This window comes from Bubalus kerabau, chromosome 17 (assembly GCF_029407905.1).
Source record: "Bubalus kerabau isolate K-KA32 ecotype Philippines breed swamp buffalo chromosome 17, PCC_UOA_SB_1v2, whole genome shotgun sequence".
Classification (NCBI taxonomy): domain Eukaryota; kingdom Metazoa; phylum Chordata; class Mammalia; order Artiodactyla; family Bovidae; genus Bubalus; species Bubalus kerabau.
In genome coordinates, this window is record NC_073640.1 from 65,439,040 (window position 1) to 65,581,607 (window position 142,568).

A 142,568-nucleotide genomic window follows, 5' to 3' on the forward strand; every position below is an offset into this window, starting at 1 on the left:
TTCATTCCGTATTCCAAGGCCAAATTTGCCTGTTACCCCAGGTGTTTCTTGACTTCCTACTTTTGCATCCCAGTCCCCTATAATGAAAAGGACATCTTTTTGGGGTGTTAGTTCTAAAAGGTCTTGTAGGTCTTCATAGAACCATTCAAATTCAGCTTCTTCAGTGTTACTGGTTGGGGCATAGACTTGGATTACTGTGGTGTTGAATGGTTTGTCTTGGAAACGAACAGAGATCATTCTGTTGTTTTTGAGATTGCATCCAAGTACCGCATTTCAGACTCTTTTGTTGACCATGATGGCAACTCCATTTCTTCTGAGGGATTCCTGCCCACAGTAGTAGATATAATGGTCATCTGAGTTAAATTCACCCATTCCAGTCCATTTCAGTTCACTGATTCCTAGATTGTTGACATTTACTCTTGCCATCTCTTGTTTGACCACTTCTAATTTGTCTTGATTCATGGACCTGACATTCCAGGTTCCTATGCAATATTGTTCTTTACAGCATCGGACGTTGCTTCTATCACATCACATCCACAGCTGGGTATTGTTTTTGCTTTGGCTCCATCCCTTCATTCCTTCTGGAGTTATTTCTCCACTGATCTCCAGTAGCATATTGGGCACCTACTGACCTGAGGAGTTTCTCTGAGGGCACAGGTATTAATAAAAATGCAAGAAATGAAAGCATCAAAACACACCTCCCATTTATCTACTTTTGGGTTTGGGGAAATTTTGAACACCAGCTGTGGAGAAGTGCAGGAAGGAGCCAAACTAAACTCTGATGTTTTCTCATCTGTTCAGTGAAGTGAAGTCCACAGGTGGGCTTAGACCTGATAGAGCTTCAGGGGTGGTGGAGATTTGTGTAATGTCTGTTTGTAGGAAGTAAAAGAAAACTGGGAAGTAGAAAGTGGGGATTACATTTTATGATTTTAAGGTGCTTTACCCTCTGATGAAATGCCTGAGTCTGAACTTTGGAGACTTATGTTTTAAGAGTCTATTGAAAATTAGAAAGCAGGAAGCATATATCCTTCCCTAGTATTTCCGGAATCTTGTCAACTAGTCCCAGGATCTCCTCAACTGTCTTCACACTTTTCTGACTTGAGGCAGACACAAAAATTTTTAAAGGGTTTAACACAGAGTTTGTCAGAACTGTTAGCAGCTTTTCCTAGGTCCCCTCAAACAGTGGAAGAGCAGCCAGATTATGCAGATCCTCACAGTCCAGAGGGAAGGCTTTGGCTCTCAGTGAATGTGAGGGAAAACCACTGGAGCTGAAGAACACATGGCGGATTTAAGAGCACAGAATGGGGTGTCATGTCCCTCTTTGACAGAAATAAACCCAGGCTTCTGAAAAATCCTTCTAGTGAAGCCAATCTCCCCGAACTATCTGAATCAATCTGGCTTCCTCTGTGATCTTTAGACCTTTCACCTGTGTCATCTGCTTCATTCATTCACACCTAGCCCAGGGATTCTCCCTTTACTCCAAAATGGGGACCCGTTCATTAGAAAAATACACATAATTAGGAGTTTGGGATTAACATATACACTCTAGTATATATAAAATAGATAACCAACAAGGATCTGCAGCTAGCACAGGAAATGATACTCAATACCTATAATAATCTATAAGGGGAAAGAACGTGACCTGACTCATGAAAAGCTCTGCTTACAAAACTCAGTATCTCTACTAAAACAATTGCCTGTTCATATTTCAAAGCCAACTAGGAGCAAAGAGAAGAAATGGAGTTTCCATATTAACCGGGATAGCTTATGCACTGCTGCTGCTGCTAAGTCGCTTCAGTCGTGTCCGACTCTGGGCGACCCCATAGACGGCAGCCCACCAGGCTCCCCCATCCCTGGGATTCTCCAGGCAAGAACACTGGAGTGGGTTGCCATTTCCTTCTCCAATGCTTGAAAGTGAAAAGTGAAAGTGAAGTGGCTCAGTCGTGTCTGACTCTTCGCAACCCCATGGATTGTAGCCTACCAGGCTCCTCTACCCATGGGATTTTCCAGGCAAGAGTACTGGAGTGGGGTGCCATTGCCTTCTCCATCCCTCACTAAATCTTTCCAAGATCTGTTTTAAAGATAATGGGGGGAAACAGGAACTTCATAAGTGTGGGAATCTGACAGAAAACACTTAAATCATGAACTTCAGGTGTAAGGGGATAAACTGGTGTCAGGTGACTGGAACACTCAAGAGGACTCATTGTCACTGCTCAGGTATTTTTGACAAAAATAAGGAAATATCAATCTATCTTTAAAAAAATGTTTTATGCAAATTTAAATCCATAGATAACTACTCTTTTTCTGTATCCTTAACCATGCATTTAAATAGTTGAGTCTTTATTACCAGTGTATAGTCTCTAATTTTTTTCAGAACTTTCTAAAGAATCCTGGACCACTAAGGTCATCCTGTTTATATGTGCGCTTTCTTATTCCAGCTTTAAAGAGTTGATGTTGTATCCAGATGTAAGGAAATGACTCCACTTTCCCCTTATTCACTAAGATACCAATATCCCACCCCATCCCAGTGGGTATCTTAGATATTGATCCCTTCCTGTGTTGATCTCTCACAAAGGCCGTATTTTCAATACTTGAAATTCACTCATTCATACTGAGAATTCATCATGCAATTCATCCTCAGGTCAGTAGGTGCCCAATATGCTACTGGAGATCAGTGGAGAAATAACTCCAGAAGGAATGAAGGGATGGAGCCAAAGCAAAATGATGAATTCTCAGTATGAATGAGTGAATTTCAAGTATTGAAAATACGGCCTTTGTGAGAGATCAACACAGGAAGGGATCAATATCTAAGATACCCACTGGGATGGGGTGGGATATTGGTATCCCACCATCCTGCTTTTTCTAAGGCACCTGGACTTCATCACCCAGGGAGCCTGGGTGCAAACAGTGGAGATGTAAGAAAAAGTAGTCTAAAGGGCTGGGTCTTCATTATCATAATAAATAAAAGTTTAAAAATACACTTTCAAAACAAGCTACCTAGGCAAGAACACCAAAAGTAGATATAGGTTTGCAGGTTCTCAAACCATGACATTTCAGGAGGAAAAGCAAACCCAGTCTCTAACCACGGGCAGGACATTTACCTGAGAAGCTGCCATTTCTTCCTCTTCTTCCTCCTGCCCTGGATCATTTTCTCATCAAGGTTATGTGGAAGAATCACAATAGATTCGTGAGATTGCGCCTTCAAAGGTGTCAGCATAGCTCCTTGCCTGCTCCCAACATACCTACAGGCAGAAGGACATTGAAAAGCTGAAAAGGCCACACTCTCCTGTCTTTTGTCTCAGGAGAGATTTGGGAACAATCAGCTCCTATGTGATCAATCTATGGGCTTTTCCTTGTTGTCAACACTTCTCTCTTCATATAAATACCCCCACAAATTCTGCCAACATGCAGTGTGTGGGTTGCACTGACTTGCTCCTTCAAAGCCCATGGAGAGTAGAACTTGTTGCCTGTCCTCGGACTAAAGCATGGTCTGAACTCACAATCATACCCAGAAAGCCATGTGCTTAACCTGGGCCTCCCCTTACAATTCCCTAGAGCCACTTCCTAAAAGCCACACTGATGTTCACACAGGGCCAATTGAGAAGTCTGTGAGGAGGGTACCGGTGAGGTCATTTCTTAACACTGGTCACGTGATCTTGATGGGACACCACCTGGCTGAATGGTTTTTTTCTGAACCTTGAAAATGAAGAAAATCTTTGGGATCATGGCCCCAGTCTAAGAAGTTATGAATCTGGAGGTTTGAGGTGGAACCCGTGAAACGAGTCTTTAACTAAAGTTTCCTGCTGGTGCTGATGCTGCTTTCCCAAGATCCATTTTCAGTAGCCCTGAGCTAGAGATACCACACCCAGCACACCTGAGACCTCTAAACAGTGTGAGCATTTGGGGTTGGAACTTCTAGAAGCACAAGGTCTGTCGGATTGATATCCCGAGAAGAAGGTTTAAACATGGGAAGTTTGCTTAAATAGTTCAATAATTTTTTTTTTTTTCCTATATTTATTGGCTATGGTGGGTCTTTGTTGTTGTGTGTGGGCTTCTCATTGCAGTGGTTTCTTTTCTTGTGGAGCACAGGTTCTAAGGCACCTGGACTTCAGCAGTTGCAGCTCCTAGGTTCTAGAGCACAGACTCAGTAGTTGTGGTGCACGGGCTTAGTTGCCCCAAGGCATGTGGGATCTTCCCAGACCAGGGGCTGAACCAGTGTCCCTTGCACTGCAAGATGTATTTCTTAACCACTGGACCACCAGGGAAGCCACCAATAAACCTTAATTGGTAAACAGGACTCTCAACTTTTCTGTTTCCTACCGGCAGAAACGTGTTCACAGTTTCTTATAGAGAAATTGAGGTTCAAGCCATCCAAATTGCCAACAAAGGCACTCAGGCCACATCGTATCCTATCACGCCCCCTACTGGCAGACAGTGGAGGAGCTCGTCTCACTAACTCTTCTGCACTTTATCTGACAGGGATGCTGTTCTATCCGACCCCTTTGCCACCCCATGAAAGACCCTATGCAGCACGCCAGGCTTCCCTGTACTTCACCATCTTCCAGAGTTGGCTCAAACTCATGTCCACTGAGTCGGTGAGGCCATCCAACCATCTCATCCTCTATGTCCCCTTCTCCTCATGCCTTCAATACTTCCCAGCATCAGGGTCTTTTCCAATGAGCCGGCTCTTCGCATCAGGTGGCCAAAGTATTGGAGCTTCAGCTTCAGTCCTTCCAATGAATATTCATTGATTTCCTTTAGGATTGACTGGTTTGATCTCCATGCTGTTCAAGGGACTCCCAAGAGTGTTCTCCAGCACCACAATTTGAAAGCACCAATTCTTTAGCACTCAGCCTTTTTTATGGTCAACACAAAGTCAGGGAAGTAGTCAATACATCTTAGAACACATCAATTCCTGCTATAAATTCTGAAGCAGCAAAGGAAAATAATAGAATGTTGAATTCATCCAAAAGGTTCTCTTTTGTTATGGTAACGTCCTTCCCTGGTGTGCGTGCAGACTAAGTCGCTTTCAGTCATGTACGACTCTTTGCAACGCCATGAACTGTAGCCCGCCAGGTTCCTCTGTCCATGGAATTCTCCAGGCAAGAATATTGGAGTGGGTTGCTAGTCCCCTTCTCCAGGGCATCTTTCCCACCTAGAGATGGAACCCACGTCTCTTCAAGTGTCCTATTTTGGCAGCCGGGTTCTTTACCACTAGTGCCACCTGGCGTAAACCCTTTCCAAAAACAGTAAGTTGATTATATATATATATATATATATATATTCACTAGAGACTTTAACATCTGAAAATATCAGATGCTCTAGCAATATTACAATCGACAAGTGTTCGAAAGGATTCCAAGGGTAGTTATGAAGGGCTATCATGAAGGGCTGTCTGGGTCCCAGGGACATTTCATTTTCCTTTGGCTCTTCACCCTGAGATCTCTGTTGCTTATTTCTCTTTGTAGCTGCCACCATCTAGAGTGACCAGGATAAGAGGTTTCCCTTTATCTGTCTGTGAACGCAGCTACGCTTAACCCCACAGTCCTCGGGGCTTCCAGGCTCTCCTGTTCTGAGTCCTCTCCACAAATGACATCACGGAAAATAGGATGGTGATCGTTAGGTAGGTAGAACAGGGAAAAGGAGTCCAAAATGGCGGTGGTTAAAAGACAAAGAAGGGAAAAGCCCGCGAAAATAGAACAAAAGAAGGTCCGAGGACCAGACTGAGGACCTCAGGTAAAACAAACAACACTCCGGGCTGGCCCAATTTACATAGGACAGACCCAGGAAGAGATAAACATATAAAAAGGAGCCAAAGCTAGCTCTCTTTTTCTCTCTCCCTGCCCCCCCAGCCCCCACCTCGAGCTGGGGCGCTCTTCTCTTTGGATTGACGTGTCCTCACGCCTCAGAGATGGATTTTCCTTCTATCTTCTAAATAAAATAGAGCTGTAGCATTGAGATATAACACTGATTTGTCGAAGTGCTATAACATGGTCCTTTCGAGACCTGAGAGCTATAACACGGTCTATCCGCCGAGGGTGCTTTAATGTCCGTCACTCCAAATATTTGTTGTGACGGAACAAAGAACCGAGGAACATACACTCGCGTGACAGTGATACATGTACCTGTGCGGCTTCCCTAGTGGCTCAGGTGGTAAAAAGTCCGCCTGCAATGCAGGAGAGATGCATTTGACCCTTTGATCGGTCAGGAAGATCCCCTGGAGAAGCGACTGACTTACCCACTCCAGCATTCTTGCCTGGAAAATCCCATGGACAGAGGAGGCTGTCATTTGGTCCATGGGGTCACAAAGAGTTGGACATGACTGAAGCGACTTAGCACGCATACACACACACACACACCGACTCACAGCAAACAAACCTAAATTAAACTAATGCATAAACTATATAAAACGGCATGATATACAAAAAGAGAACATATACAAAAATACTTCATGTCTTTCTTTATTGAAAACAATGCCTGTATCATAATTGAAGGAAACCAGGTACATCAACCTAAAATATACCTGACATAAAATTTATTTTGAGCTGAAAGCAATTAAGCAGTAAACACACACAAAGATCGCTCTGTCCAAAGGCAGGTAATCAAGTCTCCTTTTGATGAAGATACTCTAACCAGCCTACAGATGGCGCCAGAGGAATTTGCAAATAAACTTCATTAAATGAAGATAGGGATTAAATGAAGATAAGGATTTTTTGTTTAGTCGCTCAGTCATGTCTGACTCTCTTGCAACCCCATGTACTGTAGTCCCCCTGGCTCCTGTGTCCATAGGATACCCCAAGCCAGAACACTGGAGTGGATTGCCATTTCCTTCTCCAGGGGATCTTCCTGACCCAGGGATCAAACCCATGTCTCTTACATCTCCTATGTTGGCAGGTGGGTTCTTTACCACTAGCACCACCTGGGAAGCCCTTAAGGTATACATAACCCAAGGACAAAACAGCTTTAATGGAGCTGTAACCACAGCGCTGAGATATGCCACACATAAACCCTACTTCAGCTGGGTTTGGGACCCTCTGTTGGCCTTCACAGGGCACGCCTCTGGACTCTAACCACCCAGCCACCCTGTGCCACAGTTCTCCCACTGGCTTTAGCTCTCACCCCAGGTCTCCCAAGCTGTATTCATCCATGGCATTCGAGTCCTCCAGCTCTCAAAGGCTCCCTCTCCAGGACTCCTTTTCTCCAGTCCCCCAGACCTGTCTGAACTCTGGCTGCTCCACCACCCATGCCTGTGAGCCCTGCTCCAAGCTTATCAAACTCACTCCTGTGGGCTATAGTCCCCCCCCACCCAGACTCTCAGATTCCCCACCACGGGCTCAAGTCCTTTCCCCAAGTCAACCCCCATCTTCACCTAGGACTGGCCCTCTTAAGATGGCCGACAAAGGTCCATATGGTCAAAGTTATGGTTTTTCCAATAGTCACATATGGATGTGAGTCGGACAATAAACGCCGAGCACCAAAGAATTGATGCTTTTGAACTGTGGTGCTGGAGGAGACTTGAGAGTCCCTAGAACGGCAAGATCAAACCAGTCCATCCTAAAGGAAATCAGTCCTGAATATTCATTGGAAAGACTGATACTTAAGCTGAAGCTCCAATACTTTGGCCACCTGATGAGAAGAGCTGACTCACTGGAAAAGACCCTGATGCTGGGAAAGACTGAAGGTGGAAAAAGGGGACGACAGAGGATGAGATGGTTGCATAGCACCACCGACTCAATGGACACGAGTTTGAACAAGCTCCAGGAGACGGTGAAGGACAGGGAAGCCTAGTGTGCTGCAGTCCATGGGGCTGCAAAGAGTCAGACACAACCGAGTGACTGAATAACTCATAAGACAGCTCAGGTCCCTTCTGAGTCTACCTGCTCCCTCCACACTCAGGACTTGACCCTGGGCCCCAGCCCCTCCACCAGGGAAAATCCACTTGCATCCTGGAGCACTGGCCTCCCCAACACCCCCAAGCCCCTGCTTTGGGACCTTCAGGACCTGGAAAGGCCCAGTGTGCTGCTTCTGTTCCTTCAACAGCCTGTGTGTGAACATTCAGCAAAGACATTGGCTCATATGCAATTTCAATGTCAGCCATTCTGGTGTTTAGTGACTCCCAGGGCAATCTGACTTTGCATATCCCTGGAGTGATGACATTTAACTCATCTCCACTTATTTGACATTTGGTGATCTTACATGTTTACCTAAGTCTCCTTCCACCTTGTATTTATTATTTTTACTGGCCACACTGTGCAGCTTGCGGGATCTTAGTCCCCCAACCAGGGGCTGAACCAACGCCCTCGGCAGTGAAAGCATGGAGTCCTAACCACTGGACTGCCAGGGAAGCCCCTCTCTTCACCTTTTAATTGACTTGCTGTTTTATTATTGACTTGAAGAATTCTTTTTATCCTTTGTGAATCCTTCGTCACATTTAGGTAAATGTCTTTCTTCCAGTCTGCTTCTTGCTTTTTCATCACCTTCATGATGCCACTCGATGCCCAGAACTTCGAACTTTCAATAAATTCCAACTTAATAACTTTTCATTTTCCGTTGAGTTTTCTGTGTACTAAGAAACGTTCCCCACCCCCACAATATGGCAATCTCCTCTATTTTCTTCTTCTTTTTTTGGGGGTGCACCGTGTGGCTTGTGGGATCTTAGTTCCCTGACCAGGGACTGAACCTGCATCCTCCACAGTGGAAGCGCAGAGTCTAACCACTGGACCACTAGGGAAGTCCCTATATTTTCTTACGGAACTCTGATAGACTTTTCTCAACTCACTGCTCCTACAGGATGTCTTCCTGTAATAACTAATAGCAACGCTAATGCTAATGAGAACAACAACAGCAGCTAATATTTATTGAGCTTACACAATATTCCAGATACATGTTCAGGGAGTTCACATGTACCAAACTCATCTAATCACCACGACAGCAGTATTAGTTAGGTGTGATTAGCCCCACTTCACGAATAAAGCACAGCGGGTAAGAGCTCATTTTTCCAGTGTCTCTCAGGCAGTGAGAGGTGGGAGGGTGGTGGTAACAGGTTGGGGTAAGTGCCACAAGAAAAGCTCTCCCACATACATTCCACTAGCAGAGTTTCACCTTAGAACACATCTGAAATACGACAGAGATGAAGCGGTATTGGAAGGTTTCTATGCTCTCCTTGAAACTAACCTAATCCAGGAGATAACCGCTGACAGCTGAGTATGCTGTGATCAATAGGAAAAAGCGATTTCTCCAAATTCACCGCTCACATGACTTCTGATAGTCTATAAGCAGAAGGACGACCAGTGAAGGCTTCCTTGCATTCACTCTCAACACGAATCTTCCTCATGTCGTGGAAGAAACGAATGTTGAAGGGAGGCCTTTGTACACGAAAGGCTTTTCAACGGCGGGAATCCTCTCATGGTCTCCAAGGTGGTTTCCGTGGTTACATGTGGCCTTTCCACATTCCTTACATTCAGAGGGCTTCTCACCAGTGTGGGTTTTCTGATGCTGTGTCAGCTGGTGGCCGTGACTGAAGGCCTTCCCACACTCCTGACACCCATAGGGCTTAAATCCCGTGTGAATGCGCTCGTGCTTGACGAGGCTTGAGCCATAGATGAATGCCTTTCCGCACTCTTTGCATCTGTAAGGCGTTTCGCCAGTGTGGATCCTCTCGTGCTGAGTGAGGTGGTAGCCGCAGTTAAAGGCCTTTCCGCATTCTGTACATTTATATGGCTTCTCCCCCGTGTGAATTCTCTCGTGCTTCACGAGACTCGAACCCCAACGGAAGGCCTTCCCGCACTCCTTACACTCGTGAGGCTTCTCCCCCGTGTGGATTTTCTGATGCTGGGTGAGATAGTTGACGCGGGTGAAGGCCTTGCCGCACTCCTGGCACTCATAGGGCTTCTCCCCCGTGTGGATTCTCTTATGTTGCACGAGGCTCGAGCCGCAGATGAAGGCCTTCCCGCAGTCCTTACACTCGAAGGGCTTCTCGCCACTGTGGATTCGCTTGTGCTGAATGAGTTTGTACACCCGGCTGAAGGTCTTACCACAGTCTTTGCACTCGTAGTCCTTCTCACCGGTGTGGAATCTCTGATGCTGGGTGAGTTCGTCGCCGCGCCGGAAGGCCTTCCCGCAGTCCTTACACTCGTAAGGCTTCTCTCCAGTGTGGATTCTCCTATGGATCACGAGGCTCGAGCCCCATCGGAAGGCCTTCCCGCAGTCTTTACATTCGTAAGGTTTCTCGCCGGTGTGGATTTTCTGATGCTGAGTAAGCTGATTGCCCCAACGGAAGGCCTTTTTACATTCTTTACATTGATAGGGTTTCTCGCCTGTGTGAATCTTCTGATGCTGAGTAAGCTGATAGCCTCGGCTAAAAGCCTTCCCACATTCCTTACATTCATAGGAATTTTCCCTGTTAGGGAGTCTCTGCTGTGGCCGAACAGGGGTGCTTTCTCTATAAGCAGGGGTATCCCCACAGCTGATTATCCTTTGACTGGCACGTCCCTCTTGAGGGGCCCGTGATCTGTCCAGCTCACCTTCACATGTCCAGTCAAGGCCACGGGATTTACTTTTTCTATTTGAGGTCCGTCTGGAAAAATTCATCCCATAAGTGTTCTTTTGTGAAGGTAAACTCTTGGTCTCGTATGGTGATTCCAAATCTGGAAAAAAAAAAAAAAACAAACCAAAACACACACACACAAAAACAAAAAAATCCAACATATTTTGTTATTTTTTAAGGAAACAAAACCAAAACTAATCACAAACCAAAACCTTCTCTAACAGAAATAAAACTTCTCCAGTGGGAAAAATATTAATCACCTAGAGCTCTTATTAAGATGCAGATTCCATGTCTAGCATCACAATACTTAATGAGGAAGCACTGGAGACATTCCTGCTAAAATCAAACCCAAAAGGCACTGACTATTATTAATAGTGCTACTATTTCCTATCAGCTATAACAATTAAGCAAAAACAAAAAAACAAAAAAACCTGGAGGGACAAATCTCAAAAATGAAGATGAAAAAGATCACAATTTGTAGATGTGATGACAAGCCTGGAAAACCAAGAAAATCAAATATACTGTGACTGTAAAAAACAAAAAGATATAGTTGGATGGTTGTATATATATATATATACACACACACACGTACTATCATTAAAAGTAATTCCTGATACAAAGATTCAACATTCAAAAGATGTGTAGAACTAAATTTAATAATAAGACTGTGAAACATTTATGAGGCAATGCTTAGAAAAATCTGAGCAACGATAAAGATGCTAACTCAAGGGACTACAAAACATCAAACATTTAAATTCATGAGTTCATAAAGACACTAGAAAAATGTTAAATGGCCAACTTAGAGCAGGCTAGGACACCAACCCTTTGTTATTAAAAGTGAATACTTTTTTTCCTTAAAAGAACAAAGATTTACCTTTAAACATGAGCAGTTTCACTACACCACCAATAAGCAGGTGGATCATGGTTTCTCTTTAAAGAATTATTACAGTGAACAAATGAAGAGGCAATAATAGAATATCATCATTTTGAACCCCAATGAAATACTGAATCTTGGTACTGAGTGTCAGCAACTGTTAATGACACAAAAAGAGACACAAGCAGATGTTGCTTCATGATGGAAGAACAGAGCACCCAAGAAGCAGTATCACCAAAAATAATAATTATTATATATATAATGAAGAAAGCACATGAAGCTACGAAAATAACCACATTTCAGAAACTACCGATGGCACAAAGTCCTGTTTCCTATGCCCTTGTCTCTCAACAGGGGTGAAACATGAGAAGGAAAATCAACTGGGAGGGAAACAGGGTGAAGATCAAGTTTGAGGTGGTAACTTCTTCCTCAGAGGCCCTGGGCCTGAGACCTTTGTGGGGAGCCCCCCAAACACCTCAGGGGGGCAGCTGCTCCCTGCCCGAGGTCTGCTCTACACTGTTTTGGTATCTTTCCCCCTCAACCATCAAAGCTCTCTCTCTTGCTTCCATAAGAGCATTGTGTCTGGCATAGAAATGAGATGTCTTGCTTTCAAAAGAAGAGAAATGCCACAAGAGGCAGAACTTGGGAAAAAACTTGTTGGCTCAAGATTTTTTTGATTGCGTTTCAGTCAAATGTGTCACAATCTAAATGTCAAAATGATAAAAGACTTCAGGAAACAGAAGGGATTGGAGGACAAAGAGGAAACCAGCTGGGTAGATAAAGGGTCTTGTTTTAAGCTTATAGAGGCAAGTAGAACATGCCTCTATACAACATGCCTCAAATCCTGGGGCATGGATGGATGCATTTGGGGGCCAGAAACCTTAGGTTCCATTTTTGCTTCTGCCTCCTTGACTGACCAAGTCACCCTGTGCCCTAGCATACTGATCTATAGTAATATAATAACTGCTCCTATCTCATAAACTAGTGAGAATGGGATGAAATATATTAATACACACACACACTATGCTCAGGATGCTTCCTGGTATATAGTTAAGCACAATATTAGCCATGCATATTATGGCTGTTATTTTGCTAACAGACAAATAAGAAATTTCCTTAGATGTTTATAAGATGATGTCATCTGGTGTTTAACTCAGAATTCACAGATTATAATTTTCAACCTCACTTCAGGTCCAGTGTGTAGGGAGTGGAATATGCTCAGTGTGTTTTTACATGGATTCTGTTTGTTCAGTTCGCATCTATAGAGGCTGGTATGCTAGAGAAACTCATGTCATGTGTCAGGCCGTATTCCCTAAAGGTGGGTCCCCACAGTACTACCAACAGCAATCTGGGTGTAAACGTGGGCTCATAGCATGAAGCTTGGTTTCTCCAAAGATGGTCATGAAATAAATAAATACATTTATTTTCATAAGTTAAATAACCCTAATCAACCCTTTGGTCATTAAGGAAGAGAAATAATTACATGAGGGCCAGACAGCATAGGAAGATTGCTTATGGGTGAGGAGGTAGAGGTGTACACGTGATGCCCATTTCCAACTGGACAAAGATCAAAATGTCCCTTGGGAGCAGGAAGAAAGAAATTCAATGAGGCTCTTGAAAGGTGGTCCTGAAGCTCACCGTGGAGGGAGCTGATGGTGCGGGCACAGAGTCTGGGTTGTCTGAGGCAGGGAACTTACCAAGTGAGACCAGGTTACTGTAGTTCTCCAGCATCACATCCCAGTACAAGTCCCTCTGCCTGGAGTCCAGACATGCCCACTCCTCCTGCGAGAAGTCGATGGCCACATCTGAGAAGGTCACCAAACCCTTGCGTCCCTGGTGGAGCAGAAGGACATAACTTGAAGATGAAGGAGGGGGAGGGAGGCCCCTACTCTGTGCAGGGGTGGACACAGTGAGCAGATTAGAAGCCTGGGACCTGGGTGGGGGCCAGAGACATCACCACTGCGACTAACGCTTAGCCCCTCCTGCTGCAAGGAAGACAATCGACACCCTCGGGAACTCTTAACCATGCCATTCTGCCAGGAAATGGCTAAAACAAGCCCAGGTTTCTCTTGTTCACAAGTACTGGGCCTGCTACATGCCTGTCTCATAAATTCTCAGCAAGTGTGCATTCCTATGGCATTTCTGTTCTCTTTAAGGAGAAAGGAAAAAAAAAAAAGCCAGGGGTTTGCTTCCTGAATATAAAATCTTTTATCTTAGAAAATCAGGCTTGCAGGTTTGAAGGTTTTCAAGCTTCAGGCTCATCATTTTGACAGGTTATCTTTTACGAGGTCGGCCTTCGTGATGACAAAAGCAGTTTGTTTGTTTTTTTTCACTCCATCATATTGAGAGGGTAACAGGCAAGAAGGCCAGGGGTCTCCAAACGAGGAAACAGGCTGCAACTGTTTAATCTCTCCCTGAAGCGGCAGGAAGAAACAAACTACAAGTGTCAGATTTTTTTCCTTGTCTATACAAAATTAAAAGGACGTTTCTTTTAAAATTCTGTGTTGCCATGATGACACCTGGTTCCACCAGAACTCAACTTTTCTCAAACCTTGAGCTAACCAATGTGCTTTTCTTATGGAAATGCTTTTCTTAAGCTATGTTAATGAAATTATGTATTTGCTTTGGAATTTGCCTTTCTTCAAAATGGTTCCACCTAAGACTAACTTTTTTTCTTTTCTCAAACCTTGGGCTGATAACAGCTCAACAAACCAGTATTCATATCAATTGTTTTATGGCTGGGGGATGACACACCTGTTCTATTCTATCTCAAAAATGCATATTGTGGGAAGAGGGGCTGGTGAAACTCCCTCAGCCTTGAGGTGTCTCTCTTATCTGATTAATAGCTTTCTAACAAACAAAAAACAGCTTGCTAAAATCTAACAAGGGGGGCACTCTCCATCCCCTTTCTGATGTCTATGTCAGAAGCTTCTCTGTCTCTTAATAAAACTCTACTACACAAAAGTTCTTGAGTGATCAAGCCTGGTCCCTGATCCTGAAGCTAAATCTTCTTCAGAGATCACAAATCTGACACTGTTCACTGTAAGCTGTCAATATGAACGGATTAGACTGAATTATTACAGTCACACATTTAGATTGAGTCAAATGTCTTAAGTTCCCCAATTCCAGGAGTATATGATCATCTATTACTTTTACCTGAAATGACCTTCTTACCTGTTAATCATCCACTAACCCTGCCTTTTCTTTTTTCCTGATTTAGAGGAACTAAGTATCAAATGATTTGGGAACACAGAGACAGGTCTGTTTAAAACAAAATTCATCTCCTGGGTCCCCTGACAGGAACATGATCTGAGCCAGGGCTTATCACACTCCAATTCTTCGTAAAGGATGATGAGCCTGGGAAGATCAGTGGAGGTAAAAGAGGAATCTCATGTGGTCATATGTGACCAACATCTAGAACTCATCAAATTGTGGACCTGACTCAAATATTTCTCAAGGTAGTTTCTGCTTCCATTGTTGCAATTACTCTTGACAAAAAAAGTGAGCAGAGGAGAGACACTGAGTAACTAGCTCAAGGGTTCAGTGAAAACTTTAGCCACAGAGGTGGGCACAGGGCTACATGGTATCATTATTTGCTGGAGCAGGAAGAGCAGAGGAACAGGTCTTCGGTGGGACTCATTTGGGCAGGAGGCTTCACAGTATTTCACAGAAGTAGGCACAGGACCCAGACATCACAACTCAAGATGCAAAGAAAAACATACTCACGTGGGCCATAGTTCTAGAATTCAAGGACTGATCAGTGCTCCTGGGGTCTCCTTTACTGAAGACACAAAATCCAGAGATGCCCAGATCTACAAGAGGAAAATGAGGCATGAAAATAAGTGCACCCTGGTCCCCAAATGACTTAGTACAGCCCTTCTCACTCCTCCACCTTTGCTGCCAAAGAACCCCATCTTCTTCCCCTACAAGCTCCCCCTCAAAAACACACCTAGAGAAGATTAAAAGGATTCTGGAAAAATCAAGTTCTCCCTGAAACTCCAGGAAACCCAGCTGATGGGGCAGAGGAGCTCTTATTTTATGTCTTGAAATTAGATCTGACACTGGAGTGGGAAGATTCCTGGCCAGCTCCCTGGTGGGGGATATGGTTGAAAATCTGGCCTTGACCAAAGAGAGGTGCGGCCTTGGCTCTCTGCCTCTGAAAGGTAATGGACATTGCACATAACAGGGATGTCTTTGCTGTGGGTAGGGGCAGGCCACACCACACCTTAGGGTGGGAGATGGCCACACCAGGAAGACCACTCAGGTGATGGGTGGGATGGGGAGACCATGGGTCACGGGCTATGAGTTGACTTGGGGACTGAGATCAACATCTGGACAACAAATCAATCACCTACGTCCACAGGACCAATCAATTATGTCCATGTGATGAAGCCGCAGTGAAAACTCCAAACACTGAAGCTCAGGTGTGCTTTCTTGGCTGGCAGTACTCTGAGCATACTGTCACTTGCTGATGTTGGCACAAAAGCTGGCGTCCTGACTTCACCGGGAGAAGGCACCAGAAGCCCCAGGGTGGGAACTTGCTGGGCCTTACCCTGTGCGCCTGCCTCCTTGGCGGCTGTTAGTCTGCATCTTTGCCCTGTCATTCACAGCAACCGGGAATGGAGCAGCGTTTGGTGAGTTCCAGGAGTCCCTTCTAATCCTGAGTTATGAAACCTCAGGGTGGTTTAGGGAAGCTCCTGAACCTGCCTTTGGTGTGACGTTGGATGGGGGTTTTGTGTGGAGACCAGGCCCTCAAATTTCACTGATGGAGGCTGGGGAACTCTGGGCAGAGGGCCCGTTACGGTCATTCACACCGTCCAGGGTGGGAGGGGCTGCACCATGCCAACTCGAGCTCTTCCGGCCTCTGGACAGGGTGAAGTCACCAAGACTTGGCAGGTGGACAAGGCGGAGAGAGAACTACCCAGATAGGGTCTGGCATTCAGAATCCAGCAAAGCTGGCTGCATAAATACATGCAGAATATCAAAGTGAAAATGTACTAGAGGGCTATTCAATGCTAAGTCAGAAGAAATACTTGAAGACATGAAAAATTTTTCAGGTATATTGTCAGTAGGAAAATCAGGCTATTGAAATGATGTTTCTCAATATGCATATATACATATTCATATACAATACACACCATAATCAAGATATCTGTATCTATATAGATATAAACACACATACATGTTGAGACAGATTCTCAAAAGATAAAGTTCCACTCTCTTTTTCAAAGGGGACCTCTTGAACTTGCAGAAATATCTCTGAATAACTTATTTTGGGGATTTTTTTTTTTTTTAATCTGAATAACATCTCATTTCTTTTTACTTCCTAATACCTAAACCAACTCTGTGATGTCTACATCCTCCCACATACGTTGGAGGACTGACTGGGAAAAAAATGGCTAAAATGCCAAGATGCCCCGCAGATACTGATAAGTACCTTGATGCTGCTTAGTCTTAGTTTTGAAGGGAGGGTGAGCTCTGCTTTTGAATCTGTCCTTCAGCCAGTGTCCTGTAGATAAACACTAAATAACCTAACCTTGCTAGTGTTCTCGTTGCATGCAACGCTATTAGAAGAAAATATGTAAGGTATAAAACATAGAAAATAAATTCATTTATTGACACATAGAATCCGTCAGTTGGAAGTACTTTAGTCATGATCTGACATCATGAGAATGAAGCCCTCTTCCTAGCAGCTCTCAGGGTACATCACCCAGAACTCTCCAAACCCATAAATCCATAAGCTCATGAGGAAAACCTCTGATTCCAACAGAGGGGCAGCCTACAAAATACCTGACCAGTTCCTCTTAAAACCACCAATGTTGTCAGAAACAAGGGAAGTGTGAGAAATCAACACAGCCCAGAGGAGCTTAAAGAGACATGACAACATTACATGAAATGTAATGTGGTATCCTGGATGGGATCCCAGGATCCCACAGATGAAAACCACTGTGTAAAAACTAGGGAAACCCATGGGACTTCCCTGGTGGTCCAGCGGTCAAGATGTTGGCAGTTCCACTGCAGGGGGTGAGGGTTCGATCCCTGGTGGGGGAACTAATATCCTACATGCCTCACAGCCAGATAATAACAAAAAAATAAATAAATAAACATAGTCAAAACTGTTTAAAAAAAAGCACTAAGGAAATCTGAATAAAGCATGGATTTCAGTCAACAGTAAGGTTCCAGAATTGGTTCACTAATTATAACTAATATCCCATACTAATATGAGTTGTAAATAATAGGAGAAACTGGGTGCAGGGTACCTGGGAATTCTGTGTACTATCTTTGCAATTTTTCTGTAAAACTAAAACTGTTCTAACTGAAAAAAGTAAAATGGTTCTAAAAAATACAATCTATTAAAAAGAACAATTTGCAACCACATGTGGCCCACAAAGCACAAATATTTAATATGTGACCCTTTAGAGAAAAAGTTTGCCAAACCCTGCTTGAAATCCAGAACCCACATCAGCATCAAACCATACTGCCTCTCACCATTTGTAAAAAGATGTAACTGAAACTGTCAGACCTCAAATAAAACCTAGCTGATACAACAAATTTCTATTTACTGATTACTAGAGGGAAAAAAAAAAAACCTTGCCTTCAATGACAAAGACCTTTGCTCAAACCCCATTCTAAAAAACCTCACAAAGCTGAACACTTTGTCATTAACTGACTAAAACAATCAAACCCTTCTCCTTTCTTACTGTGCTCTGAAAGTCAGTCCTGTGCAAAAGACCAAAGATATGTAGCCTTTGATTCCACCTAAAAATTAATATCATAATGATATTATATTACCATATCACATGCTAAAACTGCTAACATTAACCTCCCAGTAGTATCCCTCAATCCTATTGGATTCTTAGAAGATCACACGGGAGGATGTGAACAATTTGCCTACTGAATACGTGAGTACTCATGGGAGAGGGCTGGTCAATGGGGAAGACACCTGCACAATTGCTTGGGAAGCAAATACTGAGTTAATACAGAGGACATTTCAGGTCAAGGAAAGCAAATATTCTTAAGTGCTAAAGATTCAGGTCATTTACTAAACAAAAAGTTCACCTGGAACTTGATGTGAAGATCTGTGATAATCTGTCTTCTTCTTCAGGATGCTTTTTCTGGAGGACAGCTGGCCTGGAGGAAAGAAAGGACAGAATGAAACACTGGGGCCTTTCCGGAGCACAGACTACATCAGGAAATACCCTCCTATTTCCAGTCTCAAAATGAAGTAATTGCTTTCCTCAAAGACTAAATTGGCAAACCAAAAACTACACTCCCTGATACATAACTGTACTTTTTTGTTGTCTGCTTAAGTTCAGCTATTTCACACCAGTATTTTTGAACCAAACCCTTTCAGAGAAAGCTGTGTCAGTCTTGAAAAATAGAAGTTACATAGTTAAAGGCCATAAAGAGATATTTTCAGTCTTCCTAAAGAGAATAGTCTTTAAGCAGTGAGCTTCGCACAGAAAAATCTAATTAAAGAGCTAAAATTAATTTTAAGGAAAGCATGGGCCCAACCCTGGGTAAGAGCATAAGTCTTTATAAAGCTAAAAAAAAAAAGAGAGAGAGAGAAAAAATACCCTCCAAGACCACACCTAAGATGTGGTACATATGTACAATGGAATATTAGTCATAAAAAGGAATGAAACTGGATCATTTGTAGAGACATGGATGGACCTACAGTCTCTCAGAGTGAAGTCAGAAAAACCATTATCATATATTAATGCATATGTGTGGAATCTAGAAAAATGGTACAGATGAACCTAGTTCCAGGGCAGGAATGGAGACAGGGACCTACAGAATGGACATGTGGACACAGAGCTGGGGCAGGGAGAGGTGGGTGGGATGAACTGGGAGATTAAGACTGACATATACACACTACCGGAGAAGGCAATGGCACCCCACTCCAGTACTGTTGTCTGGAAAATCCCATGGATGGAGGAGCCTGGTAGGCTGCAGTCCACGGGGTCGCTACGAGTCGGACACGATTGAGTGACTTCACTTTCACTTTTCACTTTCATGCATTGGAGAAGGAAATGGCAACCCACTCCAGTGTTCCTGCCTGGAGAATCCCCAGAGTCGGGTGAGCCTGGTGGGCTGCCGTCTATGGGGTCGCACAGAATCGGACACGACTGAAGTGACTTACCTTACCTTATACACACTACCAAGTGTAAAACAGCCAGTGGGGAGCTGCTGTATAGCACAGGACCTCAGCTTTGTGCTCTGTGATGACCTAGAGGGGTGGGACTGGTAGGGGGTGATGGGAGGCAGGTCCAAGAGGAAGGGGATATAAGTATACTTACAGCTGATCCACTTCATTGTACAGCAGAAACTAACACAACATTGCGAAGCAATTATACTCAAAAAAAAAAAAGCACCAAAAATAAGAAGGGTGCACCCAGATATATTTCAGAGATTCCGGGAGACTAGGCTCTACTAATTGGGGGTAACCCGCCACCCCGTCCCCGCACCTCCCAGGTCAAGGACCTCTCCCTTCCAAAATAGAATCTACCCCCCTCCACCCCGAGACCCTTCCATCTTGTCACTGAGGTGGCCTGGACTTTAGAAGGACGGCACCTCTAGCTCATCTGTCGCCATCTCATGACGACACCTGTGTCAATTCCTGTCATTTTCTTTTCATTACAGGGTTCGGGCTCCCACGTCTCTTGGAGGCCGCTGTGCCCCCTCAAGTACTGCACGGTGGGAACGTGAGGGCGGAGGGACCAGCGGAGACACCGGAGCTACAGGTGATACCGTCACACACCCCCTCCCCGTGCTCACTCAATCCGTGCCCACACACCCGGGGGCCAGCCTGCACCTGTCACAGCTGAACAAACTCACACACCGCGGCTGCGACACACCGCCTGACGCCCCCGCCAGAGACACGGCGCCCGGCTCCGCCAATCCCACAGACACGTCAAGGCGGCTCTCACAGCCCCGCCGTCCCCGCCAGAGCCCACGCGCGTGGAACTCACGCGGAGCGGAGCGGAGGCGTCCGAGCCCGAGGCTCACACGCACCGGGGATGGGTGGGGGGGCACAGCCGCGGGGATGGGGCCGGGTCGCCTCCCCCGTTCACACACTCACGCGCAAGTGCGTCACAACGGCAGGGACCCGGCCCGTGTCCCTCACCGACGCCCACGCGCACCTTAGTCTGTAGACAAGGCCGAGCCCCATCACACACACACACACACACACACGCACACGCTCGCACTCCCTCCGCAGCGGCTCCCGAAGCCACAGGCCGACGCTCCGTTTCGGGGCTCTTGGCCTTTTCCCTCACCGCCACCGCCCACCGCCTTCCACTTCAGGTTTCCTCCCTGGATGCTAATTACTCACCGCTCTGGGCCCAACAACTAACAGGCAGGGAGGGAGCGCAGGCGTGCAGGTTAACTCCGGACAGCGTCGCCAGGAAACCAGAGCTTGGAAAAAAAAAAAAACCGACGCGCAGAAAGCGCATCTCCCAGCATGCAACTCCCGACGAGGCTAATGGGCTCGTGCCCCAGAGCCCTCTGGGAAACGTAGTCCAAAAAACGGGGAATCTGCGGAGCTGAAAGCTCATGGGCTCTTTTTCCCAGCATGCAATTCCGCAACGGCCCCACTAGAGCTGTGCCTCAGAGCCTTCTGGGAAGTGTAGTTCTCATCTCAGGTAAGACACACGGTTCCTCAGAAGGCATCCCTCCCTGCGTATAAAAAGGAGCTGTGCCCCGCCCCCCCCCCCCCCCCCCAAGACTTGCGACCTAGTGTATTGCAGAGTCGCAGAGTTTGTAAATGTTGGGAGCCCTGCCAGCCGTTCAGATTTCTTTTCTTTTATTACTCATTTTAGTATTAGTATCATTACTGCTGCTGCTGCTAAGTCGCTTCAGTCGTGTCCGACTCTGTGCGACCCCATAGACGGCAGCCCACCAGGCTTCCCCGTCCCTGGGATTCTCCAGGCAAGAACATTGGAGTGGGTTGCCATTTCCTTCTCCAATGCATGAAAGTGAAAAGGGAAAGTGAAGTCGCTCAGTCGTGTCCGACTTTAGCGACTACTACTACTTAAAAAAAGAAAAAACCTTTTTAATTTATACTGGAGTATAAATGCAACCCACACCAGTATTGTTTGCCTGGAAAATTCTAAGGACAGAGGAGCCTGGCAAGCTGCAGTCTATGAGGATGCAAAGAGTCAGACAGGGCTGAGCACAAATTACACTTATAGCTGATTAATAATGTGGTGATAGTTTCGGGTAGACAGCAAAGGGACTCAGCCATGCATATATATGTATCCATTCTCCCCCAAACTCCCCTCCCATCCAGGCTGCCACATGATTTTGAGCAGAGTTCCCTGTGTTATACAGTAGGACCTTGTTGATTATTCATCTTAAATATAGCAGAGTGTGCATGTCCATCCCAAACTTCCTATCACTTTGCTCCTCCTTCTAACAGGAAAAAAAGCTTTATTAAGTTCTTACATATACATGTAACTTCTTACATGTACATCTTGGACTTCCCAGATGGCGCTAATAGTAAAGAACACCTCCCCCCACCCCTCCCCTGCAAATACAGGAGATTTAAGAGACCAGGGTTTGATCCCTGGGTCAGGAAGATCATCTGGAGGAGGGCATGGCAACCCACTCCAGTATTCTTGCCTGGAGAATCCTGTGGACAGAGGAGCCTGGCGGGCTACAGTCCATCAGGTCACACAGAGACACACAGCTGAAGCGACTTAGCATGCACACATGTACCTGAGAGCTTTCAGAAGAGAATGAAGATCTGAAGAATTGACCAGAGCAGTAAGCTTTTATACCTTTTAGACAAAGAAAGGATAAATTTGTTAAGTATTGACAGTGCAATGGGCAAGTGAGAGTCCAATTAGGGCTTGGTAATCAACCAGTTCATTCTGAAGGAGATCAGCCCTGGGATTTCTTTGGAAGGAATGATGCTAAAGCTGAAACTCCAGTACTTTGGCTACCTCATGCGAAGAGTTGACTCATTGGAAAAGACCCTGATGCTGGGAGGGATTGGGGGCAGGAGGAGAAGGGGACGACAGAAGATGAGATGGCTGGATGGCATCACTGGCTCGCTGGACGTGAGTCTGAGTGAACTCCGGGAGTTGGTGATGGACAGGGAGGCCTGGCATGCTGTGATTCATGGGGTTGCAAAGAGTCGGACACGACTGAGCGACTGAACTGAACTGAATCCTTATTTTTAGACTTACCTGGTGGGTCAATAGTAAAGAACCCACCGCCTGCCAATGCAGGAGACACAGGAGACTCAGGTTTGATCCCTGGAAGCACCGAGGACAGTGGGGTTAAGCATGGCTGCTTTCACAGGCAGATAGAGGGAAGCCTCTTATCCCAGTCGCTCTCTAGATGGCGGTAGCTACAAAGAGAAATAGGCAACAGAGACCCTGGGGTGAAGAGCCAAAGGAAAATGAAATGTTCCAGGGACCTAGACAACCCTTCATGGTAGCCCTTCATAACTACCCTTTGAATTCTTTCAAACACTTGGAAATTGTAATATTGCTAGAGCATCTGATATTTTCAGGTGTTTAAATCCCTCAGTTCAGTTCAGTCGCTCAGTCATGTCCGACTCTTTGTGACCCCATGAATTGCAGCACGCCAGGCCTCCCTGTCCATCATCAACTCCCAGACTTCACTCAAACTCACATCCATCGAGTCAGTGATGCCATCCAGCCATCTCATCCTCTGTCATCCCCTACTCTACCTGCCCCCAAATCCTCCCCGCATCAGAGTCTTTTCCAATGAGTCAACTCTTCGCATGAGGTGGCCAAAGTACTGGAGTTTCAGCTTTAGCATCATTCTTTCCAAAGAAATCCCAGGGCTGATCTCCTTCAGAATGGACTGGTTGGATCTCCTTCCAGTCCAAGGGACTCTCAAGAGTCTTCTCTAACACAACAGTTCAAAAGCATCACTCAGCTATCTTCACAGTCCAACTCTCACATCTATACATGACTACTGAAAAAACCATAGCCTCGACTAGATGGACCTTTGTTGGCAAAGTAATGTCTCTGCTTTTGAATATGCCATCTAGGTTGGTCATAACTTTCCTTCCAAGGAGTAAGCATCTTTCAATTTCATGGCTGCAATCACCATCTGCAGTGATTTTGGAGTCAGAAAAAATAAAATCTGACACTGTTTCTACTGTTTCCCCATCTATTTCCCATGAAGTGATGGGACCAGATGCCATGATCTTCATTTTCTGAATGTTCAGCTTTAAGCCAACTTTTTCACTCTCCTCTTTCATCAAGAGGCTTTTGAGTTCCTCTTCACTTTCTGCCATAAGGGTGGTGTCATCTGCATATCTGAAGTTATTGATATTTCTCCCAGCAATCTTGATTCCAGCTTGTGTTTCTTCCAGTCCAGCATTTCTCATGATGTACTCTGCATATAAGTTAAATAAGCAGGGTGACAATATACAGACTTGACGAACTCCTTTTCCTATTTGGAACCAGTTTGTTGTTCCATGTCCAGTTCTAACTGTTGCTTCCTGACCTGCATATAGGTTTCTCAAGAGGCAGGTCAAGTGGTCTAGTATTCCCAACTCTTTCAGAATTTTCCACAGTTTATTGTGATCCACACAGTCAAAGGCTTTGGCATAGTCAATAAAGCAGAAATAGATGTTTTTCTGGAACTCTCTTGCTTTTTCCATGATCAGCAGATGTTGGCAATCTGATCTCTGGATCCTGTGCCTTTTCTGAAATCAGCTTGAACATCCCTGCTGCTGCTGCTGCTGCTGCTCCTAAGTCGCTTCAGTCGTGTCCCACTCTGTGCGACCCCATAGACGGTAGTGACCACTTAAATATATATATATATATACACATATATATCAACTTGTTTTTGGAAAGAATTCACACCAGGTGGCGCTAGTGTTAAAGAACCGCCTGCGAAAGCAGGAGCTGAAAGAGACACAGGTTTGATCCCTCCCTGGAGAAGGGCATGGCAACCCACTCCAGAATTCTTGCCTGGAGAATCCCATGGACAGCGAAGCCTGGAAGGCTACAGTCCATAGCGTCGCAAAGAGTTGAACATGACTGAAGCAACTTAGCATGCGCTCACAAACAGGGAAGGAAGTTACCATAACAAAACAAACTTTTGGACTAATTCAACGTCCTGTTATTTTTCTTTGCTGCTTCGGAATTTAACAGGTTTGATCCTTGGCTTCCCTGGTGGCTCAGAGGTTAAAGCGTCTGCCTGCAATGCGGGAGACCCGGGTTCGACCCCTGTATTGGGAAGATCCCCTGGAGAAGGAAATGGCAACCCACTCCAGTATTCTTGCCTGGAGAATCCCATGGACAGAGGAGCCTGGGAGGCTACAGTCCATGGGGTCGCAAAGAGTCGGACACGACTGAGCAACTTCACTTTCACTTTCGGAATTTATAGCAGGAATTGATGTGCTTCATGAAATATTGAATACGTCCCTGTCTTTGTGTTCACCATAAAGAAGGTTGAGCGCCGAAGAATTGATGCTTTCAAATTGTGGTGCTGGAGAAGATTCTTGAGAGTCACTTGGACAGCAAGGAGATGAAGCCAGTCAGTCCTAAAGGAAATGAATTGCAAGGACTGATGCTGAAGCTGAAGCTTCAATACTTTGGCCACCTGATGCGAAGAGCCGACACACTGGAAAAGACCCTGATACTGGGGAAGAGTGAAGGCAGGAGGAAAAGGGGACGACAGAGGATGAGATGGTTGGATGGCCTCACCGACTCAATGACATGAGTTTGAGCCAACTCTGGAAGATGGTGAAGGACAGGGGAGCCTAGAGTGCTGCAGTCCATAGGGTGGCAAAGAATCAGACATGACTGAAGGACTAAACAACAAAACAAAACACTGTGTCAGCCAGGCCTGTGGGGTTCCAGGTGGGCTAAATCTGTCCATGACAGGATCAGGTGCTCTTTCCTTATTGAGAAGCAGAAAATCATTGTGAAAGTGTTGAGAGCACAAACACAAAGTCAGAAAGCTGGGGGGGGGGGGGGGGGGGGGGTGTGTGTGAAGCTTTTTGAGTAATAAAAAAATCAAGAAGCCAAAAAATTTCAAAAAGAAAAAACCTTAAGTCGATAAAGTAAACTAAAAAAAAAAAAAGGCAAACAACCAAAACAAGAAGGCAGAATATAATAGAGATTAGAGTGGGGAAAAGTGAAGCAGATGGGAATTCCCTGGCAGTCCAGTGGTTAGGACCCTTTTACAGCTGAGGTCTCAGGTTCAATCCCTGGTTCTGGGAACAAAGATCCTGCAAGCCAAGGGACATAGCAAAAAAAAAGAAGAAATTTTTAAAGTGATACAAGGAATCAATGGAGCTAGAAGTTGGTTCTTTGAAAATGGGAAAATCTTTAGCTAGACTGACTGGGGCAGGGGGAGAAGAATTGATTATGCAAGAAGTCAAAGTCAGAGATGCTTCTAGTCTCATCTAGGTATGTGTGTGGCTAAGGTGAAGCATCACAAAAGCAAAGAAACACGAGTACATTGACATTGCAAATGAACAAACCTGAGTTACACCAGACCAGAGTTTGCCAAAGTGTTTCTTTTGAGAGCCAAATAGTCAATATTTTAGGTTGTTCAGGCCACATATGCTCTGGACCACATATTCCTCTGTATTTTTATTAACAACGTTTTGAAAATAAAAACCACTCAGCCTCTAGCCCATACAAAATCAGGGCCACAGGCAAGATTTGAGCTATGGACCAGAATTTACCTGACTGCTCCCCTGAACCAATAGGTAAGGATGGGGAAGAGAAATTCTAGATCAGCATTATCCAGTATGGTACATAGTCTTGAGCACTTGAAATGTGGCTAGGTGGGAAATAAGTGTAAAATGTACACTGAGATTTGAGGACTGTTCAGAAAGAAGATAAAATATCTCATTAGTGATTTTTACATTATATGTTTAAATGATAAAATTTGTATATTCTGAGCTAAATACATTATTAAAATTAGTTGTGTCTGTTTCTTTTTCCTTTTTTAATGTGATACTAAGAAAATTTTAATTATATACATGGATTTCATATTTGCTTAGACAGCACTATCCTCTTCTGCAATTTGTCAAACTTGACAGCATTTGTCAAAATTTTTAAATGTGCCTGTCTTTGACTCAACAGTCCCACATAAGATATACACTATTTTATACATTAATTAAAAGCTTGCCCATGACATATACATGGACACTTATCACCTTTCCCAAAGAACCTCCTCTTATCCTCAGGAGCTCACATTGACCCAGGGATCCACAATTGTTGACTTTCTGTGGAGTTGCGGATTTTTTTTTGTTTTGTTTTGTTTTTATTTTGCTATGTTTTGATTTTGTGGAGTGAAGGTTGTTTTGTTTTCTTGTTGGGGAGCCAGCAGATGGGATGAAGGGAGACGCTGGTTTGCAGACGCTATGGAAAACAGTATGGAGGGTCCTCAAAAACCAAAATAACTACCACAGAGCAACAATTCCATTCCAGGTTATATATCTGGGGGAAAAAAATTAACTTGAAAAGATACATGCAGCCCAATATTATTAGCATTATTTACAATAGTCAAGATACAGAAGCAACTCAAAAAGACAAGAAGAAACACCAAAAGACAAATGGATAAAAAAAGATGTATATGTATGCAATAGAATAGGCATAAGAAAGAACAAAGTTCTCCATTTGCAACATAGATGTACCTGAAGGTTATTATACTTAGTAAAATAAAGTAAGACAAATTACTTACATGTGAAATCTAAAAAATAAATGACTGTGTATTAACAAAAGAGAAGCAGAATCACTGATAGAATAAGCTAGTTAGTGGTTACCAGCCAGGTGAGAGAAGGGTTAGGGACAAATGTGGTAGAGGATTAAGAGATACAGGCTGCTGTGTATGAAATAAGCTATGGGATTTATGGTGCAGCACAGGAAAATAAAGCCATTATATTAATATATAATTACTCTAAATGAAATACAATCTATAAAATTATGTCACTGTGTTGTACACCTGGAACTAATATAATATTGTAAATCAACTGTACCTCAATCTAAAAAAAAAAGAATGAATGAATGGGTAAAGGCAGCCAATGGTGTATTAAAACATTAATATAGACATCAAAAATCCAACATTTAAGAATCACTCTATGGGTGTGGAGAAAAGGGAACCCTCTTACACTGTTGGTGGGAATGCAAACTAGTACAACCACTATGCAGAACAGTGTGCAGATTCCTTAAAAAACTGGAAATAGAACTGCCTTATGATCCAGCAATCCCACTGCTGGGCATATACACTGAGGAAACCAGAAGGGAAAGAGACACGTGTACCCCAATGTTCATCGCAGCACTGTTTATAATAGCCAGGACATGGAAGCAACCTAGATGTCCATCAGCAGATGAATGGATAAGAAAGCTGTGGTACATATACACAATGGAGTATTACTCAGCCATTAAAAAGAATACATTTGAATCAGTTCTAATGAGGTGGATGAAACTGGAGCCTATTATACAGAGTGAAGTAAGCCAGAAAGAAAAACACCAATACAGTATACTAACGCATATATATGGAATTTAGAAAGATGGTAACAATAACCCTGTGTACGAGACAGCAAAAGAGACACTGATGTATCGAACAGTCTTATGGACTCTGAGAGAGGGAGAGGGTGGGAAGATTTGGGAGAATGGCATTGAAACATGTAAAATATCATGTATGAAACGAGTTGCCAGTCCAGGTTCGATGCACGATACTGGATGCTTGGGGCTGGTGCACTGGGACGACCCAGAGGGATGGTATGGGGAGGGAGGAGGGAGGAGGGTTCAGGATGGGGAACACATGTATACCTGTGGCGGATTCATTTTGATATATGGCAAAACTAATACAAATAAATTAAAAAAAAAAGAATCACTCTATGATGATATCATCTTCAAAATGAATGATGAATGTGCTAAAGTCATTCAATTTCCCTATTGTATCTGGGTTCCAGCTTTACTGAGGTATAACAGTAAATTTAAAATTGTATATATTTAGGTTATTTTTAGAAAATTTTAAATAAACACACAAAATTGTGTTTCATTTCAACAGTAACAAAAAGAAATCCCAACAGCATCAATTAAAAAAAAAAAAAAGATTTGGATATACCACATGGCTTGAAGGACGTTAGTTCCCCCATCAAGGATCCAACCTGAACCCAGTAGTGAAAGTTCGGACTCCTAACCACTGGACCACCAAGGAAGTCCCTCAACATTGTTTAATATTTAGGAACAATTTCCACAGAGTTCTTGGGAAATAAAAACAAGGAGTTAATGAATGACATTAAAGAAGATTATGGAAATGAACAGTCACATCACAGACAGCTAAATAAACACAGTGCAGCCCTTGACACAGTATATAGTTACCCGCATTTTTTTCCTGTGTAGCAATCTATGTGCTTTTGTTGGAAAAAGGCACACGATGATACTTCTTCCCTGCAGGTTAGTAGTTTATTATTTTTTTTTTCTGGTTAGCTTGTTGTACTGTCTATGAAAATTCATCTTGCTGCACAGGTAAGAGGTATACACTTTTCTGTACATATCTATCATGCTTTAAAACATTTACTGAAAAACTAGACAACAGATAAGTCATTTCATCCACTAGCAATGAGTAAAGGGCCCTAAATTCACCCCCATCGTCACAGTCCATAGATACTTAAAGTGCCCCTGGAACCAGCAGATTCTCCAGTGCCTGGAGGGATTCCACTCAGCATCTATGCCCTGTGGTTAAGATGACTCAGCATCTGGGATGTTCTTGTCAAGAGTCTGGAAAGTGGAGGCTGCTGGATGTTGCTCACTGTTCTCCAAGCTGTGTCGGATCCCGTATCCAAAGTATATGATAAATCCTAGGAGGAAAATGAGACAATGAAAAGGAAAAGTAGGAGCTGCACCCAGTTACACATGCCCAAAGGGCCTCTTATTATGGCAGCCAAGACAGTTTAGGGGAGATGCTGTAGAAGAGTATTGGGTTCAATCCCTCAAACAGTCTCTTTATCCTAGAAAACTTCTTACCAATCACATTCCAGACTCCAAATTGGGCCCAAGTCCGAGAGGTCATCTGTATCATCAGGTAAATGTTCACAAAGATGCTCACCAGTGGGAGGACAGGCAGAGCAGGGACCTGTGGGCAGAGTCAGTTCATCCCTGAACACAGCCCAGACATCTGAAAGGGAGACCCGACCCCAGGTGGGCGAGAAGACCAGTCCTCAGGCTGTGTGTTCAGTGGCTACTCAGATTGTATATGTAAAGCACATATACAATGTGGACCAGGGAGGTGGTCCAGGAAAGGGTTTTAACAATTCTTCTTCCCTGGTACAGCAAAGGATGATTAGACAGATTTTTATTTTTTTTTTTTAGTATTTCTTTATTTGACTGTACTAGCTCTTAGCTGCAGTGGGTGGGATCGGTCATCTTTGTTGCACACACGGATCTCTAGTTGCACCCTGTGGGATTAGCTCCCTGACCAGGGAGGGAACCCGGGCCCCCTGCATTGGGAGCTCAGAGTTTAGCCACTGGACCACCAGGGAAGTCCCAGTGAAGGATGTTTAGACCTAAAGCACACAGACTTCTTTCACTCAAGGTGGACACTCTGGGCACGTAGGGTCACCTACCTTGAAGTGAAGAGGACTGAGGTTCTGGGGCTGCCTCCAGATGATGACCGTGACCCCAATGATGAGCAGCAGCAGCAGCACAGCCACTGTTGTGAGCCCGGGGTCTCCAGAGAACACCTGGCTGGGCCACTGGGCCAGGACCAGGCTCAGGATGGTCAGCAGGAGAACTGCAAGGGTCAAGATGGAGGAGAACAGAATAGGTTCGACTCCAGAAGCCAAAGATGTCAAGACCTTGGGTCACACTCCTCCCCAAAACTTCCCACATCATGAAGGCTCATCATATCTCCAGCATTCCTCAACTGATGAAATACACATTCCCACCTGATCTTGTCAATTTCAGAATACCACAAGAGAGAGATCCCGATGCTCACCAAGCAGTAAGGCACATCCATAGACAATCTGGCCAGATGTCTGGGTGGGGATGGTGCTGGCAGGGTGACAGAGACTCTTGAGAATCTTGGAGGTTCCCACTTCAGGTGCAGTGTTCAAAGGACTTGCTTCAACTACAGACTCCATCTCAGTTTCTTCCTCTGTTTTCTTCTTGCTTAAATTCTCATCTGGTTGATATCTGAATTAGAAATATTAAAGCAATGTTAACAACAGCCCCTACTCATCCAACTCATACAGCGTATTCCAAATCTCCGCTGCCTTAAACAGAGCAGACATTAAGAAGGCAGCATGAAAGCAGAGGACAGTTCCCTCCTCATCAATCCCGAGTATCCAAGACCCACCCAAGGTGTTGTGGGGTCTCACCTAAGGACAAGGACAGAAAATGCCACCAAGCAGTAAGCCAGCAGGGTCCCGATGGACATGAGGTCCACCAGGTCACGGAGCTCGAAGAGTAATGCCATGACCCCTAGAAGGAGGGCACAAACAAGGTGGGGAAGGGGAGTGAGAACCCAGGAGAAATATCCAAACTAAGAAAATTGATCAAAGAAGGCATGGACATTATTTCTTTACCTGCAAGAATTCCAGAAGCCAAGGTGGCCATGATGGGGGTACGGGTGCGGGCGTGGATGCGGGCAAGTCCCCGAAAGAGGAGCCCATCATCTGCCATTGAGTAGATCACACGGGGCATGGGGAACATGGCACCCAGGAGGCTGGGAGAGACAACGAGGACATGTGTGGGGACGTAGAGAAGCAGTAGAGACCAGGGCATCCACTCCCTCATCTACATGGGGCAAGATTATCTTGCTCTCTTTTTCTCTCATTTCCAAGGGCTGGGATACCTGAGCATCTGACAGTCAATGGGCAGAAACCCGTGACACTGACCTGGATGTAAGAGCACAGAGGGTGCCAACAGCCACCACGTATTTGGCAGGGTCCCAGCCAATGTGGAGGAAAGCCTGAGGCAAGGGGCTTCCAGGATGAATCTGGTAGTAGGGCACCATGAGGGTGAGTGAGGCTGAGACACCAAAATACGCCAAAAAGCAGATGAAGAGTGAGATCACGATGCCCAAGGGGATAGACCTGTGGGGATTTCGGGCTTCTTCCCCTGCAGGATTGGAGGAAGTACTGGGTCAGGAAACATGCCAGGGTGAAAGCACAAAATCCCCTTTCCTGTTGAACCTGCAAAAGAAACCCCTACACCCAAGGGCAGCCCAATCTGTGTCCACACCCTGGATGGGACCATGACCACATTACCTGTTGTAGCAATGACATCAAAACCGACAAATGCATAGAAACACGTAGCTGCTCCCTGGACAATCCCGTCAAAGCCAAAAGGCACAAACCCTCCGGCACCCAGAGGGCCTGAGCTATGGTGAGAGAAGGAGCAAGATAGAATGTGGTTGAGGTGTGTTCAGCCATCACTTCTGGACTCTCTTCCCTTCACACCACTAGTCCTGGGTTCCAGGAGCCCCATCACCTGGATTCATCAGCCCAGGTCTGTTTAGTTTCCACCACGTTCCCATCTCTGCACCCTCCTCCACGTGGATTACTAAGGCCCAGAGAACCCTCCTAACCTAGAAGAATCATTGGATCCAGAAATGTTCGGTTTGTAGTCCTCTTCTGTGAGTTTCCAGTTGTGTGGGTCTCCCTTAATGATGCCAGAGATGATGATGAAGCTGAGAACCAAAAGGTTCAAGCCTGTGAACACTTTGTTAACCAGGGCTGACTCACCAGCTCCCACAACCAGTAGTCCTGTGAGAAAGATGGAATATGAGACATCCAAAAGTGGTTACGTGGGGCTGGGGTCCTGAGGAGGTGGACAGTGACTGCTCAGTGGATACAGGGTTTCCTTTTGTTGTGATGAACATGTTTGGAGCTAGACCAAGGTGATGGTTACAGAATACTGTGAATATACCAGGTCCCACTGAATTGCACACTTTAAGATAGTTAATTTCTTATTGTGACTATCATCTCCCAGTAGACAGGTCTATAAAATCATTAGGTTGTACACCTTAAACTTATACAATGTTGGATGTTAATTATATCTCAATAAAGCTGGGGAAAATAATAAAATGGTTGATTTTATGCTATGTAAATTACCTCTTAATTTAAAAAAAATCTTTGATCTCAGTACAGAGGAAGAAACTTGTTGGTCTAATTGAATGGTTCTCAGTGGGGTGATCTTGTTCCCCAGCAGCTGGCACTGTCTGGAGACATTCTTATTGTCACAGTTTGGGGGGAGGGCGGGCATCACTGGTGTCTAGTGAGTGAAGGCCAGAGATGCCACTCAACACCCGACAGTGGTTTAAAACAACAAAAACAAAACCCAGGGACTTCCCTGGTGGTCCAGTGCTTAAGACTCTGTGCCTCCACCTTAGAGGGCACAGGTTTGACCCCTGATCGGACACGACTGAAGTGACTTAGCAGTAGCAGGGAACAGAAGAGCCTGGCAGGCTACAGTCATAGGGTTGCAAAGAGTTGGAGGTAACTGAAGTGACTTAGCACGCATGCACACAGGGGAACTAAGGAGCTTCCCAGGTGGCACTAGTAGTAAAGAACCTCCTGTCAATGCAGGAGATGCAGGTTCAATCCCTGGGTCTGGAAGATTCCCTGGAGAAGGGAATGGCAATTCACTCCAGTATTCTTGTCTGGAGAATTCCATGGACAGAGGAGCCTGGCAGGCTACAGTCTATGGGGTCGCAAAGAGTCAGATACGACTGAGAGACTTGGCACATACACACGCATGCACAGGGGAACCAAGATCTGGCATGCATTGCAGCACAGTCAAAAAAACAAAAAAAAATCAAATGCCAAGGATAACTGCCCACACTTACGAATGATCCAGCCCAAACTGTCAGTAGTGCCAACGGTGGGAAACAATGGTCTATGTCTCACCTTCCTGTCTCTCATATCCTAGAGCCTTCAATCCAGTTGTAATTCTTCTAACATTCTTCCATCCCAAGCCTTTCCTACCCCAGCTCCCCACTTCCACACCCCATTCTTCCCATCCTATCGGTGATCCCTGTCTTACCCGTGAGCAGCAGCACCAGGCCCAGTGCAAAAAAGTCTGGGTACTTGGCCAAGAAGTGGGGCACATGCAGAGAAAAAGTTCCCTGTAATGCCTGAGAGATGTGGTCCCCTATCAAGCTGTCAAAGGTGGAGCTCCAGGCCCTGGACACACTGGCGGTACCTGCCGGAGCAGAAGATAGAACATTCATTAGCAAACATTCATTGAACCCCTACCTGGTGTCACTGGATGTCTTTGGGCAGGGGAAGGGGCTGGGGAGAAACATACAAAATGTTCCAATCTCAAAGAGATTCTTTTCACGGGTTGGGAAGAGTAGACTAGGATGATCCACAAAATAGATCAACTGTTTAATGTTAGGAGATCAATGTTATGCGAAAAAAAAAAAGAAAACAGGTCATTGGGAGCAGAAGGTCTGGGAGATGAGGGTTGAAATTTTCAATCAAGTAGCAGAGGGAAATCCCGTGAAGGCAACAGCTGAACAAAGACCCTCGATTCGGTGAGAGGATGAGCCTGTGGGCCCTGCCTGCGTCTCACCCACTTCCTGCAGTTCCCTTCCCTTCTTTGTTTTGGGTCCATCCTTTAAAGATAACAGGACAGAGCTGAGAAGAAGGGAGCTATGAGGTTTGCCTGCTGCTATGACCCACATCTCCCCACCACCACCAAAGTGGATAGTAGCAAAGTTCCCATGAACGAGTGAAGACCTAAATCCCTGCTCCCAGTTTCTTCATCTGAAGCCCCACACCTCCCCCCTCCCCATCAACTGACCGATGACATAGGACAATATAAGATTCCAGCCAGTGATGAAGGCGCATAGCTGTCCCACAGTGACGTAGCTGTAGAGATATGCAGAACCGGAGCCTGGTACCCGGGCCCCAAACTCAGCATAGCAGATCCCAGACAACATAGAAGACAGTGAGGCCACCAGGAAGCAGATGATGATCGCTGGTCCAGCTTTATCCTTGGCCACGTCTCCAGCCAGGATGTACACGCCAGCCCCCAGGGTGCTGCCCACACCCAAAGCCACCAGGTCGAGGGTGTTCAGACAACGAGACAGGCGACTCTCAGACTTCTCTATGGGCTCCAGTGGCCTCCGGCGGACCAGCTTCTGACCAAACTGGCGAACATAGTGACGCAGCATCCTAGATGGAGTTGAGGAGACCACGATCTGCTGAGAAAACAAGACACAAAGTCATCAAGAAGGCCCATCTACCCTTGGCCCTGAGAGTCCAATTCCACAGAGCAATGGAGTGATGAGGGGCAGGTGGTATAAGGACATATGGGTCAAGTTCTCCATCTCTGAGTGTTGCTTTCTTCAAACATAAAGAAGACTTTTGATATGTTTCAAAGTTACTGGAAGAGTTGCTTGAAGAGAAATGAGAGGGAGAAGAATATGTCTCCGTAAACGTGCCTCTTTGGCTTGTGGGTTGTTTTGAGCTGAAGGCAATTAAGACCCAAAAGATTCAGAAAAATCTCCTTCCTTAGGCCTAAGTTAGTCTCCCTTAACTGATCAAAATCATTTAGATTAGGGGACCTATGGCAGGAAGAGAGCTGTTACCAGAGATAATTCTTTTTATCTCAGGAAGACTTACCTGCAAAAATAAAAAAAAAAAAAAAGACTTACCTGCAGTGAGTGGCAAACATTAATTTACCAACCTTCCCATCTTCCTGTGGGTTCTCTTCTCCTTGAAGCCCCAGATCCCAACCCACACCCCCCCCCCCACCCCCACCCCCGACCTTCTCCTTAGCTCAGGGGAGCCTTTAAACCTCAATTGCTTGTCTTTGAACCTCAGCGCATTTATGGGACTCCCATACATAGGAGTTTATTTAATCTGTCTTATATAAGTTTAATGATTAGAACCTAGAAAGAAAAGCTTCCCACCCCTGCACAGAAGCAAATGGTGGCAACCCATCCCAGTATCCTTGCCTGGAAAATTCCACGGACAGAGGAACCTGGTGAGCTATAGTCCATGGGGTCACAAAGAGTCAGACACGACTGAGCGACTAACACACACACAGAGAAGCAAAATCTTTCAACAAAGAGCATGGCACACAGTAGCTGCTTAAATGGTATTAGCTAAATGGGTAAGAATGCTGGATTTTTTTTTTTTTTTAATCTTTTGGCCCTGCAGCATAGTTTGTGGGATCTTAGTTCCCTGACCAAGGCTTGAACCCATGCCGTTTTCATTGGTAGCACTGAGTCTTAACCTCTAGACCACCAGGGAGGCCCCAAGAATGTTGATTTTTAAAGCAAAATCACCCAGCTCTGCTGGTTCAAATCTGGCACTGTGATGTGTGGCTTATGTGACTTCCCACAAGCTACATACTGCTGTGTCCTCCTTTCTCCTATAAAACAGGGAGATTAATTATTATCAGCATTATTCCCCCCTTCCCTATTATGTGTGATATGACAGCTGAAGGGGCTCAGTGATCAGAGCAATGAAACCAAGTCCACCAGTAACCAGGTTCCCCTGCTGACTCTATGATTCATCTCTCCATCCAAAACTGTATTTCCTTTCTGGTCCCAGTCCTATTCCCCTCGGGGAATCCAAAAAGGAGGGCCAGGGGTGGGGAAAAGACTAGGGGGAAGAGATTGTTACGCAGTTTGGGATGGACATGCACACACTGCTGTATTTAAAATGGATAATCAACAAGAATCTACTATATAGCAGGGAACTCTGCTATACAGGGAACTCTGCTCAGTGTTATGTGGCAGCCTGGATGGGAGGGGAGTTTGGGGAAGAATGGATACATGTATATATATGGTTGAGTCCCTTTGTCTACCTGAAGCTATTACATTGTTAATCGGCTATATTCCAATAAAAAAGCTTAAAAAAGGAAAAAAGGAGGCATTCAACTCAAAGAGGACCCTGCACACCCTTCCGGTACAAAAGTCTCTCCATCCTCTCATTTATTTGTAGACAAAAGGTTTAATCTCCAAGGTCTTACCTGAGTTCCAAAATGCAGATTCCACAGTACTAATTAAAGAAGTGACAGAAACAAAGAAAAAGTAGCACCAAATAGTCTCCAAGGGAAAAACAGCTTGATGTTCTTATTTGTTCCCCAGGCTCTAAGTAAATAACACAGTGCCTCAACCACTGTTTTTGCTCTCCTGGAAAGAAGTTGAGGGATCCCAGAGATCTTGATTTGCTAGTTTACCTTGCAGCAACACACAGATCAATCACAATCACCAATGACCCACTGAGTCACAAAAATGCTGACAGGATGTCTGCAACTGAGATCTTATCCAGAAGCTGAAATCACAAAGACCACCCCTTCTCTGGGCTCCCCAGGTGGCTCAGGGGTAAAGAATCCACCTGCCAATGAAGGAGTTCCCTGCCTGGGTCAAGGAGATGCCCTGGAGGAGGAAATGGCAACCAGCTGCAGTATTCTGAATATGTGAACCGTGAACTTCCTGATGTTCAAGCTGGTTTTAGAAAAGGCAGAGAAACCAGAGATCAAGTTGCCAACATCTGCTGGATCATGGAAAAAGCAAGAGAGTTCCAGAAAAACATCTATTTCTGCTTTATTGACTATGCCAAAGTCTTTGTGTGCATCACAATAAACTGTGGAAAATTCTGAAAGAGATGGGAATACCAGACCACCTGATCTGCCTCTTGAGAAATTTGTATGCAGGTCAGGAAGCAACAGTTAGAACTGGACATGGAACAACAGACTGGTTCCAAACAGGAAAAGGAGTACGTCAAGGCTGTATATTGTCACCCTGTTTATTTAACTTATATGCAGAGTACATCATGAGAAACGCTGGACTGGAAGAAACACAAACTGGAATCAAGATTGCCGGGAGAAATATCAATAACCTCAGATATGCAGATGACACCACCCTTATGGCAGAAAGTGAAGAGGAACTCAAAAGCCTCTTGATGAAAGTGAAAGTGGAGAGTGAAAACGTTGGCTTAAAGCTCAACATTCAGAAAACAAAGATCATGGCATCCTGTCCCATCACTTCATGGGAAAGAGATGGGGAAACAGTGGCAGACTATTTTTTTGGGCTCCAAAATCACTGCAGATGGTGACTGCAGCCATGAAATTAAAAGATGCTTACTCCTTGGAAGGAAAGTTATGACCAACCTAGATAGCATATTCAAAAGCAGAGACATTACTTTGCCAACAAAGGTCCATCAGGTCGAGGCTATGGTTTTTCCTGTGGTCATGTATGGATGTGAGAGTTGGACTATAAAGAAAGCTGAGCACCGAAGAATTGATGCTTTTGAACTGTGGTGTTGGAGAAGACTCTTGAGAGTCCCTTGGACTGCAAGGAGATCCAACCAGTCCATTCTGAAGGAGATGAGCCTTGGGATTTCTTTGGAAGGAATGATGCTAAAGCTGAAACTCCAGTACTTTGGCCACCTCATGCGAGGGATGAGGGAGGGATTGGGGGCAGAAGAAGGGGATGACAGAGGATGAGATGGCTGGATGGCATCACTGATTTGATGGACGTGAGTTTGAGTGAACTCCAGGAGTTGGTGATGGACAGGGAGGCGTGGCGTGCTGTGATTCATGGGGTCGCAAAGGGTCGGACATGACTGAGCAACTGATCTGATCTGATCCAGTATTCTTGCCTGGAGAATCCCATTGACAGAGGAGCCTGGTGGGCTACAGTCCATGGGATCACAGTCAGACACCACTGAGTGACTAAGCAGACGGTGCATCAGGCACAAGATTCTACAACAAGTCTCACACTCCACCCATCTCTCCACCAAGGATCCTAAAACCTGAAGCTTTCTCCTCCATGGCTTGCAGAGTTGACAAGGAATTGGAACTCTGCTTTGGGGCAGAGAAGGAAATGGCAACCCACTCCAGTACTCTTGCCTGGAAAATTCCATGGACAGAGGACCCTTGTAGGCTACAGTCCATGGGGTCACAAGGAGTCGGACACAACTGAGCGACTTCACTTCACTTTGGGGCAGAAAGCAGATGGAATTCACAGGGAGGGACAGACTGTGGCCCAGCTCAGTCAAAGCATCAAACCAGAGTGCCCTCCCAGCTGCCTAGAGAAAGAGGGAACTAGCCTCCATTCTGGATCAGAAATGGCAGGACTCTGTTTCTTGCTGCTGTGGGGCCTGAAACGTCTCCTCCCTACATGGCTCCACAGGGTTAGGCTGATTCAGAGACCACGAGTCACCGCCAGGGGCTTCCGCCCTGATACTCCAAAGTCCAAGGTTAGCATTTTGATTAAGAGTCAGGAAACTCATTAGAATCTTGGCTCCTCAAACACCCCTGTGGAGTCATATACTCCTCTGAACCTGCATTTCCTTCTTGCTCAAATGATGCTGCTGAATACTTTAGCCCTGTTCATAGGAATACAAATGGTGCAGCTGCTCCTGATAAAGTATGTTTTTTCCAGGGACTTTCCTGTCTGTCCAGTGGTTAAAAGAGTCCACCTTCTAGTGCAGGGGATACAGGCTTAATCCATAGTCAAGGAATAAGATCCCACATGCCCTGCTGTGTAGCACAACCAAAAAATAAATTCAGTCAGTTCAGTCGCTTAGTGACCCCATGTTGTATCTGACTGTTTGTGATCCCATGGACTGCAGCACGCCAGGCTTCCCTGTCCATTACCGACTCCCGGAGTTTACTCAAACTCATGTCCATGGCGTCAGTGACGCCATCCAACCATCTCATCCTCTGTCATCCCCTTCTCCTCCCACCTTCAATCTTTCCTAGCATCAGGGTCTTTCCCAATGAGTTCATTCTAATCTTTCTTTAAAAAAAAAAAAAGTATGGTGGTCCCTTCAAAAACTAAAAATGGATTTATCATTATGATCCAGCAACTTCTCCTATGGGTGTCTACCCCAACGAACTGAAAATAAAGTCTCAAAGAGATACTTGTACACCTGTGTTCATAGCAGCAGTATTCACAGTAGCTGAAAGACAGAAGCCTCCCAGAAGTTCATCCTCAAAAGAATGGATAAACACTATACAGACAATGAAATATTACTCAGCCTTAAGAAGGAACTCAGAGAAGGCAATGGCACCCCCCTCCAGTACTCTTGCCTGGAACATCCCATGGACGGAGGAGCCTGGTAGGCTGCAGTCCATGGGGTCACTAAGAGTCGGGCATGACTGAGTGACTTCACTTTCACTTTTCACTTTCATGCATTGAGAATGAAATGGCAACCCACTCCAGTGTTCTTGCCTGGAGAATCCCAGGGACAGAGGAGCCTAGTGGGCCACCATCTATGGGGTCGCAGAGTCAGACATGACTGAAATGACTTAGCAGCAGTAGCAGCAGCAAGAAGGAACTAAAAAGAGCCTCTTGATGAAGGTGAAAAAGGAGAGTGAAAAAGCTGGCTTGAAACTCAACATTCAAAAAACTATGATCATAGCATCCAGTCCCATCACTTCATGGTAAATAGATGGGGAAACAATGGAAACAGTAACAGACTTTATTTTCTTGGGTTCCAAAATCACTGCAGACTGTGACTGCAGCCGTGAAATTAAAAGACACTTGTTCCATGGAAGAAAAGCTATGACAAACATAGACAGCATATTAAAAAGCAGAGACATCAGCTTGTTGACAAAGGTCCATTTAGTCAAAGCTATGGTTTTTTCAGTAGTCATGAATGGATCATAAAGAAGGCTGAGCATTGAAGAATTGATGCTTTCAAACTGTAGTGCTGGAGAAGACTCTTGAGAGTTCCTTGACAGCAAGGAGATCAAACTAGTCAATCCTAAAGGAAATCAACCCTGAATATTCATTGGAAGGACTGATGCTGAATCTCCAATACTTTGGCCACCTGGTGTCAACATTGGAAAAGACTCTGATATTGGGAACGATTGAGGGCAGGAGGGGACAGCAGAGGATGAGATGGTTGGATGGCATCACCAATTCAATGGACGTAAGTCTGAGTCAACTCCGCAAGATAGTGAAAGACAAGGAAGCCTGGCGTGCTGCAGCCCACGGGGTTGCAAAGAGTTGGACACGACTGAGCGACTGAATAACAACAAAGAATAAACAGGAAAGGGAATTCTCTGGTGATCCAGTGGTGAAGACTCTGGGCCACCGCTGCAGGGGACACAGGTTGGATCCCTGGTCTGAGAATTAACATCCCACATGCTGTGGGATGCAGTGGGGGGTATGAGGGGGTGGGAAGGAAATTCTGACACAGGCTACAACATGGAAGAACCCTAAGTGATGTTTGCCAGGCACTAAAAGACAAGAGGTGTATGATTCCACTTCTATGAAGTACCTAGTTAAAGTTACTTGACTAGAGACAGAAAGCAGAATGGTGCTTTTCCAGGGTCTGGGTGAGAGGGGAATAAGGAGTAATTGTTAAGGGAGGACACGTTTCAGTTTTACAAGAAGAGAAGAGCTCTAGAGATGGGCTGCCCAGTAATGTGACTATACTTAACATTACTGAACTGGAAGCTTAAAAATAGTTAAGATGGCAAATTTTACATCACATGGTATTACATGTATTTCTGTTGTTGCTTAGTTGCAAAGTCACGTGCAAGCTCATGGACTGTAGCCCACCAGGCTCCTCTGTCCATGGGATTCTCCAGGCAAGAATACTGGAGCGGGGTGCCATGCCCTCCTCCAGGGGATCTTCCCAATCCAAGGATCGAACCCACATCTCCTAATTGGCAGGCGGATTGTTTACCACTGAGGCACCTGAGAAGCCCCTATGTGTATTTTTACAATGTTTTAAAAAATTCTGCCAATGATAAATAATAGAGCCAGCTTCACAGAATTGCTGGGTGTAAGAAACCTGAAAGTGGTTTAAAGTAAATCACCACACAGCCCTCCCCCATAGGTACCAAACTCTAGACGATTAGGTCCCTTATAGTTGCCCCAAGATCCATAGAGGAGGAACCTACAGAAATGGACAGTACAAAGGACACTGAAATCAGTGGCCCACATGTCATAAATCCTACATAACAGCAATCTTTACTAGTGTTTGAACACCAGTGAAAAAATTAGTCTAAGAGCCTCCAGATCTGAGGCAATCTCCTCCCCTGCCCACCTCTCCTTACACAAGCCTATCAACTCCTAACTCCTTCTGCTGTCATCTGGAAAATGGGTCTTTCCACCCTCCAGCTGGAGCCAACTGCACACGTGGGTGGATTGAAGTGGTCTCTTTAGGTGAGGATTCGGTAGTTTTCGACTGTCTGTGACCCCATGGATTGTAGCCGGCCAGGCTCCTCTGTCCATGGGATTCTCCAGGCAAAAGCACTGGAGGGGGTTGCCATGCCCTTCTCCAGGGATCTTCCCAACCCAGGGATGGAGTGGTCTCCAGTGTCGCCTGCATTGGCAGGCAGGTTCTTGACTGCTGAGCCACATGGGAAGCGCTTAGGCTTTTAGGAGGTCTCTTTAGGAGGATCTGAACTCAGCACCCAGTCTCTGACAGAAGAGGGGGTGACCCAGAACTTACCAAATCTTAGGAGCAGAGCCTGGAGCACGGATATCGGTCAGTGCGGTTGAGTTTAAAGCTGTGTAGGGTTGGAGCTGATAGATCTGGAAAAACCAAACCTGGGAACCCTCCCACAACAAAAAGACAATCCTTAAGCCCTGGGTGGGGATGGGCGGGGATGGGAGGGGCAAGTCTGCAGTGGTGCAATCAGCCACTTCTCTTCTGAGCTTGCCCTCAGGGGACAGTTCTGAGATTCTTGAGTCTGCAAGTGGTAAAAATACACAGAACGTAAAATTTAGCCGCTTCAGTCGTGTTAAGTACATTCACATCTTGTGCAATGGAACCCCAGGACTTTTTTTCATCTGGCAAAATGGAACCTTTGTCCCCATTCAACCACAATTTCCTCTTTCTCCTCCACCAGCTCCTGACAATCTCATTTCCACTCTCTGTAATTATGAATCTGACCACTCCAGGTGTTTCATTTAAGTAGAATCACTTAATTTCACTTACCAATATGTCCATAAGATTCACTCACACTGTAGCATGTATTAGAATTCCCTTCCATTCTCTCTCTTTTTTTTTTTAGCTGCTGGACACCGGGCATTTTAGTTCCTCAACCTGGGATTGAACCTGTGACTCCTGCTTTGGAAATTTGGGAGTCTTAACAACAGATCCACAGAGAAGTCCCCCCTTCTTTTTTTTAATGCTGAATAATACTCTAGTATATGTGCCTGCCCCACTGGCTTATCCACTGTTTGATCATGGGCACTTGAATTGCTTTCATGCTTTACTTACTGTGAATAATGCTGCTCTGAACGTGGGTGTACAAGGCACCAGAGTGTGCTTTCAATTCTTCTGAGTATTTCCTCATAGGTAGAATTGCTGGATCGTATGGTTCTAAGATTTTTATATCCTGTGATGGAGAAAATGTTCACATACTGAGGTATGGGGGAGTCGATTTGGCTTATACATGGTTCAGCCTGAACTTTATGTGAACTAAGACAGCCTGTCAGACTCTCACAACACATCAGCTTTAACCGTTGGGGTAAAGAATGTCTGTCCTGCATGTAAAGATGGACCCCCTCTTCTCATGGTGTCCATGTTGACACTCTCTGGAAGATAAGGTTTCCTTCCCAGACCCCAGGGTCCTGCTGTCTCACTATCTGTGTATGAAGTCTGTCTCTTAAGAAAGCTTGAAAGAATACACTCTGTCACGTGTGATGTGTGTTCTTTGCTTGGATGAGGTGCAAGATTGTGCCAGACACCATGTTTCAATGGAGCAGCTCCTCAGAGCTCTCTGAGAAGGTGCCTCCCAGACTACCACCCTCAGTTTGGCTCAAATAAAACTCTTTCCTATTTCTATCAGAGATTGTTTATTGATTATTTCTATGGACACTTGCATTCACTTGTTCATCAAGGACCCCGAGAATTAGGGGCTATAAAACTGAAGACCCTGCTCCCACCTTCCCTATCTTTTTGCACTACTTGACTCCCTACAGTCTGCACATTACTTGAGACACTCCAGTGTGGGGACCCCCAAGCCCAGCTGGACCCCAGCCAGGAGAAGGGAAGCTTAACATCTCTGATGTGAATTCAAACAACACAAGCATGGAACAAGCATTGGGCCTGCGTCCAGACTTGCACAAAGGATTGGAAGAGGATAAAGAGGATGTGACTTGGTTCCCTTCTTCAAGTTTGCTGGTAGAGCTGAGCACAGAGGCAGAGAAGTGGAACAGGGTGTAAGGTGTCAGGAGCTCTACACATAACAGAAGGAGCAAAAACCCAGGAGCAAGTGAGGTGGGGTCACTGGTGAGGGGCTGAGAAGATTTGGACACACATCAAAAACACTGGATACAAACCACTGAAATGGGATTTAAATGCCAGAATTGACTCTTATAGGGCTTCCCAGGTGGCTGGGTGATAAAGAATCCTCCTGCCAATGCAGGAGACACAGGAAACGCGAGTTCAACCCTGGGTGGGGAAGATCCCCTGGAGAAGGAAATGGCAACCCACTTCAGTATTCTTGCCTGGGGAATTCCATGGACAGAGGAGCTTGATGGGCTACTGTCCATGGGGTCACAGAGTGGGACACAACTGAGTGACTGAGCAGGCACACTCACATTATAATGCTGATGCTCACATCAGAAAAGTCAGCTACACAAGATTAAATTGCCTAAGCTGTTATGCAGAGTTTTAGTTGGTTGTGTGGGGACTCACGGGAAACCCCAGAGCTGGTTGAAACAATTATTTTAAGGGAAGACATTTGAGATGCAAGGGACGTAGAAAGAAGCCTTCTCTGAGCCTCCCTTTTCTGACTCAAAGCAAAAAATTCTGGTTAAGTACGGCTGCCAGAAACTGCCTCTTTGGGGAGAGGCTGCTCCCAAGAGGGTGATGGTAAGTTAAACTATGACAATAACTATGCTCTCTTGGAGTTTTCTAGCCTGAAGAAGCTGGAAAGTCCACTTACACCTGCAGAGATAGCATTATCACAAAGTATCTCACCTCATGTTTGCTCTCTCAACCTATTTGTTTTTCCTCAAGGAACTCATTGAAAAAAAAAAAGAAACGCATTTGTTCTTCCCATGGAAGCCTCTTCTCCCTACCTCCACCCCCTACTCCCCTGCTCCCTACTGAGCTGGGTGTTGTTTTTTGTTTACTCGCTCAGCTGTATCCGTGTCCAACTTCTTGCGACCCCATGTACTACAGCCCACCAGGCTCCTCTGTCCATGGAAATCCCCAGGCAAGAATACTGGAGTGGGTTGCCATTTCCTTCTCCAGGGGATCTTCCCAATGCAGGGCTCAAACCCGTGTCTCTCTTTACCACTGAGCCACCTGAGAAGCCCAAGTTGGATATATAAGCCTGTAATTTTAATCATTTTAGCAAGTTGTACCTTCTTTTAGCTTCCATACAGAATCATTTTCTCCTGTTAATCTGTCTTTTTTTTTTTTTTTTTTTGGCAAGCTTCAGTCATAGAACCTAAGAGGAGAGAAGAAATGTTTTTCTGCTCCAACAGCAGTAAGGTTTAAATGTTTCAACAATGTAATGTGCTACAGAATAAAATATGTGGCCAAGTTGAGGAAGTAGAGTCTAGAGTTCATCCATTTAACGGTGCCAAAGGGACATCTCTGTGCCAGACGCTAAACTATATCAGGGATTTAGAAGCAAAGAACACTGTCAACTTTAACAACAGTGGGACATTTGGAGACACCTTATACTGAAATAAATTTCACATGGTTAAAAGATTAGGCCATGCCGCACAGCATGTGGGATCTTAGTCCCCCAATCAGGGATCAAACCCACACCTCCTGCATTGGAAGTGCCGAGTCTTAATCACAGGACCACCACGGAAATCCTTAAAGATGATAACTTTTCAAAACAACAAGAACGTAATAGGAGAACCCACACAAAGCATTTAAAATAACTCTTTGAAATTGTTGCCGTTCCCTCGCTAAGTCGAGTCCAATTCTTTGTGACCCCATGGACTGCAGCATGCCAGGCTTCCCTGTCCTTCACCATCTCCCTGAGTTTGCTCAAACTCATGGCCATTGAGTCTGTGATGCCATCCTACTGTCCCATCCTCTGTCACCCCCTTCTCCTCCTGCCCTCAGTCTTTTCCAGTATCAGGGTCTTTACCAGTGAGTGGACTCTTCCCATCAGGTGGCCAAAGTATTGGAGCTTTAGCATCAGTCTTTCCAGTGAATATTCAGGTTTGATTTCTTTTAGGATAATATTAGGACAGATATTTAAGCCTTGATAATTTTTATGTCCAATATCACATTGATCACATTGTATAGAATTTAGAAGACCCCAATTGTCAGGCTGTTATGATTCATGTGAGCTTTTTTTTTTTTTTTTTTTTTGCTGCAGACTTGTGGGACCCTAGTTCCCCAACCAGGGATCAAACCCAGGGCCTCCACAGTGAAAGCACAGAGTCGTAACCAATGGACCTCTGGGGAATTCCCAACTCATGAAAATGCAATGCAGGTCCATCCCTGCTGCTTTCTCCTCACCCTCTTATCTCTCCAGTGTAATTTACCTTTGCACTGCATTCATCTCATGGTTACTGTAAAAATGTAAGAGAGATGCTTACATTGCTTTTTCATTTTCATTCAACAATTACCCTTATTTTTTGTTTTAATTTTTACTTATTTTTGGCTGTGCTGGGTCTTTGTTGCTGCCCAGACCTTCACTAGTTGTGATGAGTGAGGGCTACTCTCTAGTTGCAGTGGGCAAGCTACTCCTGGTGTGGCTTCTCTTGCTGGCAGAGCACCGGCTGTAGGGCCCATGGGCTTCAGTAGTTGTGGCTCACGGGCTCTAGAGCACAGGCTCAGTAGTTGTGGTACATGGGTTTAGTTGTACCGTGGCATGCGGAATCTTCCTGGACCAGGGATTGAACTCATGTCTCCTGCATTGGCAAGGGAATTCTTTACTATTGAACCACCAGGGAAGCCCTACCCTTACAAGATGGCTCACTCTCTCCGCTGGTTTCCCAGCCTCATGACCTCTATCTCTTAAATAGTAGCATCTGTTCTTTTTCCTATACATCTCCAAGTTTATGAAATTAAATCTCAGATGTATAACCATGGTTGAGATTGGGTACTTTGTGTATATATTCAGTTCAGTTCAGTTGAGTCACTCAGTCGTGTCTGACTCTGCATTAAATATGAATATTTTAAGTTGACCCTGAAAGCACTGGCCTGTGATTCACAAGCAGAAGACCTGTCCCCAGCGGCATACATTGATTTTGTCTCACATCCTGTACTACATAAATGGACTCAGGACTCCCCTGGTGGTCCAATGGTAAAGATTCCAAGCTCCCAATGCACAGGGCCTGGGTTCGACCCCTAGTCAGCAATCTAGATCCCATATGCCTCAACTAAGATCCAGCACAACCAAATAAATATATATATTTTTAAAAAGTAAAGAAAGATAAATGGACTCAGGCCATGTGCCCTTTTTGGTTTGGTTTCTTTCACTCAGTTTTGAGTTTGCAGGTCCTTCTGTGGGACTGTTGCATGAGGCTGAGATGACCCCTACTCATCACGGCAGTAGGGTCCTACATCATGTCATCATATTGGACACCTTAAACCTACCCAGGGCTATTAGTCAATTGCATATTAGTAAGGCTGAAAGGGAAAAACATGGCAATGTCACAGAGTACCCATAAATCACGTAGACTTTTTAATTTTTGCTTCTTTTCATTCTTTTTCCTTTGTACACACTATTGAAAATTCCTATCCTCTAATCCACTTATTATTTATTTTTGGCCAGACTGGTTGGCCTGCAGGATCTTGGTTTCCTGACCAGGGATTGAACCTTTATACTGGGAGCTTGGAATCTTAACCACTGGACCACCAGAGAAGTCCCTAACTCACTTATCATCTTTTCCATTTTCTCTGCTCTCCTACAGATGCTCTTGAGATGTTAGATAGCATCAGTGACTCAGTGGACATGAATCTGAGCAAACTCTGGGAGATACTGTAGGACAGGGGGAGCCTGGCATGCTGCAGTCCATGGGGTGGCAAAGAGTCGGACACGACTTAGAGACTGAACAGCAACAACAGATGCTCTCTACTGTATTTTTCTTCTCCTCCATTGAGTTTCTTGGCTCCAGAATTTCTGCTTGGTTCTTTAAGATCTGCATCTCATTGGCAAAAATTCCACTTTATTTTTTTGAGATTTCATTGAATTTTCCTTTGGCATTATTTCATGGAGTTTCTTCAAAACAGCATTTTTGAATTGCTTATCTGCTTGTTCACAAAATTCTGTGTCTTGAGGAACCCAGTGACTAGGATTCTGTGCTTCCACTGTTGGGGGGCCAGGTTCAATCCCTGGTTGGGGAACTAAGATCCCACAAGCAGAGCAGGCAGAAAAGGAAAGAAAAAGTTTGTATGCCTATGTGCCTTTCAGATCGATTATTGGGAAAGTGTCACTTTCTGTTTGTAATGACATGTTTCTTTGATTTTTCTTTTCTTTCTTTCTTTTTTTTTTTTTTTTTGGTAGTTTTCCATTGGTGCTTTCACATTTTAAGGAGCAAGCACCTCCTTAAGCCTTTGCTAGCCACATTCAGTGGGGTATTCTTTTTAATGATAGTGGTGTATTATCTGGGGCTTTCTCTTTCTTTGCCTACACTTGCTCCACTTTTCTTGCTCCCTCTGTGGGAGAGTTCTGAAGCTTTTCTGTCTCTCTGCTCTGACAACTCACCAGGCTGCCTCCTGGAAACCTGTCTCTGGATTCCCAGAAGGTGGCTCTAGAGCTCCAGTCTGTGGGCGCCCTCGCCCAGAGCAGGGGCCGGTTTGCTGAGCCTGCTTCTTGTCTGTAGAGTTCCTATGGGCACTGCAGGGGGAGGGTCCCACAAGGAGCCCCTGGAGAGTGGGGGCAGGTGTGGGTCCAGCACTTGGGGCACTGAGGGTACCTGTGGACCCTGTAGGGAGATTCCCCTGTGTGGTGCTCCCAGAGGCTCCTGATTGAACTCACCGTTGAAAGCAATTGTTTTAGTGCCCTTTGGAATGCCTGTCTGCCTCTTTCCCAAGATCCTTTGTCTCCATCATCGAGGTCCCGCCTCGGGAAGCTGGTGCCGCTGTAGACAAACCGGTGTCTCCAGCGATGCTTTGCCTATCTAGGGGAGCAGAGCACTTACTCACCACTTTTCTTCTCCTTGGTGGGAGAGGTGGTCTATGGGTAGATCAGCCCCCGGAGATGTTCCCTGGGGAAGAGGGCCAGGCTGAGAGCTGAGAAATCCTCTCTTACTGCCCCCTCTGCTGTGACTACATTGTCTTGGCACGCTGGAATCTCCCCCAGGGAAAACTCGCTTTCTGCGATTACTCTCTCCGTGTGTCGGAATTTGCCCAGGTCAATTTTCCCCACCGCCACCACCGCAAGGGAGATGGGGGCAGGCTCACTGGCCCTGCAGGTTCCGCAGCCCATGCAGAGGTCCGTCTGCCTGGCACTAAGATGCACAGATAGGCGAGATTCCTCCCAGGTTCCTTGACACGTGGCGCTAGGTCTCACAGGCGCCTGCTTTTGTTCTGTCCGTTGTTTTGTGCTTCGTCGCTTAGTTGTGTCCGACTCTTTGCCACCCCATGGACGGTAGCCCGCCAGGCTCCTTTTTCCCTGGGGATTCTGCAGCCAAGCCTAGTGGAGAGGGTTGCCCTCCCCAACCCAGGGATTGAACCCCGGTCTCCTGCATTGCAGGCGGATTCGTTTTAGAAAGAGGCTAAAAGGAGGCAGCAGAGAATGAGATGGTTGGATGGCATCACTGACTCAATGGACCTGAGTCTGAGCAAACTCTGGGAGATAGTGGAAGACAGGGAGGCCTGGCGTGTTGCAGTCCATAGGGTCACAAAGAGTCCGACACAACTGAGCACACACGTACATAATTTGCACCACGTCTCACCATCTAAAAATATTAATTTGTGTATGTTTACTAATTTTTTAGAGTGCCCCTCCACGGGAAAAGCAGCCTCCCTGAGAGCAAAGATTGTTTTTCATCCTTATATCCACAGAGATTAGACATAAGAAGCTCAATTCATGACTGAAGATCAAATGAATGAGACTATTAGTTGATTGCTTGAATCAGCTTAAAACATTTCAGTGTATTAGTTGCATTCCACCTAAAGAGACTGTAATCTTCTTAAACTATAAACTCTTGTGGGTTGGCCTGTGTCTTCTATTTCTCTGGAGAAATGGAGACTCATGGGTACTTTTGTTTTATTTGCGGAGGGGGGAGGGGGTTGCTGTGCTAAGTTTTGTTGCTGTGTGCAGGATTTCTGTAGTTGCAGTGGGCAGGGGCTACTCTTTGGTTAAGGTGCTTGGGCTTCTCATGGCGGTGGCTTCTTTTCTTGCAGAGCATGGGCTCTTGTAGTTGTAGCTCACAGGCTCTGGAGCACAGGCTCAGTAGTTGTGGCACATGGGCTTAGTCGCCCTGCGGCATGTGGAATCTTCCCAGACTGGGGATCGAACCCATGTCCCCTGCATTGGCAGATGGATTCTTAACCACTGAGTCGCCAGGGAAGTCCTGGTGGGTGCTTTTTAAGGTAATATGCTTAGGACAGTATTTGTTTTGGCTTGGGGGTTTGGGGTGGGTTTCGGTGGGTATTTTTATTTTGGGGAGATGATATCTTAGCAGAGATTTAGATGAAGTGACAGAAAAAGCCATGTAACTATCTGGTAGAAGGACATTTTAGCCTTCAATCTATAGGGAGAAGTCATCAAGATAAGCGTAGAGAGAGCCTCTCTAAGTACAGCTAAGGCAGGGCTTCTTAACCTTGTTACTATTGACGTTTGGAGATGGATAGTTCTTTGTTGTGAACACTGTAATGTGCGCTGTAGAATGTTTAGAGCATCCTTGACTTCTACCCATTAGATCAGCAGTCTCCAACATTTTTGCCCCCAGGGACCAGTTTCATGGAAGACAATATGTTGATTCAATAAATTTATATATTGCAGAAAGATTACCACCACAGCATTAGCTAGCACCTGCATCCCATACTTAACCTTTTTTTTTTTTTTGTAGTGAGAACATTTAGGATGTATTGCCTTAGCAACTTTCAATGCACAATACAGGATTATCAGCTATAATCATCATGCTGTACATTAAATCCCTAGAACTCATTAATCCCGTAGCTGGAAATATGTACCCTTTGAACAACAGGCAGAGATTCTGCATTTTAACAGGCTCCTGGGTGATGCCATGAGGTTGGTTTGTGGGTTTCACTTTGAAAAGTAAAATCAGTCTGTAATGAAAATTGTTTTCCAGATACCCACTGCTCAAAAATCAATAAAGAGGCCAGGTTGGTGGAAAGAAATATTTGCTTTATTTTGGATGTTGGCAATGGGGTGGAGAGGGTGGGATGTGGAATCCTGCCCAAAGTCCAACTACCCCCACCCCACTGACAACCAGTGGGCAAGAGCTTTTTTAGATGGGGGGAGGGGGCTGTCATGAAGAAACAGCACAGTCAGCTCTGACAGTTATCTTGAAATTAATTGGTCATCCATCAGTGGTCAGATCAGCATCATCTTGATTGTTTTCAGTGCTGTTTGTCTTTAGCTCCAGGATTGGATGGTTCCCATATCCTTAAGCGGAGAAGGCAATGGCACCCCACTCCAGTACTCTTGCCTGGAAAATCCCATGGATGGAGGAGCCTGGAGGGCTGCAGTCCATGGGGTCGCTGAGGGTTGGACACGACTGAGCGACTTCACTTTCACTTTTCACTTTCATGCATTGGAGAAGGAAATGGCAACCCACTCCAGTGTTCTTGCCTGGAGAATCCCAGGGATGGGGGAGCCTGGTGGGCTGCCGTCTATGGGGTTGCACAGAGTCGGACACGACTGAAGTGACTTAGCATTAGCATATCCTTAAGGCCAATTCTCAGAACTGTGGCAGCTGTTGTCATGGCTGCAGTCTGGTCATCATGCCCTTAACTTCTTTCACCTGGTGGGGGTTTTGGTCTCTACAGGACAACTCATAGGATATGGCTCAGAATACTGTCTATAGACCTGTAGAAGGAACTAAAGGTTCTTGACTTTGCTTAATGACTAAACTGGTATTATTTGGTCTCCTTTGACTGTCTTCCTTTGTGTCTGCATCTTACTTCTCTGACTAAACTTATTCCTTGGCTGAAGTTTCCCCACAGACAACAGACAGGTGGAGGATGGAGAGGGGAGGACCATAGGGTCCTGCTCCATTTCAAATCTGTGCTTAAAAAACATCAGATTAATGACAGAAATGGGAGAGATCTACAGGCTCCAGAAGACCAGGGATCAGATTAGTGGATGAGGATGGAAGACATGGAGCGGGCGGGACTGGGGTATGGCTGTCAAGGGATGTATTTAAGTCTTGATGCGAGTTTTGCCGGTTCTTATTACTAGAAGCACTAGAAGCACTAGAAGCACATTTGGATAACAGATATTAGATACAGACGACACTTCAGAAGGTAAGTCAGGGCCTCCCTGGTGGGTCTGTGGTGAAGAATCCACCTGCCAATGCAGGAGACATGACTTCAATCCCTGGTCTGAGAAGATTCCACATGCTGCAGAGCAGCTGAGCCCATGTGCTAGCACTACTGAGCCTGTGCTCTAGACCCACCCCATAAGCTGCAACTACTGAACCCACGTGCTGCAACTATAGAAGCTCAAATGCCCTAGAGTCCATACTCTGCAACAAGACAAGCCCTTGAAAGGAGATGCCCATGCATTGCAACAAAAAGTAGCCCCTGCTCCCTGTAACTAGAGAAAAGCCTGTGAAGCAAGGAAGACACTGCACAGCCAAAAATAAGCAAATAAATAAATGAAATTACTTTTTAAAAAAGGTAAGTCAGAGGAGAGAGAACTGAAGGAAAGGTATGTGAAGAAGTTGAACACAATTGACAAGGCTGGTGGAGACGGCTTAGTAGCTGTCATTTGAGGGCAAACCCAGTCAGAGGCAATGCCAAGTCTGAGTCTGAATTCCAGATCTTCCCTTTGTTAACTCATGATTCCTCTGATCCTTGAGAAACGGGCACTCTGATCCCTCTTGAAAGTGAAAGTGCAGTTGCTCAGTCATGTCCCAGTCTTTGCGATCCCATGGACTGTAGCCCACCAGGCTCCTCAGTCCATGGGATTCTCCAGGCAGGAATACTGGAGTGGGTTGCCATTTCCTTCTCCAGGGGATCTTCCCGATCCAGGGATTGAACCCAGCTCTCCCACACTGCAGGCAGACTCTTTAACCTCTGAGCCACCAGGGCAACCCTTAGGAGGATGATTATGTCACAGTATATAGGCTCCACCAAGAAACCTGATTTGGAGAAGGAAATGGCAACCTACTCCAGTATTCTTGCCTGGGAAATTCCATGGATGGAGGAGCCTGATGGGCTACAGTCCACGGGGTCGCAAAGAGTCGGACACGACTGAGCGACTTCACTTCACTTTCACTTAAGAAATCTGGTTGAGATTTCTGGAAATTTGGAAAGCTCATCATTTTATTGAGCATTGAGTAGATTTCAGGGCTTCTCCTAAACATCAGGTGTGATCTGATTCAGCCACTCAAATCTTTTGAAATGGTAATGGTTAGAGGTCTTGGTTTTACAGATAACCAAGCCAGATAGCCATTGTTTACAGTAAAGTCTATGCATATTAAGGGTTTGGTTTTTTTTTTTAATCCCTTTAATTGATTTTTTCCACTCCCTTAAAAATCTTTGAATGACATTTAATTATAGTATAGTCAAATGTTTCCATTTTTTTTCTTTAGTGGTTTGCTCATTTTATGTCTAATTTCAAAGTCCATCCCTACTCAGAGGTCATAAAGATATTCCCCAACAATGCCCTCTAATAGATTTAACATTTATTTTTATTTATTTATTTGGCTGCACAAGGTCTTAGTTGTAGCACTCAAGATCTTCATTGCATTATGTGGTATCTTCAGACACAGTGTTCAGGCTTCTGTAATGACACAAGAGCTTAGCTGCTCTGAAAGTATTGGACTTGTTACAGACTCCAAGCTCACTCTGCTCTAATGAACGAAAGGCAAATAAATCTGAGACGAGGTGCTGAGGCAAGAAAGAAACTTCTTTAGGAAAGCCAGTTGACAGAAAAGATGGAAGACTAATGACTCAAAATAACCATCTTATTGGGGTCTGGATGCCAGATTGTTTTATAGAACAGAGATAGAGGAAGGTGAGGAAGTAAGGTAAAAAAAAAAAAAAATGGAGAATGGAGAGGGAGAGACAGAGACAGTGAGAAAGTAAAGTAAAAGGGGCTGTAGTCTTGCAAAACAGCTCCAGGACAACGGGCCTTCAGTGGTAATCTCCTGCAGGCATTCACAGGTGGGCTGGTCAGATCATCTCCCTGTGAGCTGAACAAAGGACTTTAGTCCTCAACAGTCAGGTTGAAGGGAGGGGTTCTCTGAGGCTGGCCATTATGTATGATTATAGGTGGTTCTAGCAGTAAAGAAACATCTGCTGGATCATGGAAAAAGCAAGAGAGTTCCAGAAAAACATCTATTTCTGCTTTATTGACTATGTCAAAGCCTTTGACTGTGTGCATCACAATAAACTGTGGAAAATTCTGAAAGAGATGGGAATACCAGACCACCTGACCTGCCTCTTGAGAAATCTATATGCAGGTCAGGAAGCAACAGTTAGAGCTGGACATGGAACAACAGACTGGTTCCAAATAGGAAAAGGAGTACATCAAGGCTGTATATTGTCACCCTGCTTATTTAACTTATATGCAGACTACATCATGAGAAATGCTGGGCTGGAAGAAACACAAGCTGGAATCAATATTGCCAGGAGAAATATCAATAACCTCAGATATGCAGATGACACCACCCTTATGGCAGAAAGTGAAGAGGAACTCAAAAGCCTCTTGATGAAAGTGAAAGTGGAGACTGAAAAAGTTGGCTTAAAGCTCAACATTCAGAAAACAAAGATCATGGCATCTGGTCCCACCACTTCATGGGAAATAGATGGAGAAACAGTGGAAAGAGTGTCAGACTTTATTTTTCTGGGCTCCAAAATCACTGCAGATGGTGACTGCAGCCATGAAATTAAAAGACGCTTACTCCTTGGAAGGAAAATTATGTCCAACCTAGATAGCATATTGAAAAGCAGAGACATTACTTTGCCAACAAAGGTCTGTCTAGTCAAAGCTATGGTTTTTCCTGTGGTCATGTATGGATGTGAGAGTTGGACTGTGAAGAAGGCTGAGCGCCGAAGAATTGATGCTTTTGAACTGTGGTGTTGGAGAAGACTCTTGAGAGTGCCTTGGACTGCAAGGAGATCCAACCAGTCCATTCTGAAGGAGATGAGCCCTGGGATTTCTTTGGAAGGAATGATGGTAAAGCTGAAACTCCAGTACTTTGGCCACCTCATGCGAAGAGTTGACTCATTGGAAAAGACTCTGATGCTGGGAGGGATTAGGGGCAGGAGGAGAAGGGGATGACAGAGGATGAGATGGCTGGATGGCATCACTGACTCGATGGACGTGAGTCTGAGTGAACTCTGGGAGTTGGTGATGGACAGGGAGGCCTGGCATGCTGCAATTCATGGGGTCGCAAAGAGTCGAACACGACTGAGTGCCTGAGCTGAACTGAACTGAGCAGTAAAGAACCTGCCTGCCAATGCAGGAGACACAAGAGACTCGTGTTCAGTCCTTTGGTCAGGAATATTCCCTAGAGAGGACATGGCAACCTAATCCAGCATTATTGCCTGGAGAATCCCCATGGACAGAGGAGCCTGGCGGGCTACAGCAGTCCATGGGGTCACAAAGAGTCCGACACGACTGTAGAGACTTAGCACGCATGCATAATAACAACAGCAATGAAAAGCAAGTCAAAGAAACAGTTCCAACATGGAGTCAGAATTGGCTCTTCCTTGCAACAATCTTAGTTCACCGACCAGGGATCAAACCCATGTCCCCTGCATTGCAAAGCAGATTCTTAACCACTGGGCTACCAGGGAAGTTCCAGCAAAGCCTTTTTAAAGACAAGGAGAGAGGGGACTCCCAGGTTAGCTTATGTACAATTTTCTGGTTAATGGTGGAGTAACAGGACTTCCTGGGTGGCTCAGCGGTAAAGAATCCACTACCAATACAGCAGATGCAGGCTTGATCCCTGGGTTGGAAAGATCCCCTGAAGAAGGAAATGGCAACCCACTCCAGTATTCTTGCCTGGGAAATCTCCTGAATAGAGGAGCCTGGCAGGCTACAGTCCATGGGATTGCAGAGAGTTGGACCTGACTTAGTGACTAAACAAGAGGGTGATGTCACAGGGATTAACATTATCCATCCTTAGGCATCAGTAGGTCTGGGGGCTACAGGCTCATGGTCATCAAGTAGTTAAAATCTTCCATTTGAGTGGGAGGGTTCTACCTTCTGTACAACAACTCAGGAAATGTGCAGTGATATTATTATCTTGGTGCTTCAGAGAAGAGCTAAAGGAGAGGATATGGGGGAGAGTCTCTTCAGGCAAGCCCCATAGAGCCCACCTTGGTTACGTTAGCAGTATTTAATTCAGTGTGTATATATATTTTAACTATTTTATTTTATTGGCTGTACCATGTGGCATGTGGGATCTTAGTTCCCAAAAAGGCATTGAACCTGTGGCCCCTGCATTGGAAGTGTGGAGTCTTAACACCAAACCATCAGTGTTAGTCCCTAATATAGTGTATATTTTAATACTCTGTGTATGTGTGGTTCCATTGAAGTGTGATGTCCATGAAAACAGTATTATTATTATTAGACTTTTATTAGAGTAGGTTTAGCTTCACAGAAAAAATTGAACAGAGGGACAGAGGTCTCTCTCAAACCTCCTGTGCCCACACAGGCATTGCTCCTCCCTGTAGCAAGATCCCACACTGAGTGGTACATATATTCAGTTCAGTTGCTCAGTCGTGTCCAACTCTTTGCGACCCCATGAATCACAGCATGCCAGTCCTCCCTGTCCATCACCAACTCCCAGAGTTCACTCAAACTCATGTCCATCCAGCCATCTCATCCTCTGTTGTCCCCTTCTCCTCCTGCCCCCAATCCCTCCCAATATCAGGGTCTTTTCCAATGAGTCAATTCTTCGCATGAGGTGGCCAAAGTACTGGAGTTTCAGCTTCAGCTTCGGTCCTTCTAATGAACACCCAGGTCTGATCTCCTTTAGGATGGACTGGTTGGATCTCCTTGCAGTCCAAGGGACTCTCAAGAGTCTTCTCCAACACCACAGTTCAAAAGCATCAATTCTTCGGCCCTCAGCTTTCTTCACCGTCCAACTCTCACATCCATACAGGACCACTGGAATTACTGTTGATGAACCTATATCAATAGGTCACAATCATCCAAAATCGATAGGGTTCATTCTATGGGTTTAGGAGAGCAGTGATCTTGTTTTCCCACTTCATTGCTGGTGTTCCTAAAAGAATACCTGAATTTGAGAAAAGTTATTAGTAAAAATGGGATGAATGACAAGGACAAAATGACGTACATTGGATTGAGTTGTTTGTATTCCCTACTCGCAAAAGAAAAAAAAGAAAGAAAAGAATCCAAACTGGGGATTCAAGGAATCTATATTTAAATGACCCTTTCCTGTGGTGGGACTTACCTTGTGGCTCAGTTGGTAAAGAATCTGCTTGCAATGCGGGAGACGTGGGTTCGCTCCCTGGGTTGGGAAGATCCCCTGGGGAAGAGAAAGGCTGCCCACTCCAATATTCTGGCCTAGAGAATTCCATGGGCTGTATAGTCCATGGGTCCGCAAAGAGTTGGGCCTGACTGAGTGACTTTTACTTTCACTTTTCCTGTGGTGGGTATTTAGATAGCAACAGTGACAAAAGAGGAGGCTTTAGAGAAACCAGTAAGAAAGTCATTGTCAACTACAAATTGGCACTTACCAAGAGCACTGCCAATGACTGAACAAAAAAGGCATTTGCCATCTGCCCCTTCGGAGAGTGAACACAATGCTGCTATAGCTGTTGACCTTCAACAATCCCTGAGGGAATTCAGGGTGGAGTGAGGCACTCCGTGCCCCAGGGAATCTGGTGGGACAGGTCTTTAGATAGATGTTTTTAAGAACAGATTTTATGATCTCAAGGGCTTCCCTTGCAGCTCAGTTGGTAAAGAACCTGCCTGCAGTGCAGGAGACATGGGTTCGATCCCTGGGTCTGGAAGATCCCCTGGAGAAGGAAACAGCAACCCACTCCAGTATCCTTGCTTGGAAAATCTCATGGATAGAGGATCCTGGTGGGATGCAGTCCATGGGGTCCCAAAGAGTTGGGCACAACTGAACTACTCACACTTACTTTATGATCTCAATCCTTGCATCTCCTCATATCTAAGGAAGCACTAAATCCCTTCATGGTGACATCAGATATTCATGACTAACAAAATCCTCTTGTAAAATGAGTGCTAAGCTGGGAGGACCCTAGGCCCGAAGGGTGGTGGCCAAGAGGAGTTAATCCACGTCCGAGGTCAGGGGCAGCGGCCGAGAGTGCCAGGCTGCGACGGTGCAGGAAAGGCTGAGAAGCGCTACCTAAGTCTGAGGTCAGGGGCGGCGGCCAGGAGGACCAAACCCACGACCAAGGAGCGGTGGCTCACGGGCGCAGGAGGGCCTAGAGGAGCTATCCCACGTTGAAGGTCAGGAAGGGCAGCAGTGAGGATATACCCCTGTCCAAGGTAAGGAGCAATGACTGCGCTTTGCTGGAGCAGCCGTGAAGAGATACCCCACGTCCAAGGTAAGAGAAACCCAAGTAAGACGGTAGGTGTTACAAGAGGGCATCAGAGGGCAAACACACTGAAACCATACTCACAGGAAACTAGTCAATCTAATCACACTAGGACCACAGCCTTGTCTAACTCAATGAAACTAGGCCATGCCCATGGGGCACCCAAGATGGGCGGGTCATGGTGGAGAGATCTGACAGAATGTGGTCCACTGGAGAAGGGAACAGCAAACCACTTCAGTATTCTTGCCTTGAGAACCCCATGAACAGTGTGAAAAGGCAAAATGATAGGATACTGAAAGAGAAACTCCCCAGGTTAGTACGTGCTCAATATGCTACTGGAGATCAGTGGAGAAATAACTCCAGAAAGAATGAAGGGATGGAGCCAAAGGAAAAAGAATACCCAGCTGTGGATGTGACTGGTGATAGAAGCAAGGTCCGATGCTGTAAAGAGCAATATTGCATAAGAACCTTGAATATCAGGTCCATGAATCAAGGCAAATTGGAAGTGGTCAAACAAGAGATGGCAAGAGTGAATTGTCGACATTCTAGGAATCAGCAAACTGAAATGGACTGGAATGGGTGAATTTAACTCAGATGACCATTATATCTACTACTACGGGCAGGAATCCCTCAGAAGAAATGGAGTAGCCATCATGGTCAACAAAAGAGTCTGAAATCAAGTACTTGGATGCAATCTCAAAAACGACAGAATGATCTCTGTTCGTTTCCAAGGCAAATCATTCAATATCACAGTAATCCAAGTCTATGCCCAAGCAGTAACGCTGAAGAAGCTGAAGTTGAACGGTTCTATGAAGACCTACAAGGCCTTTTAGAACTAACACCCAAAAAAGATGTCCTTTTCATTATAGGGAACTGGAATGCAAAAGTAGGAAGTCAAGAAACACCTGGAGTAACAGGCAAATTAGGCCTTGGAATATGGAATGAAGCAGGGCAAAGACTAATAGAGTTTCACCAAGAAAAGGCACTGGTCATAACAAACACCCTCTTCCAACCACACAAGAGAAGACTCTACACATGGACATCACCAGATGGTCAACACCGAAATCAGATTGATTATATTCTTTGCAGCCAAAGATGGAGAAGCTCTATATAGTCAGCAAAAACAAGACCAGGAGCTGACTGTGGCTCAGATCATGAACTCCTTATTGCCAAATTAAGACTTAAATTGAAGAAAGTAGGGAAAACCGCTAGACCATTCAGGTATGACCTAAATCAAATCCCTTATGATTATACAGTGGAAGTGAGAAATAGATTTAAGGGCCTAGATCTGAGAGATAGAGTGCCTGATGAACTATGGAATGAGGTTCATGACACTGTACAGGAGACAGGGATCAAGACCATCCCCATGGAAAAGAAATGCAAAAAAAGCAAAATGGCTGTCTGGGGAGGCCTTACAAATAGCTGTGAAAAGAAGAGAAGTGAAAAGCAAAGGAGAAAAGGAAAGATATAAGCATCTGAATGCAGAGTTCCAAAGAATAGCAAGAAGAGATAAGAAAGCCTTCCTCAGCGATCAATGCAAAGAAATAGAGGAAAACAACAGAATGGAAAAGACTAGAGATCTCTTCAAGAAAATCAGAGATACCAAAGGAATATTTCATGCAAAGATGGGCTCGATAAAGGACAGAAATGGTATGGACCTAACAGAAGCAGAAGATATTAAGAAGAGATGGCAAGAATACTCAGAAGAACTGTACAGAAAAGATCTTCATGACCCAGATAATCACTATGGTGTGATCACTGACCAAAGCCAGACATCCTGGAATGTGAAGTCAAGTGGGCCTTAGAAAGCATCACTATGAACAAAGCTAGTGGAGGTGATGGAATTCCAGTGGAGCTATTCCAAATCCTGAAAGATGATGCTGTGAAAGTGCTGCACTCAATATGCCAGCAAATTTGGAAAAATTAGCAGTGGCCACAGGACTGGAAAAAGTCAATTTTCATTCCAATCCCAAAGAAAGGCAATACCAAAGAATGCTTAAACTACCACACAAATGCACTCATCTCACATACTAGTAAAGTAATGCTCAAAATTCTCCAAGCCAGGCTTCAGCAATATGTGAACCTTCAATTTCCAGATGTTCAAGCTGGTGTTAGGAAAGGCAGAGGAACCAGAGATCAAATTGTAAACATCTGCTGGATCATGGAAAAAGCAAGAGAGTTCCAGAAAAACATCTATTTCTGTTTTATTGACTATGCCAAAGCGTTTGACTGTGTAGATCACAATAAACTGTGGAAAATTCTGAAAGAGATGGGAATACCAGAACACCTGATCTGACTCTTGAGAAATTTGTATGCAGCTCAGGAAGCAACAGTTAGAACTGGACATGGAACAACAGACTGGTTCCAAATAGGAAAAGGAGTACGTCAAGGCTGGATATTGTCACCCTATTTATTTAACTTATATGCAGACTACATCATGAGAAATGCAGGACTGGAAGAAACACAAGCTGGAATCAAGATTGCTGGGAGAAATATCAATAACCTCAGATATGCAGATGACACCACCCTTATGGCAGAAAGTGAAGAGGAACTCAAAAGCCTCTTGATGAAAGTGAAAGTGGAGACTGAAAAAGTTGGCTTAAAGCTCAACATTCAGAAAACGAAGATCATGCAATCCAGTGCCATCACTTCATGGGAAATAGATGGGGAAACAGTGGAAAGAGTGTCAGACTTTATTTTTATGGGCTCCAAAATCACTGCAGATGGTGACTGCAGCCATGAAATTAAAAGATGCTTACTCCTTGGAAGGAAAGTTATGACCAACCTAGATAGCATATCGAAAAGCAGAGACATTACTTTGCCAACAAAGGTCCGTCTAGTCAAGGCTATGGTTTTTCCTGTGGTCATGTATGGATGTGAGAGTTGAACTGTGAAGAAGGCTGAGCACCGAAGAATTGATGCTTTTGAACTGTGGTGTTGGAGAAGACTCTTGAGAGTCCCTTGGACTGCAAGGAGATCCAACCAGTCCATTCTGGAGGAGATGAGCCCTGGGATTTCTTTGGAAGGAATGATGGTAAAGCTGAAATTCCAGTACTTTGGCCACCTCATGTGAAGAGTTGACTCGTTGGCAATCACTCTGATGCTGGGAGGGATTGGGGGCAGGATTAGAAGGGGATGACAGAGGATGAGATGGCTGGATGGCATCACTGACTCGATGGACGTGAGTCTGAGTGAACTCTGGGAGTTGGTGATGGACAGGGAGGCCTGGCGTGCTCCTATTCATGGGGTGGCAAAGAGTCAGACATGACTGAGCGACTGATGTGATCTGATCTGTGTATTCTTGCCACCTCTTCTTAATATCTTCTGCTTCTGTTAGGTCCATACCATTTCTGTCCTTTATCGAGCCCATCTTTGTGTGAAATATTCCTTTGGTATCTCTGATTTTCTTGAAGAGATCTCTAGTCTTTTCCATTCTGTTGTTTTCCTCTATTTCTTTGCATTGATCGCTGAGGAAGGCTTTCTTATCTCTTCTTGCTATTCTTTGGAACTCTGCATTCAGATGCTTATATCTTTCCTTTTCTCCTTTGCTTTTCACTTCTCTTCTTTTCACAGCTATTTGTAAGGCCTCCCCAGACAGCCATTTTGCTTTTTTTGCATTTCTTTTCCATGGGGATGGTCTTGATCCCTGTCTCCTGTACAGTGTCATGAACCTCATTCCATAGTTCATCAGGCACTCTATCTCTCAGATCTAGGCCCTTAAATCTATTTCTCACTTCCACTGTATAATCATAAGGGATTTGATTTAGGTCATACCTGAATGGTCTAGCGGTTTTCCCTACTTTCTTCAATTTAAGTCTTAATTTGGCAATAAGGAGTTCATGATCTGAGCCACAGTCAGCTCCTGGTCTTGTTTTTGCTGACTATATAGAGCTTCTCCATCTTTGGCTGCAAAGAATATAATCAATCTGATTTCGGTGTTGACCATCTGGTGATGTCCATGTGTAGAGTCTTCTCTTGTGTGGTTGGAAGAGGGTGTTTGTTATGACCAGTGCCTTTTCTTGGTGAAACTCTATTAGTCTTTGCCCTGCTTCATTCCATATTCCAAGGCCTAATTTGCCTGTTACTCCAGGTGTTTCTTGACTTCCTACTTTTGCATTCCAGTTCCCTATAATGAAAAGGACATCTTTTTTGGGTGTTAGTTCTAAAAGGCCTTGTAGGTCTTCATAGAACCGTTCAACTTCAGCTTCTTCAGCGTTACTGCTTGGGCATAGACTTGGATTACTGTGATATTGAATGATTTGCCTTGGAAACGAACAGAGATCATTCTGTCGTTTTTGAGATTGCATCCAAGTACTTGATTTCAGACTCTTTTGTTGACCATGATGGCTACTCCATTTCTTCTGAGGGATTCCTGCCCGTAGTAGTAGATATAATGGTCATCTGAGTTAAATTCACCCATTCCAGTCCATTTCAGTTTGCTGATTCCTAGAATGTCGACAATTCACTCTTGCCATCTCTTGTTTGACCACTTCCAATTTGCCTTGATTCATGGACCTGATATTCAAGGTTCTTATGCAATATTGCTCTTTACAGCATCGGACCTTGCTTCTATCACCAGTCACATCCACAGCTGGGTATTCTTTTTCCTTTGGCTCCATCCCTTCATTCTTTCTGGAGTTATTTCTCCACTGATCTCCAGTAGCATATTGAGCACGTACTAACCTGGGGAGTTTCTCTTTCAGTATCCTATCATTTTGCCTTTTCACACTGTTCATGGGGTTCTCAAGGCAAGAATACTGAAGTGGTTTGCTGTTCCCTTCTCCAGTGGACCACATTCTGTCAGATCTCTCCACCATGACCCGCCCATCTTGGGTGCCCCATGGGCATGGCCTAGTTTCATTGAGTTAGACAAGGCTGTGGTCCTAGTTTGATTAGATTGACTAGTTTCCTGTGAGTATGGTTTCAGTGTGTTTGCCCTCTGATGCCCTCTTGTAACACCTACCGTTTTACTTGGGTTTCTCTTACCTTGGACGTGGGGTATCTCTTCACGGCTGCTCCAGCAAAGCACAGCCATTGCTCCTTACCTTGGACGAGGGGTATATCCTCACTGCTGCCCTTCCTGACCTTCAACGTGGGATAGCTCCTCTAGGTCCTCCTGCACCCGAGCAGTCATGGCTCCCTGTACGTGGGGTTGCTCCTCCCGACCGCCTCCCCCGACCTCGGACGCGGGGCAACTCCTCTCGTCGCCACCCCTGACCTCAGACGCTGGACATCTCCTCTTGGCCGCCCCCCCCGACCTCGGACGCGGTGTAGCTCCCCTCGGCCGTTCCTGCATCATCACAGTCCGGCACTCTCTGCCGATGACCCTGACCTCTGACGTGGGGCAACTCCTCTCGGCCGCCACCCTTCGGGCATGGGGTCCTAATCACGATGGTGTGATCACTGACCTAGAGCCAGACATCCTGGTATGTGAAGTCAAGTGGGCCTTAGAAAGCATCACTGCGAACAAAGTTAGTGGAGGGTGATGGAATTCCAGTGGAGCTATTCCAAATCCTGAAAGATGATGCTGTGAAAGTGCTGCACTCAATATGCCAGCACATTTGGAAAACTCAGCAGTGGCCACAGGACTGGAAAAGGTCAGTTTTCATTCCAATCCCAAAGAAAGGCAATGCCAAAGAATGCTCAAACTACTGCTCAATTGCACTCATCTCACACGCTAGTAAAGTAATGCTCAAAATTCTCCAAGCCAGGCTTCAGCAATACGTGAACCTTGAACTTCCAGATGTTCAAGCTGGTTTTAGAAAAGGCAGAGGAACCAGAGATCAAATTGCCAACATCCACTGGATCATGGAAAAAGCAAGAGAGTTCCAGAAAAACATCTATTTCTGTTTTATTGACTATGCCAAGCCTTTGACTGTGTGGATCACAATAAACTGTGGAAAATTCTGAAAGAGATGGGAATACCAGACCACCTGACCTGCCTCTTGAGAAATCTATGCAGGTCAGGAAGCAACAGTTAGAACTGGACATGGAACAACAGACTGGTTCCAAATAGGAAAAGGAGTACGTCAAGGCTGGATATTGTCACCCTATTTATTTAACTTATATGCAGACTACATCATGAGAAACGCTGGGCTGGAAGAAACATAAGCTGGAATCAAGATTGCTGGGAGAAATATCAATAACCTCAGATATGCAGATGACACCACCCTTATGACAGAAAGTGAAGAGGAACTCAAAAGCCTCTTGATGAAAGTGAAAGTGGAGACTGAAAAAGTTGGCTTAAAGCTCAACATTCAGAAAATGGAGATCATGGCACCAGTCCCATCACTTCATGGGAAATAGATGGGGAAACAGTGGAAAGAGTGTCAGACTTTATTTTTATGGGCTCCAAAATCACTGCAGATGGTGACTGCAGCCATGAAATTAAAAGATGCTTACTCCTTGGAAGGAAAGTTATGACCAACCTAGATAGCATATTCAAAAGCAGAGACATGACTTTGCCAACAAAGGTCCGTCTAGTCAAGGCTATGGTTTTTCCTGTGGTCATGTATGGATGTGAGAGTTGGACTGTGAAGAAGGCTGAGTGCTGAAGAATTGATGCTTTTGAACTGTGGTGTTGGAGAAGACTCTTGAGAGTCCCTTGGACTGCAAGGAGATCCAACCAGTCCATTCTGAAGGAGATGAGCCCTGGGATTTCTTTGGAAGGAATGATGGTAAAGCTGAAACTCCAGTACTTTGGCCACCTCATGCAAAGAGTTGACTCATTGGAAAAGACTCTGATGCTGGGAGGGATTGGGGGCAGGAGGAGAAGGGGATGACAGAGGATGAGATGGCTGGATGGCATCACTGACTCGATGGACGTGAGTCTGAGTGAACTCCGGGAGTTGGTGATGGATAGGGAGGTCTAGCGTGCTGTGATTCATGGGGTCGCAAAGAGTCGGACACGACTGAGCGACTGAACTGAACAGTGGCATTGAACTCCCCCTTCACCAAAACATTTTATGTTTACTCTCCCCATTGCTGCTTTGGAGCAGTCTCTCTGAGCTATCTGAGATGCTGCCTCCCAGGCTGCAGTGCTCATTTTGCCCCAAGTAAAACTTAACTCAGAACTCTCAATTTGTACATCTTTTTTTTTTTTTTTTTTTTTTTAGCCAACATCATCCACATTGTGTATGAATATATGGGCATTTCAGTCACTGGAAAGGCAAGCTTGACCTCTGGAGAGAGGAAGGGGGAAAATCAGGCTTTTGTAAATGAAACTGACTTTAGCATCTCATTCCTGCCTTTCTCTCTTTCCTAGGAAAGTACCGCAAGCACTCAAAAAGAAACAAACCATGTTCACGGAGAAACAGTTGGCATATTTAAATTTTCTTAAAAACTAAAAAACCCATACCCCACCGTTGGCCTCCAGAGAGAAATGGCTTCAAAAATGGAGCTACACCTCACAGTCCTGCAGGTCAGAAGACAAGCCCCATCTCACCAGGCCACTTCATTTGTTGTTCTTCTTCAGTTGCCAAGTCATGTTGCAACCCTGTGGACTGCAGCCTGCCAGGCTCCCCTGTCCTTCACCATCTCCCAGAGTTTGCTCAATTCATCCTCATTGAGTCGGTGATGCTATCTAAACATCTCATCCTCTGCCGCCCCCTTCTTCTCCTACCTTCAATCTTTCCCAGCATCAGAGTGTTTCTCAGTGAGTTGACTTGTTGCATCCAGTGGCCAAAGTACTGGAGCTTCAGCTTCAGCATCAGTCCTTCCAATTAATAACCAGGGCTGATTTCTGGGATAATTCCTGAAGCTTGATACGATTGCAATCCCCAAGACTCTGAAGACCCAGACTACTACCCATACCCTATTACATTCTCTCCTAACCCCTAGAGCAAGATGGGCAAAATTTTTGTGTAAAGGACCAGATAATAAACACTTGTGAGCCATACAGTCTCTGCCACAACTATTAAATTCTGCCTTGATAGCAGCATAGGAGCAGCCATTGAGGTTGTGAAAACAAATAGATGTGTCTGTGTTCTCATATGGGCTTCCCTGGTGACTCAGACAGCAAAGAATCTGCCTGCAATGCAAAAGACACCTGTATGATTCCTGGATCAGGAAGATCCTTTAGGGAAGGGAATGGCAACCACTCCAGCATTCTTGCCTGGAGAATTCCATGGATATTTTGTGTTACATATGACTTCATGGACACATGTTAGAAGTTCATATGTTATTCACATGTCATAAATTATTCTTCTTGTGCTGTTTTTTGTTTTTTTTTTTCCTTTCCTCCCAACCATTTCAAAATGTAAAATCTCTTAACTCGTGAGCCATACTGAAACAGATGGTGGATCACAGAATTACCTTTAAGTGGCTTATCTTTAATCTCTCTCTTTATGTCTCCAAATTCCAGCTGCAGTGTTTGTACCATTGCCATTTATTGTTTAGTCATTCAGTCATAGCCCTCCAGGGCTTCCCTGGTGGCTCAGACGGTAAAGTGTCTGCCTGCAATGCGGGAGACCCGGGTTTGATTCCTGGGTCGGGAAGATCCCCTGGAGAAGGAAATGGCAATCCACTCCAGCACTCTTGCCTGGAAAATCCCATGGATGGAGGAGCCTGATAGGCTACAGTCCATGGGGTCACAAAGAGTCGGACACGACTGAGCGACTTCACTTTCACTATGGCCCTCCAGACTCCTCTGTCCATGGGATTCTCCAGGCAAGAATACTGGAGTGGGTTGCCATGCCATCCTACAGGGGATCTTCTGAAATCAGGGATCAAACCCATGTCTCCTGCATTGGCAGGCAGGTTCTTTACCACTGAGCCATCAAGGAAGCCATGTTTTCTCCCTTAGCTCAGCTCAGTTGTGTCCCACTCTTTGCAACCCCATGAATCACAGCACGCCACGCCTCCCTGTCCATCACCAACTCCCGGAGTTCACTCAAACTCATGTCCATCAAGTCAGTGATGTCATCCAGACATCTCATCCTCTGTCATCCCCTTCTCCTCCTGCCCCCAATCCCTCCCAGCATCAGAGTCTTTGCCAATAAGTCAACTCTTCGCATGAAGTGGCCAAACTACTGGAGTTTCAGCTTCAGCATCAGTCTTTCAAATGAACACCCAGGGCTGATCTCCTTTAGGATGGACTGGTTGGATCTCCTTGCAGTCCAAGGGATTCTCAAGAGTCTTCTCCAGCACCACAGTTCAAAAGCATCAATTCTTTGGCACTCAGCTTTCTTCACAGTCCAACTCTCACATCCATACATGACTACTGGAAAAACCATAGCCTTGAGTATATGGACCTTTGTTGGCAAAGTAATGTCTCTGCTTTTGAATATGCTATCTAGGTTGGTCATAACTTTCCTCCCAAGGAGTAAGCGTCTTTTAATTTCATGGCTGCAATCACCATCTGCAGTGATTTTGGAGCCCCCAAAAATAAAGTCTGACACTGTTTCCACTGTTTCTCCATCTATTTCCCATGAAGTGATGTGACCAGATGCCATAATCTTCGTTTTCTGAATGTTGAGCTTTAAGCTAACTTTTTCACTCTCCTCTTTCACTTTCATTAAGAGGCTTTTGAGTTCCTCTTCACTTTCTGCCATAAGGGTGGTGTCATCTTCATATCTGAGGTTATTGATATTTCTCCCGGCAATCGTGATTCCAGCTTGTGCTTCTTCCAGCCCAGCATTTCTCATGATGTAGTCTGCATATAAGTTAAATAAACAGGGTGACAATATATAGCCTTGACGTACCCCTTTTCCTATTTGGAACCAGTCTGTTGTTCCATGTCCAGTTCTAATTGTTGCTTCCTGACCTGCATATAGGTTTCTCAAGAGGCAGGTCAGGTGGTCTGTTTTCTGCTTACCTTTCACCAATCCTCTTTTCACAATCTCTTTAGCAGTCTTTCCTGCATTCTGCCCCTTGTCTTTATTTCAAGGTCAATGCTTTGTCCTAGATTGTGTAAACACTTTTCTTATCTAACTTAGTGGCCTTCGCAAAGCTCTCCTTACCATCAGTTCATCTCCAGTCAACCTTGGAACATGCCGTCAGATCAGTTATCAATGTTTTTGCTTAAAAGTTTGTTTTGGGGGAAAAAAAATTGTTTAGGGACAGTCCAGTGGTTAAGACTCCACCTTTCACTTCAAGGGGCATGAATTCCACCCCTAGTCAGGGAACTAAGACCCTGCAGGTTGAGCAGTGCAGCAAATATACATATATATTTTAAAAAGGGATTTCCTTGGTGGTCCACTGCTTAAGACTTCACCTTCCAATGCAGAGGGTGCAGGTTCAATCTGGTCAGGGGCCTAATACCCCACATGCCTCAGGGCCAAAAAACCAAAACATAAAACAGAAGAAGAAAAAAAGAAAACAGAAGAAATATTGTAACAAATTCAATGAAGACTTTAAATACGGTGCACATCAAAACATCTTTGTAAAAAATTTGTCACTTAGCCTTTAAGGTCCTTCATGCTGCTAAGTCGCTTCAGTCATGTCTGACTCTGTGTGACCCCATAGACGGCAGCCCATCAGGCTCCCCCGTCCCTGGGATTCTCCAGACAAGAACACTGGAGTGGGTTGCCATTTCCTTCTCCAATGCATGAAGGTGAAAAGAGAAAGTGAAGTTGCTCAGTCATGTCCGACTCTTAACGACCCCATGGACTGCAGCCTACCAGGCTCCTCCACCCATGGGATTTTCCAGGCAAGAGTACTGGAGTGGGGTGCCATTGCCTTCTCCAAAGGTCCTTCATAATCTGACTCAAATCCTTTTGTTTTAGAATATAACTTTTAAGTTTATATGGTTTTTTTTTTTCAACTTTACATTTTCAAGTACAATCTTCCCAGGCAATTTAAAACAAAACAAACCAAAAAAAGAAAACAAAAACAAGTGATGGTCAGATTTGGCCCAGTGGTGGACCATGTACAGATATCCATGCTATGGCACCCCCTAGTGCTGACCACTTTTCTTTCCCATACCTTGCCTTACGTTATAGTTTAAGCTATACTTTTTCCAGAAATCACGTAGGGACGAGAGAACTGGGCCGTAAATAAGGCTGAGCACCTAAGAATGGATGCTTTCGAATTGTGGTGCTGGAGAAGACTCTTGAGAGTCCCTTGGACAGCAAAGAGATCAAACCAGTCAATCTTAAGTGAAATCAACCCTGAATATTCATCAGAAGGACTGATGCTGAAACGGAATCTCCAATACTTTGGCCACCTGATGCAGAGAGTAGACTCATTGGAAAAGACCCTGATGCTGGGAAAGATTGAGGACAAGAGAAGAAGGGGGTAACAGAGATGGTTGGATGACATCACAGACTGAATGGACATGAGTTTGAGCAAACTCCAAGAGATAGTGCAGGACAGGGGAGCCTGGTGCTGCAATCCATGGGGTCCAAAGAGCGGGACACGACTTAGGGGCTGGACAACAGCAGCAAATATCTTGCTCTGGGGGTTCAGATCCTTGCCTCACTTTCTGTGCCCATAGTCTCATTCCTGCTTCTCCCTGGCCATAGGTTGGCAGGGGTTCCACAAGCCAAGATGTGGAACCAGAGCCGTCCTCAGCTAGAAAGATCAATTAAACAATTGAGTAAAATGAAAATGTTTCTGAAATCCTCTCCTCAGGATTTGTTCAAGAATCATAGAGTGAAATTCAAGAAAGCCAAAGATGAGGATTTCCCATCAGAACAACTAGAAGTTCTACAGCCATTCGCTGAGGTCATGGTCAAGATCAGCTCTGCCAAGGAGAACGTGGCTGCACCTCCAAGGTCTCTCTGGCGCCACCCCTGAATCCCTAGTTTGTGCAGATCCTCTGATACCTGCCTTCCAGCTCAGCATACGGCCTGCCCTGAAGGCTCTCACAGACCATTCTCTGGGCCACAAAATGGTCCATTTTGGCTGTTGCCAAGACCTGAATATATACTGCCTCTATCCCATTGTAGAATCCTGAGCTGTCTCTACAAACCTCAATTCTAATTCTTTGGGCTTTTTTTTTTTTTTTTGGCCACAAAGCTCTGTGAGAAGCTAGGCCCAGAAAGTCACATGTTATGATATGTCATGATTCCCATCCCAAGCTGGAATCAAGGTTGCTGGGAGAAGTATCAACAACCTCAGATGTGCAGATGACACCACCCTTAGGGCAGTAAGCAAAGAGGAACTAAAAAACCTCTTGATAAAGGTGAAAGAGGAGAGTGAAAAAGGTGGCTTCAAACCCAACATTCAAAAAACTGAGATCACAACATCCGGCCCCATCACTTCACGGCAAATAGATGGGGGAAAATATTCTCATCACAAAAAAGAAATAAGAATTGTGTGATGGGATGGAGATGTTAACTAATGCCATGGCAGGAATCATTTTGTCATTTATAATTATATCCAATCGCCATGCTGTGCACCTTAAACTTATACAATGTTATATGTCAATTACATCTCAATAAAACTGGAGAAACAAATTTTAAATAAAATCTGTGTATTTTATTTTGCATAATTTATACCTCGATAAAAAATAAATATATAATAGGACTAGTAAGGACAGTTATCTTCTTTTTTCCTGCTTCTTTGTTTTGATTTTGTTTCTGTTTTTTTTTTTTTTTTTTCTTCAGTATTGTTCAGCTAATAAGATTTAGTCATGAGACTTTACTGGTGGTCCAGTGGCTAAAACGATGTGCTCCCAATGCAGGGGGCCTGGGTTCAGTCCCTGGTCAGGGAACTAGACCCCATGTGCCACAACCAAGACCCAGCACAGCCAAATAAATGGACAAATATTTTTTTAAAAATTAGTTGGTGTTGGCTTTTCTACTTCCTACACTTTGGTCACCTCCCCAATTATTTTATATCTGATGACAACCCAAATATCTCCAGTCTCCCAACTTATATGTTTCTTTTCTCTTTTGTTCTTTCTCCCCCCCTTCTCCCTCTACTTTTCTTAAGACAATGGAAGGGACTTCCCTGACAGTCCAGAGGTTAGGACTCCCAGCTTCTACTGCAAGGGGCCGAGGCTTGATCCTGGTTGGGGAACTAAGATCCCACAAGCTGTGGGGCATGCCCCCCCCCCGCCCCCCCAAAGATAATGCAACACCGTAAAATCTTCCAAAGAGTTCTCAGGCTCCTGATTCCTTCCTACTAACCTCTCTCCCTGCATGTTGGGTATTTATGAATACAGTAAAGCGTGACCGACAAATCATGTACTTTGACATGAACCTGTAGGATTTTGTACTTGCTGTTGTTGTTCAGTTGCTCAGTCATGTCCAACTCTCTGCGACCCCATGGTCTGTAGCCCGCCAGGCTCCTCTGTCTCCACTACCTCCCAGAGTCCTCCCTTATCTCCAAGAGGTTACTCAAATTCATGTCCCTGGAGTTGGTGATGCAGGTAGCATGTGTCAGACCTGAACATGGCACTCTTGCAGGTAGACACTGATAGCCCTGCGCACCTGTCTCACAGAGGCATCCTACATTTGTGTGTTTACAGTGCTGAAGTTTTGGGGTTAATTTGTGTGTTTTTTTTGGGGGGGGGTGGTGAACTATAGTCAATGTGCTGAGATTTTGTCACTTCTAATCCACACGGGAGCTTCAGAACAGTGGGTGGGCTTCACCTCCCTGCTTTCAAGCCCTCTCCTCAATGTGTACTCCCCGCCCACAAGTTCCCTCTTAGTTGCGACCCTGCACCAGAGGTGGCCTAAGAGAATTTCAGTTTCTTTCTGTCATTCTCTTTCCCACCAGAGGCAACCATTCTAACATGTTTCGTGTTCCTCATTCTGCTGTGTATGTTTTTATATGTGGTGCATGCTCAGTGGCTCAGGCAGCAACCCCCATGGACTGTGATCACCCACCAGGCTCCCCGGTCCATGGGATTTCCCAGGCAAAATTACAGGGGTGGGTTGACATTTCCTTCTCCAATTAATTATACATATACAAATTTTAATATGTATACATAGATACACATGTATACATTCAGTGGACATGAACTTGAGCAAACTCTGGGAGGTAGTGGAGGACAGAGAAGCCTGGAGGAGTACAGCCCATGGAGGACAGAGAAGCCTGGAGGAGTACAGCCCATGGAGTCACAAAGAGTCGGACGTGACATAGTGACTGAACAACACGTACACATGGACAGGCATACCTCCCTTTTCTGCCCTTTGGAGATACTGCATTTTTTACAAATTGAAGGTTTGCGGCAACCCTAGGTTATCAGATGGTTGTTAGCTCTTTTTTTTTTTTTGCTGTCCTGGGTCTTACTTGTGGCATTCAGGATCTTTGATCTTGGTTGCGACACGCGGGATCTAGTTCTCTGACCAGGGATCAAACCCAGGCCACCTGCACTGGAGCAGGGCGTCTTAGTCACCAGACCACAAGGGATGTCCCAGCATTTGTGTTTTGGTAATAAAATGCTTTTTTTTTAGCTTTTATTTTTATTTATTTATTTGACTGTGCCAGGTCTCAGTTGTGGCATGTGGGATCTAGTTCCCTGATCAGGGATTGAACCTGGGCCCCCTACATTGGGAGTGCAGAGGCTTAGCCACTGGACCACCAGTGAAGTCCCAAGTGCTTTTAAATTAAGGAGTGTATGTTGTCCTTTCGGACAGAATGCTTTGCACACTGAATAGACTACACTGTAGTGTAAACACAACTTTTACATGCCCTGGAAAACTAAAACTTGTGTGACTCTTTATTACCGTGTTCTCTGTATTGTGGCCGTCTAAAACCAAACTAGCACATCTCTGAGATACGCCTGTATTAGCCCTTCACTTTGAGTCATATTATTTATTTAATTATATTTAAATTTATTTATTTTTAATTGGAGGATAATTGCTTTACAATATTATGTTGGTTTCTACCATATATCGCCATGAATCAGCCAGAGGTACAGTATGTCCCCTCCCTCTTGGGCCTCCTCTCCCACCTCCCACCCATCCACCCCTCTAGGTTGTCACAGAGCACTGAGTCTGAGCTCCCTGGGTTATAGAGCAACTTTCCATTAGCGATCTGCTTTATACATGGTAATGGAAATGTTTCAATGCTCCTCTCTCAATTCGTCCCACCCTCTCCTTCCCCCACTGTGTCTACAAGTCTGCGTCTCTATTGCTGCCCTACAAGTATGTTCATCAGAACCATCTTTGGAGATTCCATACATATGTGTTAATATATATTTGTTCTCTTTCTGACTTATTTCACTCTGTATTAAAGGCTGTAAGTTCATCGACCTCATTAGAACTGAGTCAAATGCACTCCCTTTTATGGCTGTGGGTCATACCATTTAATTGGTATAAAAAGGGGACCATTTTTCTGCCCTGGAGAATTGTCAACATGTTGATTTTGGTTGATTGTGTTTTCAGTTGAAATGTGAATCCATCCCTTATATTCATGATGAGCTGTAGTTCATCTAGAGGCTTGAGGACTTTCTGATTCAGCTTTTCATCAGGACTGTGTTCTGGGCGGTGTTCTGTGTTGTCTGTTACAGCACACTGTGTAATACAGGATATCTGGTTGTCCCCCAGCAGTAAGGGAAGAACAGCAATCAGGTGATGTCAGCCTCTTCCATCAAAGTTTCACCTGACAGAATCAGTCACATTAATTGTGTCCTAAATCTGATTTCATTAGAACTTGCAAGGCAGTGAAAGTGAAAGTGAAGTAGTCGTGTCTGACTCTTTGCGACCCCATGGACTGTAGTCTATTAGGCTCCTCTGTCCATGGGATTTTCCAGGCAAGAATGCTGGAGTGGATTGTCATTTCCTTCTCCAGGGGATCTTCCCGACCCAGGAATTGAACCCGGTCTCCCGCATTGCAGGCAGACACTTTACCGTCTGAGCCATGAGGGAAGCCCTGCAAGGCAGACTTTGCCTAATTTTATTCATCCTCCTCCATCTAGTTTTAAATTCATTTAATAACTTTGCTACTCAATATCTTGACCTCCAACTCTCCTTCACTCTACTTCAGTTGCTCATTCCCACAAACAGTTCTCCACTTCATTATTACCAACATCTTTAATGTCTATAATCTCAATTTCAAGCATTATGTCCTGCAGCAACACCTTCTTATTTTGACTTTCCAGTTTCTAGTCCCATCTTTTAATTCCACAAAACTGTAACCATTTATCAGTCAGCCGCTACTTCCCATCCCCTTCACCCACCTTTGGCAATACAGGAGGTTTTGTTTTGTTTTGTTTTCAGTTAAGAGCTTTTCCTCATCAACTCTACTGTGTAAGTCTAAGGGTCTGTGACAGCAAAGTAAAGTGCTTATTACACAGTGTGATTCTATATCTCAGGGAAGCTGGAGGAAAAGATGAAAATGATCAATTATCTTTCTCACTGTAAAATAACTCACTTTATCTGTTACTATGCTCTTTTTCTTAAAATCTACTTTGTCTCATATTAATATGGCTATGCTAGCTTCCTTTGTTACTCTTTGCACAGTGTATCTGTTCCTTTCCTTCTACTTCCAACCTATCTTGTCTCATGTTTAAACTGCAGCTCTTTTTTCTAAAGAAAGATCTGAGTTGCCTTACAACAAGAACAAGAATTGGTAATTATAAATCCTCCCACAAAGCAAAGCCCAGGCTGAGATGACTTCTCTGATTAAATTCTATCAAACATATAAAGAAAAAATAATATGAACACTTTATAAGCTCTGTCAGAAAAAGAGGGAGCATGAGAACATGTTTAAATTCATGAATTGTTGAATAAAGCTGATTAGATTTTCAATTTTTTTAAGTGAAATTGTTTCTTTTAAGTTCATTTTTTAATCATTTTTTCTTTTCTTTTCTTTTTTTTTTTTTTTGCCACATTGCACAGTTATTAGAATCTTAGTTCCCTGACCAGGGATTGAACCCTGGCCAAGGCAGTGAAAGTGCTGAGTCCTAACTCCTGGACCTCCAGGGAATACCCTAAGTGTAACACTTTTTCTTTTTTTTAATATGTATTTTTTTTACATGGATCATTTTTAAAGTCTTTATTGCTTCCGTTTTATGTTTTGGTTTTTTGATTTGAGGCATGTGGGATCTTAGTTTCCCAACCAGGGATTGAACAGGCACCCCCTGCATAGGAAGGCAAAGTCTTAACCACTGCACTGCCAGGAAAGCCCCCTAAAGTGCAACTCTTGTCACAATATGGGCTTCCCTGATAGCTCAGTTGGTAAAGAATCTGCCTGAAATGCAGGAGACCCCAGTTCGATTCCTGGCTCAGGAAGATCTGCTGGAGAAGGGATAGGCTACCCACTCTAGTACCTTGGGCTTCTCTGGTGGCTCAGCTGGTAAAGAACCCACCAGCAACGTGGGAGACCTGGGTTCAATCCCTGGGTTGGGAAGATTCCCTGGAGAAGGGAAAGGCTACCCACTCCAGTATCCTGGTCTGGAGAATTCCATGGACTGTGTAGTCCATGGGGTCACAAAGAGTCGGAAACGACTGAGCGACTTTGACTTTCTTGTCACAATATATGGCTACCTGTGTTTCCTCCCACATGACAGTTTATGTGTTTTCACTGGAAACAGGCATGAGGAGGCAGTGCTCATGTTCAAGTTAATATTTTATTCCTTCCTCTGGTTCTGGTTACATTTTTGTATATTCTGCCTGAAAATTCACTTTTCTGGATGTGTATTATGTTTTTAAATGTTAACTTCAGCATTTAAATCATTAAAGTCACTTTGTCCACTGGCAATGATGCATCTACCTTCATGCTCCATAGAGACTCACAGTGTCCCTTGAACCAGCAGATCCTCCAGTGCATGGAGGGATTCCACACAGCATCTCTTTCCTGTGGTTAAGACGATTCATCACTAGAGATGTTTCTGTTAAGTCTTGGAAGTGGAGGCTGGTGACTATGGCCCATTGTTCTCCCCCAGGCTGTGTCGGATCCCATATACAAAGTATATGGCAAATCCTAGGAGGGAGATGAGACAGTGAGAAGGGAAAGTAGGTGCTCTCCTTATTTACGAATGCCCAGTAGGCTTCCTATCATGGTGTCTGACACAGTTCAGGGGAGAGGAAGTAGAAAGAATATTGGGCTGCATCACTCAAGAAACCTCTTTATCTCAGACAACCACTTACCAATTGCCATCCAGATGCCAAATTGGGCCCAGGTCTGAGTGGTCATCTGAATCATTAAGTAAACATTCACAAAGGTGCTCACCAGGAAGACTGCAGGCAAAGCAGGGACCTGTGGGCAAAGTCAATTCATTCCTGAACACACCCCAGATGTCTGAAAGAGAGACCCTACCCCTTGTGGGCAGGAAACTCCAGTTCTACTCAGACTGTGTGCTCAGTGCTTAGTGAGACTGAGTTTTTAAAGCACTGAGTGTGGATCAGGGAAGAATCCAATGGTTTCAGCAAATCCCCTCATTGCCTGTCCAGCAAAGGATGTTTAGACCTAAAGCATGCAGACCTTCACTCAAGGTGGACACTTTGGACCCATAAGGTCACCTACCCTGAATGTAGGTTCAAGAGGAGAGGGGCTCTGGGGCTGCCTCCAGATGATGACCGTGACCCCAGTGATGAGCAGCAGCAGCAGCACAGCCACTGTTGTGAGCACGGGGTCTCCAGAGAACACCTGGCTGGACCACCGGTACAGGATCAGGCTCAGGATTATCAGCAGGAGAACTGCAAGGGTCAAGGTGGAGGAGAACAGGCTGGACCCAGAAGACAAAGATGTCAGGACCTCGGGTCACACCCCTCCCCAGGCTGCCCACATCAGGAGGGGCCATAATATCACCAAGATCCTCAACTGACAAAATACACACTCCAGGACCATCCTTTCAATTTCAGAATATGACCAAAGAGAAATCCCACTGCTCACCAACCAGGGAGGCACATCCATAGACAATCTGGTCAGATTTCTGGGTGGGGATGGTGCTGGGAGGGAACCACAGACTCTTTAGAATGTTTGAGGTTCCTGCTTCAGGTTCAGATTCCAAAGGACCTCCTTCAACTTCAGGCTCCACCTTAGTTTCCTCCTCTGTTTTTTCTTTCTTGCTTCCGTTCTGGGCTGGTTGATACCTGGATTAGAAATATTAAAGCAATATGAGTAACAGCCCCTACTGCTGATTCAACATTAATCAGTCTAATGCCTCTCTTTCCCCAATCAGTGGTACAGGACAGTGAGGAGGCAGCATGAAGGTAGAAGATGATTCCCTCCCCATCAACCCTCACAAGTCAAAGACCGCCCCCCCCCCCCCCAGTCAAGGTGTCATGGGGTCTCACCTGAGGACAAGGACAGAAAATGTCACCAGGGAGTAAGCGAGCAGGGACCGAAGTGACATGAGGTCCACCAGGTCAGTGAAGTTGAAGAGTAACACCATGACCGCTGGGATGAGGGAGCAAAGACAGTGGGGGGAGAGTGAGAAACCACTGGAAATACGCAAGTTAAGAAGTATGATTTTAAAAGGGTGAGTTCTGTTTATTCACCTGCAAGAGTTCCAGGAACCAAGACGGCCATGATGGGGGTTCCTGTGGGGACAATGATGCGGGTATCAGTGGGGGCATCAGTGAGGACATCGGTGGGGGCAGGGATCCAGGCAAGTCCCTGGAAAAGGAGCCCATCCTCTGCCATTGCATAGGTCAACTGAGCCATGATAAACATGATACTCAGAAGGCTGGAAGGGAAAATGGGAATGTGTGAGAAGGCGCAGAAGCAGGAGAGACCAGGGCTTTTGCTCCCTGGTCTACATGGGGCAAGATGTCTTTCTCTTTCGTCTCTCAGTCCCAAGGGCTGGGCGTACCTGAGCATCTGACAGTAGATGAAGAGAAAACCATGACACTGACCTGTATAAAAGAATGCAGAGGGTGCCAACAGCCACGACATATTTGGCAGACTCCCACCCAACATAGACGAAAGCCTGTGGCAAGGGGCTCTCAAGCTGAATCAGGTAGTAGGGCACCATGAGGGTGAGGGCTGCCGAGACACCAAAACACACCAAAAAGCAGATGAAGAAGGACATCACGACAGCCAAGGGCATGGACCACTGAAGATTGCTGGCTTTTCTCCCTTCAGGATGGGAAGAGGTATTGGGTCACTGGGGTTTCACTGGGGTGAAATCACAAAACCCACTTTACTCTTCAAGCTTCAAAAGCAGCCTAACCTACCTGCCCCTGTGCCCAAGGGCACCCCATTCTGTTCCCAAACCATGATGGGGCACAAGATACGCATGTTACCTGCATTGACAATGTGAGCAAAACCAACAAATGCGTAGAAACATGTAGCTGCTCCCTGGAGAATTCCATCAAAGCCAAAAGGCACAAACCCTCCAGAACCCAGAAGGCCCAAGCTATGGTGAGAGGAGGGAAGAGGAGGAACATAGATGAGGTGTGTTCGGCCATTTCTACTGGGCTCCTCCCTTAGTACCATAGGTCCTGGGCTCCAGGGACCCCCAAGCTTGGACCATCACCCCAGGTCTCATCAGTCCCCACCATGTTTCCAACTCTGCACACCACACACACATGCATTACTACAACCAAGGGTACCCTCCTAACCTATCGGCATCACCAGATCCAGCTGCAGCTAATGTGTAGTCCTGTTCCACGAGCTTCCAGTTGTGCAGATTTCCCTTAATGAAGCCAGAGACGATGATGAAGCTGAGGACCAAAATGTTCAAGCCCATGAACACTTTGTTAATCAGGGTTGACTCATAAACTCTCAGAGCCAGGAGTCCTGTGAGAAAAATGGAAAATGAGACAACAAAATAACTAAGTCTAGCACTCCCCTGGTGGTCCATTGGTTAAGACTCTGAGCTTCCACTACAGGGAGCAGAGGTTCAATCCCTGGTCTGGGAGTTCCCCATGCATTGCAGTGAGGCTAGAGAAATAAATAACCAAATCCAGAGAGACAGAAAGCAGACAAGTGGTTGCCCAGGGCTGGTGGTTGGTGGTTGTGGACAGATGGACAGTGACTGCTCAGTGGGTTCAGGGTTTCCTTTCGCTGTAATGGAAACATTTGGTACCAGATGGGGGTGGTGGTTACACAGCACTGGGAATGTACTAAGTGCCGCTGACTTGGACACCTGCTGATGGATATTTTCTTACTGTGACCATCATCTCACAATATCCATGTCTATCAGATCATCTTAAACTTTTACAATGCTGTTTGTCAGCTGTTGTGGTTCAGTCACTCAGTCATGTCTGATTCTTTGCGACCCCATGGACTGCAGCATGCCAGGCTCCCCTGTCCTTCACTATTTCCCACAGTTTGCTCAAACTCATGTCCATTGAGTCGGTGATGCCATCCAGCCATCTCATCCTCTGTTGTTCCCTTCTCCTCCTGCCCTCAGTCTTTCTCAACATCAGGGTCTTTTCCAATGAGTCAGTTCTTCTCATCAGGTGGCCAAAGTATTGGAGCTTCTGTTTCAGCATCAGCTCTTCCAATAAATATTCAGGACTGATTTCCTTTAGGATTGACTGGTTGGATCTCCTTGCAGTCCAAGTGATTCTCGAGTCTTCTCCAGCACCACAAGCAAAAGCATCAATTCTTTGGTACTTAGCTTTCTTTATGGTCCAACTCTCTCATCTGTACATGACTACAAGAAAAACCACAGCTTTGACTATATGGACCTTTATCAGCAGTGATGCTTCTGCTTTTTAATATGCTGTCTAGGTTTGTCATAGCTCTTCTTCCAAGGAGCAAGTCCCTTTTAATTTCATGGCTGCATTCATCATCCACAGTGATTTGGTAGCCCAAGAAAATAAAGTCTCTCACTGTTTCCAATTTTTCCCCATCTATTTGCCATGAAGTGAATTATATCTCAATAAAGCTAGGAAAAATAATAAAATGGTTAAATTTATGTGGATTTCCTCTCAGTTAAAAAACAATCTTTGATCTCAGTATAGAGAAAGAAACTTGTTGGTCTAGGTAAGTGATTCCCAGATGGGATGATTTTGTGCCCCAAGGTATATTGGCACTGTCTGGAGACATTCCAATTGTCACAATCTGGGGGCTGGGTGTCACTGGTGTCTAGCACATAAAGATCACAGATGCTGCTCAACATCCAACAATGATTTTTTGGAGGGTACCCCTCTTGGCATGTGGGATCTTAGTTCCCTGACTGGGGATTGAACCCAAACCTTCAGCAGTGAAATCAGTGTCCTAATCATTGGACAACCAGGGAATTCATCCAACAATGATTTTTTATAAAGCAGAAATGCATAGGACAGCACCCCACACCAAAAAATGATCCAACCTAAATTACCAATAGTCCAAGGGTAGGAAAAAATGTCTTGCCTTCCTCTCTTTCTTATTCCAAACCCTTTTTCCCAGTCCAAATTCCCCACCATTCTTCCACCCCAAGCTTTTCCCATGCCATCCCCCTCTCCATACCCTGCTCTTTCCTTTCTGTCCCTGGTCCCTTTTCACCTGTGAGCAGCAGCACCAGGCCCAGGACAAGAAAGTCTGGAAACGAGGCCAGGAAGTAGGGCATTTGCAGAGAGAAAGTTCCCCCTAATGCCTCAGAGATGTGGTTCCCAATCAGGCTGTCAAAGGTGGAGCTCCAGGCCCGGGCTATACAGGCAATGGCTGCAGCAACAGAAGAAGGAATGTTTACAAGCAGACAGAAACTGAGCCCCTATTATGCATCGTGTGAGATATTTGGGGCAGGAGGTGAGCAAAAAAACATCTGATCTCAAAGAGCTTCTCATGGGGTGGACAGGGGAGACCCAGGTGATTCACAAAAAGGCCAACTATTTAATATGCTAGGAGATAGAAGTGGTGGAAAACAAAGAAACACAGTTAAATGGGACTAGGAGGGACTAGATCAGAGTTGAATTTTTAAGTTGAGGTGTAAGAGAAAATCCAGGAAGGCAACAGCTCAGCAAAGACTTCACTGTGGTCAGGGGATGAGCCTAGGGACGTGCCTCCCTCTCACCCGCTCCCTACAGTTCCCTTTCCTCTGGTTTCTCGGTCCATCCCTTAAGGAAAGCAGGATAGACCTGCGTGCAACGAGGTTGTGCAGTTTTCCTGCCACCATTACCCCTCTCCCAACCCTGCCCCGAAGGTGGATAACAGAGTTCTGAGGAATGAGTGAAGCCCACTCATCTCTCCAACTTTCTCCATCTTAAGGCCCACTTCTCCCCGCTCCCCATCATCTCACCAATAATTAAATACAGTAAGAGGTTCCAGCCAGTGATGAAGGCATACAGTTGTCCCATTGTGACATAGCTGACGTAATACCCAGAAACAGGTACTTTTACTCTGGCTGCCAACTCGACATAGCAGAGCCCAGACAACACGGTAGTCAGGCCGGCCACCAATAAGGAAAGGATGATTGCTGGTCCAGCTACAAATTTGGCCACTCCCCCAATCAGGATGTATATGCCAGCTCCCAACATGTTGTCCAAACCTATCACCACCAGGTCCAGGGTGTTCGGAGGAGGGGTCTCGGAACTCTCAGGTTCCTCCCTGAACTGTGGCTTCCTGCGGACCAGCTTCTGACCAAACTGGCGAAGATACTGACCCAGCATCATAGACATGGTTGAGGGGGCTATGATCTGCTGAGAAAGCAAGACATGAAGTCATCAATGATGTCCATCTGCCCTTGACCCTGGAAGCTCAATTCTGTGGAGGAATGGAGGGATGGGGAGCAGGTGGTAAAAGGACACGTTGGGCAAGTTCTCTCTGTGGGAACTTTGGTTTCTTCAAATAAAGAAGATTTTTAATATATTTCAAGGTTACTTGAAGATTTGCTTGAAGAGAAGTGAGGGGTACTAGAATACGTCTTCCCAAATGTGTCACTTTGGCTCAGGGATTCTTTATGAGCTAAAGGTAATTCAGACCCAGAAGGCTTGGAGAAAGCTTCCTGTCACTCCCTTGTCCGTGTGTATTAGTTGCTCAGTCACGTCTCTGCAACCCCAATAGACTCCTCTGTCCATGGGATTCTCCAGGCAAGGATACTGGAGTGGGTTTCCATGTCCTCCTCCAGGGGATTGTCCTAACCCAGGGATTGAACCCAGATCTCCTGCATTGCAGGCAGATTCTTTACCATCTGAGCCACCCTTAAGCCACTCGCCAATATACAAATATTGTATGGTTCTGCTTCCATGAAGTATCAAGAGGAGTCAGAGCCATAGAGACAGAAAGTTGAATGGTGGTTTGCCAGGGGCTGGGGTTAAGGGGGAAATGGGGAGGTATTGTTAAATGCGGCACAGTTTCCATTTTACAAGATACAAAAGAGCTCTTCAGATTGGCTGGACAGTAATGTAAATATACTTAACATTACTGAACTGTACACTTAAAAATGATGTAGATGGGAATTCCCTGGCAGTCCAGTGGCTCAGAGTGAGACTTTCACTGCCATGGACCTGCATTTGATCCTTGGTGGAGGAACTAAGATTCTCCCACCCACAGATCCCCAAGGGGGAATTGTGAACCATGTGGGTGCTGGGGCTGAATTTTTCAAAAAACGGTTATGATGGTAAATATTATGTCATGTATATTTTACTACCTTTCTGCTGTTGTTGTTGCCAATGATAAATAATAGACACCAGCTTCAAGTTGTTGCTGGGTGTACAAACCCTAAGGGGATTTAATATAAATCAACATAGCATTAACTTGAGCAAACTCGGGTGATGGTGAAGGACAGGGAAGCCTGGTGTGCTACAGTCCACAGGGTCATGAAGAGAAGGACATGACTGAGTGACTGAACAACAACCTACCATCATCCCCTAGAGACACCAACATGCAAGTCCTTTACATGCAAGTCCTTTACAGTTCCCTCGTATCAGCTAATGAGGAACTCATAGATTCAAAAGGTGGACAGTATACAAGAGACTGAAGTTGGTGGCCCACATATTACAGGCCCTGTATAAGGACAATCTTCACTATTGTTTGAGCACAACTACCACCATCCCCCCCACCCCCCAAAAAAAGAGTGATAAAGAGCCTGCCTGCCAATGTAGGAGATGTAGGAGACGCTGGTTCGATCCCTGGGTTGGGAAGATCCCCTGGAGGAGGAAATGGCAATCTACTCCAGTATTCTTACCTGGAGAATCCCACAGACAGAGGAGCCTGGCAGGCTATAGTCCATAGGGTCACATAGAGTCAGACAAGCTGAAGTGACTTAGGATACACACAAGAACCTCCAGGCACTGATCTAACCCTCCCTCCCGCTGCCCCCAAACACTCCACTGATTCTCACACAAAACACAAGAGCTTCCAGCTCCTGTTTTCATCTCCACAAAAAATGGGTCTCTCCACCCTCAGTCGGGAGCCAGGCTGACCCCTCTGCACTCTGAGGTTGCAGAGGTCTCTTTGGGAGGATGTGAACTCAGCGCCCAGTCTCCCACAGAAGAGGGTGACCCAAGACTTACTGGATCCTTGAAGCAGAGCCTGGAGCACTGGGTCAGTCAGGGAGGCTGAGGGTAAGCCATGCGGGGCTGGAGCTGAGACATCTCCAAAAACCGAAGCAGGGAGTCATGAGTGCAGAAGACAGTCCTCAGCCCTGGGTTGGTGGGGTGGAGATGGGGCTGGGCGGGCGGGGACCATCTGCTGTGTTGCTATCAGCCCTGACTCCTCTGTGGTTACCCTCGGGGGAGGTTCTGAGAGGGTTTTCTTTTTTTTTTAAGTAGTTAAGATGATTTTTTGTTAATTAATTAGATTACTGATTGGTTGTGCTAGGTCTTTGTGGCTGCGCGCAGGCTTTCTCTGGTTGCAGCGAGTGGGGGCTACTTTTTGTGATGGTGCAGGAGCTTCTCACAGCTGCGACTTCTCCTGTTGTGGAGCACGGGCTCTGGGGCGGGCGGGCTGCACTAGCTGTGCCTTGTGGCCTCAGTAGTTGTGGCTCCTGGCTCTAGAGAACGGGTTCAGGAATTGCACTCTACAGCATGTTGAATCTTCCTGGATCAGGGATCGAACCTGAGTTCCCTGCATTGGCCAGCAGATTCTCTACCACCAGGGAAGGCCCTGAGATGTTTTCTTTGCTGTAGTAAAGTACACACAACAAAATTTACCGTTTAATTCATGTTAAGTGTCCAGTTCAATCATGTTTTGTGTGTGTGTGTGCTAAGTCACTTGAGTCATGTCCGACTCTTTGCAACCCCGCCAGGCTCCTCTGCCCGTGGGAGTCTCCAGGCAAGAATACTGGAGTGGGTTGCTATTTCCTCCTCCAGGAGATCTTCCCAACCCAGGGGTTGAATCCAGGTCTCCTACATCTCCTGCATGGGCACCCGGGTTCTTTACCTCTAGTGCCACTTGGAAAGCCCCTCAGTCATGTTAGGTATATTCATATTTTGTGCAACCAAATTCCAGAACATTTTTCACCTGGAAATGCTGAATCTCTGTTCCCATTAAACAACAATTCCTTCTTTTTCCTTTTCCAGTTCCTGGCAATCACCATTCTACTTTTGGTCTCTATGAATCTGATGACTCTAGAGTCTTCACTTAAATGGAATCACACAATAGCTCTCAAGTGCAGTCATGCTTATTTTACTGAGTATGATATCGACTAGGTGCATCTATCATGTGTTAGAATTCCCTTCCTTTCTAGTACTGTATAGTATTATTATTATTATAGTATTAATATTATTATATTAGTGTTAGTATTATATTATTATTATAGTATTAGTATTATTATAGTATTATTGGTACATATCTGGTCAGTGGGCACTTGGGTTGCTTTCATGTTTTAATTATTGTGAAAAATGCTTCTGTGACCATGGGTGTACTTTCAGTTCTTTTTGGTATATCCTCAGAAGTAGAATTGCTAGATTATAAGGTTTTAAGATTTTTATCTGCTTGTGATGGAGAAGATGTTCACATATTGAGGTATGGGGAAGTCATTTTCCTTATACATGGTTCATCTTGAACTGTGCGCGAACTAAAACAGTCTGTTTAACCCTCACAGCTCATCTGCTTTAACCATTGAGGTAAAGAGCATCTGTTTTGAAGATAAGAATGAGCATCTCCCTTCTCATGGCGTCCATGTTAACACTCCCTCCAAGATAAGGTTCCCTTCCTGGACACCAGGGCCCTGCTGTCTCACCGTCTACATACTAAGTCTGTCTCTTTTGAAACCTTGAAGGAGTACACCCTGTTGTGTGTGATGTATGTTCTCTGTTGGATGAGGTATAAGACTGTGCTGGAAACCATGCTTCAGTGGGACAGTTCTAAGAATTCCTTGGCAGTACTCTGTGTGCTCATTGCAGTAGGCATGGGTTCGATCCCTGGTTTGAGAACTAAGGACCCTGCACACTCCCCTCCTCCCACATGCCATGCAGCTGGGCCAAAAAAAAAAAAAAAAGAAAGAAAGAAAACCACAGCAGTTCTTCAGAGTTATTTAAGTGATTGCCTCCCGGGCTATAGTGCTCAGCTTGGCTCAAATAAAACTCTTTTATTCCTGTTAGATTGTTTATTGATTCTTTCCATGGACACTTGAACTCATTTGATCATAAAGGACCATGAGACGTGTGGGCTGTAAGACTTGGGGCCCGACATACAACCCTGCTCCCTCCCAGTCCTCTTGCTGGATACCCACTGTCTGCACATGACCTGAGACACTCCAGTGCGGGGGAACACACAAGCCCAGCTCGACCTCAACCAGGAGAAGGGGAGCTTAAAGACTCTGATGTTAATTCAAGCAACACAAACATGGAACCAGCCTCTCATGTGCACTCAGCCTTGCACAAAGGATGGAAGAGGGTAAAGGGGGTGTGACTTGGTCTGCTTCTTCAGGGAGCTCTGTTTGCTGGGAGAGCTGAGCACAGAGACAGAGAAGGAAAACGATGCAAGAGATCAGGAGCTCTGCTCCTCCTGGAAGGAAAACCCGAGAGTGAGAGGGGAATGTTGCAGTTTTGGAGGATGATCGTGAAGTGATGACTAGATTCTGACCCGAGTCAAGTGACCCACATGCTAAAACACTGGGCACAAACCAGCAAAGTGAAGTGAAAGTCGCTCAGTCGTGTCTGGCTCTTTGTGACCCCATGGACTATACATTCTGTGGGATTCTCCAGGCCAGAATACTGGAGTTGGTAGCCTTTTCCTTCTCCAGGGGATCTTCCCAACCCAGGGATCAAACCCAGGTCTCCCTCATTGCAGGTAGATTCTTAACCAGTTGAGACACAAGGGAAACCCAAGAATACTGGAGTGGGTAGCCTATCCCTTCTCCAATGGATCTTCTTAAATCAGGAGTTGAACCGGGGTCTCCTGCATTGCAGGAGGATTCTTTACCAACTGAGCTATCAGGGAGTAAAAGGAGACATAAATGCAGTACTTGATTGACTCTCACATTAACTTTTTTTAACATTGAAGTATAGTTGATTTATAATATTGCAAATTAAACAAAACAAAACAAAACCCAAACAGCCACACAAGATGAAATGGCTTAACCTATTCCAGAAAGTTTTAGTTGGTTGAGTGAGGACTCATTTGAAACCCCAAAGTTGGTAGGAAAAGTGTAGTGTTAGTTGCTCAGTCGTGTCCAACTCTTTGTGACCTCATGGACTGTAACCCACCAGGCTCCTCTGTCCATGGGATTCTCCAGGCAAGAATACTGGAGTGGGTTGCTGTTTCCTTCTCCAGGGGATCCTCCCAACTCAGTGTTTGCACCAGGGTCTCCTGCATTGCAGGCGGAGTCTTTTCCATCTGAGCCACTTCTGTGTTTCTTTTTGGCTGGGAAGGGTCTTTGTGCTGCGGGGGCTTTCTCCATTTGCAGTGATGGGGGAGGGGGCTGCTCTCTAGCTGCAGTGCTCAGGCTGCTCTTGTTGAGGAGCATGGACCCTAGGGTCACAGGCTTCAGCTGTGACACAGGGGCTGTAGAGCACAGGCTCAGTAGTCAGGAGGATTACTTTAAAAGAAGACATTGGAGATGCAATGGATGCAGAAAGAAGTCTTCTCAGAGCCTCTCTTATCAGACTTGAAGCAGAAAGTTCTGGTAAGTACAGCTACCAGAAAGTCCCTCTCTGGGGAGAGGCGGCTCCCAAGAGGACGGTGAGTAAAACTAGGACAATAATTGTGGACATGGGGAAGGAGAGGGTGGGACGCATTGAGAGAGCAGCATGGAGACATACACGTGACCATGTGTAAAGCAGATGGCTGGTGGACATTTGCTGTATGATGCAGGGAGCTCAGACCTGATGCTATGTGACACTTAGAGGGGTGGGATGGGGTGGGAGGTGGGAGGGAGGCTCAAGAGGGAGGGCACACATGTCTACCCAGGGCTGATTCACGAGGATGTATGGCAGGAACCAACACAAAGTCATAAGGCAATTATCCTCCAATTAAAAACAGAGACATTTACATTTTAAAAAAAATTCACTCTCTCAGAGTTTTCTAGCCTGAAGAAGCTGGAAAGACCACTCACACCTGTAGAGACAAACATTATTACAAAGCGTCTCATCTCTGGTTTCTTAATGTATTTGTCTTTCCCAAAGAAACCCATTTGTTCTTCCCATAAAACCCTTTCTCCCGACACCCCTCTACTAAATTAGGTACAGAAGCCTGTAGCTTTAATCATTTAGCAAGTTATACTTTGGTTGTCTCCTGTATATAATACTTCCTCCTGGTAATTTGCCTTTTCTGTGTCTTTTTTGCAGACTTCAGTCAAAAAACCTAAGAAGATAAAGGGGGGAAGTGTTTCTGCTCCAAGAGCAGCAAAGTTTAACTGTTTCCACAATATGATGTTGCTACTGCATAAAATGTGTGGCCAGGTAAAGGAAGTAGTGGACAGAATTCAGGCATTTAACGTTGCCATAGAGACGACTATGTGCCAGGAACTAAAATAGGCATCAGAGACTAAGAAGGAAAGAACACTGCCCATTTTACAACAGGGGGCATTGGAAACAGTTTATCTGGAATACATTTCATACATCTTTTTTTTTTTTTTAATTTTTAATTGGAGGATAATTGCTTTACAATGGCTTATTCATTTGCGCCATACATTGCCATGAATCAGCCATAGGTACACGTATGTCCCCTCCCTCTTGGGCCTCCTCTCCCACCTCCCTCAACCACCCCTCTAGATTGTCACAGAGCACTGGGTCTGAGCTCCCTGGGTTATACAGCAACTTCCTATCAGCGTTCTGTTTTACACCTGGTAATGGATATGTTTCAATGCTCCTTTCTCAATTCATCCCACCCTCTCCTTCCCCCACTGTGCCCACAAGTCTGTTCTCTATGACTGTGTCTCTACTGCTGCCCTACAGATAGGTTCATCAGTACCACCATCTTTCTAGATTCCATACACATGTGTTAATGTAGGATATTTGTTCTTTTCTTTCCGACTTACTTCACTCTGTAGTAAAGGCTCTAAGTTCATCCACCTCATTAGAACTGAGTCAAATGCATTCCTTTTTATGGCTGTGGGTCATACCATTTAATTGGTATAAAAACTGAACCATTTTTCTGCCCTGGAGAGTTGTCAACATCCTGGTTTTGGCTGATTGTGTTTTCACTCAAACTGTGAATCGATCCCTTATGTTCATGATGAGCTGTAGTTGATCTAGAGGCTTGATGACTTTCTGATTCAGCTTTTCATCAGGACTGTGTTCCGGGCGGTGTTCTGTATTGCTTGTTCTAGCACACTGGGTAACACGGGATATCTGGTTGTCCTCCAGCGGTTAGGGAAGAACAGCAATCAGGTGATGTCAGCCTCTTCCATCAGAGTTTCACCCAACAGTTTCAGTCTCCATTGTTTTCCCAGTCTGTATTTCAGTAGACCTTGCAAGACAGTGAACTTGCAGAATTTTCCTAATTCTGTTCATCCTCCTCTATTTATTTTTAAATTCATTTAGCAACTTTGCAGCTCAGTTTCTTGACCTCCATCCCTCCTTCTCTCTACTGCAGTTGCTCATTCCCACAAACAATCCTCTACTTCATGATTACCAATATCTTTCATGTCCATAATCTCTGTTTCAAGCACTATATTCTTCAGTAACACCTTTTTATTTTTACTTTTCTAGTTTCACTTCCTGTCTTTAGTTCTACCCATTCATAGACCAACCATTACTTCCAACCCTCTTCCCTCACCTCTGGCAATGCAGGGTTTTTATTTTTTCAATTAAAGAACTTTTCCTCATCAACTCCACTACATAAATCTAAGAGTCTGTGACAGAAAAATAAAGTGCTTATTATACAATGTGATATATATCTCAGTAAAGCTGGGGGAAGAGATAAAAATCACCATTTCTCTTTCTCATTGCAAAATAACCCATTTTATTTATTATTATTCTCTTTTTCTTAAAATCTCTTTTATCTGATATTAATATGGCTGTGCTAGCTTTCTTGTGTTACTGACTGAACAATATATCTCTTCCTTCCCTTCTGCTTCCAACCCATCAGTTTTATCATGTAAAAATGCAATTCTTTTTTAACATTTGTTATGTATTTTTTTTTTCTTATTTTTTGGCCACACTGCACAGTTTGCAAGGTCTTAGTTTTCTGACCAGGAATTGAACCCTGGTCATGGCAGTGAAAGTGCTGAGTCCTAACTCCTGGGTCTCCAGGAAATTCTTTAAAGTGCAACTCTTTTTTTTTTTTTTTTAACATGGACTATTTTTAAAGTCTTTATTACTTCTGTTTATGTTTTGGTGTTTTGGCTGTAAGGTATGCCCATATACCTTAGTTCCACAACCAGGTATTGAAAGAGCACTCCCTGCATTAGAAGGCAAAGACTTAACTGCTGGACTGCCAGGGAAACCCCCTAAAGTACAGCTCTTGTCACAATATATGGTTACCCGTGTTTCCTTCCCATGTGACAATCTATGTGTTTTCCCTGGAAACAGGCACAAGAAGACACTGCTTATGTGCAAGTTAATATTTTATTTCTTCCTCTTGAAACAGAGGAGGACTCTTATGATCGTTGCCTCCCTGCCCCACCATGTTCTCTGCCTGCCTTTTGCCTGTGAAACACTTTAGTCAAAGAAGAAGTGAGAAATGCTGAAATTTTCAAAGGATAACAGTCTAAGGAGACTCAATAATAATAATATAGTCAAAGCACAATCAAGGATCTTTAGTCCTTTCTCAAGGGCTGTAGATAATATTCTGAGCCACATCCTGTGAGCTGTCTTATAAATACTAAAATCTCAGGTGGAGAAGTTAACTACATGATGGCCAGACTGTACTCAGGACTTGCGCTGCCACCATTCCGAGAATTGACCCCAAAGAAATGGGAACAAGTGCACCCCGGAACTAAAGATAAACTGTACCTAAAACAACCAAAGCTATGGCCAACCTAGACTGCATATTAAAAAGCAGAGACATTACTTGCCAACAAAGGTCTGTCTAGTCAGAGCTATGGTTTTCCCAATAGTCATGTATGCATGTGAAATTTGGACTATAAGGAAAGCTGAGAGCCGAAGAATTGATGCTTTTGAACTGTAGTGTTGGAGAAGATTCTTGAGAGTCCCTTAGACTGCAAGGAGATCAAACCAGTCAATCCTGAGGGAAATCAGTCCTGACTATTCATTGGAAGGACTGATGCTGAAGCTGTACCACAATACTTTGGCCACTTGATGCGAGGAACTGACTCACTGGAAAAGACCCTGATGCTGGGAAAGAGTGAAGGCAGGAGGAGAAGGGAAGGACAGAGGATGAGAGGGTTGGATGGCATCACTGACTCCATGGACATGAATTTGAGCAGGCTCCGGGAGTTGGTGATGGACAGGGAGGCCTGGCATGCTGCAGTCCATGGGGTCACAAAGAGTTGGACATGACTGAGTGACTGAACTGACTGAAAACAACCAAGATGTTGGTAGTCAGACCACTGAAGACCAATTGAAGATATAGAAATGACTGTGCTGTTTCTGCATGTAACCCCCTCCCCCAACTCTGCCTATAAATGCTCTCACACTCTGCTTGTCAGCTGGGGGAGTGGGGGAATTGGCTTTTGAACAGATGTCTGCCACCCTCCCCACCCACCCTCCCCTCCAGTTGCCAGCATCTGAACTAAAGCAAAATTTTCTTTCCACCAGCCTGGCCTGTTTACTGGCTTTTGAGCGGTGAGCAGCCAGACCCCTCCCCCCACCCCCCGCCCCCATGCATACCTTTCAGTAACAGATTTGGGTGCTCAACGTGAGGTCAGCTACTGCTTTATGACTGGCACCTGAGCTTTCATGACGCTTGACTCTTCTGGGTCTTCCAGGGGAGAACTATGTCTATGACAGTGAGTCAGCCTGCTTCTCATGGCTAGCTAGCCTGGAGTAGGGGATTTGGGAGACATTCCTAGAAGCTGCCAAAACATTTGTTTTGAGGATACTCCCTGTTTCTCTCCTGCTCGGCACTGGCTGACAACTTACGCTCTTCTTGGTGGGATGGAAACTTGCATTTGGAATAAGTGGATGAGCTCCAAGACCCGGTAAGTCCACCGGTGTGCACACACACAGCCTTCCCATTTGTGAGTGCTAGTGCTATTTGGACTTTCTTGACAGTTGCTTCTGATGTGTGTCTGATGTTGAGAACTGTTTGGGACAGGAGGTGTTATTTGGGCATTTTGCCAATTGATTCTGACATCTGAGTATGATTGCGGACTGTTTGTGTCAGGGAAGTGTTTCTTTGGGACTCCATACTGGTCACTCTCAGAGAGGGTTTATGACAGATCTGTCGTTTGGTGTGTGAGTGTATATTCCATTTGTGTGACTGGTACTCCTGTTGCCTTATGTAAAATGGGAAATTCAGATTCAATTCATTAAGAAAATTTAGCTGTGAAATTATGACTGAAAAAGAAAAATGATTTTTTTGGACAGTGTATGGCTACAGTATTCTTTAGACTCCAGAGAAAATTGGTTAAGATGAAGGTCTTGAAATTCAAAAAAACAGTTCTTTTTGCGTATGCAGTTAGTGAAAGCTAGCTTGATAAAACACTTTTTTCAGACCCTGAGGAAATAGAAAAGTGCCTAGGAGAAAATTTGAAGTTAATGCTTATCATGTCCTTGAAATACAAACACAGTCCACTTTGCTTGGATCTTCAGCCTTGGGTAAATTGTAAAACTTCAAATCAAAGAAAAAAAGGGAGAAGCCTTTAAAATTAAATGTATAATTTGGCTATTCTGGCTCTATTCCATAAACTGATTACCTACTTTTGTCTTTTTCTAAGACAAAGAGGTAAACTAAAGATGTTTGGGTTTATCATACATGCCGTACCACTGAAGAAAAATCACGCTATGAAAAAAATGTATGTTTTTTGAGGTTATGAAATATGTTCTTAAGTTGTCAATCAGAAAATGCTGGTGTAACATTTCAATCACTCGTTTCTTGGTTTTGTTAAAATTTTCAAGGGTTAAAAACTGTGATATGCAAGAATGATAAGTGAAACATTTCAGTATGTAAAGCAAGTAGGATACATGTAGACAAAGAGAAGATATAAAGAATGGAGATATTTTTGTTGAGGAAAAATGATGATAACAATTTTGTCCTATAGTTGTTTATTTCTGGATGAAGAAATGCAGGGCAAATTTGTTTGGATCTAGAAAGTGGCAAAAGGTTTGTGAAAAAGGAATTTTGAAAAAAAAATTTGTATGTTGTCAGGATTAAGATTAGAACGACTTTAATTAGGTAAATGAATTTTGTTACTAACAGTAAACTGATGCAAGACTGAAGTTGATTTTTCTCTGTTAAGAAAACAAAGTTCTTCTGGAATATTGATCTGATTTTGGTAACAGAGACTTCTAATGGGAAGTAATTGTTTTGTTTTTAATCATACTTTTGACCCCAAGATTCAGGATGGAAAAATTGTCCAGTAAAGCTGTCCAGAGTATAACTGCTCATGATGTGTAGCGCTACTGGCTTGAAGTGTACTGCTTAAAGCACATGTATGGATATGAATGATAAAGTGTATGCTGCTCATAAGTCGCTTCAGTCGTGTCCGACTCTGTGCGACCCCATAGACGGCAGCCCACCAGGCTCCCCCGTCCCTGGGATTCTCCAGGCAAGAACACTGGAGTGGGTTGCCATTTCCTTCTCCAATGCATGAAAGGGAAAAGTGAAAGTGAAGCCACTCAGTCATGCCCGATTCTTAGCGACCCCATGGACTGAAGCCTACCAGGCTCCTCCATCCATGGGATTTTCCAGGCAAGAGTACTGGAGGAAGGTGCCATTGCCTTCTCCAGATAAAATGTATAGCATTTCCCTATTAACCTCCGAGTCTGTTCATGATGTCTGATTAGTTAACTAGGCAAATATAAACATAAAAAGGAGGTCTAGCACCGAGGGATGTGGATGGACCCAGAGCAGGCAAATGAACCACTCTGGCAGCATTAGAAAAAAATATATTGATTATCATTGCTCTCCATGGAAAGAGTTAACAAATTAAAAGGTGAAAAATGAGGGAAGAAATAGTCACATTTTGAGGTATGGGGAAGTCATTCTGGCCTATACATGATTTAATTTAAACTTGAGGCTAAATGAAACAGCCTGTTTGTGGCCTCTTAAACATATATTGTATATCTGCTTTAATCATTAAGGAAAAAAATAGTACAAAGGTGGATTTTTATTATTATACTCATTGTACTATGTCTCCAGGAGTTGGTGATGGAAAGGGAATCCTGGCGTGCTGCAGTCCATGGGGTCACAAAGAGTCAGATACGACTGAGTGACTAAACTGAACTGAACTGATGGATGAGGTGGGCATCTCATGGAAAGCTGTGAAGGGTTTTTAAAATGATTTATTCTTGCTGTAGATTGATTAGGGGGATAAAATAGTTTGCAGAAGCAGGAGATGGAGTGATCATGAACGTGTTATTCCACCAAAATTCATAAAGATGGGTGGTTCTCATAGGGCAGGGAGTCAGTGAATGGTTGTGATCAGGGCAACAAGGTGAGGAAGGGGTTTTGGGAGATGATTGAGGATCTGCTGTCTTTCCAGGGACTGCAGTGCAACGTGGACACCCTCCAGGCTTTATACATTCCTCTTCTCCCACCACAAGCCTCCTACTTTACTGGCCACATGTGCCTAGAAAAGTCACCTAACCTTCCCTCTAACCCTCTAAAGGCTTGGCAAAGAAGTGGAGAAATAAGACAAAGGATGAGTCCTTACATAACCTATGTAAGATAGTGTTATTGAAATGTACATGTGGGGTGATTCGGCAGCTTGCCAGTCAAAAGCTAATAAACAAACCAGGTTGGTGGAAAGGAAAGTTGGTTTTATTTCAAAAGCCAGCAACTGGGGACAGGGGGAGGGTGGCATATATCTGTCCAAAGGCCAACTCTGCGTCTGCCCTGACAAGCAGTGTTGAGGGCATTTACAGACAGAGTTGTGGGGGGTTCCATGCAGAAAGAGCACAATCATCTCTAACAGTCATCTTTAAATAGGTGATCACTGGTCTGAATAGCATCATCTTGGTTGTTTTCAGTTCAGTTCAGTCGCCCAGTCGTGTCCGACTCTTTGCGACCCCATGAATCGCAGCACGCCAGGCCTCCCTGTCCATCACCAACTCCTGGAGTTCACTCAGACTCACGTCCATCGAGTCAGTGATGCCATCCAGCCATCTCATTCTCTGTCATCCCTTTCTCCTCCTGCCCCCAATCCCTCCCAGCATCAGAGTCTTTTCCAATGAGTCAACTCTTTGCATGAGGTGGCCAAAGTACTGGAGTTTCACCCTCAGCGTCAGTCCTTCTAATGAACACCCAGGACTGGTCTCCTTTAGGATGGACTGGTTGGATCTCCTTGCAGTCCAAGGGACTCTCAAGAGTCTTCTCCGGCACCACAGTTCAAAGGCATCAATTCTTTGGCACTCAGCTTTCTTCACAGTCCAACTCTCACATCTATACCAGACCACTGGAAAAACCATAGCCTTGACTAGATGGACCTTTGTTGGCAAAGAAATGTCTCTGCTTTTTAATATGCTGTCTAGGTTGGTCATAACTTTCCTTCCAAGGAGTAAGCATCTTTTAATTTCATGGCTACAGTCACCATCTGCCATGATTTTGGAATTCAAGAAAATAAAGTCTGTCACTATTTCCATTGTTTCACCATCTATTTGCCATGAAGTGATGAGACCAGAAGGAAAGTTATGACCAATCTAGATAGCATATTCAAAAGCAGAGACATTACTTTGCCAACAAAGGCCCGTTTAGTCAAGGCTATGGTTTTTCCAGTGGTCATGTATGGATGTGAGAGTTGGACTGTGAAGAAAGCTGAGCGCCGAAGAATTGATGCTTTTGAACTGTGGTGTTGGAGAAGACTCTTGAGAGTCCCTTGGACTGCAAGGAGATCCAACCAGTCCATTCTGAAGGAGATCAGCCTTGGGATTTCTTTGGAAGGAATGATGGTAAAGCTGAAACTCCAGTACTTTGGCCACCTCATGCGAAGAGTTGACTCATTGGCAAAGACTCTGATGCTGGGAGGGATTGGGGGCAGGAGGAGAAGGGGACGACAGAGGATGAGATGGCTGGATGGCATCATCAACTCGATGGATGTGAGTCTGAGTGAACTCTGGGAGTTGGTGATGGACAGGGAGGCCTGGCGTGCTGCAATTCATGGGATCACAAAGAGTTGGACAAGACTGAGCAAGCGACTGAACTGAACTGATGAGACCAGATGCCATGACCTTAGTTTTCTGAATGCTGAGTTTCAAGACAACTTTTTCACTCTCTTCTTTCACTTTCATCAAGAGACTCTTTAGTTCCTCTTCACTTTCTGCCATATGGGTGGTATCATCAGCATATCTGAGGTTATTGATATTTCTCCTGGCAATCTTGATTTCAGCTTCTGCTTCACCCTGCCCATTTCACGTGATGTACTCTGCATATAAGTTAAATAAGCAGGGTGACAATATACAGCCTTGACACACTCCTTTCCCAATTTGGGACCAGTCTGTTGTTCCATGTCTGGTTCTAACTGTTGCTTCTTGACGTGCATACAGATTTTTCAGGAGGCAGGTCAAGTGGTCTGGTATTTCCATCTCTTTAAGAATTTTCCAATTTGTTGTGATTTACAGTCAAAGTCTTTGGCATGGTCCATAAAGCAGAAATAGATGTTTTTCTGGAACTCTCTGGCTTTTTTTTGATCATCTGACAGATGTTGGCAATTTGATCTCTGGTTTCTCTGCCTTTTCTAAATCCAGCTTGAATATCTGGAATTTCACAGTTCACATATTATTGAAGCCTGGCATGGAGAATTTTGAGCATTACTTTGTAGCATGTGGGATGAGTGCAGTTGTGCAGTAGTTTGAACATTCTTTGGCATTGTCTTTCTTTGGGGTTGGAATGAAAACTGACCTTTTCCAGTCCTGTGGCCACTGCTGAGTTTTCCAAATTTGCTAGCATATTGAGTGCAGCACTTTCACAGCATCATCTTTTAGGATTTGAAATAGCTCCACTGGAATTCCATCACCTCCACTAGCTTTGTTTGCAAGTGATGCTTCCTAAGGCCCACTTGACTTCACACTCCAGGATGTCTGGCTGTAGGTGAGTGATCACAGCATCATAGTTATATGGGTCATTAAGATCTCTTTTGTATAGTTCTTCTGTGTATTCTTGTCACCTCTTCTTAATATCTTCTGCTTCTGTTAGGTCCATACCATTTCTGTCCTTTATTGTGCCCATCTTTGCATGAAATGTTCCCTTGGTATCTCTAATTTTCTTGAAGAGATCACTAGTCTTTCCCATTGTATTGTTTTCCTCTATTTCTTTACACTGATCACTGAGGAAGGCTTTCTTAAGATTCCTTGCTATTCTTTGGAGCTCTGCATTCAGATGTTTATATCTTTCCTTTCCTCCTTTGCCTTTCCCTTCCCTTCTTTTCTCAGCTATTTGTAAAACCTCCTCAGACAACCATTTTGCCTTTTTGCTTTTCTTTTTATTGGGGATGGTCTTGATCACTGCCTCCTGTACAATGCCTGTGGTATTTGCTTGCAGTGTCCCTCCCTCCCCACAACACAACTGAACAAGTGAGCCTAATTAAGTAGTCACCTTCATCCCCTTGTGTGAGGGCAGAAATTAGACACTGAAGAGACTTGCAAACAGAGGAAGCCAAAATAAACAAAGAAGGGGGGGACCACTCTGGAAGTGACAGGTGCAGCAGATTAAAACCCCGTATTTATGTATTTATTTATTTTAAATTTATTTATTTTAATTGGAGGCTAATTATAATATTGTAGTGGTTTTGCCATACATTGACATGAATCAGCTATGGATATACACGTGTTCCCCATCCTGAACCCCCCTCCCACCTCCCTCCACATCCCATCCCTCAGGGTCATCCCAGTGCACCAGCCCTGAGCACCCTGTCTCATGCATCAAACCTTGACTGGTGATCTGTTTCAATATGATAATATACATGTTTCAATGCTGTTCTCTCAAATCATCCCACCCTCGCCTTCTCCCACAGTCTGAAAGACAGTTCTTTTACATCTGTGTCTCTTTTGCTGTCTCACATATAGGGTCATTATTACCATCTTTCTAGATTCCATATATATGTGTTAGTATACTGCATTGGTGTTTTCCTTTCTGACTTACTTCACTCTGTATAATAGGCTCCAGATTCATCCACCCCATTAGAACTGATTCAAATGCATTCTTTTTAATGGCTGAATAATATTCCATTGTGTATATGTACCACAGCTTTCTAATGCATTCATCTGCTGATGGACATCTAGGTTGCTTCCATGTCCTGGCTATTGTAAACAGTGCTGCGATGAACATTGGGGTACACATGTCTCTTTCAATTCTGGTTTCCTCGGTGTGTATGCCCAGCAGTGGGATTGCTGGGTCATATGGCAATTTTCAGAGAAGGCAGTGGCAACCCAGTCCTGTAATCTTGCCTGGAAAATCCCATGGACGTGGACAGAGGAGTCTGGTAGGCTGTCATCCATGGGGTCGTGAAGAGTTGGACACGACTGAGTGATTTCACTTTCACTTTTCACTTTCATGTATTGGAAAAGGAAATGGCAACCCACTCCAGTATTCTTGCCTGGAGAATCCCAGGGACGGGGGATCCTGGTGGGCTGCCGTCTATGGAGTCGCTCAGAGTCGGACACGACTGAAGTGACTTAGCAGCAGCAGCAGCAGCATGGCAGTTCTATTTCCAATTTTTAAAGGAATCTCCACACTGTTCTCTATAGTGGCTGTACTAGTTTGCATTCCCACCAACAGTGTAAGAGGGTTCCCTTTTCTCCTCACGCTCTCCACCATTTATTGTTTGTAGACTTTTTGATAGCAACCATTCTGACCGGCATGAGATGGTACCTCATTGTGGTTTTGATTTGCATTTCTCTGATAATGAGTGGTGTTGAACATCTTTGCATGTATTTGTTAGCCATCTGTATGTCTTCTTTGGAGAAATGTCTGTTTAGTTCTTTGGCCCATTTTTTGATTGGGTTGTTTAATTTTCTGGAATTGAGCTGCAGGAGTTGCTTGTATATTTTTTAGATTAATTCTTTGTCAGTTGCTTTGCTTGCTATTCTTTTCTCCCATTCTGAAGGCTGTCTTTTCACCTTGCTTATAGTTTCCCTCATTGTGCAAAAGCTTTTAAGTTTAATTAGGTCCCATTTGTTTATTTTTGCTTTTATTTCCATTACTCTGGGAAGTGGGCCATAGAGGATTCTGCTGTGATTTATGTCAGAGAGTGTTTTGCCTATGTTTTCCTCTAGGAGTTTTATAATTTCTGGTCTTATGTTTAGATCTTTAATCCATTTAGAGTTTATTTTTGTGTTTGGTGTAGAAAGTGTTCTAGTTTCATTCTTTTACAACTGGTTGACCAGTTTTCCCAGCACCACTTGTTAAAGAGATTGTCTTTTCTCCGTTGTATATTCTTGCCTCCTTTGTTGAAGATAAGGTGTCTATAGGTGCATGGATTTATCTCTGGGCTTTCTATTTTGTTCCATTGATCTATATTTCTGTCTTTGTGCCAGTACCATACTGTCTTGATGACTGTAGCTTTGTAGTAGAGCCTGAATTCAGGCAGGTTGATTCCTCCAGTTCCATTCTTCTTTCTCAAGATTGCTTTGGCTATTTGAGGTTTTGTGTATTTCCATACAAATTGTGAAATTATTTGTCCTAGTTCTCTGAAAAATACCATTGTAAGCTTGATAGGGATTGCATTGAATCTATAGATTGCTTTGGGTAGTATACTCATTTTCACTATATTGATTCTTCCGATCCATGAACATGGTATATTTCTCCACCTATTTGTGTCATCTTTGATTTCTTTCATCAGTGTTTTATAGTTTTCTAAATATAGGTCTTTTGTTTCTTTATGTAGATTTATTCCTAAGTATTTTATTCTTTTCATTGCAATGGTGAATAGAATTGCTTCCTTAATTTCTCTTTCTGTTTTCTCATTGTTAGTGTATAGGAATGTGTCAGGAAGCATTTAACAGGAGGCTTCCTGTGTGCTGTTTTGGATCTTTCAGGAATCCTCTGTTCCTTATTAATTCCCGAATATTCAGGAATTAAGAGGAGAGGCAAGCCTCTCCTGGGCTGAGCAATCCAGGCATTTCCTTAGTTAGTTTTTTAATATGGTGATAAGTACCCTCTTCCTTCTTATGAACCATATGGTAAAAGTGATTGTTTACAACTCTCTCTCTCTTTTTAATATGGATGGCCTATGTTTTGTAAGTCTGGAATTTTAATCTTTATCTTTGCTGAGAATAGCTACAGTATATATGCCAACACCATGTTGATTAAAACACCTTTGCTCCATCAGAGCTTTGGTCCCTGTCTCTCTCTCTCTCTCTCTCTCTCTGACTAATTCTTTTGGAGTGCAGAGACCTGTCATGCTCATTCTCCTGCCCAGGCTTCACCCCCTAAATAGGGCACCAGGTGCCTTCGTGAGCGACACAAGCCCTGTGTCAAAGGGCTTTATTGATTTTCTGCATAAACCAAGGAAATATCAGCCTCTTTCTCTCTCTTTTTTTACTTTCTTATTGTCGACTCCGGACCACCAGGTTCTGGTCCATTAAAGGACCTCAACAGGAATGCAAGGGATTTCTGTGTGTTAATTTTATATCCTCCAACTTTACTATATTCATTGTTTAGCTCTAGTAATTTTCTGTTGGAGTCTTTAGGGTTTTCTATGTACAGGATTACGTCATCTGCAAACAGTGAGAGTTTTACTTCTTTTCCAATCTGGATTCCTTTTATTTCTTTTTCTTCTCTAAGTGCTGTGGCTACAACTTCCAAAACTATGTTGAAGAGTAGTGGTGAGAGTGGGCACCCTTGTCTTGTTCCTGACTTTAGGGGAAATGCTTTCAATTTTTCTCCATTGAGGATAATGTTTGCTGTGGGTTTATCATATATGGCTTTTATTATGTTGAGGTATGTTCCTTCTATGCCTGCTTTCTGGAGGGTTTTTATCATAATTGGATGTTGAATTTTGTCAAAGGCTTTCTCTGCATAAAGGACAGAAATGGTATGGACCTAACAGAAGCAGAAGACATTAAGAAGAGGTGGCAAGAATACACAGAAAAACCGTACAAAAAAGATCTTCACAACCCAGATAATCACAATGGTGTGATCACTGACCTAAAGCCAGACATCCTGGAATGTGAAGTCAAGTGGGCCTTAGAAAGCATCACTACGAACAAAGCTAGTGGAGGTGATGGAATTCCAGTGGAGCTATTCCAAATCCTGAAAAATGATTCTGTGAAAGTGCTGCACTCAATATGCCAGCACATTTTGAAAACTCAGCAGTGGCCACAGGACTGGAAAAGGTCAGTTTTCATTCCAATCCCAAAGAAAGGCAATGCCAAAGAATGCTCAAACTACCGCACAATTGCACTCATCTCACACACCAGTAAAGTAATGCTTAAAATTCTTGAAGCCAGGCTTCAGCAATATGTGAACCATGAACTTCCTGATGTTCAAGCTGGTTTTAGAAAAGGCAGAGGAACCAGAGATCAAATTGCCAACATCCGCTGGATCATGGAAAAAGCAAGAGAGTTCCAGAAAAAATATCTATTTCTGCTTTATTGACTATGCCAAAGCCTTTGAGTATGTGGATCACAATAAACTGTGGAAAATTCTGAAAGAGATGGGAATACCAGACCACCTGATCTGCCTCTTGAGAAATTTGTATGCAGGTCAGGAAGCAACAGTTAGAACTGGACATGGAACAATAGACTGGTTCCAAATAGGAAAAGGAGTTCATCAAGGCTGTATATTGTCACCCTGTTTATTTAACTTATATGCAGAGTACATCATGAGAAATGCTGGACTGGAAGAAGCACATTTTGTCATTGCCTTTCTTTGGGATTGGAATGAAAACTGACGTTTTCCAGTCCTGTGGCCACTGCTGAGTTTTCCAAATGTGCTGGCATATTGACTGCAGCACTTTCACAGCATCATCTTTCAGGATTTGGAATCAAGATTGCCAGGAGAAATATCAATAACCTCAGATATGCAGATGACACCACCCTTATGGCAGAAAGTGAAGAGGAACTCAAAAGCCTCTTGATGAAGGTGAATGTGGAGAGTGAAAAAGTTGGCTTAAAGCTGAACATTCAGAAAACAAAGATCATGGCATCCGGTTCCACCATTTCATGGGAAATAGATGGGGAAACAGTGGAAAGAGTGTCAGACTTTATTTTTCTGGGCTCCAAAATCACTGTAGATGGTGACTGCAGCCATGAAATTAAAAGATGCTTACTCCTTGGAAGGAAAGTTATGACCAACCTAGATAGCATATTCAAAAACAGAGACATTACTTTGCCAACAAAGGTCCGTCTAGTCAAGGCTATGGTTTTTCCTGCAGTCATGTATGGATGTGAGAGTTGGACTGTGAAGAAGGCTGAGCGCCGAAGAATTGATGCTTTTGAACTGTGGTGTTGAAGAAGACTCTTGAGAGTCCCTTGGACTGCAAGGAGATCCAACCAGTCCATTCTGAAGGAGAACAGCCCTGGGATTTCTTTGGAAGAAATGATGCTAAAGCTGAAACTCCAGTACTTTGGCCACCTCATGCGAAGAGCTGACTCATTGGAAAAGACTCTGATGCTGGGAGGGATTGGGGGCAGGAGGAGAAGGGGACGACAGAGGATGAGATGGCTGGATGGCATCACTGACTCAATGGACGTGGGTCTGGGTGAACTCTGTGAGTTGGTGAAGGACAGGGAGGCCTGACATGCTGCAATTGATGGGGTCACAAATAGTCGGACATGACTGAGCGACTGATCTGATCTGATCTGATCTGATTGAGAGAATCATATGGTTTTTATCTTTCAATTTGTTAATGTGCTGTATCACATTAATTAATTTGTGAATATTGAAGAATTCTTGCATCCCTGGGATAAAGCCCACTTGGTCATGATGTATGATCTTTTTAATATGTTGTTGGATTCTGTTTGCTGAATTTTGTTAAGGATTTTTGCATCTATGTTCATCAGTGATATTGGTCTGTAGTTTTCTTTTTTTGAAGCATCTTTGTCTGAAAACCCCACATTTAATACTGGAGGCTGTGCATTTGGGTGGCACCTATAGACCCCTCAGTCATGTCCGACTCTTTGCAACCCCATGGACTGTATAGTCCATGGCATTCTCCAGGTCAGAATACTTGAACGGGTAGCCTTTCCCTTCTCCAGGGAATCTTCTCAACCCAGGGATCAAACCCAGGTTTCCCACACTGCAGGCAGATTCTTTACCAGCTGAGCCAAGAGGGAAGAAATATTAATAACCTCAGATATGCAGATGGTACCACCCTTATGGCAGAAAGTGAAGAGGAACCTAAAGAACCTCTTGATGAAAGTGAAAGAGGAGAGTGAGAAAGTTGGCTTAAAACTCAGTATTCAGAAAACTAAGATCATGGCATCTGGTCTCATCACTTCATGGCAAATAGATGGGGAAACAGTGGAAAGAGTGGTTGACTTTATTTTTGGGGGCTCCAAAATCACTGCAGATGTTGACTGCAGCCATGAAATTAAAAGATGCTTGCTCCTTGGAAGAAAAGTCATGACCAACCTAGACAGCATATTAAAAATCAGAGACATTACTTTGCAAGCAAAGGTCTGTCTAGTCAAAGCTGTGGCTTTTCCAGCAGTCTGGTATGGATGTGAGATTTGGGCTATAAAGAAAGCTGAGTGCCAAAGAATTGACGGTTTTGAACTGTGGTGTTGGAGAAGACTCTTGAGAGTCCCTTGGACTGCAAGGAGATCAAACCAGTTCATCATAAAGGAAATCAGTCCTGAATATTCATTGGAAGGACAGATGTTGAAGCTGAAACTCCAATACTTTAGCCACCTCATGCGAAGAGCTCACTCGTTGGAAAAGACCCTGATGCTGGGAATGATTGAAGGGAGGAGGAGAAGGGGACAACAGAGGATGAGATGGTTGGATGGCATCACCGACTCAATGGACATGAGTTTGAGTATAATCCAGGAGTTGGTGATGGACAGGGAGGCCTGGCATGCTGCAGTCCATGGGGTCACAAAGTGTCGGACATGACTGAGTGACTGAATTGGACTGAACTATAGACCCCACAAGAGACTGACCCAGACTTGCCTGTGAAAGTCCAGGAGTCTCATGTGGAGGCATGGGTCGACAGTGGCCCATTGCAGGATCACGGGCACTGAATACCACAGTTTGTGCACAAGACCTTTTGAAGGAGGTCACCATTATCTTCATTACCCAGGCCATAGTCTCAGGCCAAACAACAGGGAAGGGAACACATACCCGCCCATAAACAGAAAATTGGATTAAAGATTTACTGAGCATGGCCCCCCTCAGAACAAGGCCTAGTTTCCCCCATAGTCAATCTCTTTCATCAGGAAGCTTCCATAAGCTTCTTATCCTTATCCATCAGAGGGCAGACAGAATGAAAACCACAATCACAGAAACTAATCAAATTGATCACATGGACCACAGCCTTGTCTAACTCAATGAAACTATGAACCATGCCATGTAGGACCAACCAGGATGGATGGGTCATGGTGGAGAGTTCTGACAAAATGTGGTCCACTGGACAAGGAATGGCAAACTACTCCAGTACTTTTGCCTTGAGATCCCCATGAAGAGTATGAAAAGGCAAAAAGATATGACCTCATCCATCACTTCATAATTTTCATATGAAAGTAAGGCCAGATCAGGGAATAAGTTTCATCTCACAGAGTCCCTTCATCACCTTCTCTTCACTCCCTCTTCTCTCTCCTTGCCCCAATTTCCCTCTGCATTTCTTTTCTCCTGCAACACGATCTAGGCCTCACCATTGATAAATGAGACATGGCTTTAAAGACTCATTTTGTATTGCAAGTGGTTTAACAAAATGTTTCCTCTGCAAATCAAATACTGTGGTCTCCCTTTGATAATTTCTGGTAAATGAAAGTTTCCTCATCTTGGGTCATGTAAAATATTATGTGTAGGTGCGATTCTTTCATTATATGGCTCCTCAAATGTAACTGAGCACTTACTGTGTTCCAGACCATACTTTAGCTACTGGGAAGCAAAAGCGGGGGTCAAGTGTTATGGTCTGAAGTTCTCCCCACTTTTGAATTCATAGGTTGAAGTCTTAACCCCTACAACCTCGGATTGTGACTGTATGTGGTGGTAGGGACTTAACGAAGGAATGAAGGGACTTCCCTGGTGGTCCAGTGGTTAAGTATCCACCTTCCAATGCAGAGGATGTGAGTTCGATCTTTTGTTCAGACTAAGTCCAAATGGCAACTACTGAGCCCAAGCACAGCAACTAAGACCCGACGCAGCCAATAAATAAATGTGAGACTTAAATGAAGAAAGGGTTTCCCTGGTGGCTCAGCAGACAAATAACCTGCTTGCAATGAGAGATACCTGGGTTCGATTCCTGGGTTGGGAAGATCCCTTGGAGAAGAGAATAGCAACCCATTTCAGTATTCTTCCCTAGAGAATCCCATGGACAGAGGAGCTTGGCAGGGTACAGTCTACGGAGTTGCAAAGAGTCGGACATGACTGAGCGACTAACACTTCACACTTCAAATGAAGAAAATTATCTTAAAACGAGGTAATTAAAGTTAAATGAGGTCATAAGAGTGAGCCCTAAAGAAATAAAACTAATGTTCTTATACCAAGAGGATATTAGAATGCAGAGAACATACACAGAGACCGAGGGGTGAGAGATTTAGCAAATAATATTACAAGACAGCCAGATACACTGAATTTAGGTAAAGAATGAACACATATATTTTAATACATATATTATATACACATATCTTATGCATATTAATTATACTTATTTTAATATGTATACATACACAGGTGCAGGCATATATAATTTTACTATGCTTCACAGATACTGCATTTTTTTGCAAATTGAAGGTTCATGGCAACCCTGAGTTGTCAGATAATGGTTAGAATTTCTTAGCAATAAAGTATTTTAAAATTAAGGTATGTACTTTTGGGGGGGGGGGGGCGGGGGCATACTGCATGGCTTGTAGGATCTTAGTTCCCCAACCAGGGATCAAACCTGTATCCCTTGCTTTGGAAGGCAGATTCTTAACCACTGGACCGCCAGGGAAGACTTTTGTCTTTTCAGTCTCAATTGCTACCTTTTAATCCCAACCAACTATTTATCAACTAGCCATTACTTCCCACCCACTTCTTCCACCACTGGAAATGCAGGGTTTGTTTTTTTTTTTTTAAGAACTTTTCCTCATCAACTCTATTGCATAACTCTAAGAGTCTCCTACAGAAAAGAAAAGAAAAAAGACCATTTATACCATGTTACACTACACCTTAATAAAGCTAGGGGAAAAGATACAAATGATCATTTCTCTTTCGCATTACGAAGTGATCCACTTTATTATTATTCTCATTTCATCAAAGTCCATTTTTATAGTAAATAGCTAACCTAGCTTTCTCATATTGCTGTTGGCACAATGTATACACTCCTTTCCTTTTATTTCTGACACATTTGCATCCTCATATTTAAAGTGCAATTCTTTAAAAAAATTTTTTTTTTCATTTATTTCTATTTGGCTGTGGCAGGTCTTCTTTGCTGTGCAGGCTTTTCTCTAGTTGTGGTGAGCAGGAGTTACTCTTTAGCTGCAGTGTGTAGGCTTCTCATTGCAGTGCCTTTCCTTGCGGTTCCCAGGCTCTAGAGCACAGGCTCAGTAGTTGGTGCACCAGCTTAGTTGCTCCATGGCATGTGGGCTCTTCCTGGATCAGGGATTGGACCCATGTCTCCTGAATTGGCAGGTGGACTCTTTACCACTGAGCCCCCAAGGGAAGCCCCAAGGTTTTGCCTTTCGCTATTGTGGACTCATTGTTGTTTACTCACTAAGTCGTGTTTGACTCTTCTGTGACCCCATGGACTGTAGCCCACCAGGCTCCTCTGTCCATGTGATTTCCCAGGCAAGAATACTGCAGTGAGTTGCCATTCCCTCCTCCATAAAGTGCAACTCATGACACAATACACTGATTGAGTTTCTTTCCTATGTGAGTTTCTTTCCTCTTGCTGGAAATAGGCACAAGGAGGGGATTTTTATGTGCTAATTGATATTTTATTTCTTCCTCCAGTTCCTGCTTACATTCTTGTACATTGTTTTGTGAACTTTTATCTTGTTGTATGCTTATGAAACATGGACTTTTCTGTGTGTATATTTTTAATTTATACAACTTTAAAGTCATTTTATCTTCTGTCAGTGAATACACAGCTATAAGTGCATGCTGTGTTCATACTCTATTGAGGCTCACAGTGTCCCATGAACCAGCAGACCCTCAAGTGCATGGAGGGATTCCATACAGCAGCTGTTTCCTGTGGTTAAGATGACTCAGGACCAGGGATGTTTTTGTGAAGAGTTTGGGAGGTGGAGGCTGGTGGTTATTGCTCATTGTTTTACTCCAGGCTGTGTCGGATCCCATATCCAAAGTATATAACAGATCCTAGTAGGGAAATGAGACAGCGAGAAGGGAAAGTAGGTGCTCTTCTCACTTACAAATGTCCAGTTGTTGTTTAGTCACTAAGTCATAAAGGGCCTCCTATTATGGCATCTGACACAGTTTGGGGATGAAGTAAAAGGAAGTGGTTCAGTCACCCAAGAGGCCTCTTTAGCCCAGAAGGCAACTTACCAATGGCATTCCAGACTCCACATTGGGCCCATGTTGCAGGGGTTATCTGCATCATCAAGTAAACATTCGCAAAGATGCTGACCAGTGGGAGGACAGGCAGAGCAGGGGCCTGTGGGCAGAGTCAGTTCATCCCTGAACACAGCCCAGACGTCTGAAAGGGAGACCCTACCCCATGTAGGCAAGAACACTAGTCCTCAGCCTGTGTGTTAAGTCCCTACTGAGACTGGATTTTTAAACACTGAGTGTGGATCAGGGACAAGTCCACTGGTTGTAGCAACTCCCTTCAATTCCTTGTCCAGTGAAGGACTTTTAGACCTCAAAGCATGCAGACTTTATTCACTCAGGTGGATATTTTCAGTACGTAAGATCACCTACCTTGAAGTGAAGAAAAGAGGGGTTTTGGGGCTGCCTCCAGATGATGACCGTGACCCCAATGATGAGCAGCAGCAGCAGCACAGCCACTGTTGTGAGCACGGGGTCTCCAGAGAACACCTGGCTGGGCCAGTGGGCTGGTCAGCAGGGGAACTGCAAGGGTCAAGATGGAGGAGAACAGGCTGGACCCAGAAGACAAAGATGTCAGGACCTTGGGCCACACCCCTCCCCAGGCTGCCCACATCAGGAATGGCTATCACATTTCCAAGATTCCTCCTCAGCTGACAAAGACACAGAATTCCACCCTATCCTGTCAGTTTTAGAATGCAACCAAAGAGAAATCCCACTGCTCACTGAGCAGTAAGGCACATCCACAGACAATCTGGCCAGATTTCTGGGTGGGGGTGGTGCTGGTAGGGAACCACAGAGTCTTTAGGATGTTTGAGGTTCCTGCTTCAGGTACAGAGTTCAGAGGATGTTCTTCAGCGTTAGGCTCCATCTCAATTTCGTCCTCTGCATTCTCATTCAGGTCTGGCTGGTACCTGGATAGAGGTATTAAGGCAATAATAACAGCAGTCCCTACTAATCCAACATCAGACAGTCTATTTGTCTCTTTCCTGCCTTACGAAGAATAGGACATATAGAAGGCAGCATGAAACCAGAAGAGGATTACCTCTCTATCCACCCCCAGGGGTCCAACACCCCCAGCCAAGGTAGAGGGGACTCTCACCTGAGGACAAGCACAGAAAAAGTTGAAAGGGTGTAAGCAAGCATGATCCCAGGTAACATGAGTTCCATAATATCACCAAGGTCCAAGAGTAACACCATGATGGCTAGAATGAGGGCAGGAGCAAGGTAGAGAAAGGGATGAGAAACCACCAGAAAAATCAAGTTAAGGAAATTGACTGGAGAAAGAGTGGGTTTTGTTTATTCACCTGCAAAACTTCCAGAAGACATGATGGCCCTGACGGGGGTGCCTGTGCGGGTATGAATCTGGGCAAGGCCCCGGAAAAGGAGCCCATCCTTAGCCATTGCGCAGGTGAACTGAGATATGAAAAATAAGCTAAACAGAAGGCTGAAAAAGAAAATAGAAACACGTGTGGGGACGTGGAGAAGAAGGATAGACTAGGGCATCTCCTCTCTTGTCTACATGGGGTAAGGTGTCTTGCTCTCTTGTCTGTCAATCTCAAGGGCTGGAATACCTGAAAACCAGACAATAGACAGGGAGAAAACCATGACACTGACCTGTATAAAAAAGAACACAGGAAAAGAACAGCCATGATGTAGCTGGCAGGAGCCCACCCGATTTGGAGAAAGACCTCCGGTAAAGGATTGAAATGATGAATCTTGTAGTAGGGCACCATGAGGCTGAGTGCTGCTGAGACTCCAAAATATGTCAAAAAGCCGACAGAAATGGAGATCATCATGCTCAAGGGGATGGAATGCTGAGGATTTCGGGCTTCTCTCCCTGCAGGGTGGGTAGAAGTCTTGAGTGAGGAACACACACTGGTGTGAAAGGAAAAAAAAAAAATAAATCCCCTTTCCTCTTGCATCTTCCAAAACAGGCTAACCATCTACCAACCCCTGTGCCAAAGGGCAGTTGAAACTGTGCCCAAGCCCCCGATGGGACACATAATGACCATGTTACCTGTAGCGACCACGGCTTCAACAGCAAAACATGGGTAGAAACATAAAGCTGCTCCTCGGAGAATCCCATCAAAGCCAAAGGGCACAAACCCTCCAGAACCGAGAGGGCCTAAGCTATGGTGAGAGAAGGAATGAGGAAGAACATGGGTGGGGTGTGCTCAGCCATCTCTAATGGATTCCTCCCTTCATACCACAAGTCCTGGGCTCCAGCACCCCCATCATCTGATCATGTGGCTTCACCAGCCCAGATCTCTCTAGTCCCTATCATATTCCCAGCTCTGCACTGCCCCCTCCCCCACTTCAAAAGCATTACTCTGGCCAAGGGTCATAGCCTCCTAACCTATAGATATCACTGGATCCAGATGTGTTCAGTCTATAGTCCTGTTCTGTGAGCTTCCAGTTGTGCAGGTCTCCCTTAATAAAGCCAGAGATGATCGTGAAGATTGGAACAAAAAATTTGATGCCTGTGAACACTTTGATAATCAGGGGTGATGTATGAGGTCCCAGAAGCGTTACTCCTATGGGAAAAAAAGGAATATGAAACACTAAAAAAAAAAAAATCTATATATAGAGATAGTAGACAATGGTTGCTAGAAGTGGATAATTGGCAGACTGCGGCGAGGTGGTGGACGGATAGTGACTGCTCAGTGGGTACAGGAAGCAGTCTTTCTTTTGAGGAGATGAACATGTTTGGAAGTAGATGGAGGCGATGGTTGCACAACATGGTGAATGTACTAAGAGCCACTGAATTGTACACTTTCAGATGGTTGATTTCTTATCTCACAATACATGTCTATGAAATCATCAGGTTGTATACCTTAAACTTATACAGTGCTGTATGTCATATAGATCTGAATAAAGCTGGGAGAGAATAATAAAATTTTTAATTTTATGCTATGAGAATTTCTTTTAAATTGAAAAAAAAAATTACTTTTGGTCTCAATGCAGAGGAAGAAACTTGTTGGTCTAAGCAAAAGATTCTGAGCAGGGGTGATTTTGTTCCCCAAGCAGTTGGCTCTGTCTGGAGACTTTCTGCTTGTCACAGCTTTTTGGGGGGATGGGCATCACTGGTATCTAGTGAGTAAAGGCCAGGGATGCTACTGCACACCTGAAAATGGTTTCTTAAAAACCGTACAATGCACAGGACAGCGCCCCCCGCCACCCCACACCAAGAATGATCCAGCCCAAATTGTCAATGGTGCCAAGGATAAAAAAAAACAGTGTATGTCCTCCCCTCCTGGCACCTTTGTTTCTAGTCCTAACCCCCCTCATTCTGCCACCCAAGCCTTTCCCTCCCCAGCTCCTGCTCCACACCCCACTCTTCTCATACTGTCTCTGTCCCCTTCTCACCAATCATCACCAGCAACAGGGCCAGAGCGACAAAGTCTGGGAAAGTGGCCAGGAAAGAGGGCATATATGGAGAGAAAGTCTCCTCTAATGCCTGAGAGATGTGGTTTCCAATTAGGCTGTCAAAGGTAATGCTCCACACTTTGGACAAACTGGCAGTGGCTGCAGAGGCAGAAGGAATATTCACTAACAAACATAAATTGATTCTGGACTATGTGTCGTGGGATGTATTAAAAAAAAGAAAGACAAAGTACCTAATCTCAAAGAGCTTCTCTTCTTGGGGTGGGAAAAGCAGAACCCAGATAACTCACAAAATAGGTCACTATTTGATATAATTGGGAGATCAATGTTATGCAAGAAAAGAACACAGGACAGTGGGACCAGGGAGGCTGGGAGATGAGGGTGGAAATTTTATATCTAGTGGTAAAGGAAAATCCCACGAAGACAACAGCTGAGCAGAGACTTCAATATGGTGAAGGGATGAGCCTGTGGGACATGCAACCCACTCCCTACAGTTTCCTGTCCTTTGAATTCTTGGTATATCATTTAAGGAAAACAGGATAGAGCTGAGTAGAATGAAGTGGAATTTTCCTGCCACTATTATCCACCTCACCCACTAGGTAGATAACAAAGTGCTTATGAATGAGAGAAGACCCCAATCCTCCTCTCTCCTAGTTTCCTGATCTTAAGTCCCAGGGCTTCCTCCCCATCCCCCCCCACCCCACCCCCCCACCCCCCTGCCCCATCACCTCACCAATGAGTAAGGTCAGGATGAGGTTCCAGCCAGTGATAAATGCACACAGTTGTCCCATGGTGACATAGCTGTAGAGATACACAGAACCAGAGCATGGTACCCTGGCCCATAACTCAGTGTAGCAGAGAGCACACATCACACAAGGCAGGGCGGCCACCAAGAAGGAGATGGCAATCGCTGGTCCAGTTATGTATTTGGTCACTATACCAGCCACGATGTATATGCCAGCTCCCAGGGTGTTGGCCACACCCAAGATCACCATCTGCAGGGTGTTCAAATGAGCCACAGGACTCTCAGTCTCCTCTCTGGGCTCCAGCCGCCGCCTGCGGACCAGTTTCTGACAAAGTTGGTGAACATACTGATGCAGCATCCTAAATGGAGTTGAGGAGCCTACAGTCTGCTGAGAATGCAAGACACAAGGTCATTAAGAATGTCCATCCTAAACAAGGTCCTACTGTGTAGCCCAGGAAACTCTTTTTGATATCCTGTGATAAAGCATAATGGAAAAGAATATGAAAAATAATGTATATATATGTATCACTGAATCACTTTGATGTACAGTATAAATTAATACAACACTGTAAACAGCTTTACTTCAATTAAAAAAAAAAAGGTTCCATCTGCCCTTGACCCTGGGAGTCCAATTCCATGGAGCAATGGAGTGATGTGGAGCAGGTGGTAAAAGGATGCACTGGGCAAGTTCTCTGTCTCTGAGCTTTTGTTTCTTAAACATAAATACATCTTTTAATATGATTCAAAATTACTGGAAGGGTTGCTTGAAGAGAAGTGAGATAAAGTGGATTATCTCTGCCCAAATGTGCCTCTTTGGCGGGTAGACTGTTTTGAGTTGAAGGCCGTTAAGACCCAGCAGACTCAGGAGAATCTCCTTGTCTCTCCCTTCAGTTCAGTTCAGTTCAATTCAGTTGCTCGGTTGTGTCCGATTCTTTGTGACCCCAGGGACTGCAGCACACTGGGCTTCCCTGTCCACCACCAACTCCTGGAGCTTACTCAAACTCATGTCCATTGAGTCGGTGATGCCATCTAACCATCTCATCCTCTGTCATCTCCTTCTCCTCCTGCCTTAAATCTTTCCCAGCATCAGGGTCTTTTCCAATGAGTCAGTTCTTCGCATCAGGTGGCCAAAGTATTGGAGTTTCAGCTTCAGCATCTGTCCTTTCAATGAATATTTAGGACTGATTTCCTTTAGGATGGACTGGTTTGATCTCCTTGCAGTCCAAGGGACTCTCAAGAGTCTTCTTCAACACCATAGTTCAAAAGCATCAGTTCTTCGGTGCTCAGCTTTCTTTATAGTCCAACTCTCACATCCATACATGACTACTGGAAAAACCATAGCTTTGACTAGACAGACCTTTGTTGGCAAAGTAATGTCTCTGCTTTTTAATACACTGCCTAGGTTTGTCACAGTTTTTCTTCCAAGGAGCAAGCATCATTTAATTTCATGGTTGTATCAACCACCTGCAGTGATTTTGGAGCCCCCCAAAATAAAGTCTGTCACTGTTTCCACTGTTTCCCCATCTATTTGCCATGAAGTGATAGGATCAGGTGCCATGAATGTTTGAGTTTTAAGGCAGATTTTTCATTCTCCTCTTTCACCTTCATCAAGAGGCTCTTTAGTTTCTCTTTGCTTTCTGCCATAAAGGTGGTGTCATCTGCATATCTGAGGTTATTAATACTTCTTCCCTCAATCTTTATTCCAGCTTGTGCTTCATCCAGCCCAGCATTTTGCATGATGTACTCTGCATATAAGCTAAATAAGCAGGGTGACAATATACAGCCTTGACGTACTCCTTTCCCAATTTGTCTCTCCCTTAACTCTCAAAATAATTAGATTAGTGGACCTATGGCAGGAAAATAGGTATTACCAGAGAGAACTTATAACCTCAGAAAGACTTCCCTGCCTGGAGTGGCAAACATTTTTTCACCAAGCACTTGCTCTTCCCATCACCCTATGGGTGTCCTCCCTTTTGAAGCCCCAGATCCTTACCTCATTCTGTTAAACTAATGGTACATATGAGCCTCCACTGACTGACTCTCTTGAGCCTCAGGTTTTTATAGGGCTCTCAAAACACAACTAATTAAGTTTATTAATTTGTCTCATGTCAGCTTAATTACTAAACCAGCCAAAAAACCTAGAAAGAAAGGTTTCCTGCTTCTTGAGAAGCCAAAGATTCAAATACAGTGTTGACACGCAGTAGGTAATTAACTGATTTAAGTTGAGTGGATAAGACGGGCTTCCCAGGTGGTTCAGTGGTAAAGATTCCGCCTGCCAATGCAGGAGACACAGGAGACATAGGTTCACCCTGCATTGGGAAGATGCCCTGAGGAAGAAATAGCAACATACTCCAGCATTCTTTTCCTGGAAAGTTCCATGGACAGAGGAGCCTGGTGGGCTACCGTCCATGAGGTCACAAAGAGTCAGACATGACTGAGTGACTGAGCATGCATGAATGAATGAACAGATGAGAATATATTTTTTTAATTGAAATCAACCAGCTCTGCTGGTTCAAATCCAGCTTTGGAACATATTAATTTTTCTGAGTTTTCACAAACTACCTAACATCTTTGCCCTCCTGTCCTGTATAACACAGGGAAAATTGCTATCATCATTATTCCCTTCCCTCTTTGATATGTGTGAAATGACTCTTTTAGGAGCTTGGTAATCAAAGAGCTCAGACTCCATACATTTCTTCAGCAAGGATCCTGAAACCTAATAGCTTTCTGCTTCATTGCTTGCAGAGTGACATGAAATAGGAACTCTGCCTTGGGGCAGAAGAATATGGAATTTGTAGGAGGGACAGACTCTAGCCCAGCTCAGTCAAAGCATCAAACCAGAGAGGTCTCGCAACCACCTGGAGGGAGGGGGCACTAACCTTCATTCTGAATCAGAAATGACAGGACTTTGTTTCCTGCTCCTTTGAGGCCTGAAATGTTGCCTCACTATACTGTTCTGTGGGGCTAGGATGACCCAGTGACCACGAGTTACCTTCAGGGGGCTCTCTTTTCCCATGCTCTTAAGCTCAAGCTCAGCATTTTGGTTAACAGCAAGGATTACACGTGTTCCCCATCCTGAAACCCCCTCCCTCCTCCCTCCCCGTACCATCCCTCTGGGTCATCCGTGTACACCCATGGCGGATTCATGTTGATGTATGGCAAAACCAATACAATACTGTAAAGTAATTAGCCTCCAATTAAAATAAATAAATTTATATTTTAAAAAAAGAGCAAGGATTACGAACCCAGGAGAATATTATGGCTTTCTCACCACCCCTATGGTTTTGAAGAAGTCATTTACTTCTCCAGACCTCCGTTTTCCTCTTTTTTATGTTCTGCAGATGAATCCTTGTGCGTGTTAAACGGTGCATCTGCTATGGACAAAGTATGATAATTTCTCCAAAAGCTAAAAGTGGATTGATTTAATATATGATCCATTCACCCTATGGGTGTATACCCAAAATAACAGAACAGATATTCTCAAAGAAATATTTGTACACACATATTCAAAAGAGAATTATCACAATAGCTGAAAGTTGGAAGCAACCCAAATGTCCTTCCATAAAGAATGGATAAACACAGTGTGGTCTGTATATACAGTGAAATATTATGCAGCCTTAAAAAGATGGGAAATTCTGATGTGTACTACAAGGTGGAGGAAACTTGAGGATATTATGTTAAGTAACCTAAACCAGTAACAAGAAGACAAATACTGCATGATTTCACTTCTATGAACCTCCGACAGTTATCCAATTATAGAGACAGAGAGCAGAAAGGTGATTTTCCAGGGGCTGAGATGAAGGGGGAAGTGGAGAGTTATTGTAAAGTGGGGACAAAGTTTTAGTTTTACAAGATGAAAAATGATCTAGAGATTGGCTGCACAACAGTGTAAACATACTTAACATTAGTGAACTGTGTACTCAAGAATTTTTTTAATTGGAGGATAATTGCTTTACAATGTCGTGTTGGTTTCTGCCACACAACAATAGGAATCAGCTGTAACTATATATGTGTTCCTTTCCCTCTTGACCTTCCCTCCCATCCCCCATCCCACCCCTCTAGATCATCACAGAGCATCAGACTGGGCTCCCCATGATATACAGCAGCTTTCCATTAGCTGTCTATTTCACACATGACAGTGTATACATGTCAGTGTTGCTTTCTCAACTTTCCACCCCCCCTTCCCCTGCTGTATACTTAAAATCATTAAGATGGTTAATTTATGCCATGTGTATTTTACAACCATTAAAGAAATTGCTGCCAATGATAAACAACAGAGCCAGCTTCACAGAGTTCCTAGATGTAGCAAACCCAAAACTGACTTAATATAAGTTACCATGCAGTTGTCCTCCACACTTATCAAAATCCATAGTTTTTCATGTTGATACGGTTGCCCCAATATCTGCAGTGGAGGAACCCATAGATTTGGAGGCCAACAGTATACAGGAGACTGAGATCAGATTCACATAATGGAAACCCTAGATAAAAGTAATCTTTTAAGAGTAATTTAACCTTTTTATTTTGCAGTATAGCCGATTAATAATGTTGTGATAGTTTCAGGTAGACAGCAAAGGGACTCAGCCACACATATACATGTATTAATTCTCTCCCAAACTCCCCTTCCATCCAGGCTGCCACATGACACTGAGCAGAGTTCCCTGTGCTATACAGTGGATCCTTGTTGGTTATTCATTTTAACCACACATAGCAGTGTGTGCATGTCCATCCCAAACTCACTAGCTATACCCCTTCCCCCTATCCTAAAGGTATTCTTTCATATTGTTTGAACATCAGTCTAAGAAGAGTTTCCCAACCTCCAGACTTGATCCAAACCCCACCACTACCCGTTTACTCACAAACACAAGAATTCTCAGCTCTTCCTCCTTTCAACTAAAAACTGGTCTCTCTTCCCTCAGGCTGGAGCCAGGCTGACCCCCTGCACTCTGGGTTGCAGAGTCTCTTTGGGAGGATGTGAACTCAGCGCCCAGTCTCCTACAGAAGAGGGTGACCCGAGACTTACTGGATCCTTGGAGCAGAGCCTGGAGCACTGGGTCAGTCAGGGAGGCTGAGGTTAAGCCATGCAGGGCTGGAGCTGAGACATCGCCAAGAAATGAAGCGGGGAGTCCTGAGCACAGAAGACAGTCCTCACCCTTGGGTTGTTGGGGTGGGGATGGGGCTGGGCCGGAGGGGAGTTTCTGCAATGTTGTTATCAGCTCTTGACTCTTCTGTTGTTACCCACGGGGTGGGGGGTGGTTCTGAATTTTTTTTATTGTGTAATATATAGTACATAAAATTTACCATTTTAACCATCTTTAAGTGTGCAGTTCAGTCGTGTTAAGTATTTCACATTTTGTGCAACCAAACTCCAGGACTTTTTTCATCTGGCAAAACTGAAACTCTACCCATTCAACAAAATTTCCCCTTTCTTCTTTCCCAGTTCCTGGAAATCACCACTCTACTTTCTCTCTCTATAAATATGACCGCTCCAGGTACTTCATTTAAATGGGATCAAATAGCTTTTGTCATTTCTTGTCACGATTCTTTTACTTAGTACAATGTCCACAAGGTCAGCTGCATTGTAGCTTATATTTCCTTCTTTAAAAGAACATTTTTAAAAATTTTGGCTGTGCTGGGTCTTTGTTGCAGCGGGCAGGCTTCATTTAGTTGCAACTCTCAGACTTCCTCTATGGCATGTAGGATCTTAGTTACCTGACCAGGGGGATGAACCCACATCCCCTGCCTTGCAAGGCAGATTCTTAACCACTGAACCACCAGGGAAGTCTCTTCCCTTCTTTTTAAATGCTGAATAGTACTTTATTATTGGTACATACCATATTTGGTTTACTTATTCTTTGGTCAATGGACACTAGGGTTGCTTTCATGATTTAACTATTGTGAATAATGTGTTATGAACATGGTTGTTCAAATATCTGTCCCCAAGTGTGCTTTCAGTTCTCTGGGTACATCTTCAGAGGTAGAATTGCTGGATCATAATGTTCTAAGATTTTTACCTGCTTGTGATGGAGAAGATATTCACATATTGAGGAATGGGGAAGTGATTTTGACTTATCCATGGTTCACCCTGAATTGTGTGTGAACTAAACAGCCTGTCTAACTGTCACAGCTCATTTGCTTTAACCACCGAGGTAAAGAACATCTGTTTTGAAGATAAGGATGAGTAACTCCCTTCTTATGACATTCATGCTAACATTTTCTCCAAGATAAGTTTCCCTTCCCAGACATCAGAGTCCTGCTGTCTTTCTGTCTATGTACTAAGTCTGTCTCTTTTGAAACCTTGAAGGAATACACCCTGTCGTGTGTGATGTATGTTCTCTGGATGAGGCATAAGACTGTGCTGGAAACCATGCTTCAGTGGGACACTTCTGAGAATTCCCTGGCAGTACTCTGTGCTTCCACTGCAGTGGTCATGGGTTCAGTCCCCAGTTTGAGAACTAAGAACCCTCTACCCTCCCCTCCTTCCTCATGCCATGCAGCAGGGCCAAAAAAAAAAAAAAAAGAAAGAAAGAAAACCAGAGCAGTTCTTCAGAGTTATTTAAGTGGTTGTTTCCCGGGCTATAGTGCTCAGCTTGGCTCAAATAAAACACTTTTATTCCTGTTAGATTGTTTATTGATTCTTTCCATGGACACTTGAACTCATTTGATCATAAAGGACCATGAGACGTGTGAGCTGTAAGACTTGGGACCCGACTTACAACCCTGCTCCCTCCCAGTCCTCTTGCTGGATACCCACTGTCTGCACATGACCTGAGACACTCCAGTGCAGGGGGACACACAAGCCCAGCTGGACCCCAACCAAAAGAAGGGGAGCTTAAAGACTCTGATGTTAATTCAAGCAACACAAACATGGAGTAAGCATCTCATGTGCACCCAGCCTTGCACAAAGGATGGAAGAGGGTAAAGGGGATGTGACTTGATCTGCTTCTTCAGGGAGCTCTGTTTAGTGGGAGAGCTGAGCACAGAGACGAAGAAGGAAAATGGTGTAAGAGATCAGGAGCGCTGCTCCTCCTGGAAGGAAAACCCAAGAGTGAGAGGGGAATGTTGCAGTTTTGGAGGATGCTGGTGAAGTGGTGGCTAGATTCTGACCCAAGTCAAGTGACCCACATGTTAAAACACTGGGCACAAACCAGCAAAGTGAAGTGCGGGTCTCTCAGTCATGTCTTACTCTTTGCGACCCCATGGACTATGCAGTCCATGGAATTCTCCAGGCCAGAATACTGGAGTGGGTAGCCTTTTTCTTCTCAAGGGCATCTTCCCAACCCAGAGACTGAACCCAGGTCTCCTGCATTGCAGGCACATTCTTAACCAGCTGAATCACAAGGGAAACCCAAGAATACTGGAGTGGGTAGCCTATCCCTTGTCCAGAGGATCTGCCTGATCCAGGAATTGAACCGGGGTCTCCTGTATTACAAGTGATTCTTTACCAACTGAGCTACCAGGGAGCAAAAGGAGACATAAATGCTTGACTGACTCTCACATTAACTTTTTTTTTTTAACATTGAAGTATAGTTGATTTACAATATTGTAAATTAAAAAAAAACAAACAAACAAAACAAAAAAAAAAACAGCCACACAAGATGAAATGAAGTGGCTTAACCTATTCCAGAAAGTTTTAGTTCATTGAGTGAAGACACACTTGAATCCCCAAAGTTGGTTAAAAAAAGCAGTGTAGTGTTAGTCACTCAGTCCTGTCTGACTCTTTGTGAGTCCATGGACTGTAGCCCACAGGCTCCTCTTGTCCATAGGATTCTTCAGGCAAGAACACTGGAGTGGATAGCCATTTCCTTCTCCAGGGAATCTTCCCAAACCCTGTGTTTACACCAGGGTCTCCTGCATTGCAGGTGGAGTCTTTACCATCTGAGCCACTTCTGTGTTTCTTGTTGGCTGGGAAGGGTCTTCATGCTGCGGGGGCTTTCTCCATTTGCAGTGATGGGGGGTGGTGTGGGTGCTGCTCTCTAGCCGCTGTGCTCAGGTTTCTTTTGTTGGGGAGCATGGACCCTAGGGTCACAGGCTTCAGCTGTGGCACAGGGGCTCTAGAGCACAGGCTCAGTAGTCAGGAGGATTACTTTAAAAAAAGACATTGGCCCATTTTTTTGATTGGGTCATTTATTTTTCTGGAATTGAGCTGTAGGAGTTGCTTGTATATTTTTGAGATTAGTTGTTTGTCAGTTGCTTCATTTGCTATTATTTTCTCCCATTCTGAAGGCTGTCTTTTCACCTTGCTTATAGTTTCCTTTGTTGTGCAGAAGTTTTTGTTTAATTAGGTCCCATTTGTTTATTTTTGCTTTTATTTCCAATATTCTGGGAGGTGGGTCATAGAGGATCTTGCTGTGATGTATGTCGGAGAGTGTTTTGCTTATGTTCTCCTCTAGGAGTTTTATAGTTTCTGGTCTTATGTTTAGATCTTTAATCCATTTTGAGTTTATTTTTGTGTATGGTGTTAGAAAGTGCTCTAGTTTCATTCTTTTACAAGTGGTTGACCAGTTTTCCCAGCACCACTTGTTAAAGAGATTATCTTTAATCCATTGTATATTCTTGCCTCCTTTGTCAAAGATAAGGTGTCCATAGGTGCATGGATTTATCTCTGGGCTTTCTATTTTGTTCCATTGATCTATATTTCTGTCTTTGTGCCAGTACCATACTGTCTTGATGACTGTGGCTTTGTAGTATAGTCTGAAGTCAGGCAGGTTGATTCCTCCAGTTCCATTCTTCTTTCTCAAGATGGCTTTGGCTATTCGAGGTTTTTTGTATTTCCATACAAATTGTGAAATTATTTGTTCTAGCTCTGTGAAGAATACTGTTGGTAGCTTGATAGGGATTGCATTGAATCTATAAATTGCTTTGGGTAGTATACTCATTTTCACTATATTGATTCTTCTGATCCATGAACATGGTATATTTCTCCATCTGTTAGTGTCCTCTTTGATTTCTTTCACCAGTGTTTTATAGTTTTCTATATATAGGTCTTTTCTTTCTTTAGGTAGATATATTCCTAAGTGTTTTATTCTTTTCGTTGCAATGGTGAATGGAATTGTTTCCTTAATTTCTCTTTATATTTTCTCATTATTAGTGTATAGGAATGCAAGGGATTTCTGTGTGTTGATTTTATATCCTGCAACTTTACTATATTCATTGATTAGTAAATCAATGAATTTAGTAAATCAATGAATGGGCTAAAGAACTAAATAGACATTTCTCCAAAGAAGACATCCAGATGGCTAACAAACACATGAAAAAATGCTCAACATCACTCATTATCAGAGAAATGCAAATCAAAACCACTATGAGGTACCATTTCACACTAGTCAGAATGGCTGCGATCCAAAAGTCTACAAGCAATAAATGCTAGAGAGGATGTGGAGAAAAGGGAACCCTCTTACACTGTTGGTGGGAATGCAAACTAGTACAACCACTATGGAGAACAGTGTGGAGATTCCTTAAAAAACTGCAAATAGAACTGCCTTATGATCCAGCAATCCCACTGCTGGTCATACACACTGAGGAAACCAGAATTGAAAGAGACACGTGTACCCCAATGTTCATTGTAGCACTGTTTATAATAGCCAGGACATGGAAGAAACCTAGATGTCCATCAGCAGATGAATGGATAAGAAAGCTGTGGTACATAGACACAATGGAGTATTACTCAGCCATTAAAAAGAATACACTTGAATCAGTTCTAATGAGGTGGATGAAACTGGAGCCTATTATACAGAGTGAAGTAAGCCAGAAAGAAAGACACCAATACAGTATACTAACACATATATATGGAATTTAGAAAGATGGTAACATAACCCTGTGTACGAGACAGCAAAAGAGACACTGATGTATAGAACAGTCTTTTGGACTCTGTGGGAGAGGGAGAGGGTGGGATGATCTGGGAGAATGGCATTGAAATATGTATAATATCATATATGAAACGAGTCGCCAGTCCAGGTGCGATGCACGATACTGGATGCTCGGGGCTGGTGCACTGGGACGACCCAGTGGGATGGTATGGGGAGGGAGGAGGGAGAAGGGTTCAGGATGGGGAACACATGTATACCTGTGACGGATTCATTTCCATATATGGCAAAACCAATACAATATTGTAAAGTTAAAAAATAAAAAAAAATTTAAAAAAAGAAAAAAAAGATTACTCTATCAAAATATGATTATTCTTAATAGAAGCAATTTGTGTGCATTAGTTGCTCAGTCGCATCCGACTCTTTGTGACCCTATGGACTCTAGCCTGCCAGGCTCCTCTGTCCATGGGATTCTCCAGGCAAGAATATTGGAGTGGGTTGACAGTTCCTTCTCCAGGGGATCGTCCCAACCCAGGGATTGAGATGTCTCTTTCTTAAGTGGCAGGAGGAAAGAAACCACAAGCGTCACTCTTTTCCCCTTCTCTATACAAAATTAAAAGGAGGTTTTTCTTAAAATCCTGTGTTGCCATGATGACACCTGGTTCCACCTGAACTTTTATCAAACTTTGAGCTAACCAATGAGTTTTTCTTATGGAGATGTTTTTCTTAAGCTATGTTAAAGAACTATGTATTTACCCTAGACTCTGTCTTTCTCCAAGTCAATTAGGGGCTCAACAAACCAGTATGTTTTACTCATACATTGTTCTCCTAATCTATGTTAATGAAACTATATATTTACTTGGAAATCTGCCTTTCTTCAAGATTCATGTCAATCATTTTATGGCCCAGGACAGCTCACCTTGTGCCAATGTTATCTCAAAATGCATGTTGTGGGTGAGGGCCTGGTACTAGTCTTTGAGTTTTGAGAATTCCTTTTCTCTAATTAGCAGCCTGCTAGTAGCTATATAACATCTGGCTAAAGACTTGCAGGGGGGCACTCTTTCTGCCCGCTTCTGAAGTCTATGTCAGAAGCTTTTTCTATCTCTTTTATGCTTTAATAAAACTTTATTACACACAAAAAAAAAATAATAAAAGAAGACATTGGAGATGCAACGGATGCAGAAAGAAGCTTTCTCGGAGCCTCCCTTATCAGACTCAAAGCAGAAAGTTCTGGTAGGTATGGCTGCCAGAAAGTCCCTCTCTGGGGAGAGGCTGTGCCCAAGAGGAGGACGGTGACTAAAACTAGGGCAATAATTGTGGACACAGTGGGGGAAGGAGAGGGTGGGACACATTGAGAGAGGAGCATGGAGACATACACGTGACCATGTGTAAAGCAGATGGCCAGTGGAAATTTGCCGTATGACGCAGGGAGCTCAGACCTGATGCTCTGTGACACCTAGAGGGGTGGGATGGGGTGGGAGGTGGGAGGGAGGTTTAACAGGGAGAGGACACGTGCCTACCCAGGGCTGATTCATGCAGATGTATGGCAGAAACCTACACAAAGTTGTAAGGCAATTATCCTCCAATTAAAAACAGAGACATTTACATTTTTAAAAAATTTCACTCTCTTAGAGTTTTCTATCCTGACGAAACTGGAAAGACCACTCATACCTGCAGAGACGAACATTATTACAAAGCATCTCATCTCTGGTTTCTTAATTTATTTGTCTTTCCCAAAGAAACCCATTTGTTCTTCCCATAAAAGCCTTTTCTCCCTACACCCCTCTACTAAGTTAGGTACAGAAGCCTGTAGCTTTAATCATTTAGCAAGTTATACTTTTATTGTCTCCTGTATATAATCCTTCCTCCTGATAATTTGCCTTTTCTGTGTCTTTTTTGCAGACTCCAGTCAAAAAACCTAAGAGGATAAAGGGGGGACATTTTTCTGTTCCATGAGCAGCAAAGTTTAACTGTTTCTACAATATGATGTAGCTACTGCATAAAATGTGTGGCCAGGTAAAGGAAGTAGTGGACAGAGTTCAGGCATTTAACGTTGCCATAGAGACGACTATGTGTCAGGAACTAAAATAGGCATCAGAGACTTAGCAGGAAAGAGCACTCCCCACTTTAACAACAGGGGGTCCTGGAGACAGTTTATCTGGAATCCATTTCACACACCTTTTTAAAAAAATTTTTTTAATTGGAGGATAATTGCTTTACAATGGCTTATTCGTTTCCGCCATACATCGCCATGAATCAGCCATAGGTACACGTATGTCCCCTCCCTCTTGGGCCTCCTCTCCCACCTCCCACCCCATCCACCCCTCTAGGTTGTCACAGAGCACTGGGTCTGAGCTCCCTGGGTTATAGACCAACTTCCCATTAGCGATCTGTTTTACACCTGGTAATGGAAATGTTTCAATGCTCCTCTCTCAATTTGTCCCGCCCTCTCCTTCCCCTACTGTGCCCACAAGTCTGTTCTCTATGTCTGCGTCTCTATTGCTGCCCTACAGATAGGTTCATCAGTACCAACATCTTTCTAGATTCTATATATATGTGTTAATGTAGGATATTTGTTCTTCTCTTTCCAACTTACTTCACTCTGTATTAAAGGCTCTACGTCCATCCACCTCATTAGAACTGAGTCAAATTCGTTCCTTTTTATGGCTATCGGTCATACTATTTAATTGGTATAAATACTGGATCATTTTTCTGCCTGGGGAATTGTCAACATCCTGGTTTTGGCTGATTGTGTTTTCACTTGAACTGCGAATCTATCTATCTATGTTCACGATGAGCTGTAGTTGATCTAGAGACTTGAGGACACTCTGATTCAGCTTTTTATCAAGACTGTGTTCCGGGCGGTGTTCTGTGTTGTCTGTTGCAGCATACTGGCTAACACGGGATATCTGGTTGTCCCCCAGCAGTAAGGGAAGAACAACGATCAGGTGATGTCAGCTTCCTCCATCAAAGTTTAACCCGACAGTTTCAGTCTCCATTGTTTCCCAGCCTGTATTTCAGTAGACTTGCAGGACAGTGAACTTGCAGGATTTTCCTAATTCTGTTCATCCTGTTCTATCTATTTTTTTAAAAACTCATTTAACAACTTTGCTGCTTAATTTCTTTACCTCCATCCCTCTTTCTCTCTACTGCAGCTGCTCATTCCGACAAATAGTTGGGTACTTCATAATAATCAATGTCCTCCATGTCCATAATCTGTTTCAAGCATTATTTTCTTCAGTAACATCTTTTTATTTTTACTTCTCTAGTTTCACTTCCTATCTTTTAGTTCCACCCAGCCATAACCATGGTCTCCCCTGTGGCTCAGCTGGTAAAGAATCTGCCTGAAATACAGGAGACTTGAGTTCGATCCCTGGAATAAGAAGATCCCCTGGAGAAGGGAAAGGCTACCCACTCCAGTATTCTGGCCTGGAGAATTCCATGGACTGTATAGCCCATGGGGTTGCAAAGAGTTGGACATGATTGAGCAACTTTCACACAACCATAACCATTCATCAACCAACCATTACTTCCCACCCTCTTTCCTCACCTCTGGCAATGCAGGGTTTTTATTTTTCCAATTAAAGAACTTTTCCTCATCAACTCTACTATCTAACTCTAAGAGTCTGTGACAGAAAAGTAAAGTGCTTATTATACAGTGTGATATATATCTCTGGGGGAGATAAAGCTGGGGGAGAAGATGAAAATGACCATTTCTCTTTCTCAGTAAAATAATTCCATTTATCTATTATTATTCTCTTTTTCTTAAAATCTCTTTCATCTGATATTAATATGGCTAACTCTTTTTTTAAACTCACATTTATGTTTTGTTTTGTTTTTTTTCTTATTTTTTGGCCACACTGCACAGTTTGCAGGATCTGAGTTCTCCAACCAGGGATTGAACCCTGGCCCTGGCCATGAAAGCACTGGGTCCTAAATCCTGGACCTCCAGGGAAGTCCCTAAAGTGCAACTCTTTTTTTTTTTTTTTTTTAAGATTTTTTTTTTTTTTTAATGTGGACCATTTTTAAAGTCTTTATTGCTTCTGCTTTATGTTTTGATTTTTGGTTGTGAGGCATGTGGGATCTTAGCCCCATGACCAGGGATCAAGCTGCCACCCCCTGCATTAGAAGGCAAGTCTTAACCACTGGACTGCCAGGGAAAGCCCCTGAAGTACAGCTCTTGTCACATATGGTTACCTGTGTTTCCTTCTCCTGTGACAATTTGTGTGTTTTCACTGACAACAGGCACAAGAAGACACTGCTTATGTGCAAGTTAATATTTTATTTCTTCCTCTGGTTTCTGGTTACATTTCTGTACATTTTTCATGAAAATTCTCTTTTCTGGGTGTGTATTGCCCAACTCGATGAACAAGAATTTGAGTGAAGTCCGGGAGTTGGTGATGACAGGGAGGCCTGGCGTGCTACGATTCATGGGGTCTCAAAGGGTCAGACACGACTGAGCGACTGAACTTAACTGATGATCCTTTTAAATGCTTCCTTCAGCATTTGCAGCATTAAAGTCACTTTGTCCACTAGCAATAAATACGCAGCTGTAAATTCATTCTGCCTTCACCGTCCATAGAGGCTCACAGTGCCTCCCGAAGCAGATCCTCCAGTGCATGGAGGGATTCCACACAGCATCTCTCTCCTGTGGTTAAGATGATTCATCACTAGGGATGTCTTTGTCCAGCATTTGGGAGGTGGAGGCTAGTGTGTTGCTCAGTGTTCTCCTCCAACTTGTGTCGGATCCCATATCCAAAGTATATGGCAAATCCTAGTAGTAGGCAAATGAGACAGTGAGAAGTAAAAGCAGGCACTCTCCTCACTTATAAATGCCCAATAGACCTCCTATCATGGTATCTGACACAGTTTAGGGGAGAGGTGGTAGGAAGATTGGGTTAGGTTATCCAAGAGGCCTCTTTACTCCAGAAAGTCACTTACCAATCCCCATCCAGATGCCAAATAGGACCCAGGTCCAAGTGGTCATGTGCACCATCAGGTAAATGTTCACAAAGATGCTCACCAGTGGGAGGAAAGGCAGAGCAGGGACCTGTGGGCAGAGTCAGTTCATCCCTGAACACATCCTAGGCATCTGAAAGGGAGACCCTATCCCATGTGGGTGGGACAAGTTCAGTGCAATTCAGGCTGTGTGTTCAGTGCCTACTTAGATAGTGTATGTAAAGCACTGAGTGTGGATCAGGGAAGGGTCCATAGGTTTCAGCAACTCCCCTTCTTCCCTGGTCCAGCAAAGGAAGCTTAGACCTAAAGCACGCAGACCTCCTTCACTCAAGGTGGACACTTTGGGCACATGAGCCCACCTACCCTGAAGTGAAGAGCAGTGGGGTCCTGGGGCTGCCTCCAGATGATGGCCGTGACCCCAGTGATGAGCAGCAGCAGCAGCACAGCCACTGTTGTGAGCATGGGGTCTCCAGAGAACACCTGGCTGGGCCACTGGTACACGATCAGGCTCAAGATTATCAGCAGGACAACTACAAGGGTAGAGGTGGAGGAGAACAGAACAGGTTCTACTCCAGAAGCCAAAGATGTTAAGACCTTGGGTCACACTCCTCCCCAAAACTTCCCACATCATGAAGGCTCATCATATCTCCAGCATTCCTCAACTGATGAAATACACATTCCCACCTTATCTTGTCAATTTCAGAATACTACCAGAGAGAGATCCCAATTCTCACCAAGCACTATGGCACATCCATAGACAATCTGGCCAGATGTCTGGGTGGGGATGGTGCTGGCAGGGAACCACAGACTCTTTAGATTCCTTGAGGTGCCGGCTTCAAGTACAGAGTCCAAAGACCTTTCTTTGACTACAAGCTCCATCTCACTTTCTTCCTCTGTTTTTTGGTTCTTGCTTAAATTCTGGTCTGAGTGATACCTGAATTAGAGGTATGATGCAACATGAACAGCAGTCCCTACTCACCCAACATCACACAGCCGAATCCATCTTTTTTTCCCACAAAAAGAAGAGCAGGACATTTAGAAGGCAGCATGAAGGCAGAAAGGATTAGCCCCCATCAATCCCCACAAGTCAAAGACCCCCAGTCAGGGTGGAGTGGAGTCTCACCTGAGCACAAGGACAGAAAAATCGACCACCAAGTTAGCAAGCAGGGACCGAAGTGACATGAGATCCATCAGATCACTGAAATGGAAGAGTAATGCCAAGACCCCTAGAAGGAGGGCATAAACAAGGTGGGGGGGTGGAGTGAGAAACAGCTGGAAATACGCAAGCCAAGGAATATAATCCAAAGGGAGTGGGTTTTGTTTATCTACCTGTAAGGATTCCAGAAATCATAATAACCTTGATGTGAGTGTGTGTACGGGCATTGATCTGGGCAAGAAATCGGAAAAGGAGCCCATCCTCTGCCATTGTGTAGATCAACCAAGACATGGCAAACATGGTGTTCAGGAGGCTGGAAAAGAAAACAGAGAGGAGTGAGAACGTGCAGAAGCAGGAGAGACCAGGGCATCCGCTCCCTCATCTATGTGGAGTAAGGTGTCTTTCTCTCTTGTCTCTCAATCCCAAGGGCTGGGACACCCAAGCATCTGACAGTCAACGAGGAGAAAGCCATGACACTGACCTGGATGAAAGAGCACAGAGGATGCCAACAGCCACGGCATATCTGGCAGGGCCGCACCCAACATGGAGAAAAGCCTGTAGAAAGGGGCTGTCAGGGTGAATTTGGTAGTAAGGCACCATGAGGGTGAGAGCTGCTGAGACACCAAAGTATGCCACAAAGCAGATCAAGACTGAGACCACGATGCTGATGGGGATGGACCGCTGAGGATTTTGGGCTTTTTCCCCTGCAGGATTAGAGGAAATACTGGGTCAGGAAACACACCAGAGTGAAAGCGCAAAATCCCCTTTCCTGTTGAACCTCCAAAAGAAACCCCTATGCCCAAGGGCAGCCCAATCCATGCCCACACCCTGGATGGGACACAAGGTGACCATATTACCTGTAGTGACAATGGAATCAAAACCAATAAACATGTAGGAACATAAAGCTGCTCCTCGGAGAACCCCATCAAGGCCAAAAGGCACAAACCCTCCAGAACCCAGAGGGCCCAAGCTATGGTGAGAGAAGAAGCAAGAAAGAACATGGGTGAGGTGTGTTCAGCCATGTGTACTGGACTCCTCCCTTAATATGACAAGTCCTGGGCTCCAGGACCCCCTCCACCTGGATCTCTTTAGGTTAGTTTCTCAGTTGTGTCCAACTTCAAACTCATAGATTGTAGCCCACCAGGCTCCTCTGTCCGTGGAATATGCCAGGCAAGAATACTGGAGCGGTTAGCCAATCTGTTCTCCAGAGGATCAGGAAGACCTGGGGACTGAACCCTGGTCTCCTGCATTTCAGGTGGATTCTTTACCATCTGAGCCACCAGAGAAGCCCAAGATCTCTTCAACCCCCAGATTCCCAGATGGGTACCCTTTCTCATGCCACACCTTACTAAGGTCAAGGACATCCTCCTAACCTATAAATATCATTGGATTCAGATGTGTTCAATGTATAGTCCTGTTCCGTGAGCTTCCAGTTGTGCAGGTCTCCCTTAATGAAGCCAGAGACGATGATGAAGCTGAGGACCAAAATGTTGATGCCCATGAACACTTTGTTAACCTGGGGTAACACATGAACTCCCAGAACCAGTAGTCCTGTGGGGTAAAATTGGAAAATGAAACTTTCCAAATAACTAAATCCAGGACTCCCCTGGTAGTCCAGTGGTTAATACTCCAAGTTTCCAAGGCAGGGGGCACAGGTTTGATCCCTGGTTGGGGAAGTTCTGCATGCCTCATGATGAGGCCAAATAAATAACTAAATCCTTAGAGATAGAAAGCAAACACATTTTTGCCTAGGACTGGTGGTTATGGGTGGTGGACAGACAGTGACTGCTCAGTGGGTATGGGGCTTCCTTTTGCTGTGAAGAACATGTTTGGAACTGGAAGGAGGTGATGTTACACAACATTGAGAATGTACTAAGTGTCACCAAACTGTACACTTTCAGGTGGTTAATTTCTTATTGTGGCCATCATCTCACAACATACATGTCTATCAAATCATCTTAAACTTATACAGTGTTGTATGTCAATTATATCTCAGTAAACTGGAAAAGTTTCCTCTCAGTTAAAAACAATCTTTGTGGGGTGGGAGGGAGGCTCAAAAGGAAGGAGATATATGTGTACATATGGCTGACTCACAATGATGTCCAGCAGAAACTAACACAACATTGTAAAATAGTTATATTCCAATAAAATAATAAAGTAAAAAAATAATAAAAAATAATTTTATAAAATCTTTGGTACTTCCTTAATGGTGCAGAGGTTGAGAAACTGCCTTGCATTGCAGAGGATATAAGTTTGATCTCTGGTCCAGGGACTAAGATCCCACATTCCATGCTGCAACTGCTGAGCCCAAGCACAGCAATGAAAAGTCTGAAGGTCACACAAGAAGACCCAGTGCAGCCAGGAAGAAAAAAACCAACTTTGATTCTCAACTGGGGTAATTTTATCCCACAAGGGACTTTTGGCACTGTCTGGAAACATTGTGATTGATACAGTTTGGAGGGCTGGGTATCACTGGTATGTAGTACATAAAGTTCAGAGTTGCTACTCAATAGTCAACAATGATCTTTTTTGGGGGGGAAGGGTGACCCACTTGCCAGGTGGGATCTTAGTTCCCCAAACAAGGATTGAACCTACACCTTTATTAGTGAAAGCACAGAGTCCTAACCACTGGACCACCAGGGAATTCCCAAAAAAACGATTAAAAAAAAAAACAAAAAAACTGAAATGCCCAAGACAGCCCCCAACCCCAAAGAACAAAAGTGTTAGTCATTCAGTCGTGTCTGACTCTTTGCGACCCCATAGACTGTAGCCCACCAGGCTCCTCTGTCCGTGGGATTCTCCAGGCAAGAATACTGGAGTGTGTAACCATTCCCTTCTCCAGGGATCTTCCGGACTCAAGGATGGAACCCTGGTCTCCCACATTGCAGGCAGATTCTTTACTATCTGAGCCACCTATTACCTCTACCTCAAGGAATGATCCAGCCCAAATTTTCAATAGTCCAACGGTAGGAAAAAAATGGTCATTGTTTTGCCTTCCTCTCTTTCTTATTCCAAACCTTTCTTCCCAGTCCTAATTCCCCCACCATTCAGGAACCCTGAGGCTTTCCCAACTCAGCTTCCCTTTCACATCTCACTTTTCCCATTCTAACTCTGACCCCTGACTCACCCGTGAGCAGCAGCACCAGGCCCAGGGCGAAAAAGTCTGGGTACTTGGCCAGGTAGTAGGGCATATATAGGGAGAAAGTTCCCTCTAACCCCTGAGAGATGTGGTTCCCAGTCAGGCTGTCAAAGGTGTAGCTCCAGGCCCGGGCTATACAGGCAGTGCCTATAGCAGCAGAAGAAGGAATGTTTATGAGCAAACAGAAATTGAACCACTATGATCTAGGGAGAGGAGTGAACAACAGCAACAACAAAAAACCCCTAATATCTATGGATTCAAAGAGTTTCTTCTCCTCAGGTGGGGAGGGCAGACCCAGATGATTCACAACATAGGTCAACTCTTTAATACGCTAGGAGATCAACGTTACAGAAAATGAACAAAAAGCATAGGGAGGTGGGACCAGGATGGTGGGATCGGAATTGGCATTTTAAATCAGAGTGTCAGGAAAAATCCCAGAAAGTCAGCAGCTAACCAAAGTCTTCACTACGATGAGGAGATAATCCTGAGGAATTTGCCTCCCTCCACCCACTCCCTGTGCAGGGGGTGATTCAGATGGTAAAGAATCCGCCTGCAATGCGGGAGATGGGAGTTCGATCCCTTGCCTGGGAAGATCCTTGGGAAAAGGAGATGGCAACTCATTCCAGTATTCTTGTCTGGAGAATTCCATGGATACAGGAGCCAAGAGGGCTATAGTCCATGGGATTGCAAAGAGTCAGACAAGACTGAGCGACTAACACACACACACACATACACACTCCCTACAGTTCCCTTTCCTTCAGGGTTATTTGTTGTCACTGTTGTTTAGCCCTTAAGTCGTGTCCAACTCTTTGTGACACCATGGACTGCAGCACACCAGGCTCCTCTGTCTGTGGAATTATGCAGGCAAGAATACTGGAGTAGGTTGCCATGGCCTTCTTCAGGGGTTCTTCCTGACCCAGGGATTAAACCCAAGTCTCCTGTACTGGCAGTCAGATTTTTTTGCCACTGAGCCACCTGGGAAGCCCTCAAGGTTCTTAGTCTCATCGTTTAAGGAAAGCAGGATTGAAGGGAAACCTGGCATGCTGCGGTTCCTGGGGTCGCAAAGAGTCAGACACAGTTTAGAGACTGAACATCAACAATGGCATCGAACTGAGTAGAATGAAGTTGTAGAGCCTTTCTGTCACTATTACCCATCTCCCTCAACAAGGTGGGGTTTGATCCCTGGATTGGGAAGATCCAGGAGGAGGGCATGGCAACCAGGACATGGCAACTCACTCCAGTATTCTTGCCTGAAAAAATCCCAAGGATAGAGGAACCTTGAGAGCTACAGTCCATGGGGTTGAAAAGAGTTGGACACGACTGCAGTGACTGAGGAAAGCACAGCCCCGCAAGGTGGATAACATCTGCTTGTGAATGAGCAAAGATCCCATTCATATCTCCTACCTTCTTGATCTGAAGCCCCACCCCTTCCTGTACCCCAATATCTCACCAACAGTTAAGGACAGTATGCGATTCCAGCCAATGATGAAGCCATACACCTGACCCATGATGGTATAGCTGTAGAGATACATAGAACCAGAGCTTGGTACCCGGGCCCCAAATTCTATATAGCAGAACCCTGACAACAGAGAAGACAGGGCAGCCACCAAGAAGGAGAGGACGATTGCTGGTCCAGCGATGTACTTGGCCACTGCACCAACCAGGATGTGCACGCCAGCTCCCAACATCCTGCGCACACCTATGATCACCAGGTCTAGGGTGTTCAGACAACCAGCCATGTGATGCTCAGTCTCCTCTCTGGGACCCAGTGGCCGCCTGCACACCAGCTTCTGACCAAATTGACGAGCATCCTGAAGCATCCTAGACAGAGGTCACGAGGCTACTATCTGCTGAGGAAACATGATGCAAAGCCATCAAGATGATGAACCGCCCCCCCCCCCACTTCTTCTGACACAGCACAACAGCTCCCAGCTCCTTCTACTTTCATCTGGAAAATGGGTCTCTCCACCCTCAGGCTGCAGCCGGGCTGACCCCCTCCACTCTGGGGTTGCAGAGGTCTCCTTGGGAGGATGTGAACTCAGCGCCCAGTCTCCCACAGAAGAGGGTGACCCGAGACTTACTGGATCCTTGGAGCAGAGCCTGGAGCACTGGGTCAGTCAGGGAGGCTGAGGTTAAGCCATGCGGGGCTGGAGCTGAGACATCTCCAAGAACCGAACTGGGGAGTCCCTGTGAACAAAAGAACTTTTTGTTGGGGTGGGGATGGAGTTGGGGGCAGGAAGGAAGCATCTGCAGAGTTGCTATCAGCCCTTGATTCTTCTGTGGTTACCTCAGGGGGTGCTTCTGAGAGGGTTTTTTTTTTTTTTTTTTGTATTGTAATACCCAGAATGTAACATTAACTATTTTAATCTTTTTTAAGTGTGTAGTTAAGTTAAGTATATTTACATTTTGGGAGAACTGTAGAACTTTCTTCATCTTTTAAAACTGAAACTCTGTACCCATACAACAAAATTCTTCCTTTCTTCTCCACCAGTCTTGGCAACCACATTATACCCTCTGTCTCTGTGAGCCTGACCACTCTAGAGCTAGTGTTAAGTTGTTTCAGTCATGTCCAACTCTTTGGGACCACTCTAGGTACTTCATTCTTGTGGGTTCATACACTATTTCTCTTTTGTTTGTCAGGCTTTACTTAGTATAATGTCAACAAAATTCATCCATGTTGTAGCATGTGTTAGAATTCCATTTTTCATGCTGAATAATACTCCATAGTATTATAAGTACCTGCCACACCTGGCTTATCTGTTTCTTGGTCAATGGACACTTGGGTTTCTTTCATGCTTTGGTTATTGTGAATAATGCTGCTATGAACACAGGTATACAAATATGTCTTCCACAGTGTGCTTCTCTCCAACTCTTCTGGGTGTATACTCAGAAGTAGAATTGCTGGATCATATGGTTTTAAGATTTTTATCTGCTTGTGATGGAGAAAATGTTCATATATTGAGGAATGGGGAAGTCATTTTGGCTTATTCATGGTTCAGCTTGAACTTTGTGTGAACTAAGACAGCCTGTCTGGCTCTCACAGCTCATCTGTCTTAACCATTGAGATAAAGAACATCTGTTTTGAAAATAAGGATGAACAACTCCTTTCTTATGGTGTCCATGAAAAGACAAGGTTCCCTTCCCAGATGTTGTCCTGCTGCCTGAAGAACTTGTAACTGCGGTCTCTGCCTATTTCTGTTGCTCACCCAGTTGAATCTCTTAAATTCTGTCATACTCGACACTGTTTTGAGTCAACTGGCCTCTTAGGAGGTACCGTAACTCCCTTCACCCAACGTCACTTTGGCTTGATATAATCGTCTGAACCTTGCAATTTTCCTTCCAGCACCTCAAGATGACAGCAACCCTGACTGCATGGTGCTAACTGACTACCTTCTTACTCCTATACCTGTGCTATTAGGGCAGCTCCTAACCCCACATGACTAATGCTCTTCTAAGAAGAGAATAGAATACAGAGAGTATACATGGACACCAAGGAGTAAGCGATTTAATAAATAAAAATACAAAACACCTAGATATACTGAATTTCAGACAAAGAATGAATATTCAAATATATATTTCAATACACAGCTTTTATATAAATGCATATTTGTGCATTAATTATACTTATATTTTAAATCTGTACATATACATGTACAAGCACTATCATGCACTGATTTATTGTGCCTCAAAGATACTGCCTTTTCTTATAAATTGAAGGTTTGTGGCAACCATGTGATGGTCAAATGATTGTCAGCATTTTTTCTTTTTACAAATACAGTATCTTAAAATTACAGAAGAATCTGAAAGAGCAATAAAACTTGGAGCCTGGCTGGCTACAGTCCTTGGGGTCGCAAGACTCAGACACGACTGAGCAGCTGTTGTTGTTGCTCACGACTGAGCAACAACAACACAGCAGGGAGCAATTTGCTGATGGTGGCGATAAGCACCCAGCTCTGATTCCCGGTGTGTTTCTCCAAAGTTGATGAGGAAGCACTGCTTGGGCAAGGGACATGCTGGGAGTTGTAGATCAGGCAGACAAGAGAAAGAGGAAAGGAGAGAGAAAAACATTGGCACCCCACTCCAGTACTCTTGCTTGGAAAATCCCATGGATGGAGGAGCCTGGTGGGCTGCAGTCCATGGGGTTGCAAAGAGTCGGACACGACTGAGCGACTTCACTTTCACTTTTCATTTTCATGCATTGGAGCAGGAAATGGCAACCCACTCCAGTGTTCTTGCCTGGAGAATCCCAGGGATGGGGGAGCCTGGTGGGCTGCCGTCTATGGGGTCACACAGAGTCGGACACGACTGAAACGACTAAGCAGCAGCAGGGCTCCTTCACTGTGCGGACCTAGATTCAGCCCTGTGGGTCTTGGAAAGAGAACAAAGCAGAGAGTGAGAGTAAGCAAGTTGTCATGGGAGAGAGAGAGAGTCAGAAGTCTCCAGCCAGCAGTTTGGGGAGACTGGCAGTTTACCTTGAAATCCCAGGCTTCAGCATCAATGATCTTGGAGAGAGATCAACCATGAAGAGTGGCTTAGTTCTCTGCCCAGGAATTGGACCCGGGTGGCCTGGGTGAAAAACCAGGAATCTTAATCTCTAGTCCACCAGTGGCTAGAAACTAGAAACAAGGTTCTCCTCATTCTTGCCCCCAGTAAAAAATGCATTTCTCCAGGAGGCAAAAACTAAAAATATAATAAATGTGCGTTACTGAAGACACAGCACAGTCGTGGAGGAGCACACAGAGGAGGTTTGTTAAGACAGAAGGCAGGCAGAGTTCACACCCAATAGAAAGGCTGTGGGCATCCTCCCGAAGGAGGAGGAGCCCCATAAAGAGACTGTTAAATCATCTGTACAGGGTGGTTCTTCCTGTCTTTGTTTGTCTTTGGCAAATTACCTGCCCTGCCCTAGGACCCTCCCTGACAAGTGTGTGCAGCTTTTTTTCCTAGATGGATTCCAGCACACAGGCCTCTGGGGGCCCTGGACATCACCTATTACGGGATGGCACCCCCATCTTTTTGCCCCCCAAGGGGACTTTCTGTACATGTGCAGTGCCCTAAAGATAGAAAATATGTGACCTCTTGATCTTTTACACACACAGGGTTTAGCCCCTCTTTGTCCCTGCCATGATTGTTATATTACCGTGTCCACAGCAGACAAAGTCCAGCTATTTACTCTGTTCCTGTCATTTCCGGCTCCAAGTGGGAACAGAAGGCAGATTGTAAATATCTAGCCTAGAGCCCACTTGCCTCCTTTCTTGGGAAATGTAAACAGAAGACTTCTTTCTCCTGTTCATCTACCCTTCGTGTGTCTACTTTGCAGGCTCCAGACAAAGAACCTAAGAGGATAGAGGACACGATATTCTGCCCCAACAGCAATAAAGTTTAAATGCTTCAACAAGATGATATAAGCTTCTCTGGTGGCTCAGACAGTAAAGAATCTGCTGCCATGCAGGAGACTTAGAGATGTGGATAGTGAAGATCCCCTGCAGGAGGGAACAGCAACCTGCTCCAGTGTTCTTGCCTGGAGAATCCTGTGGACAGAGGAGCCTGGCAGGCTATAGTCCATGGGGTCACAAAGAGTTGGACACAACTGAACAACTAACACTTTCATTTTTCTTTCACTAGTAAAATATGTGGCCAAGGAAAAGAAGCAGTGTACAGAATTCATCCAGTTAATATTGCCAAAGTTCAGTTGAGTTCAGTCGCTCAGTCGTGTCCGACTCTTTCCGACCCCATGAATCCAAGCACGCCAGGACTCCCTGTCTATCACCAACTCCCGGAGTTCACCCAGACTCACGTCCATCGAGTCAGTGATGCCATCCAGACATCTCATCCTCTGTCGTCCCCTTCTCCTCTTGCCCCCAATCCCTCCCAGCATCAGAGTCTTTGCCAATGAGTCAACTCTTCGCATGAGGTGGCCAAAGTATTGGAGTTTCAGCTTCAGCATCATTCCTTCCAAAGAACACCCAGGGCTGACCTCCTTTAGAATGGACTGGTTGGATCTCCTTGCAGTCCAAGGGACTCTCAAGAGTCTTCTCCAACACCACAGTTCGAAAGCATCAATTCTTCAGTGCTCAGCTTTCTTCACAGTCCAACTCTCACATCCATACATGACCACTGGAAAAACCATAACCTTGACTAGATGGACCTTTGTTGGCAAAGTAATATCTCTGCTTTTTAATATGCTATCTAGGTTGGTCATAACTTTCCTTCCAAGAAGTAAGCATCTTTTAATTTCATGGCTGCAATCACAATCTGCAGTGATTTTGGAGCCCCCCAAAATAAAGTCTGACACTGTTTCCACTGTTTCCCCATCTATTTCCCATGAAGTGATAGGACCAGATGCCATGAGAAATGCAAATCAAAACAACAATGAGGTACCACCTCACGCTGTTCAGAATGACTATGATTAACAAGTTTACAAATAATAAATGTTGGAGAGGGTGTGGAGAAAAGGGAACCCTCTTACACTGTTGGTGGGAATGTAAAGTGGTGCAGTCATTATGGAAAACAGTATAAAGGGTCCTCAAAAAATTAAAAATTGAGTTGATGTAGGATTCAGTCATCCCACTTCGGACTGTATACCCAGACAAAACTATAATTCAAAAAGATACATACATCCCTATGTTCATAGCAACACTATTTACAATAGCCAAGGCATGGAAACAACCTAAAACTCATCAATATGTTAGGGGAAGCACACTGATTGAAACCGCCCACCCTGGCCAGGCACCATAATAACCATTTGCATGAGTTGTTTTAGGACAGGAGGTCCTGGTAAGGAACAGGTAACTAATAAGCCTCCACCAACCAGAAGAATTTGGGAAAGGTCAAAAGGAGACACCACCTGTCCACCCACCTCCCAGAATCCTTCTCTCTGGCATCCATCTTGGCTGAACAAGGCGTGCACCACCAGGAAGAACTCTGAGTCTGATTGGCTAAAGACAACCCAGAAACTAATCCCATCACCATAAAACCCAAGACTGCAAGCCATGAGACAGAGCTGTTCTCCTGAGTTCCCTTACCCTACTGCTCTCCACCTGGGTGCCCTTTCCCAATAAAATCTCTTGCTTTGTCAGCACACGTGTCTCCTTGCACAATTCATTTCCAAGTGTTAGACAAGAGCCCAGTTTTGGGCCCTGGAAGAGGTCCTCCTTCCTGCAACAAATAGATGAATGGATAAACAAGATGTGATATATATATGTGTGTGTGTATGTGTGTGTGTGTAAATATTTAGTGGCTCAGTGGTGAAGAATCTGCCTGCAGAAGAAGATCTCCTGGAGAAGGAAATGACAACCCACTCCAGTATTCTTGCCTGGGAAATTCCATGGACAGAGGAACCTGGCTAACTACAGTAAATGGGGTCGCAAAAGAGACACACAGAACTTAGCAACTAAACAACAACAAATATATATATTCAGACATACATACATACTGACAGACTACTCAGCCATGAAAAATGAAACAATGCCACTTGCAGCAGTATGGTTGGACCTAGATAATGAGATTATCATACTTAGTGAAGTAAATCAGAAAGAGAAAGACAAATACTGTATGATACCATTTATATGTGGAGTCTAAAAAATGACCCAAATGAATCTATCTATGAAATAGAAATGGACTCACAGATATAAAGACCAGACTTATGATGGCCAAGTAAGAGGGAAAAGGAAGGATTGGGAGTTTGGGATTAGCACGTGCAAACTATCGTATGCTGCTGCTGCTGCTGCTAAGTCGCTTCAGTCGTGTCTGACTCTGTGCGACCCCATAGACGGCACCCCACCAGGTTCCCCCATCCTTGGGATTCTCCAAGCAAGAACACTGGACTGGGTTGCCATTTCCTTCTCCAATGCATGAAAATGAAAAGTGAAAGTGAAGTCGCTCAGTCGTGTCCTACTCTTCACGACCCCATGGACTGCAGCCCACCAGGCTCCTCCATCCATGGGGTTTTCCAAGCAAGAGTACTGGAGTGGGGTGCCATTGCCTTGACTAGATAAACAACAAGGTCCTATTGTATAACACAGGGAACTATAATCAATATCTTGTGATAAACAGTCATGGAAAAGTAAATGAAAAAGAAGATATCAATACATATGTATAACTGAGTCACTTTGCTTTACAGAAGAAACTAACACAGCACTGTAAATCAACTATACTTCAATAAATTAAAAAAAAAAAAATTCAGGTTGAGGCAGCCAAACAAGAGAGTATAAATTTAGAAGAAGAAAAAAAAAAAAGACATCTAAAATAGGCATTGGGATTTAGAAGTAAGGAGCACTCCCCTCTTTGATAACAGAAGGACATTTGGAATCAAGTCCACATACAAATGTTGAAAAAAAATTCCACATCATTTTTTTAAGAGTCTGACTTTTCAAACAGCTATAATATAATAGGAGAAAACATACAGAGTTTAAAATAATGTGAGGACAGACACTTAAGCCTTGAGAATGGCATGTCTGATATAACATCGTACAGAATTTTGTTGCTTTTGTTCTTGTTTAGTCACTCAGTCATGTCTGAATCTTTGTGACCTCATGGACTGTAGCCTGCCAGGCTCCTCTGTCCATGGTATTTCCCAGCCAAGAATACTAGAGTGGGTTGCCATTTTCTCCTTTAGGGGATCTTCCTAATTCAGGGATCAAGCCCATGTCTCCTGCATTGGCAGGAGACCAATTGACTTCTTACCACCTGCATTCACTTACCACCTTCTCCTGCATTGGCTTCTCACCACCAAGCCACCAGGGATGCCCAGTAGACCACCCCAACTGACAGGCACTGTCTTCCTGTTATGATGCATGAGAGAGTCACTCAGGTCCACCTCTGCTGCTTTCTCCCCACCCTCTCATCTTTTCAATATAATTTCCCATGTTTTTAATTCATCTCACGGAGACTGAGATATCACAGATATGCTCATATTCCTTTTCTTTTTCCTTTCTCATTGAACAGCCACCCTGTATTTCAAGGTGAGTGTCCTGATCATCACCCCTCCCCTAAATTTCCCAGCCTTCTGACCTCTATCTCTCAAATATTAACACCTTTTCTTTTTCATGTACTTCCTGAAGTATCTGAAATTATTGCTCAATTCTATAACCATCGCTGAGTTTGGGTGCTTTGCATATACATTATAAATGAATATTTTAAATTGATGTTGGATTCATGGTGACCTGTAATTCACTATTGATAATCTGCTCCTACCCGCTCATCGCCAGTCTTTTAGTATCTTAATCCTTCTGTCTTTGCCTCCTCCTCCTGCCTCTTTCGGACTTCCCTAGTGGCTCAGACAGTAAAGCAGGAGAGCTGGGTTGGATCCCTGGGTCGGAAAGATCCCCTGGAGAAGGAAATGGCGACCCACTCCAGTACTCTTGGTTGGAAAATACCATGGAAGGAAGAGCCTGGTTGGCTACAGTCCACAGGGTCGCAAAGAGTCGGACACGACCGAGCGACTTCACTTCACTTTCTGTCCCTTTTCTATCTCAGATGGAAACACTTCGTCTCACTCTCTCTCTTGCCTTCTGCCCCTCCCCCCATACATCCTGTTTTTGACATGAATTCATCACTGTGCCTTGGACCAGTAGATTTCCTGCCTTGGTTGCATTTGGAAACCATCCAAATCTCTAGCCCTGACAGAACAGAAACTAAGTCAGAGGGGAGTTGAAAGAAAACCATGCGACACAAGAAGAGAATGAAAAAATTCCCAATCACGGTATCATCAAAGATTCTTCCATTATGAGGCGACCCTCGAAAGAATACACACTGACAACTCAGGTTTTCTCCATTATCTTATAAAAAGAAGGAGTCTAGAAATAAATGTAGTCTTTTGTGTTTGTTAAAAATCTTAGTTTTTTGGACTTCCCTGGTGGTATAAGTGAATGAGAATCTACCTGCTGATGCTGATGTTGAAACTCCAATTCTTTGGCCACCTGATGTGAAGAGCTGACTCATTGGAAAAGACCCTGATGCTAGGAAAGATTGAGGGCAGGAGGAGAAGGGGGCAACAGAGGATGAGATGGTTGGATGGCATTAATGATTCAGTGGACATGACTTTGAGCAGACTCTGGGATACAGTAAAGGACGGGGAAATCTGGCGTGCTACAGTCCATGGGGTTGCAATGAGCCAGACAAGACTGAGAGACTGGACAAAAACAGCAGCAACTGCAAGGAGAAGCATGCATACCAAAATGAAGAGTAGCCCCGGATCACTGCAACTGGAGAGAAAGTCCTCCTGTAGCAACAAAAACCGAGTGCAGCCAAAATTGTTTAAAAAATTTTTTTAATCAAATGTTTTGTAGAATTCACTGATGAAACTATCTTTTCTGTGTTGAGAGGTTTCTTATCACTGATTCAACCTCCTTTCTTGTTATTGGTTTATTCAGATTGTTTATTTTTTCCTTCCAGGTTATCCAATTTGTTGGCGTATGCTTTTTCATAGTATAAGAAATGTGTATAAGACTGTATATTTGAGGTACCATTTACAATATCTCCTCCTTCATTTCTGATTTTACTTATATGAGTGTTCTCTTTTTTGACTTTTTATTGGCATATAACTGTTTTACAATGTTGTGTTAGTTTCTGTGACACAAAGAGGTGAATCAGCTTTGTTGTTGTTGTTTAGCCACTCAGTCATGTCTGACTCTGTGCCACTCCATGGGCTGTTGCCCACCAGCCCCTCTGTCCATGGGATTCTCCAGGCAAGAATACTGGAGTGGCTTGCCATTTCCTAATCATGGGGATCTTCCTGATCCAGGGATCAAAACTGTGTCTCCTGCATTGTCAGGCCTATTCTTTACCACTGAGCTACAAGGGAAGGAAGCCCAGTGAATAGCTATATGTATACATATGTTCCCTCCCTGCTGGGCCTCCCTCCCACCCCGTCGCCCACCCCAACCCTCTAGGGCATCACAGAGCTGCAAGCTGAGGTGCCTGTGCTCTCTGCAGGTTCCTATTAGCTTTCTGTTCTGCACATGTAGTGTATACATGTCAATCCTAACCCCCAGTTTGTTCAACCCTCTCCTTCCCCCACTGGGTCCACATGCCAGTGAGCTGTCACCTCGCAGATGTCAGAATGGTCACCATTGGAAAATGTGCAAACAGTAAGTGCTGGAGAGGATGCGGAGAGAAGGGAACATTCTGCACTGTTGGTGGGAAAGTAAGCTGACACAGCCACTATGGAGAACAGGATGGACGTTCCTGAACAGACTAGGAATAAAACTACCGTATGACCCAGCAACCCACTACTGGGCATAAACCCTGAGAAAACCAAAGTCAAATCAAACCAAATCACAAAGGTACATGTATGCGAATGTTCTTTGCAGCCCTGTTTACAACAGGCAGGACATGGAAACAACCTACATGTCCTTAGACAGATGCATGGATAGAAAAGATGTGGTACATATAGGCAATGAAATTGCTCAGCCATAAAAAGGAAAGAATTTGAGTCAGTTGTAGTGAGGTGGATGAACTTAGAACCTGTTATACAGAGTGAAGTAAGTCAGAAAGAGAAAAACAAATATTGTATATTAATGTGTGTGTGTGTATGTGTGTGTGTGTATATATATATATGTATATATATATATATATATATATATATATGCAATCTAAAAAAATGGTACAGATGAACCTATTTGCAGGGCCAGAATTGAGATGGAGTCATAGAGATTGGACTTGTGGACACAGCGGGGGAAGGAGAGGGTGGGATGAATTGACAGAGTAGCATTGACATGTATATACTACATGTGTAAAATGGAGTTAGTGGGAAGCCTCTGCACAGCTCAGAGAGCTCAGCCTGGCTCTCTGTGAGGATGTAGACACATGGGATGGGAAGGGGGAGGGAGGCTTAACAGGGAGAAAGTATATTTATAATTAGGATTGATTCACTTTATCATACAGCAGAAACCAACACAACATTGTAAAGCAATTATCCTCCAATGAAAAAGCAAAAAAAAAAAAGTTTCTAATTAATTATTATTGAATATCGGAAAAAAAAAAAAGGAAAACCAAACCAACCTCCCAAGAGCCTGGAGGAAGAGAGGACTAATCTTCATTCTGAATCAGAAACAAAAGACTCCGTTTTCTATCCTTTGGGACATAGAATGTCTCCCCATTACACTGCTCTGCAGGGCCAGGCTGACTCAGAGAACACGAGTTAAGGGCAGGGGCTTCTGTCCATGTTACTCTAAGGTCCGAGTTGAGCATTATGGTTGAGGGCAAGCATCTAAGAGTCAGGAAACTATGATTAGGATCCTGGCCCCACCTCTCTGCCCTTGAACAAGTCATATACTTCCCTGGACCTGTGTTTCCTTCTTGTTCAAACGCTGCTGATGAACTTTTGAGCCCTGTCTTTAGGAACATAAAATGGTACAGTTGCTGTGGGTAAAGTATGGTGGTTCCTCCAAAAAACCAAAAGTGAAATTACCATCATGGTTGAGCAGTCCCACTTCTGAGTGTACACCCAAAAGAACTGAAAGTGAGGTCACAGGAGACGTTTGTACACCCATGGTGGTATTATTCAGATTAGCTGAGAGATGAAAGCAACCCAAATGGCCATCCATGAAAAATGGATAGAAACAATGTGCTCTATACCTACAGTGGAATATTATTCAGCCT

General features: G+C 44.4%; 6 protein-coding genes and 1 long non-coding RNA gene across 14 annotated transcripts in view; 1 reads left to right on the top strand and 6 right to left on the bottom strand.

Annotated features, from left to right (window-relative positions):
- Nucleotides 1-8,829: 8,829 nt before the first annotated feature.
- On the bottom strand, nt 8,830-20,867 carry ZNF331 (zinc finger protein 331). Its single transcript, XM_055552269.1, is given in 6 exon segments — nt 8,830-9,366; nt 9,368-10,646; nt 13,118-13,253; nt 15,147-15,232; nt 18,480-18,551; nt 20,755-20,867. Coding segments are annotated over 4 exon segments (1,476 nt in total). The 5' UTR covers nt 15,156-15,232; nt 18,480-18,551; nt 20,755-20,867; the 3' UTR covers nt 8,830-9,314.
- A 7,955-nt stretch (nt 20,868-28,822) lies between these two features.
- Nucleotides 28,823-41,936, bottom strand: LOC129631324 (cationic amino acid transporter 3-like). 2 transcript variants are annotated; one of them, XM_055552267.1, is made up of 12 exons: nt 41,812-41,936; nt 34,184-34,583; nt 33,422-33,580; nt 31,965-32,142; nt 31,645-31,757; nt 31,273-31,495; nt 30,961-31,100; nt 30,754-30,856; nt 30,372-30,568; nt 30,001-30,167; nt 29,402-29,510; nt 28,823-29,235 (listed from the first exon to the last, which is right to left on the bottom strand). In XM_055552267.1, the coding sequence occupies exons 2-12, from the start codon at nt 34,554-34,556 to the stop codon at nt 29,117-29,119; spliced, it is 1,881 nt and encodes a 626-aa protein (XP_055408242.1). In that variant the 5' UTR covers nt 34,557-34,583; nt 41,812-41,936; the 3' UTR covers nt 28,823-29,116. The 2 variants fall into 2 exon arrangements, with proteins under 2 accessions (XP_055408242.1, XP_055408243.1); XM_055552268.1 differs by having other exon boundaries at nt 34,184-34,586; nt 41,812-41,919.
- A 13,462-nt stretch (nt 41,937-55,398) lies between these two features.
- Nucleotides 55,399-57,546, bottom strand: LOC129631089 (uncharacterized). The gene is made up of 2 exons (XR_008703882.1): nt 56,856-57,546; nt 55,399-56,678 (listed from the first exon to the last, which is right to left on the bottom strand). It is a non-coding gene; the product is annotated as an uncharacterized LOC129631089 (long non-coding RNA).
- A 5,747-nt stretch (nt 57,547-63,293) lies between these two features.
- DPRX (divergent-paired related homeobox) lies at nt 63,294-70,382 on the top strand. The gene is given in 5 exon segments (XM_055551221.1): nt 63,294-63,316; nt 65,237-65,315; nt 65,318-65,392; nt 69,544-69,689; nt 69,691-70,382. Coding segments are annotated over 5 exon segments (501 nt in total). The 3' UTR covers nt 69,869-70,382.
- Nucleotides 70,383-75,427: 5,045 nt separating this feature from the next.
- LOC129631358 (cationic amino acid transporter 3-like) lies at nt 75,428-83,294 on the bottom strand. Of its 3 annotated transcripts, none has more exons than XM_055552318.1 (12): nt 83,196-83,294; nt 80,981-81,377; nt 80,248-80,406; nt 78,375-78,552; nt 78,057-78,169; nt 77,667-77,889; nt 77,310-77,497; nt 77,106-77,208; nt 76,702-76,901; nt 76,333-76,505; nt 75,957-76,065; nt 75,428-75,789 (listed from the first exon to the last, which is right to left on the bottom strand). In XM_055552318.1, the coding sequence occupies exons 2-12, from the start codon at nt 81,357-81,359 to the stop codon at nt 75,728-75,730; spliced, it is 1,887 nt and encodes a 628-aa protein (XP_055408293.1). In that variant the 5' UTR covers nt 81,360-81,377; nt 83,196-83,294; the 3' UTR covers nt 75,428-75,727. The 3 variants fall into 3 exon arrangements, with proteins under 3 accessions (XP_055408293.1, XP_055408295.1, XP_055408296.1); XM_055552320.1 differs by having other exon boundaries at nt 80,981-81,380; nt 83,196-83,268; XM_055552321.1 differs by having other exon boundaries at nt 81,344-81,380; nt 83,196-83,239.
- Nucleotides 83,295-106,546: 23,252 nt separating this feature from the next.
- On the bottom strand, nt 106,547-111,269 carry LOC129632113 (cationic amino acid transporter 3-like). The gene is made up of 11 exons (XM_055553537.1): nt 110,900-111,269; nt 110,149-110,307; nt 109,139-109,316; nt 108,800-108,912; nt 108,397-108,619; nt 108,087-108,226; nt 107,882-107,984; nt 107,506-107,693; nt 107,155-107,288; nt 106,780-106,888; nt 106,547-106,593 (listed from the first exon to the last, which is right to left on the bottom strand). Exons 1-11 carry the CDS (start codon nt 111,267-111,269, stop codon nt 106,547-106,549), a joined length of 1,764 nt encoding a protein of 587 aa, XP_055409512.1.
- A 13,694-nt stretch (nt 111,270-124,963) lies between these two features.
- The window catches only part of LOC129631673 (cationic amino acid transporter 3-like), an 18,509-nt gene continuing 904 nt past the window's right edge, over nt 124,964-142,568 (bottom strand). The window contains exons 1-13 of one of the 5 annotated variants that reach the window (XM_055552843.1): nt 134,441-134,737; nt 132,050-132,155; nt 131,419-131,815; nt 129,957-130,115; nt 128,203-128,380; nt 127,687-127,799; nt 127,311-127,533; nt 127,003-127,142; nt 126,797-126,899; nt 126,408-126,607; nt 126,037-126,203; nt 125,656-125,764; nt 124,964-125,488 (exon numbers count right to left, since the gene is read on the bottom strand). In XM_055552843.1, coding sequence (XP_055408818.1) covers nt 125,385-125,488; nt 125,656-125,764; nt 126,037-126,203; nt 126,408-126,607; nt 126,797-126,899; nt 127,003-127,142; nt 127,311-127,533; nt 127,687-127,799; nt 128,203-128,380; nt 129,957-130,115; nt 131,419-131,788 — 1,866 coding nt within the window. In that variant the 5' untranslated portion in view covers nt 131,789-131,815; nt 132,050-132,155; nt 134,441-134,737 and the 3' untranslated portion in view covers nt 124,964-125,384. Of the gene's footprint in view, nt 125,489-125,655; nt 125,765-126,036; nt 126,204-126,407; nt 126,608-126,796; nt 126,900-127,002; nt 127,143-127,310; nt 127,534-127,686; nt 127,800-128,202; nt 128,381-129,956; nt 130,116-131,418; nt 131,819-132,049; nt 132,156-134,440; nt 134,738-142,568 lie in introns of those variants that run through there. The other 4 variants (XM_055552846.1, XM_055552842.1, XM_055552844.1 and 1 more) reach the window with 4 other exon arrangements.

What these genes read in the sequence shown, in the direction of transcription:
- LOC129631324 (XM_055552267.1), bottom strand. Translation starts at nt 34,556, where the DNA reads ATGCTGCGTCACTATGTTCGCCAGTTTGGTCAGAAGCTGGTCCGCCGG. An exon ending in GGCTTCTGGAATTCTTGCAG is followed by an intron (nt 30,857 to 30,960) that starts GTAAAGAAATAA and finishes CCCTCCTTCTAG; the next exon opens with GGGTCATGGCATTACTCTTC. An exon ending in TGGAGTCTGGAATGTGATTG is followed by an intron (nt 29,236 to 29,401) that starts GTAAGAAGTTTT and finishes TTTTCCTCCTAG; the next exon opens with GATTTATCATATACTTTGGA.
- LOC129631358 (XM_055552318.1), bottom strand. Translation starts at nt 81,359, where the DNA reads ATGTCTATGATGCTGGGTCAGTATCTTCGCCAGTTTGGTCAGAAGCTG. An exon ending in CCTGGTGCTGCTGCTCACAG is followed by an intron (nt 78,553 to 80,247) that starts GTGAAAAGGGAC and finishes TTTTTCTCACAG; the next exon opens with GACTCCTGGCTCTGAGAGTT. An exon ending in TGGATGTGCCTCCCTGGTTG is followed by an intron (nt 76,506 to 76,701) that starts GTGAGCAGTGGG and finishes TGACCCTTGCAG; the next exon opens with TTCTCCTGCTGATAATCCTG.
- LOC129632113 (XM_055553537.1), bottom strand. Translation starts at nt 111,269, where the DNA reads ATGCTGCATCAGTATGTTCACCAACTTTGTCAGAAACTGGTCCGCAGG. An exon ending in TGGATGTGCCTTACTGCTCA is followed by an intron (nt 107,289 to 107,505) that starts GTGAGCAGTGGG and finishes CCTGCTGACCAG; the next exon opens with CCCACTGGCCCAGCCAGGTG. An exon ending in TGGAGTCTGGAATGCCATTG is followed by an intron (nt 106,594 to 106,779) that starts GTAAGTTGCCTT and finishes TTTCCCTACTAG; the next exon opens with GATCTGTTATATACTTTGGA.